This window comes from Budorcas taxicolor, chromosome 6 (genome assembly GCF_023091745.1).
Source record: "Budorcas taxicolor isolate Tak-1 chromosome 6, Takin1.1, whole genome shotgun sequence".
Lineage (NCBI taxonomy): Eukaryota > Metazoa > Chordata > Mammalia > Artiodactyla > Bovidae > Budorcas > Budorcas taxicolor.
In genome coordinates this window covers 82,214,070-82,358,248 of record NC_068915.1, presented here as the reverse complement: position 1 = coordinate 82,358,248, position 144,179 = coordinate 82,214,070, and positions in this window count along the sequence as shown.

Below are 144,179 nucleotides of genomic sequence, written 5' to 3'. Positions count from 1 at the left end.
TCGTTTACATAAAATAAAATTATATGAATTTTTTAAGTTCAAATATATTAAACCGTAAGCACAGATAAAAAATGGATTTTACTTCACATTCCTGAGGTGAACATGTTTCAGCCAGAAAAATTCTAACCATTTGAATTGACTCTCTTTACTTACTAGTATGCAAGAAAATATCTATATAGACATTGATTTATAATGAAATAGGCAGAACTTGAAATAAAGCTCCTAAATGTATCTCAGTCATTAATATATGTTTTCCTTTATTCCAATAGCAAATGGAATAAATTCTCCCAATCTAGATAGAAAAAGCAAAAGGAACTTGAGAACAAAAATTGCTAGTTTGAAAAATAATCATTCTATCATTTTGGACATAAGAAATAATTGGATTTCCAAAACGAGCCAGTCAAATTTGGAAAAGAATTACAGAATTTAATAATAGAAAATGGAAGTTGATTTGGAGAAAGCAAATATTGTAGTGCTTAATTATTACTAAAGTTGGTAGAATATAATTTTTTTCAAAAATGGTGGCAACAAGAAATATTATTTGATTAAAGAGAAATGAACAAACAAGCAAATGATATAATTGAAATATTGTACCTATTTCAAAAATATAACCTTTACTTTGACAAGTTGAATCATGGAGGTAATAACTCATGCTACCATACAAATAAAATATTAATATAATGTTAATTATTCATATATGTTATCTAATTAACATTTTAAATGAAATCAGAGTAACTCTTAGATTTTCTGTTAAATTAAAATTGCTTCAAATTTGGTTTTGAAGAAAAGAGGAAAGGAAATTAACAAATGACATTCTTTACAAGATTATTGAAATGTGCCTCAATTAATCTCATTAACTCTTTTCAATGAGAACTGTTATAAAACTTAATAGAAAACAAAACAGAAATTCAGAGAGGCAGATCCGTTGGAACAACCCAGTTGGCAGAGGAGTTTCAAATTTCAACTGGAAACATGATTTTAAAACATATTATTTGTCCTGTAAGACATTGCAATTGTCAACTACAAATTGGCACTTATGAAGAGCATTGCCAAAGACTGAACAGAAAAGGCATTTGCCATCTGCCTCTACAGTGACTGAACCCCATGCTACTATAGCTGTTGACATTCAACAATCCCTGAGGGAGCACTAAATCCCTTCATGGTGACATCAGATCCTCATGACTAACAAAAAACTTTTGTAAAATGAGTGCTTCATGGCACTGAACTCCCTCTTTACCAAAACCTTATATATTGACTTTTCCCCACTGCCACTTTGGAGTAGTCTTTCAGAGCTATCTGAGATGCTGCCTTGCAGGCTGCAGTCCTCATTTTTCGCCAAATAAAATCTAACTCACAACTCTCAAGTTGTACATCTTTTTCAGTTAAAACAATCAATCAGTTCAGTCGCTAAGTTGTGTCCAACTCTTTGCAACCCCATGGACTGCAGCATGGCAGGCTTCCTTGTCCACCACCAACTCCCAGAGCCTACTCAAACTCATGTCCATTGCATTGGTGATGCCATCCAACCATCTCATCCTTTGTTCTCCCCTTCTCTTCCTGCCTTCAATCTTTCCCAGCATCAAGGTCTTTTCCAGTGAGTTGGTTCTTCAATTCAGGTGGCCAAATGGAGTTTCAGCTTCAGCATCAGTCCTTCCAATGAATATTCAGAACTGATTTCTTTTAGGATGGACTGGTTGGATTTTCTTGCAGTCCAAGGGACTCTCAAGAGTCTTCTTCAACACCACAGTTCAAAAGCATCAATTCTTTGGCACTCAGCTTTCTTTATAGTCCAACTTTCACATCCATACATGACAACTGGAAAAAACATAGCTTGAATTAGAAGGACATGTACTCTTGTGCACACCAGGACCCAGGAGAAAGGAGCTGTGACCCCACAGGAAACTGACCCAGACATTCCCATGACTGTCCAAAAGTCTCCAGCAGAGGCGTGAGTTGGCAGCGGCCTGCTACAGGCTCGGAGGCATTGAGTGCAGCAGGGTATGCATGGGACCTTTTGAAGGAGGTCAACATTATCTTCATTACCTCCACCATAGTTTGGCCTCAGGTCAAGCAACTGGGAGGGAACACAGCTTTGCCCATCAACAGAAAATTGGATTAAAGATTTACTGAACATGCCTCTTCCCAACAGAACTAGACCCAGTTTCCCCCTCAGTGGGTCTCTACCATCAAGAAGCTTCCGTAAGCCTCTTATCCTTATCCATCAGAGGGCAGGCAGAATGAAAACCACAATCACAGAAAACTAACCAAACTGATCACATGGACCACAGTCTTGTCTAGCTCAATGAAGCTATGAGCCATGCCATGTAAGGCCACTCAAGACAGATGGGGCATGGCGCAGAGTTCTGACAAAACGTGCTCCACTGGAGAAGGAAATGGCAAACCACTTCAGTATTCTTGCTTTGAGAACCCCATGAACAGTGTGAAAAGCAGAAAATCAAGATATCAGTTCAGTTCAGTCACTCAGTCGAGTCTGACTCTTTGCGACCTCATGAATCACAGCATGCCAGGCATTCCTGTCCATCACCAACTCCCAGAGTTTACCCAAACGCATGTCCATCGAGTCGGTGATGCCATCAGCCATCTCATCCTCTGTCATCCCCTTCTCCTCCTGCCCCCAAACCTCCCAGCATCAGGGTCTTTTCCAATGAGTCAGATCTTCACATAGATGGCCAAAGTATTGGAGTTTCAGCTTCAAACTCAGTCCTTCCAGTGAACATCCAGGACTATCTCCTTTAGGATGGACTAGTTGGATCTCCTTGCAGTCCAAGAGACTCTCAACAGTCTTCTCCAACACCACAGTTCAAAAGCTTCAATTCTTCAGCGCTAAGCTTTCTTCACAGTCCAAATCTCACAACCATACATGACCACTGGAAAAACCATAGCCGTGACTATACAGACCTTTGTTAGCAAAGTAATGTCTCTGCTTTTGAATATGCTATCTAGGTTGGCCATAACCTTCCTTTAAGGAGTAAGCATCTTTTAATTTCGTATTGGCAATCACCATCTGTAATAATTTTGGAGCCAGCCAAAATGAAATCTGACACTGTTTCCACTGTTTCCCCATCATTTCCCATGAAGTGATGGGACCAGATGCCATGATCTTCATTTTCTGAATTTTGAGCTGTAAGCCAACATTTTCACTGTTCTATTTTACTTTCATCAAGAGGCTTTTTAGTTCCTCTTCACTTTCTGCCAAAGGATGGTGTTATTTACATATCGGAGGTTATTGATATTTCTCCTGCCAATCTTGGTTACAGTTGTGCTTCTTCCAGCCCAGCGTTTCTTATGATGCATTCTGCATATAAGTTAAATAAGCAGGGTGACAATATACAGCCTTGACATATTCCTTTTCCTATTTGGAACCAGTCTGCTGTTCCATGGCCAGTTGTTTCCTGACCTGCATATAGTTTTCTCAAGAGTCAGGTCAGGTGGTCTGGTATTCCCAACTCTTTCAGAATTTTTCATAATTTATGGTGATCCACACAGTCAAAGGCTTTGGTATAGTCAATAAAGCTAAAATAGATGTTTTTCTGGAACTCTCTTGCTTTTTCTGTGATCCAGCGGATGTTGGCATTTTGATCTCTGGTTCCTATGCCTTTTTTAAAACCAGCTTGAACATCTGGAAGTTCACGGTTCACCTATTGCTGAAGCCTGGCTTGGAGAATTTGAGCATTACTTTACTAGCATGTGAGATTAGTGCAATTGTGCGGTAGTTTGAGCATTCTTTGGCATTGTTTTCTTTGGGATTGAAATGAAAACTGACCTTTTCCAGTCCTGTGGCCACTGCTGAGTTTTCTAAATTTGCTGGCATATTGAGTGGAGCACTTTCACAGCATCATCTTTCAGGATTCGAAATACCTCAACTGGAATGCCATCACCTCCACCAGCTTTGTTTGTAGTGATGCTTTCTACAGCCCATTTAACTTCACATTCCAGGATGTCTGGCTCTAGATGAGTGATCACACCATGGTGATTATCTGGGTCGTGAAGATCTTTTTTGTACAGTTCTTCTGTGTATTCTTGCCACCTCTTTTTAATATCTTCTGCTTCTGTTAGGTCTAGACCATTTCTGTCCTTTATTGAGACCATATTTGTATGAAATATTCCCTTGGTATCTCTAATTTTCTTGAAGAGATCTCTAGTCTTTCCCATTGTTTTGTTTTCCTCTACTTCTTTGCATTGATTGCTGAAGAAGGCTTTCTTATCTCTCCTTGCTATTCTTTGAAACTCTGCGTTCAGATGCTTATATCTTTCCTTTTCTCCTTTGCTTTTTGTTTCTCTTCTTTTCACAGCTATTTGTAAGGCCTCCTCAGACAACCATTTTGCCCTTTTGCATTACTTTTCCTTTGTGTTGGTCTTGATCCCTGTCTCCTGTACAATGTTATGAACCTCCGTCCATAGTTCATTAGGCACTCTATCTATCAGATCTAGTCCCTTAAATATATTTCTCACTTCCACTGTATAATCATAAGGGAATTGCTTTAGGTCATACCTGAATTGTCTAGTGGTTTTCCCTGCTTTCTTCAAGTCTGAATTTGGCAATAAGGAGTCCATGATCTGAGCCACAGTCAGCTCCCAGCCTTGTTTTTTCTGACTGTATAGAGCAGTTTTCCATCTTTGACTGCAAAGAATATAATCAATCTGATTTCAGTGTTGACCCATTGTATAGAGCTTTTCCATCTTTGGCTGCAAAGAATATAATCAATCTGATTTAGTGTTGACCATCTTTTGATGTCCATGTGTAGAGTCTTCTTGTGTGTTGTTAGAAGAAGGTGTTTGCTCTGACCAGTGCGTTCTCTTGGCAAAACTCTATTAGTCTTTGTCCTGCTTCATTCCATATCCCAAGGCCAAATTTGCCTGTTACTCCAGGTGTTTCTTGACTTCCTAGTTTTGCATTCCAGTCCCCTATTCTGAAAAGGACATTTTTTTTTGGGTGTTAGTTCTAAAATGTCTTGTAGGTCTTCATAGAACTGTTCAAATTCAGCTTCTTCAGTGTTACTGATTGGGGCATAGGCTTGGATCACTGTGATATTGAATGGTTTGCCTTGGAAACGAACAAAGATCATTCTGTCATTTTTGAGATTGCATCTAAGTACTGCATTTTGGACTCTTTTTTTGACCATGATAGCTACTCCATTTCTTCATAGCCACAGTAGTAGATATAATGGTTATCTGAGTTCAATTCACCTTTTTCCAGTCTATTTTAGTTTGCTGATTCCTAGAATGTCGATATTCACTCTTGCCATCTCCTGTTTGACCACGTCCTATTTGTTTTGATTCATGGACTTAATATTGCAGGTTCCTATGTAATATTGTTCTTTACAGCATTGGACCTTGCTTCTATGACCAGTCACATCCACAACTGGGTATTGTTTTGGCTTTGGTTCCATCCCTTCATTCTTTCTGGAGTTATTTCTCCACTGATCTCCAGTAGCATATTGGACACCTAAATAGAGGAAAAGAACAGAATGGGAAAGACTAGAGATTTCTTCAAGAAAATTAGAGACACCAAGGGAACATTTCATGCAAAGATGGGCTCGATAAAGGGCAGATAGTATGGACCAAACAGAAGCAGAAAATATTAAGAAGAGGTGGCAAGAATACATGGAAGAACTGTGCAAAAAAGATCTTCATGACCCAGATAATCATGATGGTGTGATCACTAATCTAGAGCCAGACATCTTGGAATGTGAAGTCAAGCGGGCCTTAGAAAGCATCACTATGAACAAAGCTAGTGATGGAATTCCAGTTGAGCTGTTTCAAATCCTGAAAGATGATGCTGAGAAAGTGCTGCACTCAATATGCCAGCAAGTTTGAAAAACTCAGCAGTGGCCACAGGACTGGAAAATGTCAGTTTTCATTCCAATCCCAAAGAAAGGCAATGCCAAAGAATGCTCAAACTACTGCACAATTGCACTAATCTCACATGCTAGTAAAGTAATGCTCAAAATTGTCCAAGCTAGGCTTCAGCAATAAGTGAACCAATAACTCCCCAATGTTCAAGCTGGTTTTAGAAAAGGCAGAGGAACCAGAGATCAAATTGCCAACATCCGCTGGATCATGGAAAAAGCAAGCGAGTTCCAGAAAAATATCTATTTCTGCTTTATTGACTATGCCAAAGACTTTGACTTTGACTTTGGATCACAGTAAACTGTGGAGAATTCTGAAAGAGATGGGAATACCATACCACCTAACCTGCCTCTTGAGAAATCTGTCTGCAGGTCAGGAAGCAACAGTTAGAACTGGACATGGAACAACAGACTGGTTCCAAATAGGAAAAGGAGTACGTCAAGGCTGTATATTGTCACCCTGCTTATTTAACTTCTATGCATAGTACATCATGAGAAACGCTGGACTGGAAGAAACACAAGCTGGAATCAAGACTGCCGGGAGAAATATCAATAACCTCAGATATGTGGATGACACCACCCTTATGGCAGAAAGTGCAGAAGAGCTAAAAAGCCTCTTGATGAAAGTGAAAGAGGAGAGCGAAAAAGTTGGCTTAAAGCTCAACATTCAGAAAACGAAGATCATGGCATCCAGTCCCATCACTTCATGGGAAATAGATGGGGAAACAGTAGTAACAGTTTCAAACTTTATTTTTTGGGGCTCCAAAATCACTGCAGATGGTGACTGCAGCCATGAAATTAAAAGATGCTTACTCCTTGGAAGAAAAGTTATGATCACCCTAGATAGCATATTCAAAAGCAGAGACATTACTTTGCCGACTAAGGTCCGTCTAGTCAAGGCTATGGTTTTTCCTGTGGTCATGTATGGATGTAAGAGTTGGACTGTGAAGAAGGCTGAGTACCAAATAATTGATGTTTTTGAACTGTGGTGTTGGAGGAGACTCTTGAGAGTCCCTTGGCCTGCAAGGAAATCCAACCAGTCCATTCTGAAGGAGATCAGCCCTGGGATTTCTTTGGAAGGAATGATGCTAAAGCTGAAGCTCCAGTACTTTGGCCACCTCATGTGAAGAGTTGACTTACTGGAAAAGACTCTGATGCTGGGAGGGATTGGGGGCAGGAGGAGAAGGGGACGACCGAGGATGAAATGGCTGGATGGCATCACGTACTTGATAGACATGAGTCTGAGTGAACTCCAGGAGATGGTGATGGACAGGGAGGCCTGGCATGCTACGACTCATGGGGTCGCAAACAGTCGGACACAACTGAGCGACTGAACTCAACTGAGCTGACTGACCTGGGGAGTTCCTCTTTCAGTATCCTATCATTTTGCCTTTTCATACTGTTCATGATGTTCTCAAAGCGAGAATATGGAAATGTTTTGCCATGTCCTTCTCCAGTGGACCACATTCTGTGAGACCTCTCCACCATGACCCGCCTATCTTGGGTGGCCCCACAATGCATGGCTTAGTTTCATTGAGTTAGACAAGGCTGCGGTCTGTGTGATCAGATTGCCTAGATTTCTGTGATTATGGTTTCAGTGTGTCTACCCTCTGATGCCCTCTTGCAATATCTACCATCTTCCTTGGGTTTCTCTTACCTTGGACGTGGGGTATTGCTTCACGGCTGCTCCAGCAAAGTGCTTCTGCTGCTCCTTACCTTGAACGAGTTGCCCTTCCTGACCTTGAAGGTGGAGTAGCTCCTCTCTGCCCTCTTGCGCCTGCACAGCCACCGCTGCTTGGATGTGAGTTTGCTCTTTTTGGCCACCGCCCCTGACCTCAGACATGGTGTCGCTCCTCTCGACCGTGCTTCTGTGCAGTCTGCTGCAGCTGCCGTGCTTCAAGATATGAACAAATGCTAGTCTTCAAATGTTGTAGTTGGTAAGATTAGCTGATAAATAATTATATCAAGAGTAAATAATTTTACAATCTAAACTTCAACTTACTGTCTGAATATGATCCTGTTGCATGATTTATTATTTTCTTTAAAAATTTGCTTCCAAATTTCAAATTTAACCTTGGCTCCCTTTCTTCTTTTTCTGTCAGTCCATTTTACAACTTATCTCTTTCTTATTTTTAGGAAACAGAAATCAGAAAAATCACCATGCATATTCATTATGTTGCTGCTGCTACTGCTAAGTCACTTCAGTCATGTCTGACTCTGTGCGACTCCATATACAACAGCCCACCAGGCTCCCCAGTCCCTGCGATTCTCCAGGCAAGAACACTGGAGTGAGTTGCCATAGTTATCATAAAATTGATGCCCTTCTCTGTTGCTAAAAACGAAGTTCAAAGTTAATGAAAGTAGATTAAATATTTCTAAAATGGACATACAAACAAACATATGCAATAGAGCTAAAAATAAATCACCAAAGCTAGTGTAATCCAACAGAATGTCACCAATGCTTCTGGAAAACTTTGAAGCAGCTGTCATTCTCTAGGAATGGATTTCATGAGTTATTATTATTATTTTTTTTTTTCCTTACTGCACTCATCTAAGATTCAAATATCTTGGGTAAATGCAGCTGATTAGTGGAGCCTGGTTCTTTCACCTCAACCTAGCAACGTGGGAACCTGGAAAAGGTATCTGACTTTTGATATGATTTATATATTTCACCAAGATTCCTAAAATGAAATAAAGTTCAATTATATGAAAGGATTTCAATGTGCTTGTTACCAAACAATTGTTTATATTATCTTTTACATAATGAAATTATGTAGAACATGAAGTTTTTTTATTGGATATTTACAAATTAATTTCAATGAAAAAACCTATAAAACTATAAGATACATAGTTTTGATCTATTTTGAAATGGCAATCCAGTCCAGTATTCTTGCCTGGAGAATCCCATGGACAGAGGAGCTTGGTGGGCTACAGTCCACGGGTCGCAAAGAGTCAGACACGACTGAGCAACTTCACTTTCATATCTAAAATGTATCTTCAATTTCTTCTTGTAGCATTTAAAAAACATTATTCCCATTTTCACAACCTAGGCTTCAAAAGCAATACAGAAGGTATAAATTTTATCATTTTTATAAGAATACCTTATATTATAAAATGAAGTGCTAATAATAAATAGAGCAGTAGCTTGCAATCTAGGATGTTCTGGACAGCTGCTATCTGAAGTCACCCTAAGTGTGCAGGGACACTATCTAGTGGCTCATATTGGAAAGTCTGATTGTCTAGAGAGCTTCAAACTCTTATACAATTAGTACAAAAGAAGAAGAAGAAAAAGAATTGGGCAGTATTGAACAATGCAGTTCAAGAACATAAGCAGTGATGCGGTGATCTGCAGTTGTGAACACAAGTGCAGGAATCTAGGATTAGGAAACTTTTCTGCTGTCCCAAATATCTCTCAACAAACATGCAAATTTGGTCAATGAATGTGTTAACGCACAATCCGGCCACCGTCTCTGCTGAAACTTCTCCCCAGCACTAGCTATTGACTGCTGACAGTCCCCAAACTTCACAACCTTGCTTGCCAGCAGAAAACAGACACGAGTAGCCAGAAAACAGCCTCTGTCTCTCCCAGGCATAGATTTATTCTAGATTCAGTTGTGCCTCTGAAACTAGATCTGAGGGCATCTGGAAAATGTAGTTTTAAACTTTTCAGCCCAATCCATTTGGCTCCCAAGAAGAAAGATGATAAAAACATCTGTCAAGCCCATTTACTATACCAATCCCAATGTTCCACTCACTCTCTTTGTCCTCACTCTGTCTCATTCACATGCAAAGCTCCAGTTCTGTTTAAACTCAACTCCTTAACAGCATCTATGCTGCTGTAGACAGATGGACATCAACTCACTCTGACTGTTCTCACTTAAAAATCATGATCATGAACCTCAAGTTGGAGTGTGACATTGCCACTGTTCTACCAGATTTTGCTCTTCCATGCACTCCTTTGTTCTCCTAGAGGAATAATGCATACTGCATTTCCTGTTGCATTCATCCCTCACTTCCTTTGTCTCCTTACTCTCAGTAACCTTACCTTCTATTTTCCTGAGAGATAAAAGAATCAAAAGATAAATTCCACAAAATATACTACCACCTACTCACTAACATTCCTACATACCATACTCTGCCTTCCTCCTAGATGAACAGTTCATGCTCTCAAGGCTGAGTTCTTTCCTTTTATAAAAATTAATTTCATCATTTCTGACATACTTATGCATACTGTGCCAACAGTTAGACAAGGTCTCCTATAAAATTAATATAAATTTTTCTGTGGAATCATTCCCATCATGTATAAATGTTTATAATTGTCCTTTATAAAAAAATCCCCATGGCATCACCTTTTTTTTTTTTTTCCCCACAGCAAAACTTTTGAAAAGCTTTGCTATGCTTGTCTCCAATATTTAAAAATCTATACAAATGAAGCTTTGGTGTTATCACTTCATTGGAACTACTTTTGTCAATGTCTCTAATGATCTCTTTACATTAATGCACACAGTATAAAATTCTCATCCTCCCTCTTTTGTTAGGACTCATCAGTGTTGGACAAGTTTATTGCTTCCTCCTTGAAACATATTCTTTTCTTGGCTTCAAGTAAATAACAGTTTTCTTCTATTCTGCATGCTGCTCTGAAATCTTTCTTGTTTTTCTCATCTTCCCAACTTCTGAACACTGGAATAACTTGGAATCCTTTCCTTCTCTATCTATATTAACTCCCTTAATAACTAAATCTATTTCTACTATTTAAATAACATTTATGTATGAATTTCTTATTTATAGCTCTAGTTTTTATTAAAATCCTGATTAATATGTCCCAAGTACAAATTTATTAACTCTCTTAAAAATCTAACAAGTATTTCAAATTTCAAGGTTGAATATAAAACATGTTAGAAAATCTTCCTTCTGAAATCTACTCCTACAATTTTCTCCTTCACAGAAAACGGAAAACCTATCATTCCTAGTTGCTGAAATTAAGAATTTTGAAGTCATATTTAACTGTTTGTATGCTTTCCCATTTCCACATTTCATTTTTTCGTTGTCTCCTTTGTTTTGTCTTCAAAATTACACACAGAATTATAACACTTCTTGCTACCTCCATTACTACCAACTCCAAGTTAAAAACACTATCATCACCTACCACTTTCCAACTAACTTTTCTACATTTCCTTCCCACCGTCTCTACTCTACACACAAGCTAATTAATTATATAGTTAGTTAGGTATCTCATGTCACTTTTTGGCTTAATTATATTTGCTTCTCTGGTATCCAGAACAGTGTTTTGCACCTAATGGGTACTTAGATGTTTGCTATTGTCATTAAATGACTGAATGAAGATGCCCCATGGATGTTCAAGTTGACTCATTGACTAAAATAACTACTATTACTGTAATTACCATATCCATGTTCCAGGCTTGAAGAAGAAAAAAGGAATGACATAAAGTTCTTTGCCTAATAACTTTGTCTTTATTTAATGGAACTTTCCAAAATTTTCACAGAAATGATTCACTTTCATATCATTGGTTATTCTTACTACAAATAAACAATGCAGATATTTCCTCCTCTTGAATCTGGATAGGTTTGTGATTATAGCAGAATTCACACAGTACAAGTTCCAAACCTAGCTCATCCAATGCACTACAGTGAGTTTCTGGTCTTCAGTCCATTTGCTCTTGTAACCCAGATACTGTAATGTGAGTAAGCCCAGTACACGCTGAAAGGCCATGTATTCTAGTAATAGATCTTACTAGCATCTCAAAAAGCAGCCAGTATTAAGCATGTGAGTGAAACTTGGAACATATAATAACAATGTCTAGCTTTTGGGTCTTCCTAGCTGAGGCCCAGATGGAATGCACAGAATAGAGACAAAGCCCCCTCAGTGTTGCCACAGCAAAAATTTGAAGTGATGGACAGACCACTTTTATAGCTCAGTTTTATTGGCAAACAAAGGAAAATACATCCTGGAGGCGTCAGGAAAGGCCAACCCAAAAGACTGGAAGAGAAGATAAGCCTCAATTCTTTTAAGCTTCCTCCTTATACTTTTGTCTCCTCCCCCATGAGCCTGCCCTATGTAAATTGGGCTAGCCAGGAGGGCAGTTTGTTTTTAACCTGAGGTCCTCACTCCAATCCAGACCTACCTTTGTTCTATTTTCACTGGCTTTTCTCTTCATTGTCTTTTCAGTTCAGTTCAGTCGCTCAGTCGTGTCCAACTCTGCAATCCCATGAATCGCAGCACGCCAGGTCTCCCCATCACCAACTCCCGGAGTTCACTCAAACTCATGTCCATCGAATCGGTGATGCCATCCAGCCATCTCATCCTCTGTCATCCCCTTCACCTCCTGCCTCCAATCCTTCCCAGCATCGGGGTCTTTTCCAATGAATCAACTCTTTGCATGAGGTGGCCAAAATATTGGAGTTTCAGCTTCAATATTAGTCCTTCGAATGAACACCCAAGACTGATCTCCTTTAGGATGGACTGGTTGGATCTCCTTGCAGTCCAAGGGACTCTCAAGATTCTTCTCCAACACCACAGTTCAAAAGCATCAATTCTTTGGTGCTCAGCTTTCTTCACAGTCCAACTCTCACATCCATACATGACCACGGGAAAAACCATAGCCTTGACTAGATGGACCTTTATTGGCAAGGTAATATCTCTGCTTTTGAATATGCTATCTAGGTTGGTCATAACTTTTCTTCCAAGGAGTGTCTTTTAATTTCATGGCTGCAATCACCATCTTCAGTGATTTTGGAGCCCCCCAAAATAATGTCTGACACTGTTTCCCTGTCAATTTGCCATGAAGTGATGAGACCAGATGCCATGATCTTTGTTTTCTGAATGTTGAGCTTTAAGCCAACTTTTTCACTCTCCTCTTTTAGCCACCACCATTTTAGATTCCTTTTTCCTATTCTAACTATCTAACAATGTAATAGTTGCTTTATGCCACTAAGTTTTGGAGTGATTCATTAGGAAGCAGTAGCCAACTGGAATGTGTGAATTAGTGTTTTGGGTTTCAAATATAATCAAGGTTTTATTATTAATTGCTCAACTAATATTCTGCCACAATTTCTTTTATATTATTGTACTTACTAAAACAAGGATGTAGTTTTAGCTTTTAATAATGGGTATGGGAATGGTAAAAGTATTAAGACCTTCCATGCTAGGAATATAATTATCTTATTCCCATATTTTTTTGACTGGGCATAGAATTATTTCTTGAAAATTATCTATTGGCAGTATTCAAGTGTTTTGCTCTCTGACAGTCATTATTATTGCAGCTCAGGAGTCTAATACCATCTCATTCTCAGTATTTTGATGAAGCTTGGATTTTTTTTTTCCTCATCTGGAAGATTTTTACAATTTTTTTCTTTTTTCTTTTTTTTTAATATATCCTTGGTGGTACACATTTCATCATAGTTCATCTCAGCATGAGATTTTTTAATTCATTAAACTGAGCACTCAGCACATACTATTAACATTGAAAATATTATTTTTAAATCTTGTGGAATAATCTTGCAATTTCTCTCCCACAATTTTGTTTTCTCTTTATGAGCTTCTCATTAAAATATTGAGTTGCTTAGATTAATCCCCTGGTTTTCATTAATTTTTCTTGCTTTTGTATCATTTTGTGAAATGTGTTCTCAATTTTATTTCTCAAATGTATTTTTTTCTTTTCTGTTCTTTGCATTTTCCTATTTTTTAAAACATATGTATATATTTTCTTTTGTTCTTTATGCAGTTCTCTCCTTTCATGATTGTTTCTTCTTTGAATGAGTCATAATTTTGTTAATGTTTTCATATGTACAGTTTAGGGAATTAGAGTAAAATGACAGAATTACAAAATGATAGAATGATCTCTGTTTCCAAGGCAAACCATTCAGTATCACAATAATCCAAGTCTATGCCCCAACCACTAACACTGAAGAAGCTGAATTTGAACGGTTCTAGGATAATCTACAAGACCTTCTAGAATTAACACCAAAAAAGATGTTCTTTACATCACAGGATGGAATGAAATGTAGGAAACCAAGAGATACCTGGAGTAACAGGCAAGTTTTGCCTTGGAGTACAAAATGAAGCAGGGCATAGGCTAACAAAGAGTTTTACCAAGAGAATGCACTGGTCATAGCAAACACCCTCTTCCAATAACAAAAGAGAAGACTCTACATATGGACATCATCAGATAGTCGATACTGAAATCAGACTGATTGTATTCTTTGCAGCCAAAGACAGAGAAGCTTTATACAGTCAGCAAAAACAATACCAGGAGTTGACTGTTGCTCAGATCATGAATTCCTTATTGCAAAATTCAGAATTGAAGTAGGGAAGAGCACTAAACCATTCAGGTATGATCTAAATCAAATCCTTTACAATTATACAGTGGAAGTGACAAATAGATTCAAGGGATTAAGTCTGATAAAGAGAGTGCCTGAAGACATATGGATAGAGGTTCATGGCATTGTACAGGAGGTGTGATCAAGGCCATCCCCAAGAAAAAGAAATGTAAGAAGGCAAAATGAGGCCTTACAAATAGCTGAGAAAACAAGAGAAGCTAAAGACAAAGGAGAAAAGGAAACATATACCCATCTGAATGGACAGTTCCAAAGAATGGCAAGGAGAGATAAGAAAGCCTTCCTCAGTAATCAATGCAAAGAAACAGAGGGAAACAAAGAATGGGAAAGACTAGAGATATCTTCAAGAAAATTAGAGATATCAAGGGAACATTTCATGCAAAGAGGGGCACAACAAAAGAAAGAAATAGTATGGACCTAACAGGGGCAGTAGATATTAAGAAGAGGTGGCAAAAATACACAGAAGAATTATACAAAAGAGATCTTAATGATCCAGATAACCACAATGGTATGGTCACTCACCTTGAGCCAGACATCCTGGAATGTAAAGTCAAGTGGCCCTTAGGAAGCATCACTATGAACAAAGCTATTGGAGGTCATGGAATTCCAGTTGAGCTACTTCATATCCTAAAAGCTGATGCTGTAAAAGTGCTGCACTCAATATGCCAGCAAATTTGGAAAGCTCAGCAGTGGCCACATGACTGGAAAAGGTCAGTTTTCATTCTAATCCCAAAGAAAGGCAATGCCAAAGAATGTTCAGACTATCACAAAATTGCACTCATCTCACACACTAGCAAAATAATGCTCCTAATTCTCCAAGCTAGGCTTCAACAGTACATGAACCAAGAACTTTCTGATGTTCAAGCTGAATTTAGAAAAGTCAGAGGAACCAGAGATCAAATTGCCAACATCTGTTGAATCATAAAAAAGGCAAAAGAGTTCCAGAAAGACATCTATTTTTGTTTTATTGATGACGTCAAAGCCTTTGAATGTGTGGATCACAACAAGCTTGGAAAATTCTTCCAGAGATGGGAATATCAGACCACCTTACCTGCCTCCTGAGAAATCAATATGCAAGTTAAGAAGCAGCAGTTAGAACTGGACATGAAACAATGGGCTGGTTTCAAACCGGGAAAGGAGTACGTCAAGGCTGTATATCGTCACCCTGCTTATTTAACTTATATACAGACTGAAGTGAAGTGAAGTCACTCAGTCGTGTCCGACTCTTTGAGGCCCCGTGGAATGTCGCCCAACAGGTTTCTCCATCCATGGGATTCTCCAGGCAAGAATCCTGGAGTGGGTTGCCATTTCCTTCTCCAGGGGAATCTTCCCAAACCAGGGATCGAACCCAGGTCTCCTGTATTGCAGGCAGACACTTTAACCTCTGAGCCACCAGGGATGCCCATGTATATACAGACTATATCATGTGAAATGCCGGGCTGGATGCAGCACAAACTGGAATCAAGATTGTGGGAGAAATGCTAATTAACATCAGATATGCAGATGACACCACCCTTACGGCAGACAGCAAAGAGGAACTAAAGAGCCTCTTGATGAATGTGAAATGGAAGAGTGAAAAAGCTGGCTTAAAACTCAGCATTCAAAAAACTAAGATCATGGCATCCTGTCCCATCACATCATGGCAAATAGGTGGGGGAAACAGTGGAAACAGTGACAGACTTTATTTTCTTGAGCTCCAAAATCACTGATGGTGACCACAGCCATGAGATTAAAAGACGCTTGGTTCTTGGAAGAAAAGCTATGACCACCCTAGGCAACATATTAAAAAAACAGAGACATTACTTTGCCAACAAAGGTCTGTCTAGTCAAAGCTATCTTTTTTTCCAGTAGTCAGGTATGGATGTGAGAGTCGGACTGTACACAAAACTGAGTGCCGAGGAATTTATGCTATTGAACTATGGTGTTGGAGAAGACTGTCAAGAGTCTCCTTGATAACAAGGAGTTCAAACCAGTCAATCCTAAAGGAAATCAGTCCTGAATATTCACTGGACTCTGAAGCTGAAACTCCTGTATTTTGGCCACCTGATGCAAAGAACTGACTGATTGGAAAATACCTTGATGCTGGGAAAGATTGAAGACAGGAGGAAAAGGTGATGACAGAGGATGATGGTTGAATGCCATGACCAACTCAATGGACATGAATTTGAGCATGTTCTGGGAGCTGGTGATGGACAGGGAAGCCTGGTGTGCTTCAGTCCATGGGGTCTCAAAGAGTTTTACACTACTGATCAACTGAAAAGAACTGTATTAGAGTAAAAGCACCTACTACACAGTGTAAATGAGTTTTCTAGGATAGATTTCCATTTTTATGGAATTGCAAATAGCTTTTGATGTAGTCCTAAAAATGCAAGATTCTTATGACTTCTTTGGAATACGTCTAAATCCTCTCCTCTCCTTAATTATGACACCTGTGAAACAAAAATGTATTCTCTGAATTGTTTCAAATTTACTGTAAGGAAACCATCAGAGTTGCCAGTTTTTTGCAGGTATGGAATGTAAAGGGGGCACACTGAAGGGCACACTTTTCTTTTCTAAAAAGAAAAATGTCTTTTTAGCTACCCCTCAATTATTCACACAGATCTTGTTCCAAGTCCCCTTTCAACGTTGGGATCCAACAGATTCTGTGTTAGAATTCTCTCCAAAATTTCTCTCAGAAAATGATGCTGGTTGTACTACTGCCTTTCCCCCATGCATTCTATTATTTTCAGATTACCCATCAAGACAATCTCATCTATCTCTCTCTTCCTCAGTTTTTCAAAGTACATTATCTACTATCATCTTCACATCCTCAGAACTCTTAAATGGCATTAATGGAGTTTACAGGGTAAAGGCCAGGCTGTCCCTTGTTCACCTCCCTCCTTGGCAAGAAGCTACATGGTTTGTTAGGTTTGCTTGTTTATTCTAGCTTAATAGGCAGCAGATGTTCATAATAACAAAAGACTATAAATTGATAACAGAAGTATAGTTACTTCTCCCAGTAGTTTCTTTAAATGGTTTGACATGGAAATGACCTTTTTTATTTTAGTTTTCTTTCTTTCACTCTTTCTCTTCTTCTAAGAGCATAAGATATTTCTATTGAGATCTTATTTCTATCTGTGTTTAAAGATAGTGTAGAAATGACTGTATGCTTTAACTCGCTGAAAGATGAACCATCCTTTGACTGGCAGATAAGGCTTATAAAAGAATGAATATCAAAAGAGATTGACTGACAAAATGCTTTTGAATACTGACATTCTAAGTATGAGTGGCTAAGTCAAAGATGAGAAACTAAGTCCATCTGAGGATTATAGAAAAAGGCATTAATGTGAAGACAACACTTGTGAGGGAGAAGCAAGATTTGGTATGTGTAGGAGGCAAAGTAAGTAGAGAATTTTCTGGAAAAGAAAAGGAGAACAATAAAGAAGTCAGAGAAGTTGAGAAGTAGAAAATATTCAAGAATATTGTGAATAATGAAGTTTATTTAGAGCAAAAGACTTGACTAGTATAAGGAAGTGACCAAAAACTGTGACCATAGCATAGAATGTATGCTTTGTTCTGAATCCTGTAGGCAATAGGTTAAGTATACAAAATACATATGTAACAAATGATGAGAGAATATTTATGTTTTACATAGATAATTTTAGGAACCCTGAACAAAATTTGAGAAATTTTTACAGTAAGAGTAGCCATTGTCAGAAAGGATTGATGATAAAATTGCAACTGATATTCAGGTAATCAGATTGAAAGACCCTACCAGGTTGCTGAACATAGCAACTAAAAAGAGGAACATATTAAGGTTTTGAGCCAGGAATTTGGAAAAGAGTTTTACAGATGGGTATGAAAAGAAAAATAATAAATTATTTTTTTGATATGTTACTTTATGAATTGGAGGGATGTGTATATTGAGACATAAAGCAAGCTATAGATGAAATGCATGGATAGAATGTTTAAAATATGACTTGGGCTATTGGTATATATTATGAAATACCTATTAAACATGTATAGTCAGTGCTTTTAGAAATAAAAATACTTCTAAGGCCATATAAATCCTCTGGAGGAGGAAATGGCAACCCATGCCATTATCCTTGCTTGGAAAATCCCATGGACAGAGGATCCTGGAAGACTACAGTCCATGGGGTCATGAAGAGTCAGATATAACTTAGCGACTAAAAACAAAGAAAGAAAAAGGCAATATTGATAGAGTTAAGAGGTGAGAATGAAATATATTAATAAAAGACATGCAAGAGATTCATTGAGTTTTAATGGAGAAGACAGAAGCTTCACAGGAGACAGGCAGCAGCTCCCTAAGTTGCAAGAGAAGAGCTAGCAGGTAAGAGGATCCTGGAGGTCAAGAAAAGAGAGAGTTTCAAGAATCAAAAACAACAGTGACCAGATCATTGAAGGGGGAACCAGAGATGAATAAGTTCAAAGAGAAGGTCTTTGGATTTCAGTCAATCCTAAAGGAAATCAATCCAGAATATTCATTAGAAGAACTGATACTGAAGCTGAAACTCCAATACTGTGACCACCTGATAGGAAGAGCTGACTCATTAGAAAAGACCGTGGTGCTGGGAAAGATTGAAGGCAGGAGGACAAATGGTCGACAGAGGATAGGATGGTTGGATGATGGCACTGCTGACTCAAATGGGCATGAGTTTGAGCAAATTCTGGGAGATGGTGAAGAACAGGGAAGCCTGGCATGCTGTAGTCCATGGGTTTGTAGAGTCAGACATCATGGAGTGAGTGAACAAGAAATGTAAGATGAAGTTGAACAAAGTCTAAACAAAACTCTTTTCTTTTACTATTTAAATATAATCCTATAAAACAGGAGCCACATTATATATTGTGTGTAGGAGACAACAAGAACAATAAAAAAGTGCTGGAAGTTATGAGAAGCAGTTTTTTAAAAACTTGTTTTACATATTTACAGATTGAGTGAAACCTGAAAATACTGCCTTAGGAGGTGCCTCTCAGGAGAGACAGGATGACTAGAGTTTGTAGAGTGATTCAAGCATGATTTGATTCTGTAGTCAGATAAATTACTTGATTTTTATAATTGAGCACTAAAATGGTGCGGCAGTTGAATTTGCCTTCTTCAGAGTGGTAATAACAAAGGTCTGTGGAGGATCATGGTCCAGAACACCCTGCTCTCTATTGCCTGGCCCCACATTAGAAGAGCCATCGTCATGTCAAAGGGTGTATCACTTTTGATATCACTCCCGTCACTTGCATTTCACTATTTATGCAGCTGCTGACCTTTTTCCATTAAAATCATTGTTGTCCTAATCACAATCTATTCTGTTCAGCACTTTCATAATGTCTGTCACTTAGGAAATTAACACAGTCACAAAATTAGCATAGTCTGATGACTTGAAAGATATCATGAAACTCTGTAAACTGCTTAAGCTTATAGATATCTCATGAGTTCTTGTTGCTGTGTTAATGAGTATACCAGAAATGGGAAAAATTATAGCCTAATAGCTTTTAATACAAATATATTATTTGTTTGTAAGATTTTATTAATACTGAAAATTAGACTTTCAGTTCAGTTCAGTCACTTAGTCATGTCCGACTCTTTGCGACCCCATGAATCACAGCACGCCAGGCCTCCCTGTCCATCACCAACTCCTGGAGTGCATTCAGACTCACGTCCATCGAGTCCATGATGCCATCCAGCCATCTCATCCTCTGTCATCCCCTTCTTCTCCTGCCCCCAATCCCTCCCAGCATCAGAGTCTTTTCCAATGAGTCAACTCTTTGCATGAGGTGGCCAAAGTACTGGAGTTTCAGCTTTAGCATCATTCCTTCCAAAGAAATCCAGGGCTGATCTTCTTCAGAATGGATTGGTTGGATCTCCTTGCAGTCCAAGGGACTCTCAAGCGTCTTCTCCAACACCAAAGTTAAAAAGCATCAATTCTTTGGCACTTAGCCTTCTTCACAGTCCAACTCTCACATCCATACATGACCACTGGAAAAACCATACCCTTGGCTAGATGGACCTTTGTTGACAAAGTAAAGTCTCTCCTTCTGAATATGCTGTCTAGGTTGGTCATAACTTTTTTTCCCAAGGAGTAAGCGTCTTTTAATTTCATGGCTGCAGTCACTATCTGCAGTGATTTTGGAGCCCCCCAAAATAAAGTCTGACACTGTTTCCACTGTTTCCCCATCTATTTCGCATGAAGTGATGGGACCGGATGCCATGATCTTCGTTTTCTGAATGTTGAGCTTTAAGCCAACTTTTTCACTCTCCTCTTTCACTTTCATCAAGAGGCTTTTCAGTTCCTCTTCACTTTCTGCCATAAGGGTGGTATCATCTGCATATCTGAGGTTATTGACATTTCTCCCAGCAATCTTGATTCTAGCTTGTGCTTCTTCCAGCCCAGTGTTTCTCATGATGTACTCTGCATATAAGCTAAATAAGCAGGGTGACAATAGACAGCCTTGACGTCCTCCTTTTCCTGTTGGGACCAGTCTGTTGTTCCATGTCCAGTTCTAAGTGTAGACTTTAAAGACTAGCAAATATGTATCTATTACTCAGGCTGGCTTAATTATAAAAGAATAAGGCTGGCTTAAGTATATGAAGAGAATATTCATGTTTGGCTGCAAAATGGGATTTAAAGCCATTTGACAGGTTGCCCCTAAATATCACTTCTTAAAGTCCTAGACATTCAATGAAATATCATCAGTTTGGTAAACTACTATATTTACAAACCAAAAAGTCTTCCAATACTTTACGAGTCTCTCCTGTACTTGTGAAATGAAGATAATGATATTGTCTGCTATTTATTTCACAGGAGTATAAGGATGAAATGAGATAATTCTTATGGAAGTTTTTAAATAAACATTAATATATTATATGATGTAACTTAATGTATAATCTTTGTGAAAGTATATAGCCCTTGGAGACACACTTAGCTGTTAAGAACTATCAGTATCTTAGTGTGAAGCTGGTTCATGTTTATAGAATATTAAGAAAGCCTGACTTGAGGAGAGCAGGGTTAATAGGATCTAGGCTGCTGCCTAGGAAGGGTGATTGCAGAGATCCAAAGAAAATCTGGGCAGCCAAGATCACAGGAGGGAGCTGGTGCCTGAGAGAAATTTACAAAACTCAAAGGGAATAAACCAAAGAGGACTTTAGAAGTTTTCCCAGAAAAACATTGGTGATCAAGCTTTTAGTGGTCCTTGTAAAAAAGATTATTTTTTAAAGGATGATAGAGTACGTTTCCTTAAAATGAAATGAGATGATATTTGTTTACTTTGCAGGGGGAGTATCGTCCCTATATATTGTTTTCTATTAATAATACGTTGTTCATGTTTGTTTTGTCTGTTTTATCATGATATAATTTAAATAGTGTAAAATTCACCCTTTTTAGTTGTACACTTTGAAAAGTTTTTATAATTCTTTATAGTACTGAGCCCATCACCACCCAAAATTATGACAGGATATTTCCATCACCCCCAAAAATTTCCTTTGTACCTTTTTACAGTCAATCCCCACCACAACAGCCTGCTCTGGGGACCACTATCTGTTTCTGTCTATATAGTTTTGCCTTTTGCAGACTGTCATATAAAATAAATAATAAATACATCATCTTTTCTGTCTATTTTTTTTTTTCACTTAACCTAATGTTTTTGAAATTCATCCATAGTTTGCCTCTATTGCTGATTTGTTTCCTTTTGTGCCTGAGTAGTACTTCATTGTACAAATATACCTAATTTTGTTCATCCATCCACCAGTTGAGAGACATTAGAGTTATTTTTAGGTTTGAGTTACAGTGAATAAAGTTGCTTTTAATTTTTAGTTACAAATCTTTAAATAAGGGTATGTTTTCATTTCTCATGATTAAATATGTAGGGTTGGAATTATTGAATAACTATTGTAAGTATATGTTAACTTTATAAAACACTGCTGAACTGTTGTCCAAAGTAGCTGTATCATTTTGCATTTCAAAGAGCAATATCTGAGGGTTTTTTACTCCACAACCTTGCCAACACTTCATATCCTCAGTTCTTATTGATTTTAGTCATTCCAATGTGCATGCAGGGATATCTTTGTGACATTGTAATTTGCATTTCCATAATGCCAAATGATGATGAGCATCTTTAAATGTGCTTCTTTGATAAAAGGTCTAAGTCTTTTGCATATGTTTAAATTGTAGTGAGTGTATCTTTATTTTTTATTTATATAGTTCTTTTTTTTTATTTTTTTAATTTAAAAATCTTTAATTCTTACATGCGTTCCCAAACATGAACCCCCCTCCCACCTCCCTCCCCATAACATCTCTTTGGGTCATCCCCATGCACCAGCCCCAAGCATGCTGTATCCTGCGTCAGACATAGACTGGTGATTCAATTCTTACATGATAGTATACATGTTAGAATGCCATTCTCCCAAATCATCCCACCCTCTCCCTCTCCCTCTGAGTCCAAAAGTCTGCTATACACATCTGTGTCTTTTTTGCTGTCTTGCATACAGGGTCGTCATTGCCATCTTTATAAATTTCATATATATGTGTTAGTATACTGTACTGGTGTTTTTCTTTCTGGCTTACTTCACTCTGTATAATCGGCTCCAGTTTCATCCATCTCATCAGAACTGATTCAAATGAATTCTTTTTAACGGCTGAGTAATACTCCATCGTGTATATGTACCACAGCTTTCTTATCCTTTCATCTGCTGATGGACATCTAGGTTGTTTCCATGTCCTGGCTGTTATAAACAGTGCTGCGATGAACATTGGGGTACATGTGTCTCTTTCAATTCTGGTTTCCTCGGTGTGTATGCCCAGCAATGGGATTGCTGGGTCATAAGGGAGTTCTATTTGCAATTTTTTAAGGAATCTCCACACTGTTCTCCATAGTGGCTGTACTAGTTTGCATTCCCACCAACAGTGTAGGAGGGTTCCCTTTTCTCCACATCCTCTCCAGCATTTATTGCTTGCAGATTTTTGGATCGCAGCCATTCTGAGTGGTGTGAAGTGGTACCTCATTGTGGTTTTGATTTGCATTTCTCTGATAATGAGTGATGTTGAGCATCTTTTCATGTGTTTGTTAGCCATCCATATGTCTTCTTTGGAGAAATGTCTATTTAGTTCTTTGGCCCATTTTTTGATTGGGTCATTTATTTTTCTGGAATTGAGCTGCATAAGTTGCTTGTATATTTTTGAGATTAGTTGTTTGTCAGTTGCTTCATTTGCTATTATTTTCTCCCATTCCGAAGGCTGTCTTTTCACCTTGCTGATATTTTCCTTTGTTGTGAAGAAACTTTTAATTTTGATTAGAGCCCATTTGTTTATTTTTGCTTTTATTTCCAGAATTCTGGGAGGTGGATCATAGAGGATCCTGCTGTGATTTATGTCTGAGAGTGTTTTGCCTATGTTCTCCTCTAGGAGTTTTATAGTTTCTGGTCTTACATTTAGATCTTTAATCCATTTTGAGTTTATTTTTGTGTGCAGTGTTAGAAAGTGATCTAGTTTCATTCTTTTACAAGTGGTTGACCAGTTTTCCCAGCACCACGTGTTAAAGAGATTGTCTTTACTCCATTGTATATTCTTGCTTCCTTTGTCAAAGATAAGGTGTCCATAGGTGTGTGGATTTATCTCTGGGCTTTCTATTTTGTTCCATTGATCTATATGTCTGTCTTTGTGCCAGTACCATACTGTTTTGATGACTGTGGCTTTGTAGTAGAGCCTGAAGTCAGGCAAGTTGATTCCTCCAGTTCCATTCTTCTTTCTCAAGATTGCTTTGGCAATTCGAGGTTTTTTGTATTTCCATACAAATCTTGAAATTATTTTTTCTAGTTCTGTGAAAAATATGGCTGGTAGCTTGATAGGGATTGCATTGAATTTGTAAATTGCTTTGGGTAGTATACTCATTTTCACTATATTGATTCTTCCAATCCATGAACATGGTATATTTCTCCATCTATTAGTGTCCTCTTTGATTTCATCCATCAGTGTTTTATAGTTTTCTATATATAGGTCTTTAGTTTCTTTAGGTAGATATATTCCTAAGTATTTTATTCTTTTCGTTGCAATGGTGAATGGAATTGTTTCCTTAATTTCTTTTTCTACTTTCTCATTATTGGTGTATAGGAATGCAAGGGATTTCTGTGTGTTGATTTTATATCCTGCAACTTTACTATATTCATTGATGAGCTCTAGTAATTTTCTGGTGGAGACTTTAGGGTTTTCCATGTAGAGGATCATGTCATCTGCAAACAGTGAGAGTTTTACTTCTTCTTTTCCAATTTGGATTCCTTTTATTTCTTTTTCTGCTCTGATTGCTGTGGCCAAAACTTCTAGAACCATGTTGAATAGTAGCGGTGAAAGTGGACACCCTCGTCTTGTTCCTGACTTTAGAACTAAACAGAAAATTAACAAAGAAATGCAAACTTTAAATGATACATTAGATCAGTTAGACCTAATTGATATCTATAGGACATTTCACCCCAAAACATTGAATTTCACCTTTTTTTCAAGTGCTCATGGAACCTTCTCCAGGATAGATCACATCCTGGGCCATAAATCTAAACTTGATAAATTCAAAAAAATCGAAGTCATTCCAAGCATCTTTTCTGACCATAATGCATTAAGATTAGATCTCAATTACAGGAGAAAAACTATTAAAAATTCCAACATATGGAGGTTGAACAACACACTTCTGAATAACCAACAAATCACCGAAGAAATAAAAAAAGAAATCAAAGTATGCATAGAAACTAATGAAAATGAAAACACAACAACCCAAAACCTGTGGGACACTATAAAAGCAGTGCTAAGAGGAAAGTTCATAGCAATACAGGCATACCTCAAGAAACAAGAAAAAAGTCAAATAAATAACCTAACTCTACACCTAAAGCAACTAGAAAAGGAAGAATTGGAGAACCCCAGAGTTAGCAGAAGGAAAAAAATCTTAAAAATTAGGGCAGAAATAAATGCAAAAGAAACAAAAGAGACCATAGCAAAAATCAACAAAGCCAAAAGCTGGTTCTTTGAAAGGATAAATAAAATTGACAAACCATTAGCCAGACTCATCAAGAAGCAAAGAGAGAAAAATCAAATCAATAAAATTAGAAATGAGAACGGAGAGATCACAACAGACAACACAGAAATACAAAGGATCATAAGAGACTACTATCAGCAGTTGTATGCCAATAAAATGGACAACGTGGAAGAAATGGACAAATTCTTAGAAAAGTACAATTTTCCAAAACTGAACCAGGAAGAAATAGAAAAGCTTAACAGACCCATCACAAGCACGGAAATTGAAACTGTAATCAGAAATCTTCCAGGAAACAAAAGCCCAGGTCCAGACGGCTTCACAGCTGAATTCTACCAAAAATTTCGAGAAGAGCTAACACCTATCCTACTCAAACTCTTCCAGAAAATTGTAGAGGAAGGTAAACTTCCAAACTCATTCTATGAGGCCACCATCACTCTAATACCAAAACCTGACAAAGATGTCACAAAAAAAGAAAACTACAGGCCAATATCACTGATGAACATAGATGCAAAAATCCTCAACAAAATTCTAGCAATCAGAATCCAACAACACATTAAAAAGATCGTACACCATGACCAAGTGGGCTTTATCCCAGGGACGCAGGGATTCTTCAATATCTGCAAATCAATCAATGTAATTCACCACATTAACAAATTGAAAAACAAAAACCATATGATTATCTCAATAGATGCAGAGAAGGCCTTTGACAAAATTTAACATCCATTTATGATATTTATATAGTTCTTAACATATCCTGTATGAACAATTTTTTATGTCTTGAATTTTCATTTTAAGAGTATTTTTGAAGGAATGGAGTTTACAGTTTTGATAGAGTCCAAATTATCATTATTGGTTTTTTTTTATTTCACATTTTTCATGACCTAAGAACTATTTACCTAACCCAAAGTAATAAAAACTTTTAAATGATTTCTTCTAGAATTTTTATATAGTTTAAGCACTTATTTTTATGTCTGTAAGATTTTTCATGTTCATTTTTATGTATGGTATTAAGGTTTAGATCCCTTTTAGAAGTATACACAGCCAACATTTCAGTATTATTTATTGAAAATGTTATTGATCCCTTATTGAAAGAATCAATACTGTTAAAATTCTTATTATACTAACCAAGGTAGTCTACAGAGTCAATGCAATCTCTATCAAATTACCAATGGCATTTTTCATAGAACTGGAACAAAAATTCCTTAAATTTATATGGAAACAGAATATCATAAATACCAAAAACTGTCTTGAGAAAGAACAAAAGTGGGTAAACCATCCTCCCTTCAGACTATAATACAAAGCTACAGTAATCAAAACATGTACAGTAGTGACACAAAAACAGATCAGTGGAACATAAGTCAGTGGAATAGGATAGAGGACCCAGAATTAAACCCATGCATTTATGGTCAATTAATCTATAACAAAGGAGGTAAGAATATACAATGGAGAAAAGGCAGTCTCTTCAACAAGTGATGGTAGGAAAACTGGACAGCTCTATGTAAAAGAATGAAATTAGAAATTCTCTAAAACTATGTACAAAATAAACTCAAAATGGATTAAACACTTAAATGTAAGACTGGATACTATAAAACTCCTAGAGGAAAATATAGGCATAACAGTCTCTGAGATTAATTGCAGCAATATATTTTTGGATCCAACTCCTAAAATAAAGGGGAAAAAAGTAAGTAAAGGGGATATAATTAAATTTCAAAGATTTTACAGCAAAGAAGTCCATTAATAAAACAAAAAGTAACCTACTGAATGGGAGAAAATATTTTCAAATGGTGTGATCTGTAAGGGATTAATAGCCAGCTTATGTAAACATCTCATACAATTCAATATCAAAAGCTAAACAACCTAATCAAAAAATGAGCAGAAGAGCTGAATAGACATTTCTCCAAAGGCAAATGACAAACAGGCACATGAAAAGTTGCTCAACATTACCTATCATCAGGAAAATGAAAATCAAAACCACAGTGAGATATCACTTCTCATTTGTCAGAATGCTATCATCAAAAAGAACACAAATAACAAATGTTGACTGGCAAAGACATGGAGAAAAGAAGCGTTGTACACTGTTGGTGGGAATGTAAATTGTTACAGCTACTGTGCAAAGCAGTATGTAGGTTTTCAATAAATGAAAAATAGAATTAACACATGACCCAGCCATTCCACTCCAGGGTATATAACCTCTCAAAAATTAGAAAAGATATATACCACCACAATGTTCACAGCAGTGATTACTTACAGTTGGCAAGGTATGGAAGCAACCTAAGTACCTAAAATAGATGAATGGATAAAGAAGGTGTGATATATTCATATACAATGAAATACTACTTAGCCATTAAAAAGAACAAAATGTTTGCCATTTGTAGCAACATGGATGGACTTTGAGGGCATTATTCAAAGTGAAATAAGTCAGTCAGAAAAAGACAGTATTGCCAGATATCACCTTTATATGGAATCTGAAAAATACAACAAACTAGTAAATATGTAAAAAAAAAAAAAAATTGCCTATTCAGATTGTTTTTGTTCAGTCACTCAGTCATATCTGACTTTGTGATCCCATCAACTGAAGTATACCAGGCTTCCCTGTCCTTCACTAACTTCTGGAGTTTGCTCAAACTCATGTCCGTTGAGTCAGTGAAGCCATCCAACCATTTCATCCTCTGTCACCCCCTCTCTGTCACCCCGTCCTCTGTCCCTCCTCTCGCCCTCAATCTTTCCCAGCTCATAGACACAGAGAACAAACTAGTGGTTATTAGTGGAGTGATGGAAGTGGGAGAGAGGCAATATAGGAGTAGGGGACTAAGAGGTACAAACTATTAGGTATAAAATACAAAATAAGTTACAAATGTTCTACAAGGTAGAAAATGAGGGATATAACCAATATTTCTAATAAATATAAATGGAGTATACCCTTTAAAAAGTAACTTATTGAATTACTTTGGCATGATTGTCAAAAGCACATTGCTAATATATGTGTGGTTCTGTTTCTATATAATCTCTTCTGTTTTGTTGGTGAACCTGTTTATGTTAATACCAATAGTTGCTTGATTTCTGTAACTATGTCCTAAGTGTTGGAAACAGTTTGTGTAATTCCTCCCAATTTTTTTTTTAAATTTCACTTGTTATTTCATATAATTTTAAATTTCCATATACATTTTAGAAACAATTTGCCAATCTTTACCACAACTTTGTTGGATTTTGATTAGGATTGGTTGCCTTTATAGATCAGCTTAATAACAACTTATTTTATTTTATGTATTTTTTTGCCACACTGTGAGGCATGTGTATCTTAGTTCCTCAACAGGATCAAATCTGTGTCCCTTACAGTGGAAGCACAAACTCTTAACCACTGGACCACCAGGGAAGTCCCAAGAATTTAAATCTGGTTTATATGATATCTTCTGATCATGATCATAGCATCTCTTCCTTTATTTAGGACTTTCTTAGTTTATTTCGATGATGTTTTTTAGCATACATGTTTTATATATCCTTCACTAAATCAATCTCTCATTTCATTTTATACTATTGTAAATGATACTTAAATTTTCTAATTATGCACTGCCACCATGTAGAAATATAATTGATTTTTTATAATGACCTTGTATTCTGTGACCTTACTCTGTTGCTGTGCTTTATCACTCAGTGTCAGTTGTGTCCTACTGTTAGTGACCCCATGGACTATAGCCTGCCAAGCTCCTCTGTCCATAGGGATTCTCCAGACAAGAATACTGGAATGGGTTGCCATGCCCTCCTCCATGGGATATTCCCATCCCAGTAATCAGACCCAGGTCTCCCACATTTCAGGCTGATTCTTTACCGTCTGAACCACCAGCGACATCAAGAATACTGGAGTGGGTAGCCTATCCCTTCTCCACGGGATCTTAACAAACCAGGAATCTAACCGGAGTCTCCTGGATGGCAAGAGGATTCTTTACCAGTTGAGCTACCAAGGAAATCCTGACCTTACTCTACTCACATTTTTCCATAGCTATCTTAGTGGGCTTAATAATTTCTACAAATGTTAGCATGTGGTCTAAAAATAGTCATTATTGCTTCTTGCTTTCTAGATTGTAGGCTTTTTTTAATTTTGCTTGCCTTGTTACACTGATTTTGATCTTTTGTTTAGTATTCATTGTAATATTTAAGGTAAGAATGCAAACATTAAGTGTGAGGAAGAAAGCACCTAGGTTTTTCTCTGTGAGGTAGGTTGCTTGCTCTAGTCATTTCTTATGTCCCCGTCATCAGACTGAAGAAATTTAATTCTGTACTTAGTTTTGTGAGAAGTATTATAATAATGTGTACTAAGTTTCATCAACCACTTTTTTTCTACATCTATAGAACTTACCAAAAGTTTTTTTGTTTGTTTGTTTCTGTCTTTCAGTATAGTAAAATACTTTGATTAACTATGAGCTATTAAGCCAAAGCTGCCTGAATTGAAATAAACAGTTCTTCTCATGAAATACTATACTTTGTATATATTTTTTGGAATTGTCATACTGCTATATATATATGGGTTCATTTTACTGAATTTTATTTCATTATAATTTAGTGTTCAGTGGCTTGCTAAAGAATTAAAAAAATAAGGACAAGGCATTGTCTCTTATGGTTAAATAAATTTAATATAAATGACTATTTTTAAATTTGTAGATTATATGTTTTCTGATTTTTTTCTGTATGTGCTTTGTTCTTCAACATTCTATGTTTTCATATGTAAACATAAATTCAAAATTTTAAAAATCAATGTTTCATATAATCTTTTCTATTATACTTGGGTTATGAGAGAGAAGACTTAGGGATAGTAGTTTCACTTTCTGAAGCAAGATTTTTTTTTTTTTTAAAAGCACTTCCCATGTGCAAAGTCAGAACTTTTATATAATGTCCAATGTTACCTTTTCAAATGTTTAATATAATGTTTAATAATAATTTTTTCAGGAAATCAATCTCTTTCTCATCTGTCTATGTACCATCTATCTAAAAATATAATGTATCCTGAAAGTAACAGAATTAGAGCTTATATATGCAATTCACTTATCCTTCACATAAATTAACAAACATAAAAGACATCCACAAATTTCTGAACAAGGAACTACAGAATGGAAAATAGACTACATATCATTTGTGCTTAAGATATTGAGACACATATATTAGCTACATCCTAAACTGAGGCCAGTATATTAAGAGATATCATTCTATAAAAGAGTTTGTGATGTATACTTTGAAAGACTACAACATCTTCTTTATTAAAGCAGCTTTTTGAAACATATTTTTTGTCTAAAATGTGACAGTGAGAAATACATACATTCCATAAAATGGACACTCTAAATTTATTTAATGAATGAATGAAATTAAACATTGATTTCCTGAAGGTGATGCATGATAAGATCTAGGTGAATCAACTTTCAACTCTACATCAAGAAAATTATCTGCTGATACTGATTAACAACTTGGTTTAGTATAAGCAACTGCAATTTAAGTTAATAGAATATCAGGAGATAAACATTTGTATTGAAGTGTAGCCTTTGCACTTTTATAGGCTCTTAACAAAGAAAATTTTAGAGTACAAACACATTCAAGTGTCCTAGGGTATTATCAGTTAAAATATTGAGTCCTCTTAAAGCAGCCTCACTACTAAAGTCTAGGATCTTGTCTACATTTTGAAAGAAATCTAGATTAAACTTCCTGGAGCAGAAACATCAAACTACCTAAACTTTAATGGAGTTGAAAAGGGGACTCTAACCATCTGCCTTTAAATTTAGCATTTCCAGACACACACACACATATATGTATGTGTATGTAAATATAACAGAAATAAGTACCAAAAATTATACTGAGAGAATACATTTGAGATGTAATATATTAGAATTCAGAGTCTCAGGTCACTAAATGATACAGTTTTTTCCCTCTATTTGAAGGCAAAATTGTCCTTCTGTTTTGCTATCAGTGCTGTGTATATATGTATATTTAACTGCTATCCAGATAAGAGTACTTCTGTGCAACTCAGTAAGGTATTACTATTAGTTGTATTAGCTTTTCTTGATGTATTCCTATATGCTACACTCTTTAAGAGCATGTAAAGTCATGTTGAAATATCATTAGAAAAAATAATATAGTCTGAATCAGAGCAAATAAAATAAACAAAAATAAAGAACACCTCTGGAATAATACTATGTTTTTATAATAATGCCTATAACTCTGCCATTTTTAAGTCATAAGGTGGTGCACACACTGTTTTCTTTTTCATTCAATGCCATCAAAAGTGGCTTTGCCCAAAAGCATGTGAGAGAACTCAGTTGCTTTTAAACTCATGAAATTCATTCCTCTTTGATTTTCTGCCATCTGTCTCACTTTTATCCATTTCATTGCTCCATTCTCACACTTTCAGTAACTATAAGCATGTCTAAGGCTAGGAAGAGTGTACATGAATCAACAGGCAGAAAGAATTGGAGAAGTACTCATCAGTATAGTTATAAAGCAACTATCCTTCAATTAAGGAAAGTTGATTTCAAGAACAGTGAGGGGAAAAAGATGTTAATGTGTTTGGATTACATTAAATTTTTAAGATTGACTAAAAGAAAGGGAGGGAAAAAGTGCTAATGGCAAGAGTACACGGAAGAGGCATTATTATATTACTGTTAATGCACATAAAACATTGCCTATTAAAATAGGATGGCAGTTTTACATCCTATTAAGTATATCAAAGCTGTGCTTCAATTACAAATCCTTTTATATTCATGTTTTAACAAATATGTCTTTGATAATGGAATGTAGCTGCAATTTCTTAAATGCTAAACATGAACTATACTATATAATACAGTGCCAAAGAAAAAAAGTTCCACTAGGAGGTAACCATGTTTTGAGATCTCCAATGTTATATATATATGTACCTTATGAATTTTCAAGTGGGCAGCTGGGTAGCAACTCAATTTAAGAGCCTGAGCCTCTGGGCTTGTGGTGGTTAACAGCTATGTTGTGTTATTATTTTCACGTGGTTATTTGTGGAAATAAATTACATCCTTGAGATGGTATATGAACTGAAAGCACTTGATCATGTTTGTATATGATCTTATTTGTGAAATAACTGTAACAACTCTATTAGAAATTTAGATGGTAAAATTAACCAACTTTTCATCTTGAAAGGCATAGGCATTAGTTTTACAGAAATTTCAAATGCATCAGTGTTTAAATTTAGCCCACATCCTCTAGACTGTATAATTGAGACTTTCTTATCTGATTAAAAATGGCTGGACAAAACTATAAGCAGTGATATTTTTATTAATTGGATGCTAATAGAGAGTGAAAGCAGCATAAGTAACAAGTATGTTAAGAAAATGCTGATTTTGAGTGATTGCTTATCATACGTATGAACAGATAATATATTGGACATTAAAAAAGACTGCTTATTAGCAAAATCCAATCTTCCTTTTATTCATGATTCAAACTATGAACACTTTTTTTTTTCTTAAAAATTATCTAAGCATAGAAATGTGGGGTTTTTTTTTTCTAGTTGAATTTGAAAACAATCTATTACATCGAATTGCTTTGTTTTCAGCCAAATTAGTTACTCAATTAGCTTATCTTTTGTGAATGAGATTCTTTTTTTCTCTCCTCTTATTCCTACTTTTCCTTAATTTCTGACCTTTCCAGGCTTTGAGTTTGAAGGAGAGGGAAACAACTAAAGAGGCATAGAAGCTCTTTTTGCCTTATGCTTTCAGGAGCCCATGCTCTAGGTCTGGTCTTGGAAGTGTTGTGAATCAACTTTTTCTCTGGAGGGAAATTTTTATAAATTCTCCTAAGATAGCACCTTTTTCACCACTACTTGTGGTAGGTGATGCTTTCTCCTTCATGGGTTAGAGGATTTTTCTTTTGGTTTCTAGATCTTGGAGTCCATCAACTGAAAATATTGCACAACTAAAAGTTAAGCAATTAAGCACTTTTCAGTGTATGGGAAGTTGCAAGTGTCTGGGCTCACTGAAATCATTCCTTTGATATGCACCTCAGCATCTGGAGCCAGTAACCTGTGTTTTTGCATCCTAATTTTTCTCAGGCAGTTTCACTGGGATAACTAGAGTCTGATGACTGCTAGACTGCTACATTGCAATCCTTTGTTTCCTTCCTGAACCCCCTTAGGGCTCACCTTTGGGGTGGCTGTAATGCTGTGGCTACAGATGATGACTGCAGCCATGAAACTAAAAGATATTTGCTCCTTGGAAGAAAAGCTATGACTAACCTAGACACCTTATTAAAAAAAACAGAGACATTACTTTGCCAACAAAGATCTGTCTAGTCAAAGCTATGGTTTTTCCAGTAGTCATGTATGGAGGTGAGAGTTGGACCATAAAGAAAGCTGAGCTCCGAAGAATTGATGCTTTTGAACTGTGGTGTTGGAGAAGACTCTTGAGAGTCTCTTGGACTGCAAAGAGATCCAACCAGTCAATCCTAAAGGAAGTCAGTCCTGAATATTCACTGGAAGGACTGATGTTGAAGCTGAAAATACTTTGGCCACCTGATGCATAGAGCTGACTCATTGGAAAAGACCCTGATACTGGGAAAGATTGAAGGCGGGAGGAGAAGGGGATGACAGAGAATGAGATTGGTTGGATGGCATCACCGACTTGATGGACATGAGTTTGAGTAAACTTCAGGAGTTGGTGATAAACATGTTGGCCTGGCATGCTGCAGTCCATGGGGTCACAAAGAGTCAGACACAACTGAGCGACTGAACTGAACAGAACTGAATGTGGTGGCTAGATCCACTGTTTGCTGATATTGCAGGCAATGTTTTATTTCTCAGTTTCAATCACAAATGCTCTCTCCCTTATTTTACAGATCTCATCAGTCAGCCATCTGGTATGTCAAGTCCTCACTTTATCTACATACAATTCTTCTCCATTCTTGGCCCTAAAACTCTGTATGGGCTGGTTAAAAAATAGCAAAGTTCCTTCATCTTCCTTTCTGAGTTGCTTGTCCTTTAGTTTAGTATTTTTTTTTTTTTAACTTTCTTTTTATTTTATTTATTTATTTATTTAACTTTACAATACTGTATTGGTTTTGCCATATATCAACATGAATCCACCACAGGTTAACACGTGTTCCCCATCCCAAATCCCCCCTCCCTTTTCCCTCCCTGTACCATCCCTCTGGGTCGTCCCAGTGCACCAGCCTCAAGCATCAAGTATCATGCATCGAACCTGGACTGGCGATTCATTTCATATATGATATTATACATGTTTCAATGTCATTCTCCTAAATCATCCCACCCTCGCCCTCTCCCATAGAGTCCAAAAGACTGTTCTATACATCTGTGTCTCTTTTGCTATCTCGCATACTGGATTATCATTACCATCTTTCTAAATTCCATATGTATGTGTTATAATAGCCAGGACATGGAAGCGACCTAGATGTCCATCAGCAGATGAATGGATAAGAAAGCTGTGGTACATATACACAATGGAGTATTACTCAGCCATTAAAAAGAATACATTTGAATCAGTTCTAATGAGGTGGATGAAACTGGAGCCTATTATACAGAGTGAAATAAGCCAGAAAGAAAAACACCAATACAGTCCTTTAGACTTTTTCAGAGGAGTCTACAGCAGTCTGCTGAGCCTCCAAGATTTTGAGAGAAACGAATTCCTTATCAAATGCCTTGCTTGATTTAAGCTGAAGAAGTAACAAATACCTACTTCTTGAATCTTTTGTCTTAGTGTAAACTAGTAAAAATGTAATTGTGCTGTATTTTGACAATTTCACATTGGAGAAGGAAATAGCAACCCACTCCAGTACTCTTGTCTGGAAAATTTCATGGATGGAGGAGCCTGATAGGCTACAGTCCATGGGGTTGCAGAGTCGGATACGGCTGAGTGACTTCACTTTCTTTCTTTGACAATTTCTTCTCCATCTAGTTTACAACCATTTTGCATTCCACTGAACTGTACTAGAGTCTCTAAATCCCCACAGCCTCACAAATAGGTGTTTATTAAAATAGTGGATTTTTATAAATCTAATAGATGAGAGATGGTGTGTGAGTGTATTTTTAATTTGTACCCCTCATTCTATGATGGTTTTTGAGTGCCTTATTAAGTGGTCATTTTAATTTGAATGCTAATCTTGTGGCGTGTTTGTTCATATATTTCCTTTATTTTTATTTAATATTTTGGGACATTTTTATCTTAATTTGTCATAGACTTTTTTATTAGTAATATTTCATTTCAAGAAGTATAGCTTGTAAATATTATTTTCTATTTTGTTAGATCATTTTTATTTAGTTTATGGCACTTATATTTTGTTTCATTTTGCTTTGCCTTGTCAAAAAAATCCAATAGATCTTTTCTTCTAAAGAATAGTTAATTACTACTACATGTTCTATGTTTTCATTAATGATTTGAGATGTCATCTTTATTCAATACTAATCTTCTATAAATCTTGAGTACCCTTTTACAGACTTTCTATTCTATTAGCTTTTCCATCTTTCTATCAACAAATTCTATATGGACTTAATAATATAAGCTTTATACCATCTTTCAGTTTCTTGTATACCTACTCCTCCATTATTGTTTTTTACACAGTTTTTTCTGATTAATGCATATTCTTGAATTTTACTCAAAGTTTATGCTATCTTAATTTGTTTCAGATGAAGAAACAAAAGTGACAATTATTAATGTAATCATAGAAAATTTATAAACTAAAAGGAGAAAATAAAATCTTTAAGACATAAGATATCTTGCCCAAGAATGTAGTATCTCTTTCACTTATCTCTTTCATGTGTACCTTAAGAGTGTATTCAAGCTTAATTTCACATATTCATTGAGATTTTGCCTATTTTTTGTTAAATATTTGCCTAGATATTTCAACAATTTTTGTTGCCATTGCAAATAGGATCTTCACTTCTGTTATATAATCTAAATGTTTATTATTTTTACATATGATACCTATTGATCTTACATGTTTATTTTTGTGAATTACAATAGGCAAATTTTCACTTGTTAAACTGTCTTGCTTGTAATATGTTTTGCAGTTGGTTCTTTTTTCTTTTCTATATATATATAATATCCAAATGTATTACATGCATAAATAGATATAACACATTTATTAATTAAGCTATCAGATAAGTTCAGTTCAGTTCAGTCACTCAGTCATGTCCGACTCTTTATGACCCCATGGACTGCAGCATGCCAGTCCAACATGTTTATCACCAACTCCTGAAGTTTACTCAAACTCATGTCCATCAAGTCGGTGATGCCATCCAACCATCTCATTCTCTATCATCCCCTTCTCCTCCCACCTTCAATCTTTCCCAGTATCAGGGTCTTTTCCAATGAGTCAGCTCTATGCATCAGGTGGCCAAAGTATTTTCAGCTTCAACATCAGTCCTTCCAGTGAATATTCAGGACTGACTTCCTTTAGGATTGACTGGTTGGATCTCTTTGCAGTCCAAGAGACTCTCAAGAGTCTTCTCCAACACCACAGTTCAAAAGCATCAATTCTTCGGAGCTCAGCTTTCTTTATGGTCCAGCTCTCACCTCCATACATGACTATTGGGAAAACCATAGCATTGGCTAGATGGACATTTGTTGGCAAAGTAATGTCTCTGCCTTTTAATAATCTGTCTAGGTTGGTCATAGCTTTTCTACAAGGAGCAAACATCTTTTAGTTTCATGGTTGCCATCACCATCTGCAGAGATTTTGGAGTCCAAAAAAATAAATTTTGCAATAACTCCATTCTTTTCCCATCAATTTGCCATGAAGTAATGGGACTGGATGCCATGATCATAGTTTTCTGAATGTTGAGTTTTAAGCCAACTTTTTCACTTTCCTCTTTCACTTTCATCAAGAGGCTCTTTAGTTCTTCGTTTTCTGCCAAAGGGTGGTGTCATCTGCATATCTGAGGTTATTGATATTTCTCCCGGCAATCTTGATTCCAGCTTGAGCTTCATCTAGCCCAGTATTTCTCATGATGTTCTCTGTATATAAGTTAAATAAGCATGGTAACAATATACAGCCTTGATGCACTCCTTTCCTTATTTGAAACCAGTCTATTGTTCCATGTCCAGTTCTAACTGTTGCTTCCTGACCTGCACACAGATTTCTCAAGAGCCAGGTCAGGTGGTCTGGTATTCCCATCTCTTTCAGAATTTTCCACAGTTTATTGTGATCCACACAGTCAAAGGCCTTGGCAAAGTCAGTAAAGCAGAAATAGATGTTTTTCTGGAATTTTCTGCTTTTTCAATAATCTAGCCTATGTTGGCAATTTGATCTCTGGTTCCTCTGTCTTTTCTAAATCCAGCTTGAACATCTGCAAGTTCACAGTTCATGTACTGTTGAAGTCTGGCTTGGAGAACTTTGAGCATTTCTTTACTAGTGTGTGAGATGAGTGCAATTGTGAAGTAAGTTGAACATTCCTTGGCATTGTCTTTCTTTGGGATTGGAATGAACACTGATCTTTTCCAGTCCTGTGGCCACTTCTGAGTTTTCCAAATTTGCTGACATTTTGAGTGCAGCACTTTCACAGCATCATCTTTTAGGATTTGAAATAGCTCAATTGGAATTCCATCAAATGATCCTCCTTAAGGTCCACTTCACTTCACATTCCAGGATGACTGGTGAGTGATCATTCCATTGTAATTATCTGGGTTGTGAAGATTTTTTTTTTTTTTTGTATAGTTCTTCTGTGTGTTCTTATGACATCTTCTTAACATCTTCTGCTTCTTTTAGGTCTACACCATTTCTGTCTTTTATTGAGCCCATCTTTGCATGAAATGTTCTCTTGGTATATCTAATTTTCTTGAAGAGATCTCTAGTCTTTCCTATTCTGTTATTTTCCTCTATTTCTTTGCACTGATCACTGAAGAAGGCTTTCTTATCTCTCCTTGCTATTCTTTGGAACTCTGCATTCAGATGGGTATCATTTCTTTTCTCCTTTGCTTTTTGCTTCTCTTCTTTTCACAGCTATTTGTAAGGCCTTTTCAGACAGCCATTTTGCTTTTTTACATTGCTTTTTCTTGGGGATGGTCTTGATTTCTGTCTCCTGTACAATGTCACAAACCCCTGTCCATAGTTCACCAGGCACTCTGTCTATCACAGCTAATTCCCTGAATCTATTTCTCACTTCCACTATATGATTATAAGGGATTTGAGTTGGGTCATGCCTGAGTGGTCTAGTGGTTTTCCCTACTTTCTTCAATTTACATCTGAATTTTGCAATAAGCAGTTCATGATATGAGCCACAGTCAGATCCTGGTCTTTCTTTTCTTTTTTTTTTTTTTTTCCGCTGACTGTATAGAGCTTCTCCATTTTTGGCTGCAAAGGAAATAATCAATCTGATTTTGATGTCAAACATCTGGTGTTGTCCATGTGCACAGTATTCTCTTGTGTTGTTGGAAGAGGGTATTTCCTATGACCAGTGTGTTCTCTTGGCAAACTCTATTAGCCTTTGCCTTGCTTCATTCTGTACTGCGAGGCCATACATTTTATCAAATGTTTTTATAATGAATGGGTCTTAGTGTTTATTAAAAACAGTTTTAGCTCCTATAGAAATTATTACATATGTTTTTATTTTTATAATATTTAATACTTTCATTGAGAAAGTAAGCTAGTAATTCTATTAGATTCAATATTGTGAACTCTGCCTATCAAATATATAGCTTGATTTACTTTCTGAGTAATTAAGTAGTATTACTTAGTTAGTTACTTAGTTTATTTTTTTGAACTCCAAAATCACTGCAGATGGTGACTGAAGCCATGAAATTAAAAGACGCTTACTCCTTGGAAGAAAAGTTATGACCAACCTAGATAGTATATTCAACAGCAGAGACATTACTTTGCAGACTAAGGTCCGTCTAGGCAAGGCTATGGTTTTTCCTGTGGTCATGGACGGATGTGAGAGTTGGACTGTGAAGAAGGCTGAGCGCCGAAGAATTGATGCTTTTGAACTGTGGTGTTTTAGAAGACTTTTGAGAGTCCCTTGGACTGCAAGGAGATCCAACCAGTCCATTCTGAAGGAGATCAACCCTGGGATTTCTTTGGAAGGAATGATACTAAAGCTGAAGCTCCAGTACTTTGGCCACCTCATGTGAAGAGTTGACTCATTGGAAAAGACTCTGATGCTGGGAGGGATTGGGGGCAGGAGAAGAAGGGGACGACCGAGGATGAGTTGGCTGGATAGCATCACGGACTCGATGGACGTTAGCTTGAGTGAACTCCGGGATTTGGTGATGGACAGGGAGGCCTGGCATGCTGCGATTCATGGGGTCGCAAAGAGTCGGACACGACTGAGCAACTGAACTAACTAAGTAGTAACTAACTAAGTAGTATTAAAATTTCTATAATAAAGGAAGAGGCTTCCCCCCCCCCTCCGCCACCCCCGTCAATAATCTCTGCCATTTCCACATATGCTATACATTTTTTTTGAAATTTTTAATTTTACTCCACTAAATTTTTTGTTTATTCCTTTGCTAATACCATTTGCTTTGAAGAATGTAGCTTTGCAATACATTTGGTCAAACAGGGCAAATTCTCTCTCGTTACTTTTTTTTCCTTATTTTCAAATATATCTTAGGGATCTTTGTACATCAATAATTTCATATTAATGTTGAATTCATTAGACAAATGCCCTAAACACTTTGAGAATTTTTTAAATTGATATTTTGTTGGATTTGTTAATACAGATAGAATACATGCTTAAAATTATATAATCTCTCTCCTCCATAAACATTTTTTTTCATTTATTCAGAATTCTGTTTGTAAACTTTAGTAAATCGTTATGTTTTCTCCCTAAAAATCTTCTGTGATATACCCCAACCTACATCTCCAGGCTCTTTGTTTTTTGCTATTTACCCTCTAGCAACTATAGACTGGTTCTTCTTGACCTTGCCAAGCTTTTCACCATAATAGAGAAATTTTACCCTATTCCATCTGCCTGGAATTTTTTTCCCCTATATTCACAGTTTTAGCTCCTTTTTGTTTTTCAGGTCTCCAAGTTATAGGCCACCTGTTTAGAGAATCTTCTTTTATATAACTCTTTGGTGTAGCTTCCTGGTCAGCGTATAGTAACCTATTTTATTCTCTGAAGTGTTCTTATCTTTATTTGATATTTTTTATTGTGACAATATTTACTACTCTTTTTACTATATGCCTTCTTGTATTGGAAAATCTTTACAGAGAGCAAAAACAAAATGTGTATTTTATTCACAGCTAATACTCTATCTTCTAAAAATTAAAAAATCCTGAGGGTGTAGGCACTAAAATTTTTAATGAAGAAAGACTCATATATGAGAAAACAACACTTTAATTTTATGTATAAGGCCTAAAAATACACCCTTTGTTGTTTTGACCTAAAATAAATATACTGCCAGACATGTTTCCAGCAAACATGGGTTTATTCAGGATCAGTGGAAAGTTTCAGTTTGGGCTTGGTCACCATGACAGGACTTACACACATACAGATTTTACAGAGGGAAAAGCTGGAAGCTTTTCATTGGCTGAGTTCTTGCCAAGATAGAAGTCTTTCTCTTCCTTTTGAGATCTGCTGTCATAGCAGGGTGAGATAGCCCCCATTTCTGGTCTCCCAACTGTTTAATTGAGGTTTTAGTTTATTAATTTTTCATATTTGTCACAAAGAATTGAAAAATCAAATACATAATTTTCACAATAAAATCCTTGTTTTATCTCCCAATAAAAAACCTTTCGTATCTCCTTTCTTTGTCTCCTTCTATATACATTTCTATTCTCAACAATCTCCTAGAATCTTCACATGTTAAGTATTCCAGCAGAAAGTCTATATGCCCTCTATCGTTAAAATGTACTTTATGTTCTTTAACATTGTAAAGGAGACAAGAACTAGGAGAGCGGCATTATTAAATATGTTCTGAATTCCTTCCAAGAAAAAAAACTGCTATTACTAATAAGTGTAGATATTAGGACCATATAGGATATATTACAGAGAAGGCAATGGCACCCCACTCCAGTACTCTTGCCTGGAAAATCCCATGGATGGAGAAGCCTGGTAGGCTGCAGTCCATGGGGTCGCTAAGAGTCAGACACGACTGAGTGATTTCATTTTCACTTTTCACTTTCTTGCATTGGAGAAGGAAATGGCAACCCACTCCAGTGTTCTTGCCTAGAGAATCTCAGGGACAGGGGAGCCTGATGGGCTGCCATCTATGGGATTGCACAGAGTCTGACACTGCTGAAGAGACTTAGCAGCAGCAGCAGGATATATTAACATATTGATAAGAATGCCATATAAAAATGAAAACCATGGGGTATGATAGGCCAAATATAGAGTTAGGGTTTTAATTCTTATGAGAAAATTTTAATAACATTATTCTTATCTTCATGAATTCCATAGAAAGCAGATTATTTTAATGGTCATAAACATTTATGTTAATTAGTTTCCTTTCTAGTTGAACCTTTGGCATAATAATATTTTCAAAGCAGCCTGACATTTATCCACAAATATTGTTTTAAGAAATAAAAAACTTGTATAAGACAATATACCAGTGTTTTTGCTATTAAGCAAAATGTGCTCCTAATATTTCACAGATATTAATGAAAACCAGACCAGTAACCATTAAAAATAAGACCTGCATTCAGACATTAAAGATATAAATGATATAAAGAGAAGACTAGAGATACTTAATTATAATAACTTAAGTATCTCTTAAGTATCTGAAGAATAACAACATAATTTAAGAGATAAAAATCAATTAATACGTACATGTCAGAAAAAAATAGAAAATATAAGAAATATCCATTCTGTCAAAAATCAGCACAGAGTCATTATGCACATGTGATTTATTTTCAGTTTATTTGGCTATATTTCCTATTAACAACATTGTATGAATTTTTTCTCAAGTTACCTAAAATTTCTGATTTATTTGGATAAATTATCATAATATATAGGTGGAAGAGAAAAAAAGTCACAGATTTTTGCAATACTCTAGTATAGTGAGAGTACTGTATCTTTCAGTGTTCACTTTCTATAGCCAAGAGCTTTTAAAAAGGCAGAAGGCAAAAACCTGGCAAAATCTCTAAAGTTACAGAAAAATAATAAGATTGAATATTAATAATGCCACTTGTAGATGACAGTTAGCCAGCACGTATTTCCCAGTCCAACCAGTGCCAGAAGCTTCAGTATGTTTAATAGCAGATGTATTGTTAATTAGCTTATTTATGATATTCATAAATATTTTCAAATCCATCAGTTTGTGTTTTTATGATTCTTCAAAAGATATCACATGAGTATCACTGTTTTTGACACTATGTCCTTAATATGATACATAGAGTCCATATATAATTTTCAGTTCAGTCGCTCAGTCATGTCTGACTCTTTGCGACCCCATGAATCGCAGCACGCCAGGCCTCCCTGTCTTATAACGTAGTTTTAAAAGAATCAGTCTGTCAGTTCAGTCACTCAGTTGTGTTTGACTGTTTGCGACTCCATAGACTGCAGCATGCCAGGCTTTCCTGTCCATCACCAACTCCTGGAGCTTGCTCAAACTCATGTCCATCGAATCAGTGATGCTATATAATCATCTCATCCTCTTTTGTCCCCTTCTCCTCCTGTCTTCAATCTTTCCCAGCATCAAGGTCTTTTCTAATGCGTCAGTTCTTCTCATCAGGTGGCCAAGGTATTGGAGTTTCAGCTTCAGCATCAGTCTTTCCAATGAATATTCAGGACTGGTTTCCTTTAGGATTAACTGGTTTGCTTTCCTTTCAGTTCAAGGGACTCTCAAGAGTCTTCTCCAACACCACAGTTCAAAACCATCGATTCTCCAGTACTCAGCTCTTTTTATGGTTCAACTCTCACTTCCGTACATGACTACTAGATAAACCATAGCTTTGACTAAATGGACATTTGTTGGCAAAATAATGTTTCTGCTTTTTAATATGCTGTCTAGGTTGGTCATAGCTTTTCTTCCAAGAGCAAGAGTTTTTAAATTTCATGGCTGCAGTCACCATCTGCAGTGATTTTGGAGACCCAGAAAAGAAAATCTCTTACTTGTTCCATTGTTTCCCCATCTATTTGCCATGAAGTGATGAGACCTAATGCCATGATCTTAGTTTTCTGAATGTTGAGTTTTAAGTCAACATTTTCACTCTCCTCTTTCACTTTCATCAAGAGGTTCTTTAGTTCCTCTTTATTTTCTGCCATAAGAGTAGTGCCATCTGCTTATCTGAGGTTCTATCTCCTGGCAACCTTGATTCTGGCTTGTGTTTCATCCAGCCCAGGATTTCACATGATGTACCTTGCATATAAGTTAAATAAGTAGGGTGACAATCCATAGCCTTGACACACTTCTTTCCCAATTTTGAACCAGTCCATTTTTCCATGTTCAGTTCTAACTATTGCTTCTTGTAGTACACACAGGTTTCTCAGGAGGCAGGTAAGGTGATTTGGTATTCCCATTTCTTTAAGAATATTACACAGTGTGTTGTGATCCACACAGTCAAAAGCTTTAGAGTAGTCAATGAAGCAGATGTTTTTGGAGTCTAAAGACAATTTATGGTATGAAAATAGTAACTGTTCTGTTTTGGTCATATTCTCTATTTCTATCCTTGTCTGAAATAGTTTTCCTAATGAATCTGCTTTTCACTTTTGCTTAGTAAGGCTTTGTCTCATACTCAGTTTCTGTTGATATTTTGACTTTCCACTAGTATTGTTACATCAGTTTCATTCACATAACTTCTCTCTACATTATCTGTGTGGGTGTGTATCTGCATAGATATGGGCAAATATCTGAACTAGACCTGTTTACTATTTTAAAACCCCCAAACAACTAGAGTTTTCCTCTTCCTTTAAAATAACTTCATTTAATATGTTAGATTTTAATTTATAAACATGAACTGAATTCAGTTGGGTCAGATCTCAGTTCACTTTCCTAAACTCTCAATTTAGAGAAAATGTGATATGCAGACCTTTTAAATAGAGAACATCTTAATATTTACAGATTTGTGTAACAAACAAACAAAACAAAAATCAAAACAAGCAATCCATATTCCTTTAGCTGTGGCTTTCAGGAAAATAATTGACTTTTATTTGAAATAAAGGATCGCAAAGAGTCAGACACAATTGAAGTGACTTAGCATGCACACGTTATCAATTTTATTTCTGTTTGAGAAATAATTAGAAAAACATATAATTACAATGTGCAATAGAATAAAATAGCAAAATAGGTACATATTACCAAAATGTGCAATAATATCATACTAATAATTTCAGAATGCAAGAAGAGAAAAATTACAGAGCACTTAAATGGATAGATGTACCATGTGTAGAGCTTTTGGAGAGCTCAATATTATTAAAATGCAAATTGTCATATCTGCAAATCTGATGGAATTGCAATTAAAATTTCAACAGGCCTTTTGTATATATACCAAGATGATTCTATATTTGTGTAAAATTTCAAATGATCTATAATAGTCAAAGGAACCTCAAATTTGTCTTATTAATATTAACTGAGAATTAGGCTGGCATTATACAATTTATATTTGCTTCTCTATTTTAGTTGTTGAATTTATTGGTCAGCTTAAAATAATTTATATTATTATTTATTATTCTGTGTCCTGTAATTCCATCTATCACATATGTATTTATAATTAAAACTGTTTTTTTGTCATTTTTCTAAGTGTAGTATCTAATTCATCAATGAATGTGCTTCCATTGATTTATCTGTTCTTTGATTATGTATCATATTTTTTAGTTATTTGTATGATTCATATTCTTAGGGCTTCCCTGGTGACTCGGATGGTAAAGCATCTGGCTGCAATGCAGGAGACCTGGGTTTGATTCCTGGGTCGGGAAGGTCCCTGGAGAAGGAAATGGCAATCCACTCCAGCACTCTTGCCTGGAAAATCCAATGGACAGAGAAGCCTGATAGACTACTATCCATGGGATCGCAAAGAGTGCCTGAGCGACTTCACTGTCATAAATGTATGAATTTAACATAATATACATATCATCTGGATTATTTATATAGTATACAATAATGCATTTAATAAAAAAATGTGTATATAAAATCTAAATGGAATGTAAGTTATAGTTTGCTTTGTTTTGTCTTTTTCCCGAAGAATGTACATCCTTCCTTCTGTGTAGAAGTTTAAGATAAGGGATTCAAGGATTTAATTAACTCATAATCACTTTTAGACAATTCAGCTCTCAATTCTTGTGCTGCTATTTCAAAAAACTGAGGTTCTTACCCATTTACTCATTGAGCAAAGAGGAAATTTAGTTTCAGGTATCATCATCTTTTTCTTGCAGAATCAGAAAAAAAAAATCATGGTAAGAATATTCAAAGTTTTATGATTTCTCTACTTTTAACAACTCATTTCTTCTTACTCAGTAAAATTTTGATAAGTGTTTTATAAAACTAAGTAATTTTGCATTTTAGTCTATTCATAATTCTAGTCTATCCTTTTACTTACACTCTTCTAATCAAAGGTTTTCCTGTTTCTTCCTGACCCTCTAAAAATCTAGTGAGTTCAACTAATTCCTCTGCTTTCAACAAAATCTAGCTATGGATATTACTTTGACTTCATGCTCAGATTTGATGTGCTTTTTCTGTTTGGAATCTGTTTCTTTCTTTTTTTATTTTCTTTGTATCCTTGCTTTTCAGACTTTTACTTTCCTGTTTATTATATAATCCATATCAAGACATTCTAAAGTACCCCATTTTCTCTAGCTTCTAATGTTATCCCAACTCTGTAACATCACATCACTTCATCACCCTAGAATAGCAACTATCCTATTTATGTGACAACCACAGTAGACTGTGAACAACTATTCTTATATTCAGCATTATCCTGTGATTTCTATTTGTTACAGATAAACATAGGATCATGTAATGTCTTTATCTAAATGCTAAGCTAAATTTTCTATCACATCCAGAAAATAAAATCACCCAGATCCAAAATTGTTACAATGGTATACTTGAATGATCTAGACCCTAGCCACCTTTTCAAATTCATGATTAATTTCCACTATCTTTAATATATTCCAAAAATAAAAATACATTTTAAAGATCTGGAGGGGGGGGTGTCATTTTCTCTGCTCAGGGAATTAATTTACATTTGCATTTCCCTGGGCTTAGAAAGTTCGTTCACGTATTCACACGATTCATCTTTCACTTCATTTATGTAATTTTGTCAAAATAGCCTTTCCTAATCACTCTGTATAAAATAGCAGATCATAGCCCCTCATCACATCATTAGCTGACAAATCATCCACTTTAAAAAATTCCCTTCATTGTGCTTTTTATTATCTACCTGACATTTTATTTCAATCTGTTTATTCACTGGACTCTTACAATGACATTTTCACACTGTCTTATAGTACTTTGTGTTTTACTTTTCTTTAAATAGAAAGTAAATACTTTATATGCTTGGCAATGTTTTATTTCTTTTGCAATTTCAATGGCATAACTAGCTCCGTGTTAAAAAATTCCTTGTAGGAGGCGAACTTTGTCTCTCTCTTGTTCTTTACTTAAATTTTGACAATTGAAAACTATGTTCTACTTAACAAAACTTCATTGAGTATTTTCTTAATTAATTCTTCACACCTCATAGGAATTCAATGAGTACTTGCTAAATTAAAGGGCATTGAAGTTTACCATGCAGAGTACATATGAGGAACACTGGGCCGGAGGAAGCACAAGCTGGAATCAAGATGGTCGGGAGAAATATCAATAACCTCAGATATGCAGATGACATCACGCTTATGGCAGAAAGTGAAGAAGAACTAAAGAGTCTCTTGATGAAAGTGAAATAGGATAGTGAAAAATTTGGCTTAAGCTCACATTCAGAAAATGAAGATCATGGCATCTGGTCCCATCATTTCATGGCAAATAGACAGAGAAACAGTGGAAATAGTGTCAGACTTTATTTTGGGGGGCTCCAAAAGCATTGCAGATGGTGATTGGAGTGATGAAATTAAAAGACGCTTACTCCTTGGAAGGAAAGTTATGACCTAACTAGACAGAATATTCAGAAGCAGAGACATTAATTTGCAAATAAAGGTCCATCTAGTCAAGGCTATGGTTTTTCCAGTAGTCATGGATGGATGTGAGAGCTGGACTGTGAAGAAACCTGAGCATTGAAGAATTGAAGCTTTTGAACTGTGGTGTTGGAGAAAACTCTTGAGAGTCCCTTGGACTGCAAGGAGATCCAACCAGTCCATTCTGAAGGAGATCAGCCCTGGGATTTCTTTGGAAGGAATGATGCTAAAGCTGAAACTCCAGTACTTTGGCCACTTTATGCGAAGAGTTGACTCACTGGAAAAGGCTTTGATGCTGGGAGAGATTGGGGGCAGGAGGAGAAGGGGACAACAGAGGATGAGATGGCTGGATAGCATTACTGACTCGATGGACGTGAATATGAGTGAACTCCGGGATTTGGTGATGGACAGGGAGGCCTAGCATGCTGCAATTCATGGGGTGGCAAAGAGTCAGACACGACTGAGCGACTAAACTGAACTGAACTGAGTGACTGAACTCAACTTAAATGAAGTTTCCCAATATTTAATCATGCCATCAAGAAGTTTTTAATAGAGCTATATGTGTTCAGAAGGTAATTCTACTACTTGTTGCCGTCTTTTTTTTTTTTTTTTTGGTAAAGAGTGTCAAAACATTATTGTGGAGCATTGATTCTTATTCATTCATATCGAAGTTATTTTCATTCTTAGTTTTTAGCCTAAGAAAATGACCAGGGGAAATTAAGCAATTAGAATGCAGTTCAATTCAGTTGAGTCGCTCAGTCATGTCCGACTCTTTGTGACCCCATGATCGCAGCATGCCAGGCCTTCCTGTCCATCACCATCTCCTGGAGTTCACTCAGACTCATGTCTATCGAGTACGTGATGCCATCCAGCCTTTTCATCCTCTGTCATCCCCTTCTCCTCCTGCCCCCAATCCCTCCCAGCATCAGAGTCTTTTCCAGTGAGTCAACTCTTCTCATGAGGTGGCCAAAGTACTGGAGTTTCAGCTTTAGCATCATTCCTTCCAAAGAAATCCCAGGGCTGATCTCCTTCAGAATGGACTGGTTGGATATCCTTGCAGTCCAAGGGACTCTCAAGAGTCTTCTCCAACACCATCATTCAAAAGCATCAGTTCTTCAGCACTGAGCCTTCTTCACAGTCCAACTCTTACATCCATACGTGACTACAGGAAAAACCATAGCCTTGACTAGACAGACCTTAGTCAGCAAAGTAATGTCTCTGCTTTTGAATATACTATCTAGGTTGGTCATAACTTTTCTTCCAAGGAGTAAGCGTCTTTTAATTTCATGGCCGCAGTCATCATCTGCAGTGATTTTGGAGCCCAAAAAAATAAAAGTCTGACACTGTTTCTACTGTTTCTCCATCTATTTCCAATGAAGTGGTGGAACCGGATGCCATGATCTTTGTTTTCTGAATGTTGAGCTTTCAGCCAACTTTTTCACTCTCCACTTTCACTTTCGTTAAGAGGCTTTTTAGTTCCTCTTCACTTTCTGCCATAAGGGTGGTGTCATCTGCATATCTGAGGTTATTGACATTTCTCCCGGCAATCTTTATTCCAGCTTGTTTTTCTTCCAGTCCAGAGTTTCCCATGATGTACTCTGCATAGAAGTTAAATAAGCAGGGTGACAAGTACAGCCTTGACATACTCCTTTTCCTATTTGAAATCAGTCTGTTGTTCCATTTCCAGTTCTAACTGTTGCTTCCTGACCTGCAAACAGATTTCTCAAGAGGCAGGTCAGGTGGCCTGGTATTCCCATCTCTTTCAGAATTGTCCACAGTTTATTGTGATCCACACAGTCAAACGCTTTGGCATAGTCAATAGAGCAGAAATAGATGTTTTTCTGGAACTCTCTTGCTTTTTCCATGATCCAGCTGATGTTGGCAATTTGATCTCTGGTTCCTCTGCCTTTTCTAAAACCATCTTGAACATCAGGGAGTTTATGGTTCACATATTACTTAAGCCTGGCTTGGAGAATTTTGAGCATTACTTTACTAGCGTGTGAGATGAGTGGAATTGTGTGGTAGTTTGAGCATTCTTTGGCATTGCCTTTCTTTGGGATTGGAATGAAAACTGACCTTTTCCAGTCCTGTGGCCACTGCTGAGTTTTCCACACTTGCTGGCATATTGATTGCAACACTTTCACAGCATCATCTTTTAGGATTTGAAATAGCTCTACTGGAATTCCATCACCTCCACTAGCTTTGTTCGTAGTGATGCTTTCTAAGCATCACTTGACTTCACATTCCAGGATGTCTGGCTCTAGATGAGTGATCACACCATTGTAATTGTCTGGGTCATGAAGATCTTTTTTGTACAGTTCTTCTGTGTATTCTTGCCAGCTCTTCTTAATATCTTCTGCTTCTGTTAGGTCCATATCATTTCTGTCCTTTATCGAGCCCATCTTTGCATGAAATATTCACTTGGTATCTCTAATTTTCTTGAAGAGATCTCTAGTCTTTCCCATTCTGTTCTTTTCCTCTGTTTCTTTGCATTGATCACTGTAGAAGGCTTTATCTCTTCTTGCTATTCTTTGGAACTCTGCATTCAGATGCTTATATGTTTCCCTTTCTCCTTTCCTTTTTGCTTCTCTTCTTTTCACAGCTATTTGTAAGGCTTCCCCAGACAGCCATTTTGCTTTTTTGCCTTTATTTTCCATGGGGATGGTCTTGATCCCTGTCTCCTGTACAATGTCACGAACCTCATTCCATTGTTCATCAGGCACTCTATCTATCAGATATAGGCCCTTAAATCTATTTCTCACTTCCACTGTTTAATAATAAGCTATTTGATTAGGTCATACCTGAATGGTCTAGCGGTTTTCCCTAACTTTCTTCAATTTAAGTCTGAATTTGGTAATAGTTCATAATCTGAGCCACAGTCAGCTCCTTGTCTTGTTCTTGTTGGCTGTATAGAGCTTCTCCATCTTTGGCTGCAAAGAATATAATCAATCTGATTTTTGTGTTGATCATCTGGTGATGTCCTTGTGTAGACTCTTCTCTTGTGTTGTTGGAAGAGGGTGTTTGCTATGACCAGTGCATTTTCTTGGCAAAACTCTATTAGTCTTTGCCCTGCTTCATTCTGCATTCCAAGGCCAGATTTGCCTGTTACTCCAGGTGTTTCTTGACTTCCTACTTTTGCATTCTAGTCCCCTATAATGAAAAGGACATCTTTTTTGAGTGTTAGTTCTAAAAGGTCTTGTAGGTCTTTATAGAATTGTTCAACTTCCGCTTCTTCAGCATTACTGGTTGGGGCATAGACTTGGATTACTGTGATATTGAATGGTTTGCCTTATAAATGAACAGAGATCATTCTATCTTTTTTGAGATTGCATCCAAGTACTGCATTTTGGGCTCTTTAGTTAACCATGATGGCTACTCCATTTCTTCTGAGGGATTCCTGCCCGCAGTAGTAGATATAATGGTCATCTGAGTTCAGTTCACCCATTCCAGTCCATTTTAGTTCCCTGATTCCTAGAATGTTGACGTTCACTGTTGCCATCTCTTGTTTGACCACTTCCAATTTGCCTTGATTCATGGACCTGACATTCCAGGTTCCTATGGAATATTGCTCATTACAGTATCGGACCTTGCTTCTATCACCAGTCACATCCACAGCTGGGTATTGTTTTTGCTTTGGCTCCATCCCTTCATTCTTTCTGGAGATATTTCTCCACTGATCTCCAGTAGTGTGTTTGGCACCTACTGATCTGGGGAGTTCCTGTTTCAGTATCATATTATTTTGCCTTTTCATACTGTTCATGTTGTTCTCAAGGGAAGAATACTGAGGTGGTTTGCCATTCCCTTCTCCAGTGGACCACATTCTGTTAGACCTCTCCACCATGACCCGCCCATCTTGGGTTGCCCCTCGGGGGTGGCTTAGTTTCATTGAGTTAGACAAGACTGTGGTCCTATTGTGATTAGATTGACTAGATTTCTGTGATTATGGTTTCAGTGTGTCTGCCCTCTAATGCCCTCTTGCAACACTTACCATCTTACTTGGGTTTCTCTTACATTGGGTATGGGCTATCTCTTCCGAGCCTCATGAGGATCGGTGTAAATAACCCATCTCAGAGATGTTCAAACTGAGACTTGGAGACTTAATTCACTTGCCCTGGGTCCCAAAGCAAGCAAGGGGTAAAACAAGTATTCGAACCCAGCCTGCAGAACTTCGGAGCCTGTGCTCCAAAACCCAACTCCCACTGCAGGCTTACTAAGAAGAAGCAAGTGAGCTGCGAAGGCAGACTGACCCCTCAAACGCCTGACTGAACCAAGGTTTCCGCAAAGAGGGAGGGATTACGCTGGGTCCTAGGTCTGCTCCAAAGCAGGAGAACTTCCTGAGGATCGTGCCTCGGACCGGCTACGAGGGGAACGTGGATCTGAGGGTGCAAGTCATCCTCGTCTGGTCACTACAATATAGAATGCAGTAGCCACTAACCACGCGTCTACTGAGACTTGAAATGTGGGTTTAGTTCAGTTCAGTCACTTAGTCGTGTCTGACTCTTTGTGACCCCATGAATTGCAGCATGCTAGGCCTCCCTGTCCATCACCAAATCCCGGAGTTCACTCATATTCACGTCCATCGAGTCAGTGATGCCTTTCAGCCATCTCATCCTCTGTCGTCCCCTTCTCCTCCTGCCCCCAATCCCTCCCAGCATTAAAGTCTTTTCCAATGAGTCAACTCTTTGCATGAGGTAGCCAAAGTACTGGAGTTTCAGCTTTAGCATCATTCCTTCCAAAGAAATCCCAGGGCTGATCTCTTTCAGAATGGACTGGTTGGATCTCCTTGCAGTCCAAGGGACTCTCAAGAGTCTTCTCCAACACCACAGTTCAAAAGCATCAATTCTTTGATGCTCAGCCTTCCTCACAGTCCGACTCTCACATCCATCCATGACTACTGGAAAAACCATAACCTTGACTAGATGGACCTTAGTCGGCAAAGTAATGTCTCTGCTTTTGAATATGCTATCTAGGTTGGTCATAACTTTTCTTCCTAGGGTAGTTAGTCATAATTGATATGTTCAGTAAGTTCAAAATACATATTAAATTTTGAAAGCTTATTTAAAAGAAAATAATATAAAATATTTATTTCCTTTTATACTGATTAAACATTGAAAATATGAAATGTTGGGTAATTGAGTTAATAGAATATAGGGTTATATTTTATCTTATCTTTTCTTTTTATTTTTTAAAATATGGCTGCTAGGAAGTTTGAAATTACACACAAGACTTCTGTCTGTGACTTGCATTGTGTTTCTTTCATAGAGCATTGGATTAAATACAGATAAAGCAGGAGGGCAGACGAAGGACTGGTTAACAGTTTCTTAAGAAAATCTGCTCACATGCTACTTTCTTAGCATTTCAAACTCTGTATAATACATAATAGGCATATCTACTGCTTGTAGGATTACTGGCTCTATCATTTATGAATTATTCTATATATATCTGGAATATAGAAATTGTCCTCTATGAAAAGCTTTGATGGGCAAACATATATCCAATCTTAGAGAATCCTGGATTCTTTGTCTTTAAAATCCATGTGTTTAAACATGGCCCATCAACAAAAAGTTAACGTGTGTTGTCAAGTACTGAAATGAAAAACATTGGTTAGTGGCATCAATAATTGCTGAGAAATTTGAGACTTTCTTTTCTCCAGTCAGTTTAATAAATTCATGTGGTAGATAGTGTTGGGAGAATGGATAATTATACACGAGGTACACAACTCCCTTGTTTAGATGATGAATAAGGAAATGTTAGATACATTGCTATCAAAGGTTATGCCATATGGAAAACTATCAAGTGGAGTGTTTTACCTAAAATTGTTTTCAATGATGCTACTACATTTTTTTATTAACATCTTTCAAATAGGGAAAATATACTGTAGTTACAGTGTCCAAGAAAAGCTTTGAAAGTTATGACATTCTGATGTGGATGTGACCATGTTATTGCATAAGTACTGCTTAAGTGTGGCATCTCTTTCTTGTGAATAGCAGCCAAATAATTTATGTTACTATCAATGCTAAATGTATGGGACATAAAAGCTTGTTCCTCTTGTGAATCTCATGATTATACATAAGAACAATCAACTTAATATGGTCATTAAAGGTTTAAAAAGGGCTGAAAGTTCTGGGACCTCTTACCTGTAGTATCTTGTTAATTCCAGAAATTTTCTTAACTTATGGCTCTGGAATGGTTTCTGTTAACTTCAATAATTTCGCTACATAATGCTCAAACTTTTGAAATAAAGCATGTCTTGAGATAGTGCTCTTTGGTAAAACTAGATATCTCACATAGAAGCTTGAGAAGAAGGGGTTAAATTAATTTTCATGAAATCCATTTACCACTATGGCCTGTAGAAAACACCACCTCAAGGGGGAAAACAGGAAGCCAAGTTATCACGTTTAATTTTCTCATTAACTGGACCTCAGAATTAATAAAATTAGAGCCATTTTCTAGGAGAAAGAGACTTTATTTCTAAAATGTCCTCAGCAGGATGTTCCTGGCTAACATTACTTATAGTGTTGTCCCTACTTAAGAATTCCTTGTAGAAAATCGAATCCTACAAGGTTTAGCTGTGTGAAGAATTGCACAAGCTCTACAACTCAGTTTATTAAGTGAAAGATGTTTTCATACTTTAAATGCTCATATTCTGAAGTGAAGAACCCCACAAACATAACTTAGACCCATCATCATTTCTTTGCTGGGAAATACATGTCCAATATGGAAAGACCTAGAGAGCTCCTTAGCCTTCCCTGGTGGCTCAGAGGGTAAAGTGTCTGCCTACAGTGCGGGAGACCCAGGTTCAATCCCTCGGTCGGGAAGATCTGGAGAAGGAAATGGCAACCCACTCCAGTATTCTTGCCTGGAAAATCCCATGGACAGAGGAACTTGGTAGGCTACAGTCCATGGGGTCGCAAAGAGTTGGACACGACTGAGGGACTTCACTTCAGAGAGCTCACTCAGTACCATAGATCTATGTCTCAACTTCATCAGAAACTGTTGCTTGACTTGTTTTTGGATTAATTTTTAGCATTTGATAAAGAGTAAAATACCTGAGCCATCTAAGGCTAATGTGACAATAACATCTTAGGTCCTAAGTAATATTCTTATAAATCTGTTTATCTAAGAATTAATAAACAAGGTAAAGACATTTGCAAGTGCTTTTTGGCCAGGAGGGAAAAAAAAAGTTCATGTGCTTATCATATCAAAGTATCACATGAGAATTCTATGGGAATTTCATTATGTTTTTGTTGACTAACCAGGCCATAAAAACAATTTTTTTTGTTTTTCTAAATGGCAGCATCTTAGTAGATATCTGAAACTTTACACTCCAAATATACTGTTGACTTTCCCAGGTGAATACAAACAGGCCTCTACTATCTAAAAAAACTGAGCAAAGTTCTGTTATAACATAAAATTTACTAAAAGGAATTATGGTGGAGAGGATATTTTTGATGAGTACTTCAGAAAATTATATGAATATTAATTTTAAAAACATCCTGAAATTCTATTGAAATCTGTATCTTCAAATTTTGACTCTATGTAAACTACTTGGAAGGAAACTTATGACTAATACAGATAGCATATTCAAAAGCAGAGACATTACTTTGCCAACAAAGGACTGTCTAGTCAAGGCTATAGTTTTTCCAGTAGTCATGTATGGATGTGAGAGTATGAGTGTGCCGAAGAATTGATGCTTTTGAATTGTGGTGTTGGAGAAGACTCTTAAGGGTCCCTTGAACTGCAAGGAGATCCAACCAGTCTATTCAAAAGGAGATCAGTCCTAGGTGTTCTTTGGAAGGAATGATGCTAAAGCTGAAACTCCAGTACTTTGCGAAGAGCTGACTCATTGGGAAAGACTCTGATGCTGGGAGGGATTGAGGGCAGGATGAAAAGGGGACGACAGAGGATGAGATGGCTGGATGGCATCACCGACTCATGGACGTGAGTTTGAGTGAACTCCAGGAGTTGGTGATGGACAGGGAGGCCTGACATGCTGCAATCCATGGGGTCGCAAAGAGTTGGACACGACTGAGCAACTGAACTGAACTGAACTGAAACTACAGATATAGATGTTATAGAGCCATGGTGTGAAAGGTCTTGCTAAGCTTGTTAATTAATATTTCAATTAATTTTTCATTAATATTTCAATTTTCAGTCTTTACTTCTAGCTTTAGTATGTAATGTAGGCGATCAAAGAAAGAAAGCTTTTAATTTGGACTGTAATTGGATCTGTATCCTTTAGTCATTTTACACATTCAGTTTTTGGTCTAGAGTGTATTCAGGACTTCTAAGTTGGGCAACTTTGCCAAATTCACATCTAATTGAATTATGCATGGGGAATCAATAAACATTTTCAAAAATAATATATTTTCTTAACAACTTAGTTGGCAATAACTTTTACATAGAAATGTATCTTCAATTCAGTTTGCAAGTAGTATCAGTAAAGAGGCCCAAGAGTGATTGGTGAGAGTGATTAGTATTGATAGTGCCTACAACTACATTGTAGATTTTATATATTTCAAGGTATAAATAATGTAAAACTGTGGGACTCAGGCTTTAGACAGTAGCATCTAAGCTGAAGGATGTGTGTGTGTGTGTGTGTGTGTGTGTGTGTGTGTGTGTGTGGTTTAGTTGCTAAGTAGTGTCTGACTCTTACAACCCCATGGACTCTAGCATGCCAGGCTCCTCTGTCCATGGGATTCTCCAGGCAAGAATACTAGAGTGGGTTGCCATTTCCTTCTCTAGGGGATCTTCCCAACCCAGGAAATGAACCCAGGTCTCCTGCATTGCAGAGACATTCTTTACCAAATGAGCTATCCTCCTATGACAATTGTCAACTTCTTTGTGCCTAGTTCAAACGTAAAATGGACAGCTGTGAGGATACCTAGCTGTGAAAGTGCTGCACTCAATATGCCAGCAATTTTGAAAACTCAGCAGTGGCTACAGGACTGGAAAAGGTCAGTTTTTATACCAATCCCTAAGAAAGGGAATGCCAAAGAATGCCCTGATTACCACACAATTGCACTCATCTCACATGCTAGCAAAGTAATGCTCAAAATTCTCCAAGCCAGGCTTCAAAAGTACGTGAATCATGAACTTCCAGATGTCCAAGCTGGATTTAGAAAAGGCAGAGGAACAAAGATCAAATTGCCAACATCTGCTAGGCCATTGAAAAAGCAAGAGAGTTCCAGAAAAAAATCTATTTCTGCTTTATTGACTATGCCAAAGCTTTTGACAGTGTGGATCACAATAAACTGTGGAAAATTCTTTAAGAGATGGGAATACCAGACCACCTGACTGGCTTCTTGAGAAATCTGTATGCAGGTCAGAAAGCAACAGTTAGAACTGGACATGGAGTTGGTTCCAAATAGGAAAAGGAGTATGTCAAGGCTGTATATTGTCACCCTGCCTATTTAACTCATATGCCTATTTAACTCATATGCAGAGTACATCATGAGAAATGCTGGGCTGGAAGAAGCACAAGCTGGAATCAAGATTGCTGAGGTTATGTCGATAACCTCAGATATGCAGATGGCACCACTCTTATGGGAGAAAGTGAAGAAGAACTAAAGCACCTCTTGATGAAAGTGAAAGAGAAGAGTGAAAAAGTTGGCTAAAGGCTCAATATTCAGAAAACGAAGATCATGGCATACGGTCCCATCACTTCATGGGAAATAGATGGGGAAACAGTGTCAGACTTTTTTTTTTTTTTTTTTGCGGGGGGGGGGGGGGGTGCTCCAAAATCACTGCAAATGGTGATTGCAGCAATTAAATTAAAAGACACTTACTCCTTGGAAGTAAAGTTATGACCAACCTAGAAAGCATATTAAAAAGCAGAGACGTTACTTTGCCACAAAGGTCCATCTAGTCAAGGCTACGGTTTTTCCAGTAGTCATATATGGATGTGACAAGAACACTGAAGAATTGATGCTTTTGAACTGTGGTGTTGCAGAAGACTCTTGAGAGTTCCTTGGACTGCAAGGAGACCCAACAAGTTCATCCTAAAGGAGATCAGTCCTGGGTGTTCATTGGAAGGACTGATGTCGAAGCTGAAACTCTAAGTTTAGACACCTGATGCAAAGAAGTGACTCATTTGAAAAGCCCCTGATGCTGGGAATGATTGAAGGCAGGAGGAGAAGGAAACAATAGAGGATGAGATGGCTGCATGGCATCACTGACGCAATGGACATGAATTTGGGTAAACTCTGGGAGTTGGTGATGGACATAGAGGTCTGGAGTCCATGGGTTTGCGAACAGTTGGACACGACTGAGTGACTGAACTAAACTGAACTGAGGATACCTAAATGTCCTCAGAACACCATCAATGTTTTATCTATGGCATTTCTATTTGAAACACATCCTGTATTTTTCCCCAATATTCTTTCATTTTCCATTATCTACAAACATAATTGTCAGTCCACTGGCTTTAGGATAAAGAACAGGTGGAACTTTTATAATTTAGTTCTTTTGAATATGTGCCAGTTGTTGACTTTTAAGGTAAGGAAATTCATTTGGGTTTTGTTATGTCTATTCATTATAGCTCTATGACTGTAAAGGTCTGCTAAGTCAAATTGCCTTCTTAGGATCCCTCATTTATGCAGTTGGGTTGATATCCAAGTATTGCTTAAAGCTATGATGTAATCTCATTTTGAAATTATCTAATAATTATATTAATAATTTATAATCATGCTGGCTACAATTTGAATTTTGTTCAATATCTGAAAAGAAAAAAACAGACCTGAATAAGGATTTCTCATTTTTGACCATTACAAGATGTTTTTATGTATTAGGCATCTTACTCTATTTACAACTTTTAATTACATGCTTTATCTATTTGACTCCATTTGATTAATCCAGTAAATGGGTCAACTGCCAGAAATCTGGCAAACCAAGGACACTGGTATCCATATCATTCTAAACTCTTGCCTAAAGTCTCTCTATCTTCTTCAATTTTCAAAAGTTCTTGAATGTAGCTCTTCAATAAATAAGAAGCTAGTTTTACTGTAATTAAACAACACAACTTCCAGTAACCTGGGTAGTGTTTAGAGTAAATTAAGGAATCTAAATTATAATCGTGAAGAAATGATAAATTATTCTGTTCATTCTTCCCAGTACAATCTGTGGATGAGTTTTTATAATTAAAAATGAAAGGAGTTTCTTGAGCTAAGCAAACCAGTGTGTACACACAAAGACCATAAGGGACGTGAGGAAAATGTTGAGGGATTTTATTCAATAATTTAGGGAAACCATTCAATTACCATAATTAACTGTATTTAGAATCCATTGGCAAGGGCTTCCCTGATGGCTCAGTCAGTGAAGAATCCTCCTGCAACACAGGAGACCCATATTCAATCCCTGAGTCAGGAAGATCCCCTGGAAGGAAATGGCAACCCACTCCAGCAGTCTTGCCTAGGAAGTTCAATGGATAGAGAAGCATGGCAGGCTGCAGTCCACAGGGTCACAAGAGCTGGACACAACTTAGTGACTAAACCACAGTCACATAGCAAAATTCCTTTGACCAGAGCAAGACCAATGACTTGTAACTCCCATACCTGCTTGTTCTATGGTGTATTTGAACAGAAATTTATGGCATTTGATCAAGGTTCAATCTCTGTGAACAAAGCTCAAGACTATAGAGCCGCTGGTGGAAGATAAGTTGACAGTACAGAGAGTATCACAGAGCAGTTTCCTGGCTTAAACAGGATTTGATCTTAAAACCTGGATTGAGTTGGCCTTTGTAACTTAATGTGTACGTGTGCTCCATGCTAGGTCATTTCAGTTGTGTCTGACTCTTTGCAACCCTGTGGTCTGTAGCCCATCAGGCTCCTCTGTCCATAGGATTCTCCAGGCAAGAATCCTGGAGTGGGTTGCCATGCCCTCCTCCAATGGATCTTCCCCATCCAGGGATCAAACCCATGCCTCTTAAGTCTCCTGTATTGGCAGGTGGGTTCTTTACTACTAGCAGTAACTGGGAAGCCCACTTAATGTATGTGTGAATAAAATAAGAGGATACAGACGATCTTTGCTTAGCAGAAAATAAAAAGACAAGGGCACAATGGACCAAAATCATAGAGTATAAGATTTAAAGTGAATAAAATAAACCATTAAATAATAACATAAAACCATAAAAATAATGTACTTAAAACTGAATGTATTAGTGTGAAAGAGTACCACGTCACTTAAAAAAAAGTACAATGAATTTTCTGAGTGAAGAATGAAGGGACTAGTCTAAGGATGTTATGGGAAAACCTTAAAGTTAATTTTTTACTGGTCAAAAAGGAAATGATTTGGTCTTTTGGGGGATTAATAATTATTCCCAGGTGTGACCACCAATTAGTGTTAAGCACACACATATTTTCAATAAGGTCTGGAAGGAGCTACATAGAATTTTTTGATGATTGTGTCTAGCTATCTATATATCTGAAAGTGAATATGGTAGTCGTTGAGCTGTGTCTGACTCTTTATGACCCCATTAACTGTAGTCCGTTAGGCTCCCCTGTCTATGAAACTCTCCAAGCAAGAGTACTGGAGTGCAAAAGTCTGTTCTTTACGTCTTTTTCTCTTTTGCTGCCCTGCATGTAGCATTGTTGTTACCATCTAAATTCCATATATATGTGTTAATATATAGTCTTTGTGTTTCTCTTTTTGACTTACTTCACTCTGTATAATAGTCGCCAGGTTCATCCACCTCATTAGAACTGACTCAAATGCATTACTTTCTATAGCTGAGTAATATTCCATTGTGTGTATAGGAAGGTGGGAGGGGAGTTCAGGATGAGGGGGACACATGTATACCTTTGGCCGATTCATGTTGATGTATGTCAAAAACCATCACAATATTGTAAAATAATTATCCTCCAATTAAAATAAATAAATTTTAAAAAGAACCCTGGAGTGGGTAGTCATGCTCTTCTCTAAGGGACCTTGAGCCAGCGATCAAACCCACATCTCCTGCACTGCAGGCAGATTCTTTACTGTCTGACCACTGGGGAAGATCTATCTGTCTATAGTCCTATCTTTCATGTATATGGATATATATCTATATCCAAAGGTCGATCATCTATCTATGTGCTGAAGTATCTATACATGTATCTCTGTTTTCATGTATCTGTTTATGTATGTGTTTGCATATCTGTCATCTATCTAAATATCTAACAATCTGTATGTCTGTCTATCTTGCCTGGAAATTAGAAGCATTAAGGATATAAGAGACAGTTCATATGGACATCCCCAAGGCTAAGAAAAAAACTCCCCCTATCAAATTCTGATGCCAGTCCTCTTATCAATAGATACTGATACTCGTCTATTGTTTGTTTGATACCTAGTATGTGTAGGTTGTATTCTGGATACAAAAGCTATGCAGATCTTTCTATCTTCAGATCAGATCTAAGTTGTAAGGTATATGTGAAAGACATCATGAGACAATTACTCTAGTAATTATTTCCCTTTTTGGGATATGAGCAAAACCCAGACATTCTTTTTATGTGTCTCTAAAACTCCCTTTTAAATTTAAGAGCCTGCTTCAAATAAAAATGTACCCACTTGGGTCCATTGGACAATAAGAACAGATTCACATAGATTTTTAATTGGCTTCAGGGTCACTTAAGTAGCTTTTGGAATAATTGGATGAAAGCTGTAGTTGTACATTTGGAGCTTGTCTGGTACACCCATTACCTCTCCACTTGAAGGCAGAATCCCACATAGAGTGTTGCAGCTGTATTGGCAGTTCCACAAAATTCATTTTGCTATTTAACACCATCATTGTGAATCATGGCAAAGGGTAACATTCATTTCTTATAAAAGTTTCCACGAACACATCTCCCTAAGCTTTGTGAGTCTAACTCCTATGCCAGAGACAGAGCTCGTTATTGCTTACTAGGATCTTGTTTTCAACCTAAGAACTCAATCTCCTATTCAAGTTGCCAGGATATTTATTCTGTTTATTACATTTAAACAAAGTACAAATAAAATGATTCTGGGGGGAAATGGAACAAACCCTTGAATAAACTAACCCTTATTTATGAAGAAGATTATAATGAATGTGATATGGAGATAAAACCAATTTGTTTACCACTTTTGAGGAGACAGGGGAAAAGTCTGCAACAAAATGTGAATTAAATTATCTCTGACACTTAAAACACTGCTTTTAATATTTTCTCTCTCTATTTTATTTCCCAAATCAGTAAAAGGCTTTTTCAAGGATCCTGGAAAAAATATACAGACATGTATGATATTAAGATGCTGAGACTGAAACGCTGATGAACATGAAAACTCTGGTCATCCTTTGAGTAAAGGCACAACACACTGGATTTTGGTCTTGTGCCATACACTGTTAGAATGTATGAAGAGTGAACAAAGTCCAGAAATTGCTAAAAATTATCTTTAGCATTACTTACAAGAATTGGGAGATCATTATGTAAGGGAATATGTGTTGTCAATTCTTAAGATTTTCCATCTAATAACCAAATTTAAATAGATATGAGAAAGACAAACAGTTGCAGGTATCATCTGCTGCCCCAGTGAACAGAAATTACTGTAATTTCCCACTACTTTCCTCCAGAGTATCTCAGAGGAGAGAAACAATGCTTCATAAAAAGCAACATGATGATGGTAAAAATAAAAATGACACAATAGCACCATCATCTCCTCGTGTCTATTCCACAGGGAACTAAAGATCATGTTTACAAAATAGTAAAGCTGTTATCTATGGATTTAGAACAGGAGTCATAATATTAGTGGTGTCCAATTCAACATCTTCTCTATCTTTGCATACTCAAAGAATCATAATTCAATTTTTAGCCAGAAACAACTTTATTTTTCTGATTAATCCTGACATCTTTTCTCCCCTTTCCCATTAGTGCTATCATACTTACTTTTGTGTGTCACACTTACTTATTTGTTTCCAATCATACCAATAAGTTGCTTTACTTTCATTTTATTCCTACTATATCTCCAATTAAATATACACTAATCTGTTTTGAGAATATCCATGCCCCCTATTCCCTGAAACACTCCTCTTAGCAAAGGAAAAAAAAAAAAAAGTAAGAAGAAAAAGGCATAGAAACTCAACAAATTAAAACAGCCTAAGCATAAAATCCATAAAAGTTATAGGTATGGTTTGAGTCTCATTTGCATGAAAATATCTGAGAGAACTGGTGTTTGTTATCACACTATTCCCATATGATCTTTGAGTTCCAAACTTCTGGTGAATTAAGTAAACATGAAATAACAACACACCTGTAGAATTTAAATTTCTGTTCACTCTCAGTGCAAAGTTGTCATTCTTGGCTTGATCTAGCCAAGTTTTGATCTAGTAAGCCAGGGTCACAAGGATATCAGCAGCAGCTCTTACTCATATTGCAGACTCCAAACTGGTGAAAGACAAAGGGTAAGGAGGGTGACTGACCTTTTTTCGTGGGGCACCATGTGCATCAAGTGCACATGGGCTCATTACCTCAGCTTTCAAATAATGATGGACAGAGGAGTCTGGCAGGCTGCACTCCAAAGGGTTGCAAAGAGTCAGATGACTGAAGTGATTTAGCTTGTACAGTGATGGAAATAAACCCAGAGAACCCTTGAGGTGAGAAGAGAAAGAAGCTATGTTTTGCAGAGTTCTTCAAAAATATTCACTATAATGTTAGAAAACCCATTTTGGGGCTCAGTCACTGCCCATCCATGGCAGGGAGATATTTTTGACTTAGAGTTGCTCTATTCTTACAGAAATAATTATCCGTACAGAATACTTATCCCCATCTTCATTCTTTACCTACTTCTTCCCCAGGTCAAGGGAGCCCATGGGTCTGGTTTACTTTTAACCAGCTCTGTACATTTTGCCCAAAATAAAGTAGCTCCTACGACTGAGTGACTTCAAATTCACTTTTCACTTTCATGCATTGGAGAAGGAAATGGCAACCCAGTCCAGTGTCCTTGCCTGGAGAATCCCAGGGATAGAGGAGCCTGGTGGGCTGCTGTCTATGGGGTTGCATAGAATTGGACATGACTGAAGCGACTTAGCAGCAGCAGCAGCAAGATTCAGATATTCTGGCTTATTTCTGAATCCCAGAATCTGGCAATAATATGCAGTGTAGTTGCTTCCCTTTTATCCTTAAGTGTGTCAAAATGGCGTCTTTTTATTTGCTCTGGTTATGTTTATGACACACTGAATGTCTCTGAGCACCACTTCTGATGTTTGTATATGTATGTGTTTAAAGTGCTTAGTTTTATTTATTTGCTTTGTAATTGTCATAGCTAAAAAAGAAAAGAATAGAGAGACAAAATGTTAAAAAATACAAACATCTAATTCCAAAAAAAATTTTTCTTGATGTGCAGTTCAGTTCAGTTCAGTCGTTCAGTCGTGTCTGACTCTTTGCGACCTCATGAATCGCAGCATGCCAGGCCTCCCTGTCCATCACCAAATCCCGGAGTTCACTCAGACTCACGTCCATCGAGTCAGTGATGCCATCCAGCCATTTCAAACTCTGTCGTCCCCTTCTACTCCTGCCCCCAATCCCTCCCAGCATCAGAGTCTTTTCCAATGAGTCAACTCTTCACATGAGGTGGCCAAAGTATTGGAGTTTCAGCTTTAGCATCATTCCTTCCAAAGAAATCCCAGGGCTGATCTCCTTCAGAATGGACCAGTTGGATCTCCTTTCAGTCCAAGGGACTCTCAAGAGTCTTCTCCAACACCACAGTTCAAAACCATCAGTTCTTCAGCACTCAGCCTTCTTCATGGTCCAACCCTCACATCCATACATGACTACAGGAAAAACCATAGCCTTGACTAGATGGACCTTAGTCGACACAGCAATGTCTCTGCTTTTGAATATGCTATCTAGGTTGGTCATAACTTTTCTTCCAAGGAGTAAGTGTCTTTTAATTTCATGGCTGCAGTCACCATCTGCAGTGATTTTGGAGCCCAAAAAAATAAAGTCTGACACTGTTTCCACTGTTTCCCATCTATTTCCAATGAAGTGATGGGACCAGATGCCATGATCTTCGTTTTCTGAATGTTGAGCTTTAAGCCAACTTTTTCACTATCCTCTTTCACTTTCATCAGGAGGCTTTTTAGTTCCTCTTCCCTTTCTGCCATAACGGTGGTGTCATCTGCATATCTGAGGTTATTGACATTTCTCCCAGCAATCTTGATTCCAGCTTGTGTTTCTTCCAGTCCAGTGTCTCTCATGATGTACTCTGCATATAAGTTAAATAAGCAGGGTGACAATATACAGCCTTGACATACTCCTTTTCCTATTTGGAATCAGTCTGTTGTTCCATGTCCAGTTCTAACTGTTGCTTCCTGACCTGCACACAGATTTCTCAAGAGGCAGGTCAGGTGGTCTGGTATTCCCATTTCTGTCAGAATTTTCCACAGTTTATTGTGATCCACACAGTCAAACGCTTTGGCATAGTCAATAAAGCAGAAATAGATGTCTTTCTGGAACTCTCTTGCTTATTCCATGATCCTGCAGATGGCAATTTGATCTCTGGTTCCTCTGCCTTTTCTAAAACCAGCTTGAACATCAGGGAGTTCACTGTTCATGTATTGCTGAAGCCTGGATTGGAGAATTTTGAGCATTACTTTACTAGCGTGCGAGATGAGTGCAAATTGTGTGGTAGTTTGAGCATTCTTTGGCATTGCCTTTCTTTGGGATTGGAATGAAAACTGACCTTTTGCAGTCCTGTGGCCACTGCTGAGTTTTCCAAATTTGCTGGCATATTGAGTGCAGCACTTTCACAGCATCATCTTTCAGGATTTGAAACAGCTCCACTGGAGTTCCATCACCTCCACTAGCTTTGTTCATAGTGATGTTTTCTAAGGCCCACTTGACTTCACATTCCAGGATGTCTGGCTCTAGATGAGTGATCACACCATCGAGATTATCCGAGTCGTGAAGATCTTTTTTGTACAGTACTTCTGTGTATTCTTGCCACCTCTTCTTAATATCTTCTGCTTCTGTTAGGTCCAGACCATTTCTGTCCTTTATTGAGCCCATCTTTGCATGAAATGTTCCCTTGGTATCTCTAATTTTCTTGAAGAGATCTCTAGTCTTTCTCATTCTGTTCTTTTCCTCTATTTCTTTGCATTGATCACTGAAGAAGGCTTTTTTTATCTCTTCTTGCTATTCTTTGGAACTCTGCATTCAGATTCTTATATCTTTCCTTTTCTCATTTGCTTTTTACTTCACTTTTTTCACAGCTATTTGTAAGGCCTCCCCAGACAGCCACTTTGTTTTTTTGCATTTCTTTTCCATGGGGATGACCTTGATCCCTGTCTTCTTGATGTGCAGGCCCTCCTATATAGCCACATTTAAGTTATCCAGAGGTAAGAACTAAGTGCAGATGTAATAAATGCTAAATTAAGCATAAATGACCTATTGCCATTAAAGACTTTTCCATCTTCCTGTTAAAAGGTGGAATGAGGTTGAAATTGGAACCAAGATGTGGGATAGCTTCTAGGATACTCAGTGCCTAGGTGTGCAGTTTTTAAATTTTTGTCATCAGTGACTCAGCATCTGTCCAGGGAACCACTGAGCTAGGACTGGCTTGGAATGTTTGAGAGTGTTCGGAGCAAAGTGGTACAGGGTCAGTGAGCACCAAAGGGCACAGTGAAGTACAGCCAGGGTGGCAAGAAATTCATTAGGGGGCTCTAATATTCAACTCAATCTTCTAAATTCTTGTGCCTCAATTTTCTTATCCAATATCATGCTCATCCTCTTTGAACATTAAAGGAAAAGAAAACATATACAAATGTAGCTAGATTAGAATTCTAGTTAAAATCAGAGTTAAAGAAGCAGAGCAAGTTAAGTAGTTGATATTCTCATCAGTCACTCAAGAAACTGGAGATCTTAGTCATGTGTCTACCATTTTGATTACATTTCTGTGTTAATCATAGCACTAGATGTCTTACATTCATGATCTTATACATTCACATCAACTTAGAAGGTGTTTACCTTACATCTTCATTTTATGTAACAGGAAAATAAACAAGACAAATGGGTGGCTGGTAGAAGTCTCAAGTAGCTAGTTCAGGGAATAGAAGTAATACACTCTCAGGTTTTTAGAACTCTAGCATTTGTGCTCTTCCCACCTTCATGCTCCATTAATGTAGGGTTCATTTCTAAAAACTGAATGGATAAGGAAAGTGAATAAGGTAGATGTGAGACACCTGTTTTGTGTTATGAACCAATCACAGATAAGTAGTTAAGCTTGAACAAATATTTGAGGGAAGTCTATGTGTAGTCAATTAGCAGCTGCTAGTATTCAGTATATCACTTTTTGTATCAGTTTATGAGTCTGGGTTTTGGTAATAGCCCAGTCTCTTCCATTACCAGTTATCTTATCCTAAATAGCATAATTTAGCAACAGTAATAAAATCTATAAAATGAAAACAGTATCACTTACTTTATAGGAGACTTATAAAAGTTGATAATAAATATAAAGTATTTATCATTATACTTGATACAATATAGGAAGACATTAATAATTGCTAATTCCTGTTATATTATTAAGATTATTAACTTTCCCCTCATGTCACAAATGAATTTTAAATTAGTTCTGTTGAAGTATCATTGATACACAATAAAACTGGATATATTTAATGTACATAATTTGAGATATGCATATATCGATGAAAATATCACCACATTCAAGGTAATAAATTCGTCACCTTTTAAAGTGCTGCCCTCTCCACTTTGTGTGTGTGCTAAGAACACATAAGATGAGATCTACCTTCTTAGCAAATTTTTAAGTGTGCAACACTGAATTGTTAGCTATATGCATGATACTATGAAACAGACAGATCTCTGTCATTAATGTCTCATGCACAACTGAGATTTTATACCCATTAAGCAACAGCTCCTTAGTTTCCTATCTCCCTAGCCCTTGGCAAGGAAGTGAAGTGAAGTCGTTCAGTCATGTCCGACTCTTTGCGACCCCATGGACTGTAGCCTATCAGGCTCCTCTGTCCATGGGATTTTCCAGGCAAGAGTGCTGGAGTGGATTGTCATTACCTTCTCCAGGGGACTTTCCCAACCCAGGAATCGAACCCAGGTCTCCCGCATTGAGGGCAGACACTTTACCATGGGAGCCATCAGGGAAGCCCTTGGCAACTACCATTCTATTCTCTGTTTCTATGAGTTTGATTACTTAAAATAACTCAAGAAAGTGGACTTGTACAGTATTTGTCCTTCTGTGACTGGCTTATATTGTTTAGCATAATGTCCTCCAGGTGCATCTGTATTGTTGCATATAGTGGGGAAAAGGACTTGAATAGATATTTCTCCAAAGAAGACAGGTACATGTTAAGGTATTCTGCATCACTAATCAGAATACAAACAAAAGCACAATGAGATTATAACACCTCACACTTGTTAGGATGGCTATCCTCAAAAAGCAAAAGGTTAAATTATGGAGAAATTGACACCCTTGTATACTCTTGGTGGGACTGGAAAATGGTAAAGCCATTGTGGAAAACAGTATGTAGTTTCCTCAGTATACAAATATAACTGCCATATTATCCAGGATTCCCACTCTGGGTATATGTTTGAAAGAACTGAAATTAGAGTCTCCAAGAAGGATCTGCATGTCAATGTTCATTGCAGCATATTGACAGTAGTCAAGATATAGAAACAATTTAAATGTCCATGGACAGATAAATAGATTTAAAAAATGTGGTGCATATATGCAATGAAATATTCAGTCTTAAAAAATAAGGAAAGCTAAATGATTATTTTGTGTGTTAGATGGTAAAGGAATCTCTGTATTGGATTTTTGGTAGGTTTTAAATTGATTCAATGGAAACAGTGACAGACTATATTTTGGGGCTCCAAAATCACTGCAGATGGTGACTGTAGCCATGAAATTGAAAGATGCTTGCTCCTTGGAAGAAAAGTTATGGCCAACCTAGACAGCATATTAAAAAGCAGAGACATTACTTTGCCAAGTGGAAAAGCTCTGGTTTCTCCACTAGTCATGTATGGATGTGAGAGTTGGACTATAAAGAAAGCTGAGTGCTGAAGAATTGATGCTTTTGAACTGTGGTGTTGGAGAAGACTCTTCAGAGTCCCTTGGACAGCAAGAAGATCCAGTCAATCAATCCTAAAGGAAATCAGTCTTCAATATTCATTGGAAGGACTGATGCTGAATCAGAAACTCCAATACTTTGGCCACATAATGCGAAGAATTGACTCACTGGAAAAGACACTGATGCTGGGAAAGACTGAAGGTGGGAGGAGAAGGGGACAACAGAGGATGAGATGGTTGGATGGCATCACCAACTCAATGGAAATGAGTTTGAGTAAACTCCAGGAGCTGGTGATGGATAGGGAGGCCTGGGGGGCTGCAGTCCGTGGGGCCACAAAGAATCAGACATGACTGAGCAACTGAACTGAACTAATGTTGATTCTGTATAGTGCTCCCCACCCCCCCCCACCCCCCCCCCCACTCCCCCGTGGAATATGAAACTTTTGAGTATCTTCCCTTTTACATCACCAAACTCTGCTTAGGCACATAGCCCTCTCTTTACTTTGGGGATTTTGAATGACTTAAAACTTGGAAATCAGGATCAGTAGATAATTGAATAGAGTTTCAGTTTGAATAAGTGGTCTTTTCCTACTGACCTTATATCTATTCCAAGGTTTCATTGTTTTCATGCTTCTTCCAGCTCAGGATATGGAATTGCCCTTGAATACGAATTGGAGAGTAGAAATGAGGTGGAAAAAAAATAGATTATTGCTCCAAATGTAACATGCCTTGCCCCAGGTTTCAGTCATTTAAGACTTTAAAGGAAGAATGAAAAGTAAGATTGGGAAAGAAGACCCCAGTCAAACACTCTTACTTAGGTCAGGTTTTAAAATTTACTTAGAAACCAATAACAAGATCAATTAAAAAAAAAAAAAAAAGAAAACATGATTCCCATGTTGAGTGATGGGATAGGGGGAGCAGAGAAGGAGAGAGAGAAACAGAGACAGAAACACAGAGACACACAAAGAGAGAAAGACACAAAACTATGAGAAGATATTTGAACTTAATTTTCCAAATGGTAATGGGTGGTCAAATTATCTGGAAAGACAAAGGTTAAACTATGGTAGACATTTAAATGAAATAAAAAAAATAAATAAACACAAGTGATATTTTACCATTTATTTTCTGAATTACATTAGCATTTAATATCTTCAGCATATTCTGGGGAATTAAAGCTACTCACTAAAATATCTGTATTCCTTTTTTATATTGTTTGTATATTATCTAAATCAGTGATATGGTACAACCCTTTAATTATAATGTTTTGGTCTAGGAGAGTCTAGGGCTTCCCTGATGGCTCAGATGGTAAAGAACCCACCTGCAGTGAAGGAGATCTTGGTTCAGTCCCTGGGTTGAGAAGATCCCCTGGAAGAAGGAACAGCTATCCACTCCAGTATTCTGGCCTGAAGAATCCCATGAACTGTATAGTCCATGGGTTGCAAAGAGTCAGACATGACTAACTTTCACTCACTAGGAGAATCAATTACTTAATGAAACAGGATCATAAATTACACATCCTAATAACTATATTTTTGACTGTTTAGCAGCAATAGAAAACATTTATAATAATCTCAATTTTTGGAATGACCAGCTAATTCAAAAAATATAAATTTCTTTGTATATTCCCCAAATCTTCTGAAACATGTAGAAATAGGGAAAACAACTTTTGAAAGAAAGCTTTATTGTAGCATTATTTTTCTTCAAAGATCAGTGAGAATGTGTGCTCCTCACCCACACACACACATATAAACACATTTGGAGAAGGAAATGGCAATCCACTCCAGGACTATTGTCTGGAAAATCCCATGGACAGAGGAGCCTGGAAGGCTACAGTCCATGGGGTCGCTAGGAGTCGGACACGACTGAGCGACTTCACTTTCACAGTAATAAGCCCATAAAACACCACCAAATCAAAAGAAGCAAAATGAAGTGACATTTAGGCTGTGAAGTCTTCATCTAGGTGCCAGAATGACTAGAGTGTTTTAATATCATAATAACTGATAAATAGACTATGTGTCAGACATTTCATTCCCTTTTAATCAAAACTCCTAGTCTGCTAAATTAATCACCCCCTTGGGGTACAGTAGCAGATTTCCAATTTAGTCATAGAACATTAATAATGAAAATTTCCGGGGGCACATTTCTTTATTTATGTTCTTCTTTTTATTTAATTATCAAGCAGTTTAAAGACAAAGCAGGAAAGGGGCTGTTACCTTGACAGCTGCAAGCAACACAGATAAATTCAGAGTGATTCAAGTGATAGATTTTAAGTGTATATAAAGCATACAAAGAATATGTTCCTTGCCATTTGCCTGCCTCTTATGTGAAATATTTCACCTGGCCCACACTTACCTGGGACTATATCAGGTAGAGAAAAAGCACCCAATTCAGAATTGGCTGGGATAGGGGACATAATTAGTGTTACTAGGGTGACCTTTAAGAGCCATGTCACTTGAATGACAGCATGGAAAACTTAAGGGGCTGATGCACATCAAAATCATATTTATTTGAAATCCCTTTGTAATTTTCACATAAAATGTATTAAATCAGAGCTGCCAGTCTTATTTTTTGCATGATTCAAGTTGTATCTAAACCATATGTATTATTTTGTTGTTAGTTTTTTAAAAATGTTGTTATTACCCACCACATTCTAGACTAAATTTTTCCCAAATATTGACTCTTTAGATCAACACAAAATTTTATTAAACTCTTTCAACTATTTGGCTCAAGCTATTCCACAAATTGGATCATCTCTTCCTCTCAGAATTCTGTTACTTATTTCTATTTTGAATCTATTATTAGTATATCCCAAATCAGATGATTGAGAGCCTTTAGAGTTAGTTCATGGATCCTTTGATCCAGAAACTTGTATGTATATAATCCAATCTAGTTTTCTATACCCTGTGTACTATGATAATTTTTATACAATTATTTTTATAAAAGCATGGAATACTGTATATACATTCTTTTAATCTCATAGGAAAGATGTAGTATACTTACATTGAACCCATGCCAGCCTAAAAGGTCAGTTGTTTTTTTCTCAAATGAATTTGATGTCATCAATTACCCTTGGTAAAAAATATGCCACTTGATCAACATACCATCTATTGGCTCATATTTTCTAAAATTCACCTTTGTACCTTTTTGAGTTGTTTATTTTCATCTAAAGACAACTTCCATCTTCTGACCTGGTCCCCTTGTTCTTTTCTCTACTAATGCATGTAATTATTTTAAGCCTGGAGACAAAATCATTTAGCAGAGTAAGAACTGTCTGTCTGCTTCTTCTAAAGAATAACAACAAATTGTAGCACTAATAAGCTGGCATTATTATTGAATCATAGACATTAAGTCTAAAAAAAACTGATATAAGTGGAGTTCTGAAAACTTTGCACAGGCTTATTTAATAAACCAGCTCTAAGATACTGTCAAAGCAGCTGCTCTTCAATTTGACAAGTCTGTGACATAAAGTAGAATCAGGAGGATGTTTTTGTGTGTTGACTTCCCAGGTACAATAAAAAACATGTAAGTTGTTAGTAGCATGACAATTAAGAGTACAGACTGTGATATTATAGAGATCATGTTGCTGGTTCCAATTCCAGTATTTGTTTGTTGTGTGACCTAGAGAAGTTTCTGTGACTTCTCTATTCCTTGATTTCTCCCAATAGTAAGAAGGCATTAGTAATTGTCTATATTAGAAGTGACTTAAGTATTAGGTGGCCGGCCTCTTGAGAAATCTGTATGCAGGTCAGGAAGCAACAGTTAGAACTGGACATGGAATAACAGACTGGTTCCAAATAGGAAAAGGAGTACGGAAAGGCTGTATATTGTCACCCTGCTTATTTAACTTATATGCAGAGTACATCATGAGAAACACTGGACTGGAAGAAACACAAGCTGGAATCAAGATTGCTGGGAGAAATGTCAATAACCTCAGATATGCAGATGACACCACCGTTATGGCAGAAAGTGAAGAGGAACTAAAAAGCCTCTTGATGAAAGTAAAGTGGAGAGTGAAAAAGTTGGCTTAAAGCTCAACATTCAGAAAACGAAGACCATGGCATCCGGTCCCATCACTTCATGGGAAATAGACGGGGAAACAGCAGAAACAGTGTCAGACTTTATTTTTCTGGGCTTCAAAATCACTGCAGATGGTGATTGCAGCCATGAAATTGAAAGATGCTTACTCCTTGGAAGAAATGTTATGACCAAACTAGATAGTATATTCAAAAGCAGAGGCATTACTTTGCCGACTAAGGTCCGTCTAGTCAAGGCTATGGTTTTTCCTGTGGTCATGTATGAATGTGAGAGTTGGGCTGTGAAGAAAGCTGAGTGCCGAAGAATTGATGTGTTTGAACTGTGGCCTTGGAGAAGACTCTTGAGAGTCCCTTGGACTGCAAGGAGATCCAAGCAGTACATTCTGAAGGAGATCAGCCCTGGGATTTCTTTGGAAGGAATGATGCTAAAGCTGAAACTCCAGTACTTTGGCCACCTCATGCGAAGAGTTAACTCATTGGAAAAGCTCTGATGGTGGGAGGGATTGGGGGCAGGAGGAGAAGGGGACGACAGAGGATGAGATGGCTGGATGGCATCACTGACTCGATTGACGTGTGTCTGAGTGAACTCCGGGATTTGGTGATGGACAGGGAGGCCTGACGTGCTGCGATTCACAGGGTCACACAGAGTCGGAGACGACTGAGCGACTAAACTGAACTGAAAGTATTGCTACTGCTAAGTCATTTCAGTCGTGTCTGACTCTGTGTGACCCCATAGACGGCAGCCCACCAGGCTCCCCAGTCCCTGAGATTCTCCAGGCAAGAACACTGGAGTTGGTTGCCATTTCCTCCAATGCATGAAAGTGAAAAGTGAAAGGGAAGTCGCTCAGTTGTGTCTGACTCTTCGCGACCCCATGGACTGCAGCCTACCAGGCTCCTCTGTCCATGGGATTTTCCAGGCAAGATTACTGAAGTGGGGTGCCATCGCCTTCTCCAACTGAAAGTATTAGGTATTACTTAAAAGAATAGCCTAATATCTTTCTCTTTCCTTTATTTAATCTAAGTTTTGTTGTTGTTTGCATTGCTACAATAGTGTCACAGCAACAAAATACCTATGTTCTTGTTTATTTCTACTTAGATTTGCCCTTCATCTTTCTTATTCTGAAACTCCCTGTAATTGTGAATGGGATGAATTCCTGTGGCAGGTATATCACAATGTGGTTAAAGCAATTAATAAAAGACACGAGTGCTATTTGGTCTATCCTTTTATAGCTATTGACTTGAACCTTCTACTCTGGGTACTTAACTAAAATGAAAAAGGCATATTCATTGAATACAAAATCAGGGCAAAACAAAACAAACATTAATTAAAAAATGTATCCATTTCCTTATATCCAATTCCCCATCTTTTTTCCTGGTGCCAGTAAAGAATATTCTTATGTTATATTCTTATACCCTCCCATTAGGATGGGTATGGCTGAGGGTAGCTGCCATTCTAGTACCTCTATTTAACTGAGATTTCTGCCATATTTACTGTTAAAAGTATTCACCATGTATTTTGTGTTCAGCTGCTGGTAGGAGAATATCTAGCTCGTGATGGCTTGGTTGTATTACTTGAGAATCTGGAAGTGGTTGTATAGTCGTTCTAAAGAGTTAGAATGCTAACTGGCTTGTATTTACATTCAAGGACTCATGATGGCTGCAGCAGCTTCAAACAGGATATCCTTGTACGATGAAGTCCTAAGCAGTAAAGAAGGATGTCTGGGGTTAAAAGAGTTTCCTTTTAAGATGTTTTTATCAAGAAGAAAAATATTGCCAAGGAACCCCAAGCATGTTTGTCACAGGGACAATTTGGACCGATTTTCTTTCCAAACAGGGGACATGCCAATCCCATCAGGTTCACATTTGATTAAGTCTCAGGCATTTTATTGTGATTCTCCTTCCTGTTCCTTTCTCTCAGAACAAGAACTGTACCCTCTGATTCATTTCCACCATGGTTGTTTCAACAGAAACATTGGTACATAATCTTTGGTTTATTTAGTCCTAAGACCTATTGAAAGAAGCAGAAGACTTCATAGTTATTAGCTTAACTTCTTTATTTTGCATCAAAAAAAAAAACAACAACAAAGATTTATAATGCCTAAGAATATAGAAGTTTTCATGGCCAAATAGTGCTGAAAAGTAAAAGTTAACACATTTATGTATACTGTGTAACAAACTATAGTATCAAAAGAATATTTATCATACTTTTTTGTTTTGTGGAACATGACAATAATTCTATAGACATTCATGTCATTCCAATTCTAGATTACCTACATTTCCCATTTCTTAAAAGCCTATATGTCTGTGAATATGTGATAATTATAACCATTAGATTTTCCCCAATTAGGATCCTCAGTTGACTGAGTTTTCCCTAGTTCCCCTATGATAGACTATTATGGATGTTTTTTGCTAATGTATTAGGAAGAGAAGAAAACATGACAACATTTTAAATTCATATAATACTACATACTCTCCCAATTAAAAATATATATATTAAATTATAGACTACTAGAACTAATAAGATACATTTTGGTTGAATAGCTGTATACAAGGAAATATATAAATATCAAAAGTTAGATTTTGATAAAGAAAGAAAAATCCATCTCAAAAGCATCAACCAAAAACTACTGAAAATAATTTTGTAAAAAGTGAGAAAAATCTCTTTTTAGAAAACTATAAATGTTTACTGGGTGGCAAAGAAATACATATTTTAGAAAGGGAAGAAAAGTAGTAGACTGTTACTACATTGGAAGTTTCAATATTGCAAATATGCTACTCTTCCTAAAAGAAAAAAAATGAATAAAGTTTTTCTAACTTTTTACTGAATTTCAAACTTCAGGGAAGTTGTATGAATAATCTAGGAGTTATATAAGCCCTTCTTAACAGATTCAAACATTTAAAATAATTTGTTCCATTTGATTTATTCTGTTTATTTTAAAGAACCATTAACCATTTGAGAGTAAATTGCAGACATAACGCCTATTATCTTAAATACATACTTCAGTGCGTATTTCCTAAGGAGAGTAACATTCTTTGACATAACTGCAATATAAAAAAATCTAAAACTATGAAATATAGCAGTTTATTACCTTGCCAGATTACTTTAGTCTTCTTTAGTCCAGCACAATTCTTTTATATATATAAAAGGGAAGTTATTTTATAGAATTTCTCTCAATATTTCCTCAGATTCAGGTTGTCCATTTGGGTCACAATTCCATTTAAGTGATGCTGTGAACTTACTAATGCACAGTTGAAGGAGATCCATACATACTCTAAGTTTGTCCTATTACTGTTAATGTTACTGATCACTGATTTAAGGTGATGCTTTCAGGTTTCTCATGGTAAAGTCAATACTTTCCCCTCTACAATTAGTGAGTAATTGATGGATATTTTGAGACTATGTAAATATCTTATTTTTCATCAGACTTTCACTTACCATTTTTAACATCCATTCATGAATACTCATGGAATCAGCTATAACTCTGGTTGCCAAGTGGCAATTAATTAATTACATCCTGTTTTTATTTGTTGGAAGACTACTGTCAAGAAATGCCTTTTCCTACATTAACATATTAATTGATTTTGTGTTTATATGATTATGCACCAGTATAATCATGATTTATTCTATGGGTTATAATACAATATGTATTTATCCTGATATTTCAAAAAGCTTGGTCAGTAGGAGCCTCTTCAACATGTTCCCATATGTCTTTCAACATTCCCTTTTACTGCTGAGGCCTGAAATCATTTCCCTTCAGTACGTTTATTCTTTTAAATTCAAAGTGATGTTTAATGTGAACATCAGGCACAAGGGGTGCTCATTGTTACTCAGGTATCATTTCTATGTATTTTCAAAAGAAACTAAAAACTAGAAAATATGTGTGTGGGGTTGTGTGTATGTACTTTTATATGTGTATATATCTCTTTTTGAATTTATACTGATAACATCCAATTCCAGTCCAATACCATAATGTTTATTCTAGGCCTCCTCCCTTTTACTTGTAACATCTTTCTCCCAAAATGAGAGACTTAACACACATTATCTTCAATATAGTTACTTACTACATTTTTCTAGGATATATAAAATATGGACTCAGAATCAAATTCCAACCATGCAGAGAATATGCTAAATCTAATAGCTAAATTTTCATAATTATAATTTCTTTTAATCATTAGTCTGAGAGTGTAAAAATCCCACGTCTAAAAGTTACCTGGATTAGGCTTTTTCTTTCCCTCCTCCTCTCTTCTCTTTCCTTCTCTTTCTTATCCTAGTTCAGTATGTTTCACATTTAAAGTAACTTGACGCTTATTTGCATTTTAAGTTTACTATTCTCTCAATTTTTGTTACTCTCCTAATTCATACAGTCATTCCATCTCCTCTCGTGAGTCTCCACTGATTTTTATCTTTCCAAAGTGCTTTCAAGTGAGCCTGGACTGCCTCATTCCTTGGTTCTCAATTCCTGACCAATAGCTCCCTATTTCACTTAGAATCAATAAAGAATTTACAACAGCCTACAGGTCTCTATGTAAGCTATCTTCTATTCCAGTGTCTCTCTTAAACTTTATTTGCATATTCACACTGCTGTATTGTTTTTTCTCGAATTTTCTAGGCACAGTCACAGTTTCCCTTGTTTTTCCTGGTGTTTGATATGCCATTTTCCCTAATTATAAAATGGCTTGCTTCCTTGATTCCTTACTTCCTTCAGAACCGTTCCCATGAACTTTTTAGTGTGATTTTTCTTGACCAACTTGACCAGAATAAAAATATTCACTGTACTCTTTTGATCTCCCTTTTCACTTTATTTTTCTCCATAGCATTTACTACAAACATGTTACATATTTTCTTCACTTACTCTTCTTAATGTCTGAATTAGAAAGTGAATTCCAGGAAAGCAGAGATGCTTGTGTTTTGCTCACTCTATGTCCTTAGTGAATACTGTGAATGATATAATACATTTTATATAAATAATTTTTGAATGAGTGAATGAATCTTCTTTTTATAGCCTCTTTTAGAACATTCAAAAGGAGTCAAGGTAAACGTTGCTTAAAATATTTAATGGAAATGAGTTTAACTTACGTGTTTCAGAGCATTTTTCCTGGATGGTCATGTGTATGTGTGTGTATGTATGTGTATACACATGCATTGAGTTAAGGATATTGGAACTTATTTGCATAAATGGTGGTATCTATATAGTCACAAAAATTCTTGCTTACAATACAAGATGTATAATTCTTCATTTTCACAAATCCTCTAACAAATATTATTTCTCTCAGTTTCTCTGATAAACTGCAAGTTTTGGCTATGCCATGGACTTTCCATTCTCTGGAGTTACAAAACATTTTGTAGAAATAGCAAGCTGTGATTTAAAGGAGGGTTTGTATTCTCTTTGAAATGAGTGGGCAGAGATTTCTCATTTCATACATCATTACGACTTTCTCCAATGATTGGGCACCAATTTCAACTCACTCTATCACAAGCTACCTGCTCACAAATTCAGCATCCAGGCCAAGCTGAAACAATCTCCACAACATAACATCTGCAAAACCTTGTAATTTCAATTGTTCATGCTAAAATGTTATGTTATGTATCTCAGTGCAATCTCATCATACTAGCACGTTGCAATAGGCTAATGAACTGTAACAAAACTCAGCTTCAAAAATGTCAAACATAATGAAAAAAGGGGAAAAATAACAAAAATACATAGGTCCTCAATCGAATTTATATATTCTTTGTGTTTAGACTTATATAATATAGTTTCACACACTATTACTGGTTTGTTTTAAATGGCCTTAGTATTTTAGCATTATTCAGCTAGTCTGTTTAATCAACACACTGAACTGGTATCAAAAGGTACTGATTCAACTGAATATTCTTTCTCAAGTTTTCCACTCTCACTTAGGTTACATTTGCTTGCTTGTTTATTCTGGTTTTAATTTTGAGCATGTACTGTGTACTGGGTTCCAGGTAAATCATGCTGATTATAGCAGAAATGATATCTATTCTCACTGTGTGTATAACCTAGGGGAGAAGACAGAAGTTAATAAAAAATAATCCCTCAAATACACACACACAGAAACACAAATCTACAATCTATGGTAAGGACCAGGAAAGAAAAGTTTAGAGATCTGTGTAATATTACAAGACATTGTTCTAGGAGTTAGAAAAAAATTCTTCCCTGAGAAAGTCATTAATCCAACAGCAAATAGTGGATGAAGGGGGAGTGGATGTGAGCATGTATTCTAGAAGTAGGCTTATTATGTGTAAAATTCTAGAGGATAATTTTTTGATCAACTGGAAAATGGCTGTATGATATCAGGAAAGATTGGCAAATGGCAAAACAAGAGGTTTGAATTGTTGGCACAGCCATGTTCTGTTATCTTAAGAATCAAGGACTCTACCAAGGAATTTCTAAAACAAAAAAAGGTTTATCAGATGTTCACTTTAGTATGTTCCTTCTAGCAAAAGTGAAGAGAGTAGATTTGAAAATGTGGAAACTGACAAGAGTAGGAGATGGAGCAATGGAGATGAGAGAGTCTTGATGCCAGTAAATTGGGGCAATGTATGCAGGTTAAGCAGATATTTTGGATAAAACAGTAAAGGAGATATAGTAAAAAGACTGGATATAACAAGTGAAGGGAATGAATGTAGCAAGAATGATAGCTATATTAACTAAATGTGTATTCAGTCAAGATTTGTTCAGTTTCTATTAAACCCAAATGCTCTTCTAGAGCCAGAGCAATAGCAGTGAAAACAAAACAAAGCAAATTTCTGCCTTCATAGAATTTATATCCAAGTTGGAGAAGACAGACAATCAACTAATTAGTTTGTAAAATATGTAGTTGTTCATATGGTGAAAAAAATGGTGAAAAATGAACTCAAGACAATGTATGGCAAGGGTAGAGTTAAAGTTTAAATGAGTGGAGAATCATAATTTCAAATAAGAGAAAAAGCACAAGGAAACACACACTAAAAATGTGAATATTGAACAAACACTGGAAGGACAGAAATATACAAAGAATATCAGGAAAGTGACATCTGTGGAAATATCTGAAAGAGGTGTAGAAGGCTTGAGGAACAAGAATATTCATGTCAGATTCCTTTTATAGAAATTTTCAAGATATTTAGAATATCGTCCTCAAATAACATCCACAATTTTGCAGTCTTCCCACACATCAGCTTCAACCTGTGCTCCCTTTTCTCCTTTTCTTCCTTTTTTCTCAAATATTTATCATCTTGCAATAAACTATATAATCTGTTACTCTCAATTAGATGATAAATTGATAAATTCCTCAATGATACTTTTCTATGTTTTTCTGCTAGAACATTACCTGGCATAGAGCATGTATTCTATATATATTTGTTAAATGAACAAATGAATGTCCATCTTCAGAAGTATATGCAAATACTAGATATATTCAATTTTTATTACCATTTAGTGTCAAAGAGTTCAGCATGCTAAACTAATTTTTATCCCTAATTTACACAACTGAAAACTGCAGAAATCTTAGATCCTGAATGGACTAATAAATAAACTTCCTGCTCTACTCTGTGAATATATGCATAGATCATGTATATACACATTTCTGTACTATTTCTTTTAATTTTATCTATATAACATTTAGATAAATTTTATACCTTATACAATACACAGAAAATATGTGTATTTTGTGTCACTTCTCAATATAGCAAAGCCAGGAAGAAAGCAGATGTTGCTTTTGAGCTGAAATGTGATAGGTGAATAAATTAACTATAAAATGCCAAAGGGTTGAAATATGTTGAAAGATACTTAGTCTACCTCGCTAAAGGGAAAGATAATGGATGACTGTACCTTTTACTTCTGTAGGTTTATAGCACTTTCTGTAAAATAAATAATGCATTACTGATACCTCTATTGCCAGAATGGCAATAGAGCAGTGCCATTTTGCCAATTTTTCTTCCTAACTAATGAAATCTTACATTCTATGAGAAGTCATTTGTAAAACATATTAAGTGTTTTAAGATATTTCTTACTGAGTAAAAAGTTTCTCTCTTGGACTTTAATATATGTACTTGCTACATTGTGTTTATACATAAATATCAGAACTAAAACTAGTAATATGATCTATCGATATATGCACTCACACATATTAGTAATAGTGTGACAATAGTACAGAGCTAGCTACCCTTCTCTCAATTTGATTTTATTATAGTGCTCATGTGCATTAAACTGTCTCATCATGCCTTATCATGAAAGAAATTAACATAAGTTAATACTAAATTATATGCCTTCAGTGCTCTTACTTAGGAGGCTTATAACATTAATTGGTATCACTAAGAGAAAATGTTTGTGTGCACCATGACCAGGGACCCCACAGACAGACAGAACTGTGTTTGAGCATCTCCTGTGGAGGTATGGGTCAGTGGTGGTCTGCCACAAGGACAGGGTCTCTGGGTGCAGCAGACGTGGGTATGACATAAGGCCTCTTGGAGGAGGTTGCCATTAACCTCACCATAGAGCTGCCAGAACTTACACCTAACTGGGAAATAGATTCTTGGAGGGCACAACAACTTTGTGTGCCAGGACCCAGGAGAAAGAAGCAATGACCCCACAAAAGACTGTCCCAGACTTGCCTGTGGGTGTCCGGGAGTCACTGGTGGAGGCAAGGGTCAGTAGTGGTCTGCTGCAGGGTTGGGGGTACTGAGTGTAGCAGTACATACTGGAATCTTTTTAGGGAGGTCACCATTATCTTCATTACCTCCACCATAATTTGGCCACAGGTAAATAGCAGGGAGGGAACGCAGCTCCACCCATCAATAGAAATTTGGATTAAAGATTTACTGAGCATGGCCCTGCCCAACAGAACAAGACCCAGCTTCCTCCTCAGTAGGTCATTCCCATCAGAAACTTATATAAGCCTCTTATCCTTCTCCATCAGAGGGCAGACAGTCTGAAAACCACAATCACAGAAAACTAACCAATCTAATCACATAGACCACAGCCTTGCCTAATTCAGTAAAACTATGAGGGCATCTCATACACCATTCCATCTGTGTAGGGCCACCCAAGACAGAGGAGTCATGCTGGAGAGTTCTAACAAAATGTGGGCCACTGGAGAAAGGAATGGCAAACCACTTCAGTATTCCTGCCTTGAGAACCCCATGAACAGTAGGAAAAGGCAAAAATATAGGACACTGAAAGATGAACTCACCAGGTCAGTTGGTGCTCAGTATGCTACTGGAGATCAGCAGGTAGACAACTCCAGAAAGAATGAAGAGATGGAGCCAAGGCAAAAACAGCATCCAGTTGTGTATCTGACTGGTGATGGAAGCAAGGTCTGAGATGTAAACAACAATATTGCATAGGAACCTAGAATGTTAGGTCCATGAATCAAGGCAATTTGGAAGTGGTCAAACAGGACATGCCAAGAGTGAACACTGACATTTTAGGAATCAGTGAACTAAAATGGAATGGAATGGGTGAATTGAACTCAGATGACCACTATTTCTACTACAGTGGGCAAAAATCCCTTAGAAGAAATGGAGTAGCCATCATAGTCAACAAAAGAGTCCAAAATGGAGTACTTGGATGCAATTCCCAAAATGACAGAATGATCTCTGTTCATTTCCAAGGCAAAGCATTCAATATCACGGTAATCCAAGCCTATGCCTCAAACAGTAATTCTGAAGAAGCCGAAGTTGGACGGTTCTATGAAGACCTATAAGACATTCTAGAACTAGACCCAAAAAAGATGCCCTTTTCATTATAGGTGAATGGAATGCAAAAGTAGGAAGTCAAGAAACACTTGTAGTAACAGGGAAATTTGGTATTGGAATACATAATGAAGCAGGGCAAAAGCTAATAGAATTTTGGCAAGAGAGAACACTGGTCATAGCAAACACCCTCTTGCAACAACACAAGAGAAAACTCTACACATGGACATCACCAGATGGTCAACAACAAACTCAGACTGATTACATTTTTTGCAGCCAAAGACGGAGAAGCTCTATACAATCAGCAAAAACAAGACCGGGAGTGACTGTGGCTCAGATCATGAACTCCTTATTGCCAAATTCAGAATTATATTGAAGAAAATAGGGAAAACCACTAGACCATTCAGGTATGACCTAAATTAAATACCCAACGATTATACAGTAGAAGTGTGAAATAGACTTAAGGGACTAATTCTGATAGAGTGCCTGAGGAACTATGGACGGAGGTTTTGATATTGTAGAGGAGACAGGGAGCAAGACCATCCCCAAGAAAAATAAATGCAAAAAAGCAAAATGGCTGTCTGAGGAGGCCTTACAAATAGCTGTGAAAAGAAGAGACGTGAACAGCAAAGGAGAAAAGGAAGGATATACCTATCTAAATGCAGAGTTCCAAAGAATAGAAAGGAGAGATAAGATCAGTGGAAAGAAATGGAGGAAAACAATAGAAAAGACTACAGATCTCTTCAAGAAAATTAGAGATACCAAGGGAACATTACATGCAAAGATGGCCTCAATAAAGGGCAGAAGTGGTATGGACTTAACAGAAGCAGAAGATGTTAAGAAGAGATGGCAAGAATACATAGAACTGTATGAAAAAGATCTTCATGACCCAGAAAATCACAATGATGTGATGACTCACCTAGAGCCAGATATCCTGGAATGTGAAGTCAAGTGGGCCTTAGGAAGCATCACTACAAACTAAGCTACTGGAGGTGATGGAATTCCAGTTAAACTATTTCAAAATCAGAAAGATGATGCTGTGAAAGTGCTGCACTCAGTATGCCAGCAAATTTGGAAAACTCAGCAGTGGCCACAGGACTAGAAAAGTCAGTTTTCATTCCAATCCCAAAGAAAGACAATGCCAAAGAATGTTCAGAATACCACACAATTGCCATTATCTCACATGCTAGCAAAGTAATGCTCAAAATTTTCCAAGCCAGCCCTCAATAGTGCATGAACCGTGAACCTCCAGATGTTTACATTGGTTTTAGAAAAGGCAGAGGAACCAGAGATCAAATTGCCAACATCCACTGGATTTTTGAGAAAAGAAGAAAATTCCAGAAAAAAACATCTATTTCAGCTATATTGACTATTCCAAAGCCTTTGACTGTGTGGATCACAATAAACTCTGGAAAATTCTTCCAGAGATGGGAATATCAGACCACCTGAACTGCTTCTTGAGAAATCTGTATTCAGGTCAGAAAGTAACAGTTAGAACTAGACATGGAACAATATACTGGTTCCAAATAGAAAAAGAAGTATGTCAAGGCTGTATATTATCATGTTAATTATTTAACTTATATGCAGGGTACATTATCAGAATCACTAAGCTGGATGAAGCACAAGCTGGAATCAAGATTGCTGGGAGAAATGTCAATAACCTCAGATATGTAGATGACATTATCCTTATAGCAGACAGTGAAGAACTAAAGAGCCTCTTGATGAAAGCGAAAGAGGAGAGGGGAAAAAGTTGGTTTAAACTCCAACATTCAGAAAACTAAGATCATGTTGTCTGGTCCCATTATTTCATGGCAAATAGATGGAGAAACAGTGGCAGACTTTATATTTTTGTCTCCAAAATCACTGCAGATGGTGACTGTAAGCCATGAAATTAAAAGATGCTTACTCCTTTGTAGAAAAGTTATGACCAATGTAGACAGCATATTAAAAAGCAGAGATATTACTTTGCTAACAAAGGTCTGTCTAGTCAAAGCTATGGTTTTTCCAGTAGTCATGTATGGAAGTGAGAGTTGGACTATAAAGAAAGCTGAGTGCTGAAGAATTGATGCTTTTGAACTGTGGTGTTGGAGAAGATTCTTGAGAATGCCTTGGACTGCAATAAGTTCCAGTCAGTCCATCCTAATGAAAATCAGTCCTAAGTATCCATTGGAAGGACTGATGTTGAAGCTGAAACTCCAATATGTTGGCCACCTGCTGCAAAGAGGTGACTTATTTGAAAAGACCTTGATGCTGGGAAAGATTGAAGGTGGGAGGAGAAGGGGACAACAGAGCATGAGATAATTGTATGGCATCACGGACTCAATGGATATGAGTTTGAGTAAACTCTGGAAGTTGGAAATGGACAGGGAGGCCTGGTGTGGTGCAGTCCATGGGGTAACAAAGAGTTGGACATGACTGAGTGACCAAACTGAACTGAACTGAAGATAGAATGTTTATACCAAATCAAGGTACCAGGTAACTATCAGGAAATGCACATTAGAAATAAAAATGTGTTGGTATTATTTAATGAGAGCAAAAAAATGAATGATTTTTGCTCTTTAACATGGAAATTTTCCTGTATCTGTGTTTACTCTTTCATACCTACCACCTACTTTGTTGGCTAAGTCAATTACTTTAATTTCTTAGGGAACTGCCATACTGTTTTCCACAATGACTGTACCAATTTGTGTCTCCACCAACAGTGGACTAAAGTTTTACTGTAAGTTTTTTTGATTTGCATATTCCTGCCATTCACATTTGTGATTTTTTCTTACATTTCTTTATTCATTTTCTATTTACTTTACTCTTCTTTTCTCTGCTAGTAAACATAACTTTAGAATAGAATCTCTATGGTTATTAAATTTTATATCTCAGACATTTTATTCAATATTTTACAACTTTTCCTATTTTCACCTTCACAGTCTTCTATTACATCTTTTCATGCATTTATAATTTTATAAATGTTTTCCTCATTCTCACAATTCAATATTCCTATAACACTCTGGGTTGATTTACTGAAGCAATATTTCCCATTTTATTTACAATTGCTACTTAGATTATTTTAAAATACTCTTATGTTACTTGAATTACATCTCTTTCCTTTGGAGTAATTTGTCTATTTTAAATGTGATGCTTCTGTCCTATAGAGTTTTCACCCCAAAATATAAGTAGATCACTGGGATTTTATTTTTAATTGATATTTGTGTACCATGTGATTTCTATAAAGATTTATTTTTATATCTATTTTCTTAAACTAATTATGAGCTTTAATTATATTAGCATGCCCATTGATACTTTTCATTTTAGAATCAGCAGTCAAAATATTAGAGGACAAACTGAACTACTAAGGGAAATTGAAGGGCTCTAACTGGACGTGGAACAACAGACTGGTTCCAAATAGGAAAAGGAGTACGTCAAGGCTGTATATTGTCACCCTGCTTATTTAACTTATATGCAGAATATATCATGAGAAATGCTGGATTGGAAGAAACACAAGCTGGAATCAAGATTGCCGGGAGAAATATCAATAACCTCAGATATGCAGATGACACCACCCTAATGGCAGAAAGTGAAGAGGAACTAAAAAGCCTCTTGATGAAAGTGAAACAGGAGAGTGAAAAAGTTGGCTTAAAGCTAAACATTCAGAAATCGAAGATCATGGCATCCGGTCCCATCACTTCATGGGAAATAGATGGGGAAACAGTAGAAACAGTGTCAGACTTTATTTTTGGGGGGCTCCAAAATCACTGCAGATGGTGACTGCAGCCATGAAATTAAAAGACACTTACTCCTTGGAAGAATAGTTAGGGCCAATCTAGATAGCATATTCAAAAGCAGAGACATTACTTTGCCGACTAAGGTCCATCTAAGGTCCGACTAAGTAGTCATGGATGGATGTGAGAGTTGGACTGTGAAGAAGGCTGAGTGCTGAAGAATTGATGCTTTTGAACTGTGGTGTTGGAGAAGACTCTTGAGAGTCCCTTGGACTGCAAGGAGATCCAATGAGTCCATTCTGAAGGAGATCAGCCCTGGGATTTCTTTGGAAGGAATGATGCTATAGCTGAAGCTCCAGTACTTTGGCCACCTCATGCGAAGAGTTGACTCATTGGCAAAGACTCTGATGGTGGGAGGGATTGGGGGCAGTTGGAGAAGCGGACAACCAAGGAGGAGATGGCTTGACGGCATCACGGACTCGATGGACATGAGTCTGAGGAACTCCAGGAGATGGTGATGGACAGGGAGGCCTGGCGTGCTGCGATTCATGGGGTCACAAAGAGTCAGACACGACTGAGCGACTGAACTGAATTGAACTGAACTTGCTGTCTAAGGGACTCTCAAGAGTCTTCTCCAACATCATAGTTCAAAAGCATCAATTCTTCAGCACTCTGCTTTCTTTAGAGTCTGACTCTCACATCCATACATGACTACTGGAAAAAACCATAGGTTTGACTAGACGGATCTTTGTTGGCAAAGTAATGTCTCTGCTTTTTAATATGCTGTTTAAGTTGGCCATAACTTTTCTTCCAAAAAGCAAACATCTTTTAATTTCACGGCTGCAATCACCATCTGCAGTGATTTTGGAGCCCCCCAAAATGAAGTTTGTCACTGTTTCCATTGTTTCCCATCTATTTCCCATGAAGTGATGGGACCAGATGCCATGATCTTAGTTTTCTGATTGTTGAATTTTAAGTCAAGTCTTTCCCTCTTCTCTTTCATTTTCATCAACAGGCTCTTTAGTTCTTCACATTTTTTGCCATAAGGGTGGTGTCATCTGCGTAGCTGAGGTTATTGATATTTCTCCCGATAATCTTGATTCCAACTTGTGCTTCATCCAGCCTTGCATTTCTCATGATGTATTAACAGTTGTAGAAGCTGACAAATTAACTCTAGGAATTCATTCAATCTGCTACCTCAAAGGCAAAATACCTATATCAGCTTCTCCCCCCCCCCACCTTTTTTATTGGATTATAGTTTATCTACAATGTTGTGTTTGTTTCAGTGACTGTTTCTAGTGACTATTAAAATTTAGCTTTTGGATGAATATCACATTTTAATATTTATTATAACTCTTCTAGTTGATTATGTTTTAAAAGCTATAAAGAAAGGTACATGTGTTGAAATACATTTACTCTCAAAGATCTAGATTCTAGAAATCTCATGTTACTCCTCTAGAGATAAAATTGTGACTTGATTATGAAAATTTTGTTAGTGTAAAGTTTCCAGTAGACATTACAGAATTATTCCTAAGCAACTTAAATTTAGATTGCATTTAGACTTAATGGTTTTCAGAATAAGAACATATGAAGAATAAAATATCATGGTACCCTGATGATATATTACATGATATTATCAATTAGAAATCAAACCTTTTGTAATTATTGTATTACATTTAGTTAATAATTATTCTCCTATCAAAAAACTATAAAAACACAGAAATATAATTTCAAACTTCTCTCTCCTTCCCACATGATAACATGTATAGGCCTAGATAGCAGCTTTGAGAAAGCTATAAATATAACAAATGGTAACCTTGAAGTTTTTTCCCCATATTTAATGGTAAAATTATCTTTGTTATCTTTTTTATTTTTTTACATTATTACTCCACCTGCATCTGTAGATACTGTGTCAATTGTTTGTTTGTTTGTTTGTTTGTTTCCCCAGAGAAGGTCAACTGTAGAAAAAATGTGGTAGACTTCCAAGTAATAAACATTGAGCTTTGGAATTTCAAAACTAAAGAGAGCTAATGGGAAATGGAGAAGGCACTGTCAAAATATAGAGGTTCATTACATTTATAGGAAGTATCTGATTCTGTCTCTCTAAATGTACACAATTTGTGGAAAACCTTATGGCTTGCCTTAGCAGAAAAATAAGCACTACACCTAGGATAAGACATAACTGAATACATAAATATCACATCTACTGAATTCCACCTCATTAAAAATATTAAAAACCTGAGAATTAAATTTCTTGCTTTTAGCCAGAAATACTGATATATATATATATATTTTTTTTTTTTCAATCACTAAGTCATGTCTGATTCTTTGTGACTCAATGGACAGCAGCACTCCAGGCTCCCTGGTCCTTCATGATCTCCCTGAGTTTGCTCAGATTTATGTCCACTGAGTCAGTGTTGCTATCCAACCATCTCATCCTTTCCTGCCCCCTTCTCTTTTTGCCTTAAATCTTTCTCAGCATCAGGGTCTTTTCCAATGAGCTGGTTCCTTACATCAGGTGGCCAGAATATTGAAGCTTTAGGATCAGTTCTTCCAAGAAATACTCAAGATTTATTTCTTTTAGGATTGACTGGTTTGGTCTCCATGTAGTCCAAGGGACTCTCAAGAGTCCTCCCCAGCATCACAATTCTAAAGCGTCAGTTCATCGACATCAGCCTTTTTATGGTCCAACTCACATGACTATTGAAAAGCCATAGCTTTGACTACACAGATGTTTGTTGGCAAAGTGATATCTGTTTTTTAATATGCTGTCTTGGTTTGTCATAGGTTTCTTCCCAAGGAGGAAATAGAATCTGTCACTGCTTCCATTTTTCCCCCTTCTATTTTCCATGAAGAGATGGGACTGGATGCCATGATCTTAGTTTTAATTTTTCCTTTTTTTTTTTTTAATTGACTTACTACATGTTTCAAGTACACAGCAAGGTGGTTCAGTTATGCATCTACACATATGTTGTTTTTAAAATTATTTTCCATTATAGGTTATTACAAGATATTAACTAGTTCCCTTTCCTATACAGCAAAACTTTGTTGCTTGTTGCAAGTTTTTAATTAGAAATTTAGCATTCTATTCATACTAAGCCAAATAAGTAAAATCAAAATATCATAAATTTTTTAGTTAGGCAAAAATTCATAAGTTTACTTATATATATACAAGAAAAACTGGGTTGTGCTTTGGTGGGCAGGACCTTCCTCAATAAAGCTGTAATCAAATTATCTGTTGATAGGTGGGAGTTGCACTTCCTCCTGGGCAGTTATTTTGACTGAGGCAACCCAGTCCTTGGGTTTATGGGCTTCCAGGACTGCTGTTGCCAGTGCTCCCATCTTTGTGGTCAGCCCCTGTCAATACAAGCTTCAAATCCAACAGTAACAGATAGTTTGGATTCAGTCACCTGTGGAGTCACTGCTCCTTTCCTCTGGGTCTTGATGTGTATAAGATTTTGTTTGTGCCCTCTAAGACTAGAGTTCCTGTTACCCCTAGTCCTGTGGAAGTCTTATAATCAAATTCCACTGTACTTCAAGGTCAGATTTTCTGAATATTCCTAGTCCCTGTGTCAGATCCCCAGGCTGGGAAGCCAGATGTGGGGTTCAGAACATTCACATCGGGAGAACTTGTTTGGTATTATTGTTCTTCAGTTTGTGGGTCAGCCACTCAGCAGGTATGGGATTTGATTTTATGGTGAATGTACACCTAACTGTGCTCTTCCCTCACCTCACTGTGGCTTCTTGTTTGTCTTTGGACATGGGGTATCTCTTTTTGGTGGGCTCCAGCATCCTCCTGCCTATGATTGTTCTACAGCTAGTTGCAATTTTGTTGCTTTTGCAGGAAGAGATGAGTGCACATCCTTCTACTGTGCCATCTTGAAGCAGAAGGTGATTTTAAGCTTTTCTGAATATTGAGTTTCAAGCCAGCTTTTTCAACTCTCTTTCACCCTTATCAAGAGGCTCTTTAGTTCCTCTTCATGTTTTACATTAGAGTGGTGTCATCTGCATATCTGAGGTTGTTATTTCTCCTGGCAATCTTGATTCCAGCTTGTGATTCATCTAGGCCAGCATTTTGCATGATGTACGCTGCATATAAGTTAAGTAAGCAGGGTGACAATATGCAGCCTTGATGTACTCCTTTCTCAATTTTGATCCAGTCCATTGTTCCATGTCCTGTTCTAACAGTTGCTTCTTGACCTGCATACAGGTTTCTCAGGAGATAGGTAACATGGTCCATCTCTTTAAGAATTTTCTACAATTTGTTGTGATCCACTCAGTCAAAGGCTTTAGCATAGACAATAAGGTAGAAGTTGATGTTGTTGTTGTTTTTTCTGAAATTTCCTTGCTTTATGTATGATTCAATGGATGTTGGCGATTTGATCTCTGGTTCCTCTGCCTTTTCTAAATCCAGCTTTTACATGTGGAAGTTCTTTGTTTCTGTAACGCTGAAGCCTAGCTTAAAAGATATTAATTTATACAGAGTAAATATTTACACAGCTAGTCCACTGGTGGATTACTATATGTTACAATGATTAAAACACACTTTGATTACTCTCAGGTTTAAATGATTTATTTGGATCAATCTATTTTAAATATGTAAATCCTTCCAGTTCCATTATCAATAATAAAACTATCAAGTGCATATGCAAATGTCCACAGATATGTGAGACACAGTTCATAGATACATCTTTCTCAGACATATATCCCTTTTCTTAGGCAAATGTTTAGCACTTTCCTAAGCCCACTTTGTGTACAGCTAAGTGGTGGTAAAATGTGAAGGACAGGAGGCTTGACACTTTCTATCTCTGAATACAATGGCTCTTCCCTCACAAATTAATTTTAATATCTATGGATAGTTTGTCATGAATTGAAAAGTTTTGCATGAATAAACACAATTAGATTTATATGCAAATCTTGGACTTCTTCTGGAATACTAAGAGGTATACTTTGAGATAAGGAAAAACAGAGTAAGAAGTGAAACTCAAAAACTCAAGTTACAACTTAACTGGGATTTTTTTTTTTTTTTTAACTTCGTCTATCTTTTGCAGAATATATATGAATTAGCACGCATTTTTGAAACTTGATATGATAGACATTAAGTGGGAAAAATATTCTCCAGGAAAATTAGAAAAATGCTTTTTGGAGGATGCTTCCAAAAGCTGGTTAAAGTTTAGGAATATTAGTTTAAATAGTGAAGATCATGTTGTTTTCAGGGTTCTCCCTCCCTGCTTCTTTGTAAAAACTCTTGACTGCTGATGGAGAAAAAAGCTTAAGATAATCCATGCAAACTCATCACTCCCTTCATAATTTTCTGGAGTGGAAATTTTCTAAAATAAATAGAATGCAGTGTATAAGTTCCCTTCTCTATCCCTGTTCTTGTAGAACTACTATTCTTGTCAGAAAATAATCTTAGACTATGATAGGGTCTATAAAGGCAGTATTTTCTGCAATACAGAACAGTCTTAAGCCTCTGCAGTATCTTTGAGTATGTGTGTTGACAAAAAAACGAGAAGGAAGGTAAGGGTGCACTTCTTTGAAGCCTTTGTGCTCTAGTTTATGAGGGGCAACTCTGTGCAACTGAAATTGTTTTATTTATTATTATTATTATTTTAAATTAGGCTCACACTGCTGTTTATTTGTAAAGCCTTTATGTAGTAACAAGAGTCACGTCCTTCATATATGCAGAAATGCTGGACTTTCTAAATAAATTCCATAACATTTTAAGGAGGGTGGGGGAAAGGAAATTTAGTACATGATAATCTATTGAAAGCAAAGAAAAAAGAAAAAAAAATATGCTCTACATTATCTTCAGTCATAGGAAAGGGAAGATAAATTAGCCACACATAAAGATCAATAGAATGTCCATGAACAGTATTGTTAAATATTCTAAAAATGACTAGAGAATCTGAAGTACAATTAACTGCCTATTGTAGATATTTTTTCATAGGAGTAATAGATGCCTGATCATCTGAGATTACATCTGCTTCATGCATACAAAGTACATGAGGCAATGATGCTGCGAAGAATCTCAACATCATCAGTCACACTCAAAGCAGATGGAAGTAGTGAAGGCAAAGGGACTCAGAATTAAATATTAAACTCACAGACTATGATTTTATAAGGATAATCACAAGTATTATCTATAGGAACAGTAACTTATCATAGAATTAGAAGAGAGAAACTTCTAAGTTACTTTGAAAAGTAACTCTTTTAAGTTTTCTTTCTTTTTTTTTTTTTTTTTTTGGCCACAGGTAAAATGTTTGTTATCTCCTATATGACAATAATATTATCTCCCACTTCTAATAACTGCATTTCTCCATTCTTCTATGTTATTATCTTCTTTTCTACCAGAGGAAAATCAGCCTAAAAGTTGATTATATAAAGTTATTTTTTGACTTTTAGTTTTAGTATTTGCCATGAAGCTGAATTGTGTTTCTGAATTAGGGATTCCAGGAAATCAGTCCTTTTCCATGAAAACAGTGATAGAAATATGAATCATTGTTTCTTTTGTTTCAATCCAATAAACATTTTAACAGACCTCCACATGCAAGGCAGTTTTTTATGTGTTATGAAAATACAAAGATGAATTTTTTAAGATGATTATGCCCTTAAGGTACTCCCATTTGAATAACAAAGACTGATGATTCATAAAACCTATTAAAAACTGTGGGTTTTAATAAAAAAGCCTCAAGATTTAGAGATATATCATGATTATTAATATCTTTTTCTATATAACTTTTGATAAAAGTAATTTGGGTCAAAAATGGCAGAAGAAAACCAATTAGGCAATCTTAACTAAAAATGCCTCTATCTGTAAAATGAATATGTATAAAGGCAGGCAATGTCAATATTTTAGAGAAACATCTCCTTTCAGTAGAAATCTGAGAAGAATAGTAGAGAGAAGAGAATACAGTTCTTTCATTTTGAAGAAAGGAAAATTGATAACTAGAGTATGTAATTAATATATTCATTAATCAGTAGCTAAGCCAGGACTAGAACTTGAAAATCATAGACTCTAGTCCAGTGATCCATGCATTATGGAAAAACAATCTTGACTTACCAAAAGCTAAACTTTCTACTTGAGGATATAAGACAAATATGTGAAAAGTGGAGAATATTAATTAACAGGTTATAATTGTATTGTAAAGAATATTTATAGCTGTTATATGGAGACCACTGTATTTTAAAACTTGAAGCTAAACTGTATTTTAAAACTTTAAAGCTAAAATGGTTTGTATATTTATAGATACATTTATGTATATATTTATTTTATATTTACTCATGGTAATAGAGAAGACAGAGAAGAAAAATCATGATAATAATTGAGAAGAGAAGGTAAGGAAAATAATTATAAAATATGTTCTAATATACAAAGAAGATAATGGGCAAACTCCAGGAGATGGTTAAGGACAGGGAAGCCTGGGCTGCTGGGTTTGTGAAGTCCATGGATTTGTGAAGAGTCGGATACTACTTGGTGACTGAACAACAACAAAATGTTCTAAAAAAAGTGAATTATTTTCTCCCATTCCAAAGGCTGTCTTTTCACTTTGCTGATATTTTCCTTTGTTGTGCAGAAGCTTTTAATTTTAATTAGTCCCATTTGTTTATTTTTGCTTTTATTTCCAGTATTCTGGGAGGTGGTTCATAGAGGATCCTGCTGTGATTTATGTCGGAAAGTGTTTTGCCTATGTTCTCCTTTAGGAGTTTTATAGTTTCTGGTCTTACATTTAGATCTTTAATCCATTTTGAGTTTATTTTTGTGTGCGGTGTTAGAAAGTGATCTAGTTTTATTCTTTTACAAGTGGTTGACCAGTTTTCCCAGCACCATTTGTTAAAGAGATTGTCTTTACTCCATTGTATATTCTTGCCTCCTTTGTCAAAGATAAGGTGTCCATAGGTGTGTGGATTTATCTCTGGGCTTTCTATTTTGTTCCATTGATCTATATTTCTGTCTTTGTGTCAGTACCATACTGTCTTGGTGACTGTGGCTTTGTAGTAGAGCCTGAAGTCAGGCAGGTTCATTCCTCAAGTTCCATTCTTCCCTCTCAAAATTGCTTTGGCTATTCAAGGTTTTTTGTATTTCCATACAAATTGTGAAATTATTTGTTCTATCCCTGTGAAAAATACCGCTGGTAGCTTGATAGGGATTGCATTGAATCTGTAGATTTCTTTGGGCACTATGCTCATTTTCACTATATTGATTCTTCCAATCCATGAACATGGTATATTTCTCCATATATTAGTGTCCTCTTTGATTTCTTTCATCAGTGTTTTATAGTTTCCTATATATAGGTCTTTAGTTTCTTTAGGTAGATATATTCCTAAGTATTTTATTCTTTTCGTTGCAATGGCGAATGGAATTGTTTCCTTTTCTTTTTCTACTTTCTCATTATTAGTGTATAGGAATGCAAGGGATTTCTGTGTGTTGATTTTATATCTCGCAAGTTTACTATATTCATTGATTAGCTCTAATAATTTTCTAGTGGAGTCTTTAGGGTTTTCTACGTAGAGGATCATTTCATCTTCAAACAGTGAGAGTTTTACTTCTTTTCCAATTTGGATTCCATATTCCATTATTTCTTTTTCTGCTCTGATTCCTGTGGCCAAAATTTCCAGAACCATGTTGAATAGTAGTGGTGAAAGTTGGCACCCTTGTCTTGTTCCTGACTTTAGGGGAAATGCTTTCAATTTTTCACCATTGAGGACAATGTTTGCTGTGGGTTTGTCATATATAGCTTTTATTATGTTGAGGTATACTTCTTCTATTCCTGCTTTCTGGAGAGTTTTTTTATCATAAATGGATGTTGAATTTTGTCAAAGGCTTTTTCTGCATCTATTGAGATAATCATATGGCTTTTATTTTTCAATTTGTTAATGTGGTGAATTGCATTGATTGATTTGTGGATATTGAAGAATCCTTGCATCCTGGGATAAAGTCCACTTGGTCATGGTGTATGATCTTTTTAATGTGTTGTTGGATTCTGATTGCTAGAATTTTGTTAAGGATTTTTGCATCTATATTCATCACTGATATCAGCCTGTAGTTTTCTTTTCCTGTGGCATCTTTGTCAAGTTTTGCTATTAGGGTGATGGTGGCCTCATAGAATGAGTTTGGAAGTTTACCTTCCTCTGCAATTTTCTGGAAGAGTTTGAGTAGGATAGGTGTTAGCTCTTCTCTAAATTTTTGGTAGAATTCAACTGTGAAGCCATCTGGACCTGGGCTTTTGTTTGCTGGAAGATTTCTGATTACAGTTTCAATTTTTGTGCTTGTGATGGGTCTGTTAAGATTTTCTATTTCCTCCTGATTCAGTTTTGGAAAGTTGTACTTTTCTACAAACAACTAATCTAAAAAATATACAAGCAACTTATGCAGCTCAATTCCAGAAAAATAAATGACCCAATCAAAAAATGGGCCAAATAACTAAATAGACATTTCTCCAAAGAAGACATATGGATGGCTAACAAACATGAAAAGATGCTCAACATCACTCATTATCAGAGAAATGCAAATCAAGACCACAATGAGGTACCATAGCACACCAGTCAGAATGGCTGCGATCCAAAAGTCTACAAGCAATAAATGCTGGAGAGGGTCTGGAGAAAAGGGAACCCTCTTACACTGTGGGTGGGAATGCAAACTATTACAGCCACTATGGAGAACAGTGTGGAGATTCCTTAAAAAGCTGGAAATAGAACTGCCTTATGACCCAGCAATCCCACTGCTGGGCATACACACAGAGGAAATCAGAATTGAAAGAGACATGTGTACCTCAATGTTCATCGCAACACTGTTTATAATAGCCAGGATATGGAAGCAACCTAGACGTCCATCAGCAGACGAATGGATAAGAAAGCTGTGGTACATATACACAATGGAGTATTACTCAGCCATTAAAAAGAATACATTTGAATCAGTTCTAATGAGGTGGATGAAACTGGAGCCGATTATACAGAGTGAAGTAAGCCAGAAAAACAAAACAAACAAACAAAAAAACACCAATACAGTATACTAACACATATACATGAAATTTAGAAAGATGGTAATGATAACCCTGTATGCAAGACAGCAAAAGATACGCAGATGTAAAGAACAGACTTTGGACTCCGTGGGAGAGGGAGGGGGGGATGATTTGGGAGAATGGCATTGAAACATGTATACTATCATGGAAGAATTAAATCGCTAGTCTAGGTTTGATACAGGATACAGGATGCTTGTAGCTGGTGCACTGGGATGACCCAGAGAGATGATATGGGGATTGTGGTAGGAGGGGGGTTCAGGGTTGGTAACTCACGTACACCTGTGGTGGATTCATGTCAATATATGGCAAAACCAATACAGTATTGTAAAGTAAAAAATAGTAATAATAATAAACAAATAAATAAAAACATTTTTTAAAAAAGTGAATTAGGTTAGCTGGGTTAGAAGAGAGGTGCTAAAGATGGAATTTTTATTTATTTATTTTTAATTTTTTTTTTTTTCATTTTTTTTTTAAATTTTAAAATCTTTAATTCTTACATGTGTTCCCAAACATGAACCCCCCTCCCACCTCCCTCCCCATAACATCTCTGTGGGTCATCCCCATGCACCAGCCCCAAGCATGCTGTATCCTTCTTCAGACATAGATTAGCGATTCAATTCTTACATGATAGTATACATGATAGAAAGCCATTCTCCCATATCATCCCACCCTCTCCCTCTCCCACAGAGTCCAAAAGTCCGTTATAGACAGCTGCATCTTTTTTCCTGTCTTGCATACAGGGTCGTCATTGCCATCTTTCTAAATTCCATATATATGTGTTAGTATACTGTATTGGTGTTTTTCTTTCTGGCTTACTTCACTCTGTATAATCGGCTCCAGTTTCATCCATCTCATCAGAACTGATTCAAATGAATTCTTTTTAACGGCTGAGTAATACTCCATTGTGTATATGTACCACAGCTTTCTTATCCATTCATCTGCTGATGGACATCTAGGTTGTTTCCATGTCCTGGCTATTATAAACAGTGCTGCGATGAACATTGGGGTACATGTGTCTCTTTCAATTCTGGTTTCCTCGGTGTGTATGCCCAGCAGTGGGATTGCTGGGTCATAAGGGAGTTCTATTTGCAATTTTTTAAGGAATCTCCACACTGTTCTCCATAGTGGCTGTACTAGTTTGCATTCCCACCAACAGTGTAGGAGGGTTCCCTTTTCTCCACACCCTCTCCAGCATTTATTGCTTGCAGATTTTTGGATCGCAGCCATTCTGAGTGGTGTGAAGTGGTACCTCATTGTGGTTTTGATTTGCATTTCTCTGATAATGAGTGATGTTGAGCATCTTTTCATGTGTTTGTTAGCCATCCGTATGTCTTCTTTGGAGAAATGTCTATTTAGTTCTTTGGCCCATTTTTTGATTGGGTCGTTTATTTTTCTGGAATTGAGCTGCATAAGTTGCTTGTATATTTTTGAGATTAGTTGTTTGTCAGTTGCTTCATTTGCTATTATTTTCTCCCATTCAGAAGGCTGTCTTTTCACCTTGCTTATATTTTCCTTTGTTGTGCAGAAGCTTTTAATTTTAATTAGATCCCATTTGTTTATTTTTGCTTTTATTTCCAGAATTCTGGGAGGTGGATCATAGAGGATCCTGCTGTGATTTATGTCTGAGAGTGTTTTGCCTATGTTCTCCTCTAGGAGTTTTATAGTTTCTGGTCTTACATTTAGATCTTTAATCCATTTTGAGTTTATTTTTGTGTGCGGTGTTAGAAAGTGATCTAGTTTCATTCTTTTACAAGTGGTTGACCAGTTTTCCCAGCACCATTTGTTAAAGAGATTGTCTTTACTCCATTGTATATTCTTGCCTCCTTTGTCAAAGATAAGGTGTCCATATGTGTGTGGATTTATCTCTGGGCTTTCTATTTTGTTCCATTGATCTATATGTCTGTCTTTGTGCCAGTACCATACTGTTTTGATGACTGTGGCTTTGTAGTAGAGCCTGAAGTCAGGCAAGTTGATTCCTCCAGTTCCATCCTTCTTTCTCAAGATTGCTTTGGCAATTCGAGGTTTTTTGTATTTCCATACAAATCTTGAAATTATTTGTTCTAGTTCTGTGAAAAATACTGCTGGTAGCTTGATAGGGATTGCATTGAATTTGTAAATGAAGAAAGTATATTGATCATTAACCCTGTTTTATATGGCAGTGTTTTCTATATGGGCTTCCCAGGTGGCTCAGTGGTAAAGAATCTGCCTACCAATGCAGGAGACACAGGAGATTCAGGTTCAGTACTGGAGTGGGGAAGATCCCCTAGAGGAAGAAATGACAACCCACTCCAGTATTGTTGCCTGGAAAATTCTATGGATGGAGGAGTTTGGCTGGCGGCAGTCCATGAGGTCGCAAAGAGTCAGACGCAACTTAGTGACTGAGCATGGCTCAGCATTTTCTAATTCACATTCATATAGAACCATGTAATGGCTTTAAATCTTCTGCTAGAAATTAGCACATATCACCTCCACTCACATTTCATTGACCAAAGCAAGTCAGGTACCTTACATTGTGAGATTAGAAAGATTAATTTTTCTACATGAAGGGAACTGATAGAAAGGGTCCAGTCAGAATGAGACAAAGGAAGGGTCAGTAAATGTTTTGAATGAGAAATATATATACATACATACATTCCTGGCTCCAACCAGGGACAAAAAGCAAAGTTGACATTGTACAGTTAAAGTGCTTCATTTTCATTTAATCTTTTCTTTGAAGTGAAATTAAAGTCACTCAGTCATGTCTGACTCTTTGCAACCTCATGGACTTCAGCCTGCCAGCTCCTCTGTCCACGGAATTCTCCAGCAAGAATGCTAGAGTGGGTAGCCATTCCCTTCTCCAGAGGATCTTCCTAACCCAGGAATTGAACCCGTATCTCCTGCATTGTAGGTGAATTCTTTACTGTCTGAGCCACCAGATAAGGCAAAAAGTATCACTGGCTTGGAATATTTATTTATAGAATAATGTTTTCATATGATGTTAGTTGAAAAGTTTTGTGGAAAAAAAAAAAACAATGTGGTGTTTCCACTTGCAATTCTTTCTGAAAATAATAGTTAAAAGTTGAAATCAGCCAGAAATAGAACCACTTTAGCAGAATTATGTATCAGTACAAATTTGGAATACACATCTAGCGTTACTGAGAGCTTTAACCAAAACATATTTTGATAACAATTTTATTTATCAATCAGCATTTTAAGTGCACTTATTAAATCATTGTTTCTTCAATCTACTTTTCTAATTATATATAGAGTTATGTTGAAATACAAATAGAAAATTTCTATTTTCCATGATCTTAGGAAGTTCTTCCAAAGTGTTTCACTATTTTATATTTTTACCAAATAAAAACCACTGAAAATTTTAATTTAGAAACTTGTTAACAAGCTTCTAAATCTTATTTCAGTGTTTTGAAATTTTCACGCAATAGGTAGCATATAATCATTTTTAACAACAAAATAATGTACAGATGGAAAACTTTTCTAGCATCCCTTTTAAACTAGTCTCTGCATGGGAAAACTTGCCTTTGAACAGAGGTTAATGGCTCTGTTAATACTGAAATATTAACTTTAGATTGAAATGGCAGGTTAACTGTCTTTACTATTTTTTAATATAACTTCTTGGTAGCAACCTGATAACTTGCTACAGAAAAGGTCAGCAAAAACTTGAAACATTTACTCATTTCTGTAAACTGAAAGAAAAAAAAAAGTGAGACTAGAAGCTATGTGGCTCCTCCTTAAACTCAATCTATTACATTACAAATGACTGTAGATTTACTATTAAAGATACTTTTCCAAGAAAGATATTTACCCATATTAGGGGCATCTTACAGCATAAAAAATGCAATATGTTGTAATGATCTGCTATTGAAAGACTAATGAGTCCATCATTATCAACCCTTTATAAAAACACTGGCTTTCTTTAGGAATCCTGCCACATCATAAGTGACAAGTGACTTGACAGACATGTGTACCTAGTGAGGGCATCAGTGTCACTCAATTCACTGACTGTTAGTGGAGCATAATTACTTTCTTGTTTTGGTCAAATAGAAGAAGACATTACATTATTTCTTTTTCTTGTTTAGCCATATTTCTACACAAGGAGATTTCAAATCAACAATCAGAAAAAAATCAAGTCACTAAGTAAAAACCTTCATAATTTTGTTCTGCTAGTGACATAGGTAATATAGAAATATATCTGGATTTATCAGAAGCTACAGTCATATGCAGGATTCCTAAACTTTTGTGTGTGTGCCATATGCCCTTTGGCCATTTGGTAAAGATTATTAAATAATTACCCATTATTTAAACAACGTTTTAATTGAAAATAATAAAATGCATGCAATTATATAGGAAACTAGTTATACTGAGATTTTGCTATAACATTTTAAGACCAAAATAGAGAATAATATACCCACTTCTTTATTAATGTATTAAATACAAAGATCTAGTAGTTTTAATAACTTCTGAAATTGGATAATGTTGAAAGCAAACACATTTTAAGATTTCCATAAGCTTTACTATTACATGAATGTGTCTGTGCTTTATATCGATTACTAAGTCACAAATATTAATGCTGCCATAGTTTAATATCTATATTTATGATGCAGGACAATATTAATTTTCAGTTAAAGGTTAGTAGAAACATGCTGCTGCTGCTACTAAGTCGCTTCAGTCGTGTCTGACTCTGTGCGACCCCACAGACGGCAGCCCCCCCGGCTCCCCTGTCCCTGGGATTCTCCAGGCAAGAACACTGGAGTGGGTTGCCATTTCCTTCTCCAATGCATGAAAGTGAAAAGTGAAACTGAAATTGCTCAATCGTGTCTGACTCTTTGAGACCCCAATGGACTGCAGCCCATCAGGCTCCTCCATCCATGGGATTTTTCCAGGCAAGAGAACTGGAATGGGGTACCGATGTAGCTAACATTTTCCCACCCTGATTCATGAATTGCCTTTATCCCATTCATGGATTCTGGGTTAAACCCCTCTGACAGAAAATTTCTCAGGTGAGAATATCAAAGAAATAACATTCTGGGTTTAATGACAACTAGCCATGATACAAAGAGTAGTTAGAAGAAAATAAGGTCTGTAAATAGGGAAAGTGTTTCATTTTTACAAAATAAGTAGGGATCGCACTGACTTCCCCCAATTTAAATAGCTTTTGCTCAAATTGTAGGTGAACAATATGGATAGACAGAACATGGAAAGGTATTTTTAGACACCAACTATTTTCTCTATCTTTTGGTTCTTCCTCCTTTTTCTCCCTTAGAAGTCCAACTTAACATCAAGGAATAAGAATTTCTGTGTGGGTTGTCTTCAGGAAAAAAAAAAAAAAAGTAAGAGGTTTATAGATAGGTAAGCATTTAGGGAATCACAGGCAGTTCAGAATATAACCAAAAGCTAAGAGAGAAATGGTATTTTAAGAATAAGAGACCATCCTATTCCAGACTAACAAATAATTCCCTGGTCTTGAAACAGGTGATGGGATGAAAGAAAAATATGAGTTCAGAAGGTGATTTGAGAAAGAGGCTCTGCCTGGACAGATAGTAAGGTTTCACTAAAGGAACATTTGTGCAGGTCATTGAAGGCAGACAGAGCTTTAGAAAGCCTTGAACACTCAGAAGTCCCAATATGTCCTGAAATTAAGTCTAATGGTAGCAAAGAAATACCTAGGAGATTTATCTGATGAGAAAGACTTCTCCAAAGCTTACCAGTGGTAATCTGGGTGGACAAAGAAATCTATGACTGTCTCAGTAGATAGCCAAGGACCAGCTGAGTCCCACATCCCCCTGTGTAAAAGAGACATATCTGAATCCTGGCCTGTATCATTGCCACTGTTTCCCAAAGAATTATAAACTTAAAAGCACAGAATGTCAAAAGGAAGCAAAGCCAAATCTTCCAATGTAGAAACCTCTGGAAGTTTGGAGCATGTGACCTGTTTCTCCTTACTAAGAGAAATTTCGAATCTTGTCACAGTACACCTGAACGTGTGCCAAGACACGAGTCTACAGAGTTGGCTGAGTCGCTGATGCCTGTACCTACTTGGGAACATGATCTTATCAGTGTCCAGGAAGCTGAATAATCAATTAATTATTCCTTCCTCTTATCTAATTGATGTGAATAGAAGAGAGGCATGAGGGATCAAGAAGAAAGTTTAAGGAGCAAAGTTGAATGACCTTTCTTATCCTTAAGCACTTAGAATATAGGTCTAGAATTCACATTTGCATCTATATCTTTTTAGAATCCGTGAATTAATACACTGGCTTTACCTGTGTGTAACTTTGCAGAATGTAGCAGGCTTGGAATTCTGAGTCTCCTACCCTTCTCAGGTTATCACTATTTGACTTTAAAATCTTCAATAAGTACTTGAAAGTACTAAATTTAAAAACTGCAGAATAATATTTCTTCGAAGTTTTCTATTGTGATCACAGATTTGGTGGAAATACTTGTTGGGATGGAAAGGGAGAATGCACTTAAAATCCTATTTGGTGAAATAATCAGAAAGAAAAGAATATGAAAAAAAATCAATGAAAAGCTATTTAATGAAGGCCTTACCACATTTTACTTTTATTCTGTATACATATTTGGTTTTCTGTTTTTAGCTTTGTAAGGAATTTTCCTTGTTGAAAATATGTTGCACTGTTCTTTGGACTCCTAAACCATTGCTGAAGTCAGATGACAACACATTTGCAGTTCCTGGCACCCCAATCCCCTGCTGTCAGGATTGTAAATGATACTACTTTTCAACAAAGCAGTGATCCAGTGAGGGGATTAGAGGCATGAATTTTAACTGACAAAATATGAGTTTGAAGTTAACATGAGGCTTTTTCAGTGACTATGTTCTGAGAATATTGTTGCTGCAGCTAGAACTGCAGCTGCTCCTTTTATTTGCGACTGTAAGTGGAAATCACCAAATTCCCCATCAGCTAGGTTTAAAGACCTAAAGGGAAAGCAGAATGTGAATGAATTTGTTCTTGCTATATTGGCTTCCACCTTATCAGGACTTGCTTTTCCTCTCTGAAGAATAACTGAGTAATTATTATTGGCAGAGAAATGGGAAGGGCTACCACTATGACTAATTAATAGAGAAGCTTTATATCATCTAAATAGGATCTGTTGTGATAATCCATTATTTACCACACCAACATATATATGCTGAGCTTAAGCATAAAGTCAAAGTATGGTTATAAAACTCTGTCCTTCTCTCTTCTATTTTACATCTGGTAGGTGCAGATGTTTCTTCCAAGTTTTTGTTGAAACTAAATCTTTATGTATGGCACCTAGGAGTTTCCCAGGGGGCTCAGCGGTAAAGAATCCACCTGCCAATGCAGGAGACACACGTTTGACCCCTGGGTCAGAAAGATTCCCTTGGAGGAGTCAATGGCAACCCACTATAGTATTCTTGCTGGGAGAATCCCATGGAGAGTGAAAAAGTTGGCTTAAAACTCAACATTCCGAAAACTAAAATCATGGCATCCAGTTCCATCACTTCAAGGCAAATAAATGGAGAAACAATGAAACAGTGACAGACTTTCTTTTCTTGGGCTCCAAAATCACTGCAGATGGTGACTGCAGCCATGAAATTAAAAGATGCTTACTCCTTTGAAGAAAAGTTATAACTGACCTAGACAGCATATTAAAAAGCAGAGACATTACTTTGTCAACAAAGGTCTGTCTAGTCAAAGCTTTGGTTTTTCCAGTAGCCATGTATGGATGTGAGAATAGGACTATAAAGAAAGCTGAGCACTGAAGATCTGATGCTTTTGAACTGTGGTGTTGGAGAACACTCTTGAGAGTCGCTTGGACTGCAAAGAGTTCCACCTAGTCCATTGTAAAGGAAATCAGTCCTGAATATCCATTGTAAGGACTGATGCTGAAGCTGAAACTCCAATCCTTTGGCCACCTAATGCAAAGAACTGACTCACTGGAAAAGACCCTAATGCTGGGGAACATTGAAGGTGGGAGGAGAAGGGGACGACAGAGGATGAGATGGTTGGATGGCATCACTGACTCAATGGACATGAATTTGAGTAAACTCTGGAAGTTGGTGATGGACAGGGAGGCCTGGTGTAGTGCAGTCCATGGGGTCACAAAGAGTCGGACATGACTGAGCAACTGAAATGAACTGAACTGAACTGATGTAATTTCTCTTCCAAGGAGGGAATTTTTATCCTGCCAAGGCCATGCTGGTCTCCTCACATGAGGAACTGTGTAAGCCAAAACGACAAGTGAGAGAAGACATGGATTCTGTATCAGTTTAAGGAATGGTGTTAGCTGGTCCTTGCCTATGGCTTGGAGATGAACGACAAATAAGCAAGTAAACATTTGCAATGGAAGGTTGTTAGGCTTCCAGCTTTATTTGGCTCCCTTTATTTTTGCTGAGTAAATTATAGTTCTTTCACAAAATCAATATATCAATATTATTTTTGTTAACACATGCATTTGTTTAAGGCTTCCCAGGAGGCACTAGTGGTAAAGAACCCACCTGCCAATGCAGGACATATAACTGATGCAGGTTTGATTCCTGGGTTGGGAAGATCCCTGGAGGAGGGCATAACAACCTGCTCCAGTATCCTTATCCAGAGAACCCCATGGACAGAGGAGGCTCATGGGCTACAGTCCATGGTGTTACATTTATTTGTTTATTAAATTGTTTGTTATGGATACTGCAAATGTTTTTGTATCTATTTGAATTCCACAGCATTGGTGCTCCATGGCAAAGGAAGCATTTATTAACATATACAGTTCGCTCACTAGAAGCTGGGTGTTTAATAATTGTTTTTGCATCATCTAATGACATAATTTATATCATATCTTTAGTGACACAACTAAGCCACAAAGAACCATAGATTTCTCTGTGATTTTCCAATTGCAATGGAAAGTTTGACAATAACTAAATTGTCATTTATAGTACCTATTATTATTACCTATTGGATGATTGCATGCATGCTAAGTCACTTTAGTCATGTCCAACTCTGTGTGACCCTATGGACTGTACCCTGTCAGGTTCCTTTGTCCATGGGCTTCTCCAGGCAAGAATACTGGAATGGGTTGTTATGCCTTTCTCCAGGGGACCTTCCCAACCTAGGGACTGAACCTGCATCTCTCTTGTCTCATGCATTGGCAGGTGAGTTCTTTACCACCTAGGAAGCCTACCTACTACATATGTTCAGTTAAATCCTACTCATTCTTAAGATTTTAGCTCAATCATATTATTACATCTAAACATTATGCATCTTTGTTCATTTCCACTGCCTAGAATTTTGATAGTTAATTGCTTACATATGTAAATATAAAATTGACATCTACACCTTTGTCCTGGAAAAGGAAATGGCAACCCACTCTAGTATTCTTACCTGGGAAATCTCATGAACAGAGGAGCCTGGTGGACTACAATCCATGGGGTTGCAAAGAGTCAGGCACAACTGAACAATAAACAACAACATCTCTGTCCAATTGAGTGAAGAAGCTATTTCTTCTGTTTCTCCCCCTCCTTTTGGTAGAATGCATGACACATGATGTATATAATAAATGTATGGAGTGTATACAGTAAAGAAGACAGTAAAGAAGTAAAGAAGCCACCTGCATGCAGAAGACCTGAGTTTGATATCTGGGTCAGGAAGATCCCCTGGAGAAGGGACTGGATACCCACTCCAGTATTCTTGCCTGGAGAATTTCATGGACAGAGCAGCCTTATGGGCTACAGTCCATGGGGTTGCAAAGAGTCAGAGATGACTAAGTGACTAACCCATGTTAAATAAATGAATTGACATTGAATTAATTGACATTTCTTTTGAGGGAAATTAAAACAGTGGAGAAAAATATAAAACACTCACATAAATATAACCCAACATAAGACTGAAAAAAAAGAAAAAAAACTGTAAGTACATGGTGCTCTGGGATGACAAGAGTGACGTTTAGATTTCGGTTTGGTGACTACTAGAAAAGACTTTGGATAGAAAACCTGTCTCTTGAATGTATTCCAACTTTTCCAGCTACCACATACATCCTTGCTGTACCAATCAGATACTCTCTGGTGCAGAAACATATTCATTTTTTTTTTCTTTTTTCCATCTTAAGACAATTATCCCAAGTACCACACCAGAAACTTATTTACTTTGGTTATGAAAGTAAGACCTGGTCCACTCTGATAGAAGAATAGATGAAAGGAATGATCTTGGATAAATGTAAATTGTGTGGGAAGGAAGTGAGTTGAGAGTTTCTACATCGCTATCTTTTCTCCTCTGATAGAATACAGTGATTTTATCCTTGAAAGTGATGAGGGAGAGGTTCAGGGGAACACTAAAGATTTGTAGTATCTTCTGAGCAGAATATGAAAAAAGATCACTGGGTTATATGGAAAATTTTTCCAGATGAATTGAAGACTGGATGGATGCAAGTATAATGTGCTTTTTATGAAGATTAATCTAAATGCCTATATGATTGTTTTCTCCAGAAGTCCTATGTAATCTTTTTAAATTACAGTATATTGGATAAAATCTTCCAAACAATTTAAATAGTTAGAGAAATTTATTTTATTTCTAACTTCATTGAGATTTGGGTGGTGGTGTTTAATATGGCACTTGCAGTTTACTATAGAAATTATATCTTTAAGTTTGATATAGTTAATCCATTCCAGGCAACATTTAATAAGTTCACCTTTTTTAAAAGTATAAATGACTATACTAGATAATTATGCATTATGTAATACATGCTAGTATTTAGGTAGTATATATTATGATTTTCTCATGACACGTGAATAAACTGAACTGTGATAAATAAAAATCTTAATGTCAAATCATTCCTCTATTTCTAGGTTGAAACCTAACTGGCCATGGCCTATGTTCATCACTCTATTTGACTTCATTAACAGTGATCTTCTCTGGAATTTCTCCACTTGTATTTATAACATGGGTCTATATTTTCTTTTTCCCTCTTGGTATTATTTGTCCATTTGGTTGATTTAAGCCTCTGTTTAAACCTATTCTAACCCAATGAATTGTATTCTGGCCATATTAATTATACTTAGAATTATTTTGTGTCTTTATCTCCTATAATTTTCTTCTTGAACTCTGATATGTTTCATCTATAAGACCACTAGGCTTTTTGTCATTATTGATTAAGTTTTTTATTTCTTCAGGGAAATTAGTCTGTATTCCTACCTTTTATTGAGAAGACTGTATCAATTTCCAGATGTTTATATGAGAATAAAGGCTACTTTTGACTTATCAAAAGCATTTATCCAAAGTTGTAATAATCTGCTTAAAATGATGTATTCTCTTTGAATTTGAGATTTATTACATTTATAATTTACAATGTTATATATATATATATATATGTTTTCTCTTGATGTTCTTTGTCTGCCAAAACAGGCTTGTGGGACTTCCCCTATATTTTTAAAGAAAATATATGAATCTGATATCTGATATTTCTACTGGTATTTTTTTAAGCTAGTTATTTTTACTACTAAAATTATGATTTTTTTCTTTAATTTTTAAAGTACTTGAGTTGAAAGTTTATTTGTATCTAGTACAACTTAAAGGTATGAAAGCTTCTCAGAATACATCTTATTCTACATTAAAAAAGTTTAAATCTATAAATAACCAATAATCTATGTCTCCATTCTTTTCTAAAGGTTAGTTGTTCTTATAGGAATATGTTCATTTTAATTTTGTTTTGCTAGTATCAAGTTCTATTATATTGGTGTTGCTATTGCTGCTGCTGCTAGTTTGCTTCAGTCATGTCCGACTCTGTGCAACCCCATAGACGGCAGCCCACCAGGCTCTCCCGTCCCTGGAATTTTCCAGGCAAGAACACTGGAGTGGGTTGCCATTTTCTTCTCCAATGCATGAAAGTGAATAGTGAAAGTGAAGTCGCTCAGTCATGTCCAACTCTTAGCGACCCCATGGACTGCAGCCCACCAGGCTCCTTCGCCCATGGGATTTTCTAGGCAAGAGTACTGGAGTGGGTTGCCATTGCCTTCTTGGTATTGGTGCTAGATGAACCTAATCAATTAGATTTGTACTTAGACAAGTAAAGGTGTATATGCACATAGAGGGAGTCAGCTAATCAATTTTGATACTATTTTATATGCATTTGAGAGTTACATTCCTATTTACAGGGTGACTATGTGTTTCAATTCATGTCATATTTCTTGTTTCCTTTCTATCTTTTGATGTAGAAGTTTTATTTATTTTTATTCCACTAGTGGTTCTAAGAACATTTCTATTTGAACATCAAAATATAAAGATTCAACTATAAATGTGCTTACATCTACTCCTATAAAAAATAAAACATCTTTATCCTACTTCAACTTTTCTGCCACCATACTAAAAGTGATTTATGGTATTATTGTTAATGTGACACATAGAGCTTGATTGAATTACACTGTATATTACAAATCAGTGTATCAAACATTATAGAGAGATTCAATAGCATTTATTATGATTTGAAAGTGAAAGTTGCTCAGTCGTGTCCAACTCTTTGCAGCCCCAAAGACTATACAGTCCATGGAATTCTCCAGGCCAGAATACTGGAGTGGATGGCCTTTCCCTTCTCCAGGGGATCTTCCCAATCCAGGGATCAAACCCAGGTCTCCCATACTGCAGGCGGATTCTTTACCAGCTTTACCGCAAGGGAAGCCCAAGTGAAAGCCCCTTAGTCCTGTATGACTATACAGTCCATGGAATTCTCCAGGCCAGAATGTTATCACTTAGAATACTATTTAAGCACTTGCCTGCTTATAATACAATAACTTATTTAATCCTCATGATAATCCAGTAAGCCAATTATAGTTAACTTCTTTCTTTAAGTGTAAGTAAGTAAGGAAAAAAGTACGATAAAGGGCCAGGATTGCACAATTGGTATGAGTCAGAACTGGAATCTGAATGGATAAGGGTATTCTTTATTAAGTATGCTGTTAATCATATTGCTACAACATATAATGATATAGTATTTAATAACAGATTCTAAAAGTCTGGCTGGTCATTTATTTCTCCTGTATATTAAATCTCTTTATCAAGAGATTTAATCTTTATCATGTTTTTGGCCATGGCTCCTAAAAAGGTATAAATTATAAGTTTTTATATTAAGCTACAGATGCAGATAAGGGGAGATTCCTTAAGTACTTACATATTCAAGTCCAGAATCTAAATGTTGTGCCTTTGAGACTTGGCCTGCTGAAAGGCAGAATTATTGCTTTAGCACCATTATAGTGGCTTTGTATGCTAATTGAGAGATAACAAGTAGCAAGCCTGGTTTAGTTTAGCAGTCTTTAGTAGGCTAATCTAGTCTAATCTAGTTTAGTAGTCTTTAGTAGTCTAAACTAGTTAGTCACTCAATCTGTCCAACTCTGTGACCCCATAGAGCGTAGCCCACCAGGCTCCTCTGTCCATGGAATTCTCCAGGCAAGAATACAGGAAAGGCTGCCATTCCCTTCTGCAGGGGATCTTCCTGGCCCAGTGATTGAATCCAGATTTCCTGCACTGCAGACAGATTCTTTACCATCTGAGCCACCAGGAAAGCCCAACCTGATAAAGATGCAAGTGGGCAAATCTCTCTCCTCAGTGCCTCATTTATTTTAGCCACATTTTGGAGGGCAACAACCTGTCAGTTTAGAAAAGACTACTAAACTGAGACTTGCTACTTGTTATCCCTCAATTAGCATACAAAGACAGCTTATAATGGTTCTAAAGCAGTAAGTTACTATACAGTAGAAGACTATTAACAACTTTGGAAGTCAACTAAATTTAATGTGATATGCTTCCAAACACATAGTAATCTTCAAACTGAACCCAGTTTTTGTGGCTGCCTATCTCAAATTTATTCTCATTCAGTTTCCCTTAGAGTGGAATGCACCTCAAGTAGTCTGTTTTAGAGAAGTTGTATGGATGGCATACAGTCAGAGACTTGGCAAGAAATATTTTTCTTTCATCTTTACACATGAAACATATCAACAGGGTTTATCACACTGAAGTATTGGTTCTCTGACCAAGAATATAAGTAACTGAATCACTTTGCTGTACACTTGAAACTAACACAACCATATAAATTATCTATACTTTAACAAAAAATAGTTTATTCTGTTCATGACATGTTGAAATGATAATATTTTATATATGTTAAGTGCAACATTGTTAAATTGCAAAAAAAAAAAAAATTAATGCTATCTCAGGGAAAAACAAATATCTGATGATCTGCCCTGAAGATAAGCCCTTTTCTGCTTTCCAATAATGTAATTCTGGTTTTTTGTTTTTAATTTTTATTGGAGTAGAGATGCTTTACAATATTGTGTTAGTTTCTGCTGTACAGCAAAGTGAATCAGCTGTACATTTATACATACATCTCTTTTTTATATTTCTTTCTCATTTAGTTTACCATATAGCATAGAGTTCCTTGTGCTATACAGTAGGTTACCAATTCAGTTTTAATGTGAAAAAGATGATCTTATAAAATATCCACGCTCCATATAGGACTTACTTCAGGTTCCGTGTGTGTATCCTTCTAATATAACTTAAAATTTCCATCTTTATTTTAACTGAAGTATATAATGAAGAGTTTTAGTTTAAAATTAACTTACTTTTGTTTCAGTGTAACTTCAGTCAGGTAAATGTTACCAAAGATACTATGCTTAGGAAAACATGATGTATAGGCCACATGTACATATCAATCCAAGTATCACAGGAAAAAAAATTAAGTATTTTTAAATGAGATTTATTTAATAGAGGACATTGTTACACAGAGAGTAGAAAGCTCAGAGGGCATAAAAGGGATACTGAAGTTACCCAGAGATAACTGTAGCAAGAGGCTATGACCTTTAGGACTGAGACACCAGAAGGACGAGTGGACTTGCCAGAACCTAGGGCTTTAGAGGACAGATCCTGTAGGTTCCATGCTTGGACCTATGGATAGGAATATCATGGGTTAGACATTCAGATCTTTGAGGAGGGCCATCCACAGCTGTAACTCTAGCTGCCAAGACCAAGGTGCTACTGGCACCTCTGAGGAGCCTCTTTGTGGTTGGTAGTAGAAGACCAAAAGACTAGAGGCTAGAGCTGGAGTTGGCTACTTGCTTTTGATGAAACACTGTCTGAAACTAAATGCAGGGAGGGAGTCATTTGTTTCAATTTCCCTGGCTCCCCTTGGCAGAAATTAACAGTAAACTAGCTGACAAAGATATCTAAGAAATATAGTTTTTAAAATTCTAGACCCAGTAACTGTGCAGACTGTAGAAAAGTAGTGTCAGAGCTAAAATACAATAATGGTCAACAGGGGCATAGTCAAGTTGGAAGAAAATGAAGAAAGTTCAGAAGTCACTATAGGCAAAACAGGAGAGACATGGAGGATATTTATATAAGATATTTCCTGTTAGCTCAGATGGTAAAGAATCTGCCTGCAATGCAAAAGACCTTGGTTCAATCCCTGGGTCAAGAAGATCCCCTGGAGAAGGGCATTGCAACCCACTCCAGCATTCTTGCCTGGAGAATTCCATGGACAGAGCACAGAGTCACAAAAAGTTGGACATGACTGAGTGGCCAACAATTTGACTTTGAACCACAGCCACAGTGAAGGTCTATCCATTGAAGCCTCACAAGGTTACTGCCTCTCTAAACCAGACCAGTTTCCCCATTTTGTTAATAATATTAGTGCTACTTAATATTTCTTATGAACCTACCTTGTTAGGATTGCTTACTCTCAGGAAGCAAGGTAAGCCACACTTTATAAAATACAAGTGAAACTAGAATAATCTGGAAGAAATAAGCCTTACAAGAGATGTGTGTGTTTCAAGAATAACTTTAGCTGTCCTAGTAATTTCTATCACTACTGTTGTCATTTTCACAGTTATAATATACGCGTGTGTGCATGTGAGCTAAGTCACTTCAATCATGTCCAGCTCTTTGCAACCCCATGGACTGTAGCTGGCCAGCCTCCTCTGTGCATTGGTTTTCCCAGGCAAGAATACTGGAGTGGGTTGTCATTTCCTTCTTCAGAAGAATTTCCTGACCCAGGGATCAAACCCACGTCTCCAGTGTCTCCTGCATTGCAGGCAGATTATTTATTGCTGAGTCACTGCGAAGTCCAATGTATACCATTTAGACAATTCTTCCTGGTAAGTAAAAAAGAAAATAAAATATTGAATCTTTTAGAAACATTAAGGATAAACTTGGAGGGAATGTAAGAACTTAAGTAAGTGGTTCAAAAACCAGGTCACAAAACTGCATTCAGTATGCTTGACTGATAGGTAAGAAATCACTCAAGACTAGAAATCTTGCTTCCTAGATTGTGAGCAGTATATACTAAGGTAGGGGGGAAAGAACAGTATTACAGTATTGTTTTTTGTTTTTGTTTTTTTCTTTCTTTTAGTGTTTTTTTGTGTGTGTGTGTTTGTTTTATTTTTTGGTTTGGTGTTTTTTTTGTTTGTTTGTTTTTCTTCCATACTGAAAAAAAAAAGTTTCTGGTATAATTTCTGGTTAAAAAACAAAAACTTTATTCAATGGTTGAAGAAGATAAAATTTTCCATGGAGCAAGAAGGCATGGTCTTCTCTTCATTTAACAAAGAAGCATCTATTTCATTGAATGGTTTCTGTCAGCTCCTAAATGTAGTAGACTACACTGTGCCTTTTTGTTCACTCTCTGATCCCAGTTTATTTCATTAACTGCATATATTATAATAGATTTTTTTCCATCTCCTATACTGGAGTATAAGCTATGTGAAGACAAATGGCCCATCTCACTTGTTTAAAACAGTCTTCTCTGAACTCCCAGCAGAATGTCTAACATACTGGATAGTAAATATGTTTATTTTAAAATAAACTATCTACTTGGGCTAATAGTATTTCTAAAATACAGAAGTTATTATTATCATATAGTTAGTGACTTTCCAATTCAATTATAATTTCATAAAAAACTAAAATCTGTACACAGTTCTATCAAAATTTATACAAGAAAAAAACAATTATAGAAATTTAAAATTGTACACATGAACATAACTATTAGGGACATTAGAAAAAAGAAATCAGAGAACATGGCAGGAACTAACAGGATTATAAATGAAAATGTATGGGTAATTTTACAAAATAGAAAGTTTTTTGTAAATGTAATACAATTTCTTATTGAAATGGAGGAAATGTACCAGAGAAAAGGAGCATCTAAAGGTTAAAATTTAGTGAATTGCTGTTGAGAACACAAGTTCAATTCAATAATTTAAAAACTCTGATAGATCATCACTATTAAAAACTCTGAGAGCTGAGTCAAACAATCAACAGTCATTTGTTTTAGTTTTCTGCTACTTGTTAGCATGGGGCCAAGCAATAGGACCAAAAATTCGTAAGTTGCAGTGATAGGAAAGCTGAAATATGGGGAACACCAGCAGTTCCAATAAATCCATCTAGACATCAGTGTACTTCTGCAATATACAAATGAGTCAATGAAGATCTTGTAGAAAAATTTGAAACTATGCTAATGCTTTCAGGTCCACGTGATACAATCTAAGGTTTCCAATTTCAATGAGCTAAGTACTGAAAGCTGGTGCAACTGTTGGTGACTGTATCATAACAGTCACTGATGGTGACTGTTTCATAATATATAACTTTTTGCCAGATATTCTTTGTGCAAGCAAATACTTATTGCCTAAAGTACAATATTTTGTGTAAGAAAATGGAAGATAAGCTACTGCTATCTGTTTAAAAGTTATATACCAATGAGTGTCATATGAATGCTGAGGGCATTTTATTTGGACAGGCTACCAAGCAGATGGCTTGTAAATTCCAAGTGGAGTTAGATGTCATCACTAAGAGCTTTTTATTTATTTATTTTTAATTTTTCATTTATTTTTATTTTATCTTTTTTTTTTTTTTTTACTAAGAGCTTTTTAAAAATATTTTAACTGAAGCATATTTTTGCTTTATAGTGTTTTAATAATTTTGGCTGTATAACAAAGTGATTTAATTATACATTGCTGTTGTTTTTGTTTAGGGACTAAGTTATGTCCAACCCTTTGTGACACCATGGACTGGAGCCCATCAGGTTCTTCTGCACATGGGATTTCCCAGGCAAGAATACTAGAGTTAGTTTCCCTTTTCTTCTCTGGAGGATCTTATCAACCAAGGGATCAAACTAGTGTCTCCTACATTGGAAGAAGGATTCTCTGTCATTGAAGCACCCGGGAAGCCCTTTGTTTATACATATATATATATATGTATATATATATATATATATATATATATATATATGGAGAAGGCAAAGGCACCCCACTCCAGTACTCTTGCCTGGAAAATCCCATGGATGGAGGAGCCTGGTAGGCTCCAATCCATGAGGTCGCTAAGAGTCGGGCACGACTGAACGACTTCACTTTCACTTTTCACTTTCATGCATTGGAGAAGGAAATGGCAACCCATTCCAGTGTCCTTGCCTGGAGAATCCCAGGGACGGAGGAGCCTAGTGGGCTGCTGTCTATGGGGTCGCGCAGAGTCGGACACGACTGAAGCGACTTAGCAGCAGCAGCATATATATATATATAATCAGTCCAGTTGAGTCGCTCAGTCGTGTCTGATTCTTTGTGACCCTACAGACGGCAGCACAACAGGCCTCCCTGTACATCACCAACTCCCGGAGCATACTCATTCATGTCCGTTGAGTCGGTGATGCCATCCAACCATCTAATACTCTGTTCTCTCCTTCTCCTCCTGCCTTCAAACAGCATCAGGGTGTTTTGCAATGAGTCAGTTCTTCCCAGCAGGTGGCTAGAGTATTAGAGTTTCAGCTTCAGAAGCAGTCCTCCCAATGAAAATTCAGGGATGATTTCCTTTACAGTGGACTGGTTAGCTTTACTTGCAGTCTAAGGGACTCTCAAGAGTCCTCTCCAACACCACAATTCAAAAGCATCAATTCTTCAGTGCTCAGCTTTCTTTATAGTCCAACTCTCACATCCATACTTGACTACTGGAAAAATTATATCCTTGACTAGACAGACCTTTTTTGACAAAGTAATGTCTCTGCTTTTTAATATGCTGTCTAGGTTGGTCAAAACTTTTCTTCCAAGGAGCAAGCATCTTTTCACTTTATGGCTGCAGTCACCATCTGCAGTGATTTTGGAGCCCAAGAAAAAAGTCTGGCACTGTTTCCATCGTATCCACATCCATTTGCCATGAGGTGATAGGACCAGATGCCATGATCTTAGTTTTCTGAATGTTGAGTTTTAAGCCAACTTTATCATTCTCCTCTTTCACTTTCATCAACAGGCTCTTTAGTTCTTCTTTGCTTTATGCCATAAGGGTGGTGTCACCTGCACATCTCAGGTTATTGATATTTCTCCTGGAAAACTTGATTCCAAGTGTGCTTCATCCAGCCTGGCATTTGGCATGAAGTATTCTGCACATAAGTTAAATAAGCAGGGTGACAATGTACGAACTTGAAGTACAGGAGTACTTGAAGTAAAAGAGTACTGGTTCCAATTTGGAACCAGTCTGTTGTTCCATGTCCAGTTCTAACTGTTGCTTCTTGACCTGCATACAGATTTTTCAGGAGGCAGGTCAGGTGGTCTGGTATCCCCATATCTTTAAGAATTTTTGTTTGTTGTGATCCACACAGTCAAAGATTTTGGCATAGTCAATAGCAGAAGTAGAACTTTTTCTGGAACTCTCTTGCTTTTTTGACAATCTGATGGATGTTGGTAATTTGATCTCTGGTTCGTCTGCCTTTTCTAAGTCCAGCTTGACCATCTGGAAGTTCATGGTTCATGTACTGTTGAAGCCTAGCTTGGAAAATTTTGAGCATTACTTTGCTAGCATGTGAGATTAGTGCAATTTTGCAGTATTTTGAACATTCTTTGGCATTGTTTTTCTATTTGATTGGAATGAAAACTGACTTTTTCCAGTCTTATAGCCACTGCTAAGTTTTCCAAATTTGCTGGCATGTTGAGTGCAGAACTTTAACATCATCATCTTTTAGGATTTGAAACAGATCAACTGAAATAGCTCAATTCCATCACCTCCACTAGCTTTTATCTTAGTGATGCTTCCTAATGCCCACTTGACTTCACACTCCAGGATATCTAGCTCCAGGTGAGTGATCACACCATCATGGTTATCTGGGTCATGAAGATCTTTTTTGTATAGTTCTGTGTATTCTTGACACCTCTTCTTAAAACTTCTGCTTCTGTTAGGTCTATACCATTTCTGTCCTTTATTGTGCTCATTATTCATGAAATGTTCCCTTGGTATCTCTAATTTTCTTTAAGAGAAATCTAGAGATCTTTCCCATTCTGTTTTTTCCTCTATTTCTTTGCATTGATCACTGTGGAAGGCTTTCTTATATCTCCTTGCTATTCTTTGGAACTCTGCATTCAAATGGGTAAAGCTTTCCTTTTCTCCTTTGCCTTTTGTGTCTTTTATTTTCTCAGCTATTTGTAAGGCTGCCTTGGTCAATCACTTTGTCTTTTAGCTTTTCTTTTTCTTGGGGATGGTCTTGATCACTGCTTCATGTACAATGTCACGACCTCCATCCTTAGTTCATCAGGCACTCTTTCTGTCAGATCTAATCCCTTGAATCTATTTGTCTTTCCACTGTATAATCATAAGGTATTGATTAGGTCATACCTGAATGGTCTAATGGTTTTCTCCACTTTCTTCAATTTCAGTCTGAATTTGGCAGTAAGGAGTTCATGTTCTTGTTTTTGATGACTGTATAGAGCTTCTCCATTTTTGGCTGTAAAGAATATAATCAATCTGATATTGGTATTGACCATCTGGTGATGTCCATGTGTAGAGTCTTCTCTTGCGTTATTGGAAGAGGGTGTTTGCTATGACCAGTTCATTCTCTTGGCAAAATTCTGTTAGCTTTTGACCTGCCTCATTTTGTACTCCAAGGCCAAATTTGCCTGTTACTCCAGGTATCACTTGACTTCCTACTTTTGCCTTCCAATAAACTATAATGAAAAGGACATCTTTTTTTTTGGATGTTAGTTCTAGAAGGTCTTGTAGGTCTTCATAGAAATGTTCAACTTCAGTTTCTTCAGCATTATTCATTGGGGCATAGATTTAATTACTGTGATACTGAGTGGTTTAACTTGGAAATAAATACAGATCATTCTGTCATTTTTGAAACTGCATCCAAGTACTGCATTTCAGACTCTTTTGTTGACTATGATGGCTACTCCATTTCTTCTACGGGATTCTTAGATATTATGATCATCTGATTTAAATTCACCCATTCCAGTTCATTTTAGTTCACTGATTCCTAAAATGACAACGTTCACTCTTGCCATCTCCTGTTTGACCGCTTCGAATTTGCCATGATTCATGGACCTAACATACCAGGTTCCAATTCAATATTGCTCTTTACAGCATTGGAGCTTGCTTCCATCACCAATCACATCCACAACTGGGTGTTGTTTTTGCTTTGGCTCTGTCTCTTCATTCTTTCTGGAGTTGTTTCCCCACTGATCTCCAGTAGCTTATTGGGCACTTACTGACCTGGGGAGTTCATCTTTCAGTGTCCTATCTTTTTCCCTTTTCATCCTGTTCATGGGGTTCTCAAGGCAAGAATCCTGAACTTGTTTGCCATTCCCTTCTCCAGTGGACCACATTTTGTCTGAAATCTCCACTATGAACCCGTCCATCTTGGGTTGCCCTACACAGCATGGCTCATAGTTTAATTGAGTTAGACAAGGCTGTGTTCCATGTGGTCAGATTGGTTAGATTCCTGTGACTGTGATTTTCATATCTCTGCTCGCTGATGAGGATAAGAGGCTTATGGAAGTTTCCTGATGGGCGAGACTGACTGATGGGGAAACTGGGTCTTGTTCTGATGGGCAGAGCCATGCTCAGTAAAACTTTAATCCTATACATAGATAGATAGATAGATAGATAGGTACGTAGGTAGGTAGATATACATGCATATACATATAAATACATTTTAAAATATTCTTTAAGTTTTATCATAGGATACTGAACATAGTTCTATACTCTGCAGCAGGATCTTACTGTTTATCCATTTCATGATAATAGCTTACATCTGCTAACCTCAACCTCCCACTCTATCCCTCCCTCAAGGCCCTTTCTCCTTGGCAAATATAAGTGTGTTTCTTTGTCTATGAATCTATTTATTCTTCATAGATAGGTTCATTTATGCCATTATTTAGGTTCCACAAATGATATCATATAATATTTGTCTTTCTCTTTTAACTTACTTCACTTAGTATGATAATCTCCAGTTGTATCTATTTTGCCACAAATGGAATTATTTTATTCTTTTTTTTTTTTTTGGCTAAGTAATATTGTATCAAATACATATACCATCTTCTTTATTCATCCAACTGTTGATGGACATTTAGGTTTTTTCCATAATTCATATTTCATATTGTGAATAGTGCTGCTATCAAACTGGGAGCACGTGCATTTTTAGAGTAGAGTTTTGTCTGGATATGTTTAGTAGTGGGATTAACGAATCATACAGTAATTCTTTGGACTGCAAGGAGATCCAACCAGTCCATCCTAAAGGAGATCAGTCCTGGGTGTTCACTGGAAAAACTTATATTGAAGCTGAAATTCCAATACTTTGGCCACCTGATGTGAAGAGCTGACTTATTTGAAAAGACCCTGATGCTGGGAAAGATTGAGGGCAGGAGGAGAAGGGGACGACAGAGGATGAAATGGTTGGATGGCATCACCGACTCATTGGACATGGGTTTGGGTGGACTCCAGGAGTTGGCAATGGACAGGGTAGCCTGGCGTGCTGTGGTTCATGGGGTTGCAAAGAGTCGGACAAGACTGAGAAACTGAACTGAACTGATAGTAATAAGGAACCTCCATACTGTTTTTCATAGTGGCTTTAGCTTACATTTCTATCAACAGTGGAAGAAGTATTTCCATTTCTCAGCATCCTCTCCAACATTTACTTGTTTTTAAGGATTACCATTATGACTGGTGTGAGGTGCTACCTCAGTGTAGTTTTGATTTGCATTTCTCTAAAAATTAGCAATGCTGAACATCTTTTCAAGTGCCTAATGTCCATCTTAGGTATTCTTTGGAGAAATGGCTCTTTAAGTCTTTTGCTCATTTTTTGATTGGGTTGTTTGCTTTTTTAATTGTTGAGTTGTATAAGCTGTTTGTGTATTTTGCAAATTAATTCTTTGTTGGTCACATCATTTGCCAATATTCTCACCATTAACCAAAATAAAAACTAAAAACTGTTTTAAGTTCAATAAAGTGGCACAACCCAAGCAAATTTTACTCTGTTTCCACGTTTATTTTCCAGACTGTGAGATTATAGTAGTTATATCACATTTCCATGATGATCTTAGCATGGGTGCTTTATAAATCTTTCATGGCAGTCTTATAGACAAACAGGCTATGCATATTTATATACATAGTACTTAATTTATAATTAAGTAAATATATAACATTATTAACATCTTTTCTTAGAGAACATTTAGTTACTGATTAGTGTCAATTTGAAGGATATTTCAGGCATGCTTTCAATTGATATGTTTGTGTGCTCAGTTGCTTCAGTCATGTCCGACTCTTTGCAATCCTGTGGACTATAGACTGCCAGACTCTCCTGCCCATGGGATTTCCTGGGCAAGAATACTGGTGAGGGTTGCCATTTCCTCCTCTGGGGTATCTTCCCAACCTAGGGATCAAACTCACATCTCCTGCATTGCAGGTGAATTCTTCTCCGACTGAGCCACCTGTCACCCTTTCAATTGTTAATAATCTGCATTTATACCAATCACACTAATAAATATTTATTGAATTATTGGTTTTCCCAGAGCTGGCAGAAGTATAGAATTCTTTGAATTAAAAAGCTATGATTGGCCTTTATTTTACTAGGCTAGGGAAATGATTTAATTACAACCAAATAATATAATAGATGTTAAGTTAGATCCTCAGAAAATTCTTCAAAGATCATTAGACTAGATTAGATGGTTTTCTTATATGTTTCATTGTATGCCTTATAATGCTTAAGTATTGGGGTTTTTAAAATATCTTTTCTCTTAAGGAAATCCAAAGGATAAAAGATAAAAGACAAGATAACTCTTAAGGATATCTTAAAATAAGAATATTTAAGAACAAGAAGTATTTTATTTTTGTTAAAATCTGAATCTGTCTCCCTAACCCACCAATCCTCACATAGTATGTATTTAATGTGTGTTTACTGATTAATTAACTTGATATAATTCTAGACATAAAGCCTTTATATCTTATTATGCCTACTCTAATATTAATCACCTTTTTTTATTAGAACTGATGACTAGGTTTGTCATATTAAAAATACATGAATTTATGTTTGTTTTTAAGGCTTTACTTACTTGCACTGATCATACAGAGATCTTCCTGAAAACCATGTCTCAATCCAAAAAAATACAAGATATTCACATTTCAGTGATTCTTCTTGATTCCACTCTTAGTGACAGAAATACTAGGTACACATAGTCTCATAGATTATACAAATGAAAATAAAATGTATTAACTAGCAATATTTTATAGCCATTGGTTACATATTTGAGACCAAGTAAATTAGAGGCATTATTTTCTCTCAAAATTAGGGGAAACAATCTACTGTAAAATTAGCCTGATATTTTAATCTTTTTCTTGTTATGAGAACTTTTAAAATCTACTCTATTTCAGCTTTCAAATATACACTGCACTATTATTAATGTGACATGTTCATGGATCGGAAGAATCAATATAATGAAAATGAGCATACTAACCAAAGAAATCTATAGATTCAATGTAATCCCTATCAAGCTAACAATGGTATTTTTCACAGAGCTAGAACAAATAATTTCACAATTTGTATGGAAATACAAAAAGCCTTGAATGACCAAAGTAATCTTGAAAAAGAAAAATGGAACTGGAGGAATCACCTACCTGACTTCAGGTTCTACTACAAAGCCGCAGTCATCAAGACAGTATGGTACTGGCACAAAGACAGAAATACAGATCAATGGAACAAAATAGAAAGCCCAGAGATAAATCCATACACCTATGGACACCTTATTTTTGGATGTTAGTTCTAAAAGATCTTGTGGGTCTTCATAAAACCGTTCAACTTCAGTTTCTTCAGCGTTACTCATTGGGGCATTGGGGCATAGACTTGGATAACTGTGATATTGAATGGTTTGCCTTGGAGATGAACAGAGGTCATTCTGTCGTTTTTGAGACTGCATCCAAGTACTGCATTTCAGACTCTTTTGTTGACCATGATGGCTACTCCATTTCTTCTGAAGGATTCCTGCCCACAGTAGTAGATGTAATGGTCATCTGAGTTAAATTCACTCATTCCAGTCCGTTTTAGTTCGCTGATTCCTAGAATGTCGACGTTCACCTTTGCCATCTCTTGTTTGACTACTTCCAATTTGCCTTGATTCATGGACCTGACATTCCAGGTTCTTATGCAATATTGCTCTTTACAGCATCGGATCTTGCTTCTATCACCAGTCACATCCACAACTGGGCATTGTTTTGGCTTTGACTCCATCCTTTCATTCTTTCTAGAGTTATTTCTCCACTGATCTCCAGTAGCATATTGGGCACCTACCGACCTGGGGAGTTCCTCTTTTGGTTTCCTATCATTTTGCCTTTTCCTACTGTTCATGGGGTCCTCAAGGCAAGAATACTGAAGTGGCTTGCCACCCCTTCTCCAGTGGACCACATTTTGTCAGGCCTCTCCACCATGACCCGCCCATCTTGGATTGCCCCGCAGGCATGGCTTGGTTTCATTGAGTTAGACAAGGCTGTGGTCCTAGTGTGATTAGATTGACTAGTTTCCTGTGACTATGGTTTCAGTGTGTCTGCCCTCTGATGCCCTCTTGCAACACTTACCATCTTGGGTTTCTCTTACCTTGGCATGGGGTATCTCTTCACGGCTGCTCCAGCAAAGCACAGCCGCTGTTCCTTACCTTGGATGAGATGTATCTCCTTACCACCACCGTTCCTGACCCTCAAAGTGGGATAGCTCCTCTAGGTCCTCCTGTGCCTGCACAGCCACCACGCCTCAGTGCTCCTCCCAGCCGCCAGCCCTGGCCTCCGGTGTGGGTGGCTCCTCCCAGCTGCCACCCCGGCCTCAGGCTCTGGGTGGCTCCTCAAGGTTACCGCCCCTGGTCTCGGGCACAAGGTGGCTTCTCCTGGCCACCCCTGGCCTCAGACGTGGGGTGTCTCCTGCCAGCCACTGCCCCTGACCTCAGACGCAGGGTAGCTCCTCTCAGCGGTTCCTGCACCGTCGCAGCCTGGCACTATAGTCCGCTGCCCCTGACCTCGGATGTGGGGTATCTCCTCTTCACCGTGCTTAGTGAGGTGGCTCGCAGCCACCCGCACTTAGTGTTCTTTTCATTATAGGGGACTGAAATGCAAAAGTAGGAAGTCAAGGAACACCTGGAGTAACAGGCAAACTTGGCCTTGGAATGTGGAATGAAGCAGGGCAAAGACTAATAGAGTTTTGCCAAGAAAATGCACTGGTCATAGCAAACATCCTCTTCCAACAACACAAGAGAAGTCTCTACACATGGACATCACCAGATGGTCAAAACTGAAATCAGATTCCTTATATTCTTTGCAACCAAATATGGAGAAGCTCTATACAGTCAACAAAAACAAGACAAGGAGCTGACTGTGGCTCAGATCATGAACTCCTTATTACCAAATTGAGACTCAAATTGAAGAAAGTAGGGAAAACCGCTAGACCATTCAGGTATGACCTAAATCAAATCCTTTATGATTATACAGTGGAAGTAAGAAATAGATTTAAGGGCTTAGATCTGATAGATAGAGTACCTGATGAAATATGGAATGAGATTCGTGACACTGTACAGGAGACAGGGATCCAGACCATCCCCATGGAAAAGAAATGCAAAAAAGCAAATGGCTTTCTGGGGAGGCTTTAGAAATAGTTGTGAAAAGGAGAGAGGCGAAAAGCAAAGGAGAAAAGGAAAGATATAGGCATCTAAATGCAAAGTTCCAAAGAATGGCAAGAAGAGACAAGAAAGCCTTCTTCAGCGATCAATGCAAAGAAATAGAGGAAAACAACAGAATGGGAAAGCCTAGAGATCTTTTCAAGACAATGAGAGATACCAAGGGAACATTTCATGCAAAGATGGGCTCAATAAAGGACAGAAATGGTCTGGACCTAACAGAACCAGAAGATATTAAGAAGAGGTGGCAAGAATACATGGAAGAACCGTACAAAAAAGATCTTCACAACCCAGATAATCATGATGATGTGATCACTCATCTAGAGCCAGACATCTTGGAATGTGAAGTCAAGTGGGCCTGAGAAAGCATCAGTACGAACAAAGCTAGTGGAAGTGATGGAATTCCAGTTGAGATGTTTCAAATCCTGAGAGATGATGCTGTGAAAGTGCTGCACTCAACATGCAAGCAAGTTTGGAAAACTCAGCAGTGGCCACAGGACTGGAAAAGGTCAGTTTTCATTCCAATCCCAAAGAAAGGCAATGCCAAAGAATGCTCAAACTACTGCACAGTTGCACTCATCTCACATGCTAGTAAAGTAATGCTCAAAATTCTCCAAGCCAGGCTTCAGCAATACGTGAACCGTGAGCTCCCTGATGTTCAAGCTGGTTTTAGAAAAGGCAGAGGAACCAGAGATCAAATTGCCCACATCCACTGGATCATGGTAAAGCAAGAAAGTTCCAAAGAAACATCTATTTCTGCTTCATTGACTATGCCAAACCTTTGACTGTGTGGACCACAATGAACTGTGGAAAAGTCTGAAAGAGATGGGAATACCAGACCACCTAACTTGCCTCCTGAGAAATCTGTATGCAGGTCAGGAAGCAACATTTAGAACTGGACATGGAACCATAGACTGGTTCCAAATAGGAAAAGGAGCATGTCAAGGCTGTATATTGTCACCCTGCTTTTTTAACTTACATGCAGTGTACATCATGAGAAACGCTGGACTGGAAAAAACACAAGCTGGAATCAAGATTGCTGGGAGAAATATCAATAACCTCAGATATGCAGATGACACCACCCTAATGGCAGAAAGTGAAGAGGAACGAAAAAGCCTCTTGATGAAAGTGAAAGAGGAGAGTGAAAAAATTTGGCTTAAAGCTCAACATTCAGAAAACGAAGATCATGGCATCTGGTCCCATCACTTCATGGGAAATAGATGGGGAAACATTAGAAACAGTGACAGACTTTATTTTTTGGGGCTCCAAAATCACTGCAGATGGTGACTGCAGCCATGAAATTAAAAGACACTGCTTGGACGAAAAGTTATGACCAACCTAGATAGCATATTCAAAACCAGAGACATTACTGTGCCGACTAAGGTCCATCTAGTCAAGCCTATGTTTTTTCCTGTGGTCATGTATGGATGTGAGAGTTGGACTGTGAAGAAGGCTGAGTGCTGAACAATTGATGTTTTTGAATTGTGGTGTTGGAGAAGACTCTTGAGAGTCCCTTGGACTGCAAGGAGATGCAACCAGTCCATTCTGAAGGAGATCAACCCTGGGATTTCTTTGGAAGGAATGATGCTAAAGCTGAAGCTCCAGTACTTTGGACACCTCATGTGAAAAGTTGACTCATTGGAAAAGACTCTGATGCTGGGAGGGATTGGGGGCAGGAGGACAAGGGGATGACTGAGGATGAGATGGCTGGATTGCATCATGGACTCGATGGATGTGAGTCTGAGTGAACTCCGCGAGATGGTGATGGACAGGGAGGCCTGGCGTGCTGCGATTCATGGGGTCGCAAAGAGTCGGACATGACTGAGCGACTGAACTGAACTGAACTGATGGACACCTTATCTTTGACAAAGGAGGCAAGAATATACAATGGATTAAAGACAATCTCTTTAACAAGTGGTGCTGGGAAAACTGGTCAACCACTTGTAAAAGAATGAAACTAGAACAATTTCTAACACCATTCATAAAAATAAACTCAAAATGAATTAAAGATCTAAATGTAAGGCCAGAAACTATAAAACCCCTAGAGGAGAACATAGACAAAACACTCTCTGACATACATCACAGCAGATCCTCTTACCCACCTCCCAGAATACTGGAAATAAAAGCAAAAATAAACAAATGGGACCTAATTAAAATTAAAAGCTTCTGTACAACAAATGAAACTATAAGCAAGTTGAAAAAACAACCTTCACGAGGGAGAAATTGATAGCAAAGGAAGCAATGGACAGACAACTAATCTAAAAAATATACAAGCAACTTATGCAGCTCAATTCCAGAAAAATAAATGACCCAATCAAAAAATGGGCCAATGAACTAAATAGACATTTCCCCAAAGAAGGCATATGGATGTCTAACAAACACATGAAAAGGTGCTCAACATCACTCATTGTCAGGGAAATGCAAATCAAAACCAAAATGAGATACCATTTCACACCATTCAGAATGGCTGCAATCCAAAAGTCTACAAGCAATAAATGCTGCAGAGGGTGTGGAGAAAAGGGAACACTCTTAGACTGTAGGAGGGAATGCAAACTATTACAGCCACTATGGCGAACAGTGTGGAGATTCCTTAGAAAACTGGAAATACATTTGAATCAGTTCTAATGAGGTGGATGGAACTGGAGCCAATTATACACAGTGAAGTAACCAGAAAGAAAAACACCAATACAATATACTAACACATATATATGGAATTTAGAAAGATGGTAATAATAAACCTGTATGCAAGACAGCAAAAGAGACACAGATGTATAGAACAGTCTTTTGGACTCTGTGGGAGAGGGAGAGGATGAGGTGATTTGGGAGAATGACATTGAAACATGTATAATATCATATATGAAACAAATTGCCAGTCCAGGTTTGATGCATGATACTGGATGCTTGGGGCTGGTGCACTGGAAAGACCCAGAGGAATGGTATGGGGAGTGAGGAGGGAGAGGGGTTCTGATGAGGAACACGTGTATACCTGTGGTGGATTCATGGTGATGTATGGCAATACCAATACAAAATTGTAAAGTAATTAGCTTCCAATTAAAACAAATAAATTTATATTAAAAAATAAATAAATAAAACTGAAAATTTGAACTTTTTTATCACCTTCATCCATTTGTCCTGCCTCTTCCCCCAACCCCCACTTCTGGCAACTACCAATCTATTCTCTGTATCCATGAACTCAATTTTTTTTTTTTTTAAGTTTCCAAATATAAGTGAAATTTTACAGTGCTTGTCTATCTGACTTATTTCATGTAGCATAATGTATTCAAGGTCTGTCCATATTATTACAAATGGAGACTGTCTTCCTTTCTCTTCATTGAATAATATTCCACTGTGTAAATATACACAGGGTGTATATTTGGTTGCTTAGATGGTTAAGAATCTGCCTGCAATGCAGGAAACCTGGGTTTAATCCCTGAATTGGGAAGATCCCTTGGAGAAGGAAATGGCAACAAATTCTAGTAATCTTGCCTGGAAAATTCCATGGACAGAGGAGTCTGAGGGCTACAGTCCATGGGGTCACAAAGAGTTGGACACAACTGAGCAAATAACAATTTAGTGCATATATACAATATTTTCTTTATCCATTCTTCTATCAAAGTATTCTTATTTCCATGTCTCATGTGTTGCAAATAATGCTACAATGAACATGTGGATATGTATCTTTTCAAATTAGTGTTTTTTTTCTTCAGATAAATACTCAGAAATGAGATTGCTGAATCATACTGTAGTTCTATACTTAATATTCTGAGGATCCTCCACTATGTTTTCCATGATGGACACACCAATATATATTCCCACTATCAGTGGACAAGTATTATCATTTCTCCATATCATTGCTGACTCCTTTTATATCTTGTCTTTTTGATAACAACTATTCTAACAGGTGCAAGGCAATATACTATTATGGTTGTGATTTGCAGTTCCCTGATTAATAATTCTGAGTATATTTTCCTCTTGGCTGTGTATCTTTATAAAAAATATCTGTTTAGGTCCTTTGTTATTTTTTAATCAAATAACTAGTTTTTTTACCTAGCTTTATTCTTTTGATGTTTTGCAGTTCTCCCCAGTACAATTTATTGAAAAAAAAAAAAGTGTAATTTCCTCCTTGAATAGTCTCAGCTCCTAATTTATGTTAATTGACATGCATTTATTCATGCACTTTTTGTACCATTTATCTGTGTATTTTTTTTTTTTTAACCAATACCATACAGTTTGGATCATTATAGTGTTGTCATATGGTTTGAAATCAGGAAAGCCTCCAGTTGTGTACTTTTTTCTCAAGGTTGCTTTGATTAGTCAGGTTCTTTTGTGATTTCATAAAAAAATTTTAGCTTGTTCTATTACTATGAAAAATACTCTTGGTATGTTGATAAAGATTGCTTTGAATATTACAGAAATTTTAAAAATATTGATTCTTCCAATCCATGAACCAGAATACCTTTGCATCAATGTTTGCCTTTTACAGTCTCAACTGTGTTCTGTACTTATATCCTGTTGATTATTTTTTTCCTAGGTACTTTATTTTACTTTTTTGATGAAATTGTAAATGGAATTATTTTCTCAATTTCTCTTTGTTAATTTTTTATTAGTGTATGAAAATATAACATACTTTTGTCTGCTGAGCTAGTACTGTGCAAATATACTGAATTCATTATTTAGGGTTTTCTGTATGTAATACTGGAGAAGGGAATGGAAAGCCACTTCAGTATTCTTGCCTTGAGGACCCCATGAACAGTACGAAAAGGCAAAATGATAGGATACCGAAAGAGGAACTCCACAGGTCATTAGGTGCCCAATATGCTACTGGAGATCAGTGGAGAGATAACTCCAGAAAGAATGAAGGGATGGAGTCAAAGCAAAAACAATACCCAGCTGTGGATGTGACTGGTGATAGAAGCAAGATCCGATGCTGTAAAGAGCAATATTGCATAGGAACCTGGACTGTCAGGTCTATGAATCAAGGCAAATTGGAAGTAGTCAAACAAGAGATGGCAAGAGTGAACGTCGAAATTCTAGCAATCAGCGAACTAAAACGGACTGGAATGAGTGAATTTAACTCAGATGACCATTACATCTACTACTGCAGGCAGGAATCCCTCAGAAGAAATGGAGTAGCCATCATGGTCAACAAAAGAGTCTGAAATGCAGTACTTGGATTCAATCTCAAAAACGACAGAATGATCTCTGTTCATCTCCAAGGCAAACCATTCAATATCACAGTTATCCAAGTCTATGCCCCAATGCCCCAATGAGTAACGCTGAAGAAACTGAAGTTGAATGGTTTTATGCAGACCTACAAGACCTTTTAGAACTAACACACAAAATAGATGTCCTTTTCATTACAGGGGACTGGAATGCAAAAGTAGGAAGTCAAGAAACACCTGGAGTAACAGGCAAATTTGGCCTTGGAATGCCGAATGAAGCAGGGCAAAGACTGACAGAGTTTTGCCAAGAAAATGCACTGGTCATAGCAAACACCCTCTTCCAACAACACAAGAGAAGACTCTACACATGGACATCATCAGATGGTCATCAGATTGGGAGCAGGAGGAGAAGGGGACGATCGAGGATGAGATGGCTGGATGGCATCACAGACTCGATGGACGTAGTCTGAGTGAACTCTGGAAGATGGTGATGGACAGGGAGGCCTGGCGTTCTGTGATTCATGGGGTCACAAAGAGTTGGACATGACTGAGTGACTAAACTGAACTGAACTGCAAAATGACAGTTTTAATTCTTCAATTTATATCTTTGTTTTTCCATTTCTTGCCAAACTTCTCTGGCAAAGACTTCCAATACTATGTTGAATAAACATGACAAGAGTGGGCATCCTTTTTTTATTCCTGACCTTAGAGGGACAGCTTTTTGCTTTCCAGTATTGAGTGTGATGTTAGCTGTGAGCTTGTCATACATTTTATCACACCCAACTTCTTTCAAGCTTTTGAATGGATGTTGAATTTTTTTAGTGGTTTCTCTATCTGCTGATGATTTCAAATAATATTTAAAATTTTTATTTTATATTGGAATATAGCTGATTAACAACATTGTATTAATTTCGGGGGTCCAGAAAAGTCATTCAGATATACGTGAATTTGTTCTTTTTCAAATTGTTTTTCCATTTAGGCTACTATAAACAATTGCAGAAGCAACAAGTAGAACTGGACATGGAACAACAGACTGGTTCCAAATAGGAAAAGGAGTACATCAAGGCTGTATATTGTCACCCTATTTATTTAACTTCTATGCAGAGTACATCAGGAGAAACACTGGACTGGAAGAAACACAAGCTGGAATCAAGATTGCTGGGAGAAATATCAATAACCTCAGATATGCAGATGACACCACCCTTAGGGTAGAAAGTGAAGAGGAGCTAAAAAGCCTCTTGATGAAAGGGAAAGAGGAGAGCGAAAAAGATGGCTTAAAGCTCAACATTCAGAAAACGAAGATCATGGCATCCGGTCCCATCCCTTCATGGGAAATAGATGGGGAAACAGTAGAAACAGTGTCTGACTTAATTTTTGGGGGGGCTCCAAAATCACTGCAGATGATGACTGCAGCCATGAAATTAAAAGACGCTTACTGCTTGGAAGAAAAGTTACTATACTTTTTAGTATATTCAAAAGCAGAAACATTACTTTGCCAACTAAGTTCCATCTAGTCAAGTCTATGGGTTTTCCAGTAATCATGTATGGATGTGAGAGTTGGACTATGAAGAAGGCTGAGTGCCGAAGAATCGATGCCTTTGAACTGTGGTGTTGGAGCGGACTCTTGAGAGTCCCTTGGACTGCAAGGAGATCCAACCAGTTCATTCTGAAGGAGATCAACCCTGGGATTTCTTTGGAAGGAATGATGCTAAAGCTGAAGCTCCAGTGCTTTGGAAACCTCATGCGAAGAGTTAACTCATTGGAAAAGACTCTGATGCTGGGAGGGATTGGGGGCAGGAGGAGAAGGGGACTACCGAGGATGAGATGGCTGGATGGCATCACGGACTCGATGGACATGAGTCCGAGTGAACTCCGGGAGATGGTGATGGACAGGGAGACCTGGCGTGCTGCGATTCATGGGGTCGCAAAAAGTCAGACACGACTGAGCGACTGAACTGAACTGAAACAATTGCTCAGAATTATCTATGCTCTACAATAGGTCATTGTTGGTTACCTATTTTAAATATAGCAGTGTATACATGTCCATCCCAAATTCCCAATCTATCCCTCCCCCACTGGTAACCATGAATTCTATCTCCAAGTCTGTTTTTCTTTTGTAAATAAGTTCATTTGTATCCTTTCTTTTAGATTCTGCATATAAGGGATATCATATAACTCTGACTTCATTCAGTATGACAATTTCTAGGTCCATTCATGTCTCTGAAATTGGCAATATTTCACTCTTTTTATGGTTAATATTTCATTATATAAAATATAAATATTTCATTATATATATGTAAAACACTTTCTTTATCAATTCCTCTGTTAATGGATACTTAGGTTGTTTGCATGTCCTAGCTGTTGTAAATATTCCTTCAGTGAGCATAGAGATGCATGTATTTGTGGAGTTATGGTTTTTTCTGGGCATAAGCCCAGGAGTGGGATTGCTGTGTCATATGGTAATTCTATTTTTAGTTTTTAAAGGAACCCTCATATTTTTCTCCATAGTGGCTGTTCCAATTTACATTTCTGACAAAAAATGTAAGAGGATTTCCTTTTCCCCATACCCTCTCCAGCATTTATTGCTTGTAGATTTTTTAATAATGACCATTCTGAACAGTGTGAGGTGATTCTACTTTGTTGTAGCTTTGATTTGCATTACTCTAATAAGTCTCTCTGGTGAATCAGGGGTGACAAATCTGCCTGGATTGCAGTAGACATGGGTCATCCCTGAATCATGAAGATCCCCTGGAGAAGGAAATGGGGGTCCTTCAGTATTTTTGCCTGGAAAATATGGAGAGGAGCCTGGCGGGCGACAGTCTATGGTGTTACAAAGAATCAGACATGACTTAATAACACCAATACTTAGTGATGATGAGCATCTATTCATGTGCCTCTTGGCCACCTGTATGTCTTCTCTGGAGAAAAATCTATTTAGGTCTTCTGCCAATTTCTTGCTTGGATTGTTTGTTTTGATATTAAGCCTCATGAGCGGTTTGTATATTATGGAGATTAGTCGCTTGTCAGTTGCTGTATTTACAAATATTTTCTTCCATTTTATGGGTCACTTTTCATTTTGTTGATGATTTCCTTTGGTGTAAAAAAGGTTTTAAGTTTAATTAAGTCTCATTCTTTTAGTTTTTTTATGTAGGTCAGAAAATCTCTTGTCGTTATTTATGTTGTAGAGGGTTTGCCTATTTTTCCTCTAAGAGTTTTACAGTGTCTACCCTTACACTTAAGTCTTTAATCTATTTTGAGTTTTGTTTGCGTATGGTGTTAAGGAGTGTTCTAATTTCATGCTTTTAAATGTAGCTCTATTATTTTGCATGTACCACTTATTGAGTAGATAATCTTTTCTCATTGTAAATTCTTACCTCCTTTGTCATAGGTTAAATATATAATCAAGATATAACCCATAGTTAAATATATAACCAAATAGAGAAAGGAGTATGTCAAGGATGTATATTGTCACACTGCTTATTTAACTTATATGAAGACTGTATCAAGAGGAATACTGGACTGGATGAAGCACAAGCTGGAATCAAGATTGCCATGAGAAATATAAATAACCTCAAATATGCAGATAACACCACTCTTATGGCAGAAAGTGAAGAACTTAAGAGCCCCTTGATGAAAGTGAAAAAGGAGGGTGAAAAAGTTGACTTAAAAATCAACATTCAGAAAACTAAGATCATGGCATCTGGTCCCATCACTTCATGGCAAATGAAAGGGAAAACAATGGAAACAATGACAACAATGACAGACTTTATTTTTGGGCTCCAAAAACACTGCTGATGATAACTGCAGCCATGGAATTAAAAGATACTTGCTTTTGGAAGAAAAGTTTTGACCATCCTAGACAGCATATTAAAAAGCAGAGACATTACTTTGGTAATAAATGTCTATCTAGTCAAAGCTATGGTTTTACCAGTAGTCATGTATGGGTGTGAGAGTTGGACCATATAGAAAGCTGAGCACCAAAGAATTGATGCTTTTGAACTGTGATGTTGGAGAAGACTCCTGAGAGTCCCTTGGACAGCAAGGAGATCCAACCAGTCCATCCTAAAGGAAATCAATCCTGAATATTCATTGGAAGGACTGATGCTGAGGCTGAAACTCCAATACTTTGGCCACCTGATGCAAAGAACTGACTCATTGGAAAATACCTTGATGCTGGGAAAGATTGAAAGTGGGAGGAGAAGGGGACGACAGAGGATGAGATGGTTGGATAGCATTGCCAACTCAATGGACATGAGTTAACTCCTGGAGTTGGCGATGGGCAGGAGGCCTGGTGTGCTGCAGTCCATATGGTCACAAAGAATTGGACACAACTGAACGATGGAACTCAACTGAAATATATAACCTGTCAGATCATGAACTCCTTATTGCCAAATTCAGACTGAAATTGAAGAAAGTGGAGAAAACCACTACAACATTCTGGTATAACCTAAATCAAATCCCTTATGGCTATACAGTGTAAGTAAGCAATAGATTTAAAGGGCTAGATCTGATAGAGTGCCTGATGAACTATGGACAGATGTTTGTGACATTGTTTAGGAGACAGTAATCAAGACCATCCCTCAAAAAAAGAAATACAAAAAAGCAAAACGGCTGTCTGAGGAGGCCTTACAAATAGCTGTGAAAATAAGAGAAGTGAAAATCAAAAGAGAAAAGGAAGGATATACTCATTTGAATGCAGAGTTCCAAAGAATAGCACGGAGAGATAAGAAAGCCTTCCTCAGGGATCAATGTAAAGAAACAGAGGAAATCAATAGAATGGAAAGACTAGAGATCTCTTCAAGCAAATGAGAGATACCGAGGGAATATTTCATGCAAAGATGGGCTCAATAAAGGACAGAAATGGTAGGGACCTAATAGAAGATATTAAGAAGATGTGACAAGAATACACAGAAGAACTGTACAAAAAAGATCTTCATGACCCAGAAAATCACGATGGTGTGATCAATCACCTAGAACCAGACATCCTAGAATGTGAAGTCAAGTGGGCCTTAGAAAGCTGGCAGAGGTGATGGAATTCCAGTTGAGCTATTTCAAATCCTGAAAGATGATGCTGTGAAAGTGCTGTACTCAATATGCCAGAAAATTTGGAAAACTCAGCAGTGGCCACAGGACTGGAAAAGGTCAGTTTTCATTCCAATCCCAAAGAAAGGCAATGCCAAAGAATGCTCAAACTACTGCACAAATGCACTCATTTCACACCCTAGTAAAATAATGCTTAAATTTCTCAAGCCAGGCTTCAGCAATACGTGAACCATGAACTCCCTGATGCTCAAGCTGGTTTTCGAAAAGGCAGAGGAACCAGAGATTAAATTGCCAACATCTGCTGGATCATAGGGAAAGCAAGAGAGTTCCAGAAAAACATCTATTTCTGCTTCATTGACTATGCCAAAGCCTTTGACTGTGTGGATCACAATAAACTGTGGACAATTCTGAAAGAGATGGGAATACCAGACCACCTGACCTGCCTCTTGATTAACCTGTATGCAGGTCAGGAAGCAACAGTTAGAACTGGACATGGAACAACAGACTGGTTCCAAATGAAAAAGGAATACGTCAAGGCTGTGTATTGTCACTCTGCTTATTTGACTTCTATGCAGAGTACGTGATGAGAAATGCTGGGCTGGAAGAAATACAAGCTGGAAACAAGATTTCCAGGAGAAATATCAATAACCTCAGATATGCAGATGACATCACCCGTATGGTAGAAATTGAAGAAGAACTAAAGAGCCTCTTGAAGAAAGTGAAAGAGGAGAGTGAAAAAGTTGGCTTAAAGCTCAACATTCAGAAAACTAATATCATGGCATCCAGTCCCATCACTTCATGGCAAATAGATGGGGAAAGAGTGGAAACAGTGCCTGACTTTATTTTGGGGGGCTCCAAAATCACTGCAGATGGTGATTGCAGCAATTAAATGAAAAAAATAAAAAAGAAAAACACTTGCTCCTTTGAAGGAAAGTTATGACCAACCTAGACAGCATATTAAAAAGCAGAGACATTACTTTGCCAGCAAACATCCGTCTAGTCAAGACTACAGTTTTTTCCAGTGGTCATATATGGATGTGAGAGTTGGTCTGTGAAGAAAGCTGAGTGCAGAAGAATTGACGCTTTTGAACTGTGGTACTGGAGAAGACTCTTGAGGTCCCTTGGACTTCAAGGAGATCCAACCAGTCCATCCTAAAGGAGATCAGTCCTGGGTGTTCATTGGAAGGACTGATGTTGAAGCTGAAACTCCAATACTTGGCCACCTGATGTGAATAGCTGACTCTTTGGAAAAGACTCTGATGCTGGGAAAGATTGAGGGCAGGAGGAGAAGGGGAAGACAGAGGATGAGATGATTGGATGGCATCACCGACTCAATGGACATCGGTTTGAGTGGACTCCGGGTATTGATTGTAGACAGGGAGGCCTGGCGTGCTTCAGTTCATGGGGTCACAAAAGATCGGACACGACTGAGTGACTGAACTGAGCTGATTTCTTACCTGTTTATATATATTTGCTAAGTTTTGCCCTCAATCACATGGAATGGTAAAGATGGAATGCCCGTTTATGTTATCATAATCCTTCATGCATGCTGAGTTGCTGCAATTTTGTCTGACTCTTTATGACCCTATGGACTGCATCCAACTTGTTACTTTCCTCTGTCCATGGGATTCTCCTGGCAAGGTTACCAGACTGGGTTGCCATGCCCTCCTCCAGGGGATCTTCCTGACCAGGGATCAAACCTGTTTCTCTTATGTCTCCTGCATTGGCAGGCTGGTTCTTTATGAGTAGCACCACCTGGGAAATGCATAATCCTATGTAACTCCAGCTGATTCATTGGCTGTCAAAATTTAGAAATTTATGAAATAAAAAGTTATTTGGTAAAATGATAATACTAATATAAATGTTTAAAAAGATATATTTGGGGTTTTTTTTATATCCTAAATTGCCACAAAAATCTTAATTTACAATTGCTTTGACTAAACGTTAAATCCGCTAGTAGTTATTTTATTGTTCAGTCGCTTCAGTTGTGTCTCTTTGCAAACCCAAGAACTGCAGCCTGGCAGACTTCTCTGTCTATGGGATCTTTCTGACCCAGGGGTCAAATTGACGTCTCCAGAATTTCAGTCAGATTCTTTTACACCTGAGCCACCAGGGAAGCCCCCTAGTAAATATTTTTAAATAAATTCAGTAAAAGCTCTTAGGGTTCTTTCTTTCCGCCCCTTTTATCAGCAACAAACAGAAAAAGAAAAAATATTTAAATCCATTTACTTCAGTTCAGTTCAGTTCAGTCACTCAGTCATGGCTGACTCTTTGCGACCCCATGAATCACAGCACGCCCGGCCTCCTTGTGCATCACCATCTCCCGGAGTTCACTCAGACTCACCCCCATCGAGTCAGTGATGCCATCCAGCCATATCATCATCGCTCGTCCCCTTCTCCTCCTGCCTCCAATCCCTCCCAGCATCAAAGTCTTTTCCAGTGAGTCAACTCTTCACATGAGGTGGCTTCAGCTTTAGCATCATTCCTTCCAAAGAAATCCCAGGGTTGATCTCCTTCACAATGGACTGGTTGGATCTCCTCGCAGTCCAAGGGACTCTCAAGAGTCTTCTCCAACACCACAGTTCAAAAGCATGAATTCTTCAGCGCTCAGCCTTCTTCACAGTCCAATTCTCATATCTATACATGACTACTGGAAAAACCATAGCCTTGACTACACCGACCTTAGTCGGCAAAGTAATGTCTCTGCTTTTGAATATGCTATCTAGGTTGGTCATAACTTTTCTTCCAAGGAGTAAGCATCTTTTAATTTCATGGCTGCAGTGCCATGATTTTGGAGCCCAAAAAAATAAAGTCTGACACTGTTTCCACTGTTTCCCCATCTATTTCCCATGGAGTGATGGGACTGGATGCCATGATTTTCATTTTTTGAATGTTGAGCTTTAAGCCAACTTTTTCACTCTCCTCTTTTACTTTCATCAAGAGGCTTTTTAGTTCCTCTTCACTTTCTGCCAGAAGGGTGGTGTCATTTGCATATCTGAGGTTATTGATATTTCTCCTGGCAATCTTGATTCCAGCTTGTGTTTCTTCCAGTCTTACACAGTCTCATTTTCCAGAAGCATGGTGTATGGCTAAAGTCCACATTTTAGGACTAGTCTATTTGTGTATAAATCCTTCTTTCATTAATTTCCACCTGGGCATATGCCATTGGCACATGCCATTGAAACATGTTACTTAGTTTTATATACTGGTTTTCTCTTAGGAAAAATAAAGATAATAATAGTTCCTCACTTACTGGTTCTTTTGAAAATTTATTTAATATATTTAAAATTATAAGTTCAGTGATTAAAACATCACTATATGATTATCTATTATTCATTTGCCTTCTTAGAAACTTATTTCTACAGTAAATTGTTAGTTCCTGAAATGACAGTAGGATAAATTTCCATAATTATCAAATTTCACATTTAATTATGATGATTATAATGAATCTTATCCCACTTTTTTACTTCTCATTCTTCCTTCTTCCCCACATCTAGGAATCAAAGAAAATGTGTGTATGCTACCCTCCTTAGTGGGGGCAGGAGATTAAAACCATGCAGTTCCCTGGTTGTGTACAAAATCTCTAATTCTAGGAACATGCCCTGTTTTAGTCAGTCATGTCCAATTCTTTGTGACCCCATGAACTGTAGCCCACCAGGCTTCTCTATCCATAGTATTCTCCAGGCAAGAATACTGAAGTGGTGTGCCATTCCCTTCTCCAGGGAATCTTCTCAACCCAAGGATCGAACCCAGGTCTCCTGCATTGCAGGTAGATACTTTACCATCTGAACCACCAGAAACATGCCCTAAGCACAATAAAAACCCAAAGACACATGACATATTCACTCCAACTTTAGCCCCCTGCTCTACCACTGCCCCAGAAAAGCTTCATTATGTATTAATAAGTATACATTTTGATACCTTCTTGCTGCATATGTATGTGCATGGCACTCTGAGTCTCAAGATTTGGTCCAAAGTTTTGGAGGGCCTCCATCCTGCCCCTTCAGGTGGCTAAAGCACATATGTGTAAACTAGAGAATATTATCTTTATTCTGTAAATTTACAGAACTACCCAGGAACTTTCAACATATACACACAATAATAAATCTGTTATAAACCAAATGTATTTATCAGCAGAACTTTTTCCAGAATATTAATTTTTCTACATCCTTTTGGCTCAGAGTTATCTTGCTGACATTCTCTTTTGAAAAATAAAATCTAAATTTTCTGATCGACATCTATTTTTTTTCCCTTGAGTGATTCTTATATACCTCTTCAAGAGACCTTTTTCTCTCTCGACATAAGAGATTTATGCCTCCTTGCAAGCAGTTATAGTACTCCACAGAGTTGAGCATTAAAGAAACATTTTCTTGCTTTCTATGACACACTTACACTATTTTTTAATTTATGTAATTTTTAATTGAAGAATAATTGATTTACAGAATTTTGTTGCTTTCTGTCAAACCTCAGCATGAATCAGCCATAGGTATACATATATCCCCTACCTTTTGAACCTCATCTCCCTACCCATCCCACCCCTCCATGTTGATACAGAGCCCCTATTTAAGTTTCCTGAGCCATATAGAAAATTCCCGTTGGCTAACTATTTTGCATATGGTAATGTAAGTTTCCACGTTGCTATCTCCTTACATCTCACCCTCTTCTTTCCTCTCCCCATGTCCATAAGTCTATTCTCTACATCTGTTTCTCCATTGCTGCCCTGTAAATAAATTCTTCAGTACCATTTTTCTAGATTCCATATATATGTGTTAGAAAATGATATTTATCTTTCTCTTTCTGACTTCCTTCACTCTGTATAATAGGCTCTAGGTTTATCCACCTCACTAGAACTGACTCAAATATGTTCCTTTTTTATAATGGAGTAATATTCCATTGTGTATATGTAGCACAAATTCTTTATCCATTCATCTGTCAGTGGACATCTAGGTTGCTTCCATGTTCTAGATATTTTAAATAGTGATACAGTGAACAATGGGATACGTGTATCTTTTTCAATTTTGGTTTCCTTAGGGTGTATGCCTAGGACTAGGATTGCTGGGTCATATGGTGGTTTTCTTCCTAGTTTTTTAAGGAATCTCCATACAGTCTTCCATAGTGGCTGTATCAAATTACATTCCCAGCAATAGTGCAAGAGTATTCCCTTTTCTCCACACCCTCTCCAGCATTTATTGTTTGTAGAAATTTTGATGATGGCCATTCTGACTGGTGTGAGGTGATATCTCATTGTAGTTTTTATTTGTATTTCTCTAATAATGAAAGATGTTAAGCATCTTTTCATATGTTTTTTAGCCATCTGTATGTCTTCTTTGGAGGAATGTCTGTTTAGTCTATTCCCCACTTTTTGATTGAGTTGTTTTTTTCTCTGGCATTGAGTTGTATGAGCTGGTTGTGTATTTTAGAAATTAATCCTTTGTCCGTTGTTTCATTTGCTATTATTTTCTCCCACTCTGAGGGTTGTCTTTTCACCTTGCTTATGCTTTCCTTTGCTATGCAAAAGCTTTTAAGCTTAATCAGGTCCCACCTGCTTACTTTTATTTTTATTTCCATTACTCTAGGAGGTGGGTCATAGAGGATCTTGCTTTGATTTATGTCATCAAGTGTTCTGTCTGTTTTCCTCTAAGGGTTTTATAGTTTCTGGTCTTACATTTAGGTCTTTAATCCAGTTTGAGTTTATCTTTGTGTATGGTATTAGAAACTGTTCTAATTTCATTCTTTTACCTGTAGCTGTCCAGTTTTCCCAGCACCATTTATTGAAGAGTCTGTCTTTGTCCCATTGTACATTCTTGCTTCCTTTGTAAAATATAATGTACTCGTAGGTGCATGGGTTTATTTTTTGGTTTCCTGTCTTGTTCCACTGGTGTGTGTATATATATATATATATATAGATACATCTATCTATCTATCTATCTATCTATCTATCTATATATATATATATATATATATGTAGCTTTGTAGTATAATCTGAAGTCAGGAAGGTTGATTCCTCCAGCTCCATTCTTTCTCAAGACTGCTTTGGCTATTCAGGGTCTTTTGTGTTTCCATATATATTGTGAAATTTTTTGTTCTAGTTCTCTGAAAAATGCCATTGGTAATTCGACAGGGATCACATTGAATCTGTAGATTACATTTGTTAGTAAAGTCATTTTCACAACGTTGGTTCTTCCTATCCAGGAACATGGAATGTCTATCCATCTATTTTTGTCATCTTTGACTGTTTTCACCAGTGTCTTATAATTTTCTGTGTGCTTTTCTTTTGTCTCCTTAGGTAAGTTTATCCCTAGATAGTTTATTCTTTTTGTTGTAGTGGTGAATGGGATTGATTCCTTAATTTTCATTTCTGATTTTTCATTGCTAGTATATAGAAATACAAGTTATTTTGTTTCTGTGTATTGATTGTGTATTCTGAAACCTTGCTAAATTTGCTGATTAACTCTAGTAATTGTTTGATACTATCTTTAGGGTTTTCTATGTACAATATCATGTCATGTGCAAACACTGAGAGCTTTACTTCTTCTTTTCTGATCTGGATTCCTTTTATTTCTTTTATTCTCTGATTGCTCTAGCTAGGACTTCCAAAACTGTGTTGAATAATAGTGGTGAAAGTGGACACCCTTGTCTTGTTCCTGATCTTAGGGGGAATGATTTCAGTTTTTCACCATTAAGCATAGCATTTGCTGTGGGCTTATCATATATGGCCTTTACTATGTTGAAGTAGGTTCCTTCTTTGCCCATTTTTTGAAGTTTTCATCATAAATGGGTGCTAAATTTTGTCAAACACTTTGCATCTATTGAGTCTAGCATATGGCTTTTATCTTTCAATTTGTTAATATGATGTATCACATTGATTGCTTTGTGTATATTGAAGAATCCTTGTATCCTTGAAATAAATCCAACTTGATCATGGGTGTATGAGCTTTATGATGTGTTGCTGAATTCTCCTTGATAAAATTTTGTTGAGGATTTTACATCTATGTTCATCAGTGATATTTGCCTGTAGTTTTCTTTTTCGTGTGTTGCCATTATCTGGTTTTGGTATCAGGGAGATGGTGGCCTCATAAAATGAGTTTGAATTCCTCTGTAATTATTTGAAAGAGTTTTAGAAGAATAGGCATTAGTCTTCTCTAAATGTTTGATAGAATTGTCCTGTGAAGCCATCTGGTCCTGAGCTTGTGTTTTTTGGGAAATTTTTGAGCACAGCTTATATTTCAGTGCTTGTAATTAGGTTGTTCATAATTTCTATTTCTTCCTGGTTCAGTCTTGGAAGATTGAACTTTTCTAAAAATCTGTCCATTTCTTCCAGGTTATCCAGTTTCTAAAAGCTGGTTCTTTGAGAACATAAACAAAACTGATAAACCTTTAGCCAGAATCATAAAGAAAAAGAGAGAGAGGATTCAAATCTACAAAATTAGAAATGAAAAAGGAAAGATTACATGAGACAATCCAGCCAGAAATACAAAGAGTTATAAGAGATTATTATGAGCAACTATACGGCAATAAAATGGATAACACACTTGCACTATTAAGTTTCTACAACAAATTAGAATTTTACTTAATAAATTCTATACTTCTCAATCATGTTCAATTTATGTCTTAATTATTTCTGATGAAATTAGCTCCAGTTAGGTATTCATGTATTATCAGCCATGTTAATACATTTTTTCTCAACACCTATTTATGTTGCTTTGCTTCATTAAATTTCACTTAGCAATTTGACTCTGACATGCAATGAATGAGAAAACTGAATGTTTACATAATTGTCAATAAGATAGATGTTAACATGAATTTGTATATAGTTTTAGAAGATGTGTTTTAGCTGTAGCTACGTCTACATAATTATGCCAGTCAGAATTTCATATGACAAAACTATTCACATATTCTAATTTTCTAGGCAGGAAATGCAAAAACTGATATTGCTATGGCCCACTGCATAATATTTCCCCTGAAATTTATTCTGTAGCATTTTCCTTGGACATTTATACATGCATTGAAAGCTATTTAAATAATCTCTACTACACCTTGCCTTCAAATTCCCAAGAAAGCTATGGTCATAATAAAAATTTAACAGAAAACCTCGAGCTTATATATTTGTTTTATCTTCAATCCTTAATATATAAATACAACATGAAATGATCTATTAACTATGGTAAAAGAATGTTTAGAGAGCTAACTTGGGTGCAACAAACTAAATTTATACACACTCAGTCTAAACATGGCAGATTATGTGTACCATATAGACTATATTCAAAATTTTTGTTATATATGCATTACAATAAACCAAAATTTTATTAATTTACTAACCTCAATCCATGTGTATTGACACAGACCCACCAGCAGTGGTCTATTACTTTAAATGAGGAATATGCAAATCACTTGTGTTTGATACATGGCAATTTTTCTCTGTTCTACGAGAGCAAATGCCTTGTATGTTTTACCCATTGCTGTTTCCATTGTTTGCAATATTATATCCACAATAAGCTGTGTCTTAGAGAATAAAATGAAGTAGGTAGAATTGTAAAAAAAAGAAACAAATAATCTCAAGAATTGACCAGACCCTACCAATGATGCCAGAGCAAGAATTTATATGTTTAGATCTACCAATACAAGGTGTTAGACTTACCAAGATGGTTGTCGGTTACAGTGTGATTCCTGGCTAGAGACAGTAGAGAGCAAGGCAGTCTGAAACATATGGCTCCTTTGTTCATAAGACATTAAAATTCTACCTCATGTTTTTTCCAAAGAGTTTTTATTTGTTTAAAGAATCATTAATATGAAAAAACATTATTTCCAGTCCATTATGTAAAATTACAGTCATATCAAGTCAAAATTGGGAAAACAAATGTCTTAATCAAAAAATTAAAACACACTGAAATATTTTTTCTCATCATTTAAGACACGCATTAAAAATAATGGAGCTTCCACCCATTTCTAGAAGAGTGAAAGAAAACATGCCTCAGAAACTCTTTACCTTCATGATTGTGATTGATCTAAGAGTGAATTATGGTTTAAATGTTTTCTTTTCTAAGATATATGACAGCCAGTATCTAAAAAAAAAAATGCTTACTCTCTGAAAGTACTTTAAATCTCACAAAATATAAAGAAAAAAAGTGTAATAGAAGTTCCAAAAAGTTTTTTGTTTAGCAGCTCTCCATGTTATGCAGTTTAGCTTTGCATGATTTCCCCAGTCTTTGCAGAAAAGTTATTAACTTCAGAAAATTGTTTCTCCTCCTGCATGTTGAAAGAAAAAGCAATTTGAAATGTTTATGTTTGAAGTTTCTATTCATAAAGAAAAGGTGAAAATATTATTGTTGACTTCAATTTATGACTCAAACCACCAAAAGTGTGCATTCATGCAATGATTTACTACAGTTTGGGTCTGATAAATAAAAGTAATCTCACATTTTTTTTTTCATTTATAAACACAAATTGATGTAAAAGGTACTTCGCATTTTCAAGAAAAGAAAGGAAGCCACTGTTATTTTCATTTTCCTCGTGGTGGATAAAATACTTATTCATAAGTATGTAGAGGTCAAGAGAGCTATTATATCCTAATAGAATGTAGTAGAGTTGAGACCTTGCTCAATCATATTAAATGAACTGAGACCCACTGTTAATTACTAGATTTTGTATGCTGATACATAAACAAAGAAACTCTGCATTAAAGAAATGGTTACACTATCCTGCAAATGTCCTTTTATGCACAGTTCAATGGATAGCATGCTTGAATGGGTAACTGAATATGGTAAAATGGCTTATTATGCACTTTAGTATGGTTTATTGGCTAATCAAGTTACACACAACTTATGAAAAACATTGGATATTTACACTTTGGTAAACTGCAAGCCCAAACACTCTTGGTAAAGTAATAAGTATACACTTCTATGTAAGATTTCTATTGCCTCAGGAACTGTGCTTCCTGTGTAATGGCTCACACTTCACTGACCTGATTAAATTTTTAATTATACTGTATTGAACGTTTTTCTATATGCTCACATACAAAAAAAAAAAAATCCTATCCTTCATAATTGGAGCTATTAGAATTAGGGGGGAAAAAAAAAACCTTAAGAAACTCATTTTTTCAGTATTCATATTAACACAGCTATAAGATTTCACTATAAAAACAAGAAAAATAAAATTCAACTTGAGATATATGTATCTCAAGGCAAGGGAAAGTTTTCTTTGACTATTAACAAGTAATCATCATAAATTTAAGGACTTTGCTTTATACCATGTTGTAACCATGGCAATGAGTCAGTGTCTCCTAGCACATAACTATTAACAAAATTAATAATGAATGATTAAAGTGTATTTTCAATTTTGGCTCTGCTTTGTATTGCTTGCCATCCTAATTATTTTGTTAGTACCTATTATGTGTAATAACAAAAGCTAAACCTTTGACTGAAATAAATTTTAAATTTCATCTAATAATTTGATGTTTAAAATTATCTAAATAATTGTCATAATACTTTTAAAGAATTGATATTATTACCTCTATAGTCAATAGTGTATAGCCACTTATTATTTTGTTGACCCATTTCTGGGACACATGATGCCAGATTTTGTTCAAACACAAAATAGTACTAAAAATTTTAATGAAGGATAAAAAAATAAAAAATTAGTTTGGTGCAAATATAATTGCAGTTTGGGACCATGAATTTTAAATCATAAGTAGACTCAAACATATCTTTATTAATCAAAATAGGAATCATTGCAGTCAACACAATTTTGCCAAAGAGAAACAAGTTTGCTTATTCCTGTAGCAATAAACATCCATGCTTCAGAATCTGATGAACTCTTGGAAAGAATTTTCTGCATCCTGCTGATTGTGGAAGTTTTTCTCCCTGCAAAAAGCTTTTGAGACGCTTGAAGAAGTGGTAGTCATTTGGTAAGAGGTCAGGTGAATATGGCAGATAAGGCAAAACTTTAGCTCAATTCATTCAACCTTTGAAGTATTGGTTGTGCTACATGTAATCTGGCATTGTCATGGAGAAGAATGGGCCCTTTCTGTTGACCAATATTGGCTTCTGGCATTGCAGTTTTTGGTGCATCTCATTGATTTGCTGAGCATATATCTCAGATATAATGGTTTTTCTGTAATTCAGAAAGCCATAATAGATCAGAGCAGCAGGAGACAACCAAACAGTGACCATGATCTTTTTTTGTGCAAGTTTTGCTGTGGAAAGTGCTTTTCAGTTTCTTCTCAGCCCAACCATTCAGCTGCTGGTCACCTGATGTCATATAAACTCTGCTTTTCCTTGCATGTCATAATCTGATAGAGAAATGGTTTGTTGGCATTGCATAAAATGAGAGACAACACTTCACAATGATGATTTTGCTTTTGATTTTTCAG